The sequence below is a fragment of the Perca flavescens genome, chromosome 2, assembly GCF_004354835.1.
Source record: "Perca flavescens isolate YP-PL-M2 chromosome 2, PFLA_1.0, whole genome shotgun sequence".
Classification (NCBI taxonomy): domain Eukaryota; kingdom Metazoa; phylum Chordata; class Actinopteri; order Perciformes; family Percidae; genus Perca; species Perca flavescens.
The window spans coordinates 19,309,679-19,418,044 of NC_041332.1; the positions used below are offsets into that span (position 1 = coordinate 19,309,679).

Consider the following 108,366-nt stretch of genomic DNA (forward strand, 5'->3'; position numbering starts at 1 on the left):
GCACAGCTGCACCAACCAGAAGACATCAGTCTCTGAATGAATAGTGCACCCTGCTGTGGACAGAACTGTCAATTGCAAGGTGACGTGTGTCCGCATTTGGAGAATTTTTGAGCTGCATGTTTAGTGTTTTAATAATGCCAACCATTTGTAAACTGTACATGAAATAAAACAAAAATATGAAATAAAAAGTGAGAATATTGACTATGCTCTGAAATAAGGGGGGGGGAGCCTTCAGATTTGAGACGTGAAGTTTATATCCGTTTATTTTTTAAGGGGAGTGCTATACAGCGTGTGAAAACAGTTAAATAATTAATTTATCATCTTTTATGGTCAGCATTCTCCTAAAAAGAATTTAATGTGAATCAAATTTAAGGCAGTAAAGCACAGTGCTCTTTGTAGTGCAGATGAAAATATAACATTTATCTAAGTATAAAGTCTCTGAAAACTAAATGTAAGTTTAAGTTTTAAGGTTAAAATGACTTCAAATGTTCAAAGATACCAGCATTTTGGAGAGAAGTGAAAGATGAAATGGTTGACTTGATTGGTTATAACTTGGAGCTTTCACTTCTTCAGTGTATTTTGGCAGCACAGCTAAAGTAGTCGTTTCAAGGAACAACCATAATGCTAAATTGGTTGTAACACTCTTACATATATAGCAAGAAAGACTATTCATACATTTTGGATTTATAAGGACATCCCTGCACTGCACAATTGGTATAAGGAGGGTACTGAGAATACTCCCTCTAGAAAAGCTGACCTACACAATTCATAACAATGTCGAGGGATTTATTAAGATATGGCAAGATATATGTGTCTTGGACACAGCAGACCCCTCTGATTTGAAGGTAATTATGTGTTTATCGGTGTTTTAAGCCCCCAACGTCTCCTCCCAGGCAGCGCTGTCTGGAAGGCACTAGGATTAGGCAATGGTTATGGTTAGGGTTAGGTGCCTTGAAGTCAACGGTCGCAGCGCTGCCTGGAAGGATACATTGGGGGCTTAAAACACCATAAAGCTAATTATGTCAGCCTAGTAGTGTGTGTTATTTATTTTTTGATCGTATTTGTAAAATTCTTAAAGTTTAAAACTTTGAAAAAAAGTGGTTCTGTACATATTCAGAACTGGAAGTATATGTAATTCTTGCCAGAACCTCAATAAAAATAAAATAAAAAACAAGAAACCCAATTTACATTTTTTTTTTATTAGACTACCATTAATTTATATCCATCCATCCATCCATCCATCCATCCATCCATCCATCCATCCATACTGGGGAGCTGGAAAAAAAAATGCCACCATGACAAAGTTTTTATTTATTTATTTATTTGATTTTTAAGTGTTTTATTGTTTTTTTTCTCCAAAAAAATCCTGAGGTATTCACAATATAATGGCATTTATTCTGTTTGAAATGAGACTGGGGGCAGGGGGGATAGAATACAGCCAAAAAAAGAATAAAGGAAAAGCTAAATCCAAGACAAATCCATGGTGTTGTACATACAAGATGCCTTTGAACAGTGGAGACTGAAATCAATCTTCCCCCCACCCTGCAAACTAGCAAAGTCATGCAATGTAGACTGCATTCAGAAAAACCAAGCAACAAACCTCAATGATATTTAAAAGCAAGCGTGTCCCTCCTCGCTAACAGGGAGTGCAGGTTAATAACAAGCCAATCAGTCCACTTTCATAGTAGTTATCATCAGCTGGAATACCTTAAACTTAAAAAACACAAATCCTGTCTGCTCCGTAGCTGGCATTCCGATTAAAAACCATCCAAGTTTTAAACAATAGAAGCTTTAACTGTGAGTTATTAGCAAAGCACTACAGTCCAAATCCACCATGCCGTGGCTACTTTAAACCATTAGCCGTTTGTTTGTTGGAGCCTTCTGAGAGGGTAAACTGTAAACAAAATAAGTCTGACAGTCACAGTAAAGCCAGAAACAGTGCACCTTACTGTGCTGTAGGTTTCTATTTTAGCCGGTTAATCTGTTACTTTATAGACTGTACGTTAGTGTGATGGTTGAATACAATATTTAGCTTTCTGTACACAATGTAAAACGCCAATGAGAGACTACTCGTCTAACCTCGAGTCCTGTTATCCCTCCACAAAAACGCAATACACATAAAAACAAAATAAAACAAACCAAAAAAACATACAAATAACCAATAAATAAATATCAGTGAAATAAATACACTGTTGAATCATTTTCTTGCTCTGTGTCACAGATCTATGATTGATCAAATAAACTGCTGTGACGAAGAAAATAAGGAAAACACCCGATATTCTCCTTTCTGCACAACAATCCCAAATCTGCAACGCAAAACCAAACCAAAATAAAACCCATCACAAGTGCAACATCAGTCAAGACAGTATCAGCATTAGGAAGAAAATAAAAAATAAAATAAAAAGCTCTGGTATTTGCCTAATCAGCTCACTACTACAGCCTCAGACAAACCAGAAAGAATTAAAAAATAATAATCATGAAATAGAATAAAAAAAAAAGAAAAAAATCCAAAAGCAGTGGGCAGGGATGAGGGAAAAAAAAGAAGAAAGAAATTAAATAACAGCACACAATTTATGACCCAAACCAGGGTAACAAGAAATAAATTGATCATGATACCTGATCAAAGAAAACAACATAAAATAATAATAATAAAAAAAATACTATTAGACTTTCAGTTCAGAGGTTACCTTTATGTGGCGGTTTAAATAAGGTGGACAGACACTACAGCGTAACGATGAGAAAAAACGATTGCTCGCCCTCGCCGGTAAAAGAAACCTTCAGATAGATGGACAACACTGTCCTGCTCTCAGCACTGTGTGGGATCAGCCATTTATTTCTTTGTTCAATTTGGTGTCATCTTTGCCCTGAATAATGGTAATAATAACAAACAACACAAAATAATAAAACAGTAATCATAGTTATCATAATAATAAAAAAAAACAATGGACAAAAATAAAAGCTAATAATAATAAACCATCAATAAAGACTTTTGGTAGACGGATAAACATCACACACACACACTCCGCTCGCGCACACAGCTAACTTTAAGAAAGACACACGGCATAATGAAAGAGGGGAAACAGGACGTTTTCTAACAAACACTGTCTGCTAAGAATGATACAGCTCGTTCTCGACGACGAGTCCACGTGGAAAAAAATATATTGCAAAGTTGAAAGAACAGTTTTCTTTTTAGAAAGGCAAAAACAAGTGTGTCTTTTCCTAAGTACACAACAATTCAACATTTTCAAAACAAAAACAAACATACAGACTATATTGTGTAAAAATTATAAATAAGGATAAAGTTTTGTGCATCCCCCGCCCCAACCAACCGTTTGTCTTGGAAGAAAAAAAAAAAAAAAAAACAATGGCAGTTACAAACGTGACGATAACATGCAATTGATATACTTTACAGCATTGATCTGTATCTCTCCCAAAATACAAACCCCGGTCTAACCCCGTGTCCCTCCCTGACCCCAATACAATCCTTAAATATTTGTCAGCTCATTCAAAACATATCTCTTGCTCTCTCTCTCTTCTCTCTGTGAACTAGCTGAAGGCGGTGATGTTTAATCACACTGAGAGGGGGGGGGTCTCGTAAATAAAAACACACTGTCGCCAACTCCAGTTTATCCCTAAATCTGTGTATGTACAGGAGGCTTCCCCCCCACCCCCCTATCAAAGCAAGCTGACATAGTTTGAATGACTGCATAGAGAAAATGATTTTTGGTTTAATTACAGATGGGTTTACGACACACACACACACACACACACACACACACACACACACACACACACACACACACACACACACACACACACACACACACACACACACACACACACACACACACACACACACACACACACACACACACACGGTTCCCCTCGGTGCCAAGGCACGGCGCAGGTACACGCTATGAACTAGCTGTTTTTATACACCCGTTTGCAACTGGCAAGCTAATACACACATAAAGCCACTATTGGCAGTAGCCAGCATTGCTGTGTAGAATTTGAAACTTTATACATTTGGTGTGTGTAGATCAGTAATCAGATGTTTTGTTTACACACACACACACACGCACACACGCACGCGCGCGTGTGCACACACGCACGCGCGCGTGTGCACACACACACACACACACACACACACACACACGATTGGTTTCACAGAGGTGTAACGGGGCACCGTCACCCAATCAGGACTTAAACTACACACAAACAGGACGGCCGAGCGAGTGTGTGTTTGTACAATACACAACAGCTCAATAACGGAGAACCTCGACAGTGGGAGACTGAGCACAGCTTTGTGTTCAGACACACACGCGCACACACAGTTTGAACAGTGAATGTTGTAGTGAGAGTGGGTTGCCCCATCTCTTATTGAAACTGCACCAATGAGTAGTTCACACCTCGGGCTGCACTGGCAGTGCAGTACAGCTGCTGGATACTAAGCACCAGATCCACGTCTTTATACAAGAGTTTTAACAGGGAGGCTGAGGAGATCTGTCACGATCAGTTCTGAATCCTGTCATCTGCAGGGTTTACAAGAGCAGGACGACCAACAAGAAAAATCCCTGTCTACTGTTGAAAGCTCAATCAGTTTCAGGTCTTTGGATCAAAACCCGACAGAAGCTGAGCTGACGGGAGCTGTGCCAGCTCACCGCACATATCTGCTTTGGGGGCCGGCATCACAAAGTGACATGAGCTGTCTTTGGGCTAAACTCAGGTTTACTGGTATCACAAAGCTGGCTCGCGTTTAACCAGGGTAGATCCCCATGGTATGTGACCAATCAGATCACTGGAAACATGGAGTCATCATTCAGAAAAGATAGTACAGAGTTCACATTAATGTAAGTAGTAATTAAGAGACAGGCATACATAGTGTCTTAATGTATCAATAGAGTTACTTTGATTTCCCTGATAAGTTTGGAGGTTTTCTTTTACACAACCATGTCTACACTGTGGGTTTAAAACGGGGCAGTTAAAGAGATTTAAATGACCACACTAAACAGCCTTATGAATGACCATTATAGCTTCATATTAATTCGGTTACACCCAACAGTGTAGATAACTTTCACACACTTTATCCACAATGGCACTTAAAGGGCACCTCACCATTTACACAGAAAGTTTAGTCTACTCATCAGTTGTATTATGCCTTCTGTGGTACTGGTGGGAGCGTCCTACGTTGGAAAATAAATTTGCCCTGATTATAATCAAGGTTATTTTCATGGGAAATGTAGTAGAGCAGGACTAGTAAATTGGTCAGACTGCTTATTTCAGATCGGTGTATATGTTGGTAGATAAGTAACAAGATTTGAGGTAATTGAGAAACAGTGTCACCTTTACATAGTTTGACAACCAGAGAGCACTGACATGTTGATTATTTTAACTGTAAGATGTCCCGCTCAGTGTTTATCTTGGTTACTTAGGGACCTAAAAAAAAAAAAAAAAAACGATTACAATAAAAGCAGCAGAGGCCCAGATTTCCTAATTTGTCTGAAATATCCCTTTAAAAATACCTTATATTTATATTAAGCCTTACTTATTCTATTCTAGTTATGTAAGGATTTTATATTTCACTTGAATCACATCAACATTTGCTGCTGCACTAACCTAATTACCTGTGTCATAGTAAGTCCCCCGCTCACGGGTTTGATGATGTTACATTTGATTGACTTGCGATTAAGAGCTCTTTCACATGAACACCCTCATGGGTGGATTGGAGATCCCAGAGTTAACAGAGCCAGTTGATAAGCAGCTGTGTGACACCAGTTATCCAGGATCGCTCATGTTCAGTGGCTCAGTGAAGCCCAGACACAGCCAGACTAAGTTGGATTTACGTCCTGATGCAGGCCCAAAGTGAGTCAATTCACGGAGTAGAAGGATGAGCCAGCTGGTTTTAATGCTTGGCCCCTGTCTTGTGTTAGTGCACCAGTCTCCCCCTGTACAGTATATGACACACACACACACACACACACACACGGCACTGCTATAGTACAGCGTCCCCCTCCCGTCACCCTCTCCCACTAGTTATAGAGAGATTTCATATATATATCATAGCTGAGAGTAATTAATTATAAGGTCATAAACAACAGTCATAACAATAACAATAACACTCTTTTTCGTATTTTTGTTGAGTTGTGGACACCTTTGGTGGGAACTGTCAAGGTTGTCAAGATTGCAGGCGACCTGTGGACAGATGGAGGGATTGATGGACGGAGTGAGGGATGGATGTGACAAAAAGCATCTGGACAGACATTCCCTCTAACCATATCTACACTGTACAGTTTAGTGTGACGTCAGGATATAAATGATTAACTACTTCCGTTACACATAGAGCTACATTTGAGGTGAGGTGTGTTTATATTTTTTGTTAGTTAGAACTTTTTGTGAAGCCAACCTCCTGCACTTTCTCATCTAATCCATCTCACACTTGCTTTTGCACTCTTCAGACTTGCTCTGTATTTGGTAACACGTGTGGACATTGCATTATTTCACTTATTTGGCTTAAAAAAAAAAAAAAAAAAAAAAAAAAGTATTTGACCTTTGGGGAAAAGAAGTGACAGCAGCGTCTAAAGCAATAAAACGTAGCAGCAGCAGTAGTAATGTAAATAAATAACATAATTTGAACAGAACAGTAAACATCATCAACACAACACACTAACTCACTCGCTAAAAATCATAATTGGTAAATTGGTGTAACACCATGAAAGCTTTTTACAATAACCAGCTAGCCTCAGAACTCAACACTCTTGTAAAACTCCGGCGGATGTTTTCCTTCCCTTTTGAATCTCTCCTCCTTACTCGAACACTTACTTCTGGTCATCCAACTCCAGGTTGTCTCTGACTTTTCTTTAATTTCCAATCACACCTTCTTAATACTCCCTGTCTTCCTTCTCACCTCACTCCGTATTCTCCTCTCATTTTCCTGACATTTGATTTTCACTCATCTTTTCTGCCATCTTGACAACATTCCTGGATCTCTCTCTCACTCTCTGACACGTAACAGTTTCCTCTCTCTATCGTTGCCATTTCTCAGTTCTCTGTGTCTAGCAGTGATTTGGTTTGGTGCGTGTCGGGGTGTAGGAGGTTTGAGTCTGCACATCTAGCAGGCTTTGGCTGTGGCCCGTCAAGAGGGGGGGGGCAGTAGGACTCTAGTCAGTCTGTCTCTAAAGACCTGCGCTGATAACGTATATCTACACATCACAGTTTCAAACACACTGACTAGTTCAGAGGCCTGTACTACGAAGCAGGATTTGGCATTAGCGAGCTAACTTCAGGTTCAACCCAGGATTTTCTGTATCACGAAGGTGGATCACTTGTTATTGGGTTCAATCGCCGTGGTAACTCATGCTGAACGCCTAACCTGGTCGGAAGCAGGTTAAGTTGGAGATCAGAGATCAACTGGTGTTAAAGCACCGCCTACTGACCAATCAATACTCGGTTGATAACGGCGTCACCATTCTTTGAAGACCAGGCGGAGCTTGGTGCACGGAGAGAGAGAGAGAGAGAGAGAGAGAGAGAGAGAGAGAGAGGGGAGAGAGAGGGATGCGCTCATAAAAGTTAAAACATTTAGAGACCGACAACCCCATTAACATTCCCTGATGGGTATTTTTATGAAATATATATATATTTTATAAGGAGGGAATTACATATAGGCTATTTGTCGGCTTCACTTTGAATTATGTTTTTATAGGTTTTATTTTACGATCGCTTACCACTGCCAGGGTTGCAACTGAAATAATAGGCTGAAGCAATGACAGTTGATGGAAAGCACAAGTGTAATTATGGTCAGATCTTGTGCCTGTGTGAAGTGACCAGTGTAGTCTAATGTAGGCTATTATAGTGGGTGTACTGTATATTGGCCAGAATCTGCTTTTGGGGGAGGAGGGGCGCATATCATAGTGGGGGGGCCTGGGTGTCCTCCCCCAGGGAAGTTTTAAGCATCAACGACTTCATTTCCTGCATTCCGATACAGTTTAATAGACCAATTTACGGTAAAAATACCTTTATTCAGCCTATATATGTTAAGAAAAAAGCACGGATGACAATTCAAAAGTTATCAAACATATAATGGAAAGTAGCCTATGTTGTTACGTGTCATTGGGCATTTTTAAGTGGGTATAGCCTATAAAGAAATCCTGGAGCTTACTATCACGTAGACTACACCACTGGAAGTGATACTGATAGGATAAGCATTGTGATTTACGTAAAACAGCGTTGGCTTTTTTGCCAGCTTTCCTTCCTGCATTTTGCCTGTAAAACCGTGTTTGTGTTCTTCATATTTATGTAGAATTATAGTTTCCTCTTCTTGTTTAAAATATGCGGCTCTGGTAGATGTTTGCGATTGGTCGTGGTGCGCAAACACCGCCTCTTTTATGTGAACGTGCGCGCCGCTGGATCGGGAAACCCTGAGTTGACTGAACTAGTTGTTAACCAGCGTAGTGATACAGCTTATGCGGGACCGCGGTTGTTAGGTTAGGTGAAGCCGGATAACTGAAAGAGATCCAGGGCATGTTGATCTTGCTTCGTAGTACAGGCCTCAGGTTTGCCTTGTTTATCAAGCCTGACGCACTTAATTTTATCTTAACAATCCTCTAGTTCAGGGGTCTCAAATTCAAATTACCTGGGCCCCCACAGGCCCGGCAGGTTTTCCTAGATCACTGCTTAAACACTAACCCTAATGCTGCTTCAGATTGTATGTCGAGAGAACGAAGCGTTGTCCTTAGATGACTGATACAACTGACACATTGAAAACCAATAAGAAAAATAGTCAATTGTTCAGGTCTCTTGAAACTGTCTGCGCTCCAAGTCAACCTTTCTTTTGGGGTTTGAAAAAGACAATTAGGTGTCAATTGTACTAGGCTAAATATAACTGCTGTTGGTCTTAGCTTATGGTAGGTAGGTAAGATTATTTGATTAATCAATTAGTTGATTGACCAGAAAATTAATCTACAACAATTTTGATAGTTGATAAATTGTTTTTTTCAAGCATAACTGCCACTAAAAAAAAAATCACTGGTTTCAGAATTATAAATGTGCAGATTTGCTGCTATTCTTTGTCTTAAGACGATGCAAACTGAAAATCATTTTGGAAAGCAATTATGACCCTGACCCTTGGAAACATTTTTCTGACTGAATGATTAATTGAGAAAATAATTAGGAGATAAATAGCGAATTGAGAGATATTGAAATTGTTAGTTAAAGACTATAAAGACTAAAAACCTTAACCGAGAAGACAAAACAACAAACGGATTTGTGAGTCAGTTCAAGAATCTATTCTACACATGGGCCAGATGTGACCTTAGGCTAGTAGTTTGAGACCCCTGCTCTAGGTTCTTAAAACACAAAGAAACGTGCTTTACCAAGACGTGTCTGTGAGGTTTCTTAATTTTTGCAGGAGCAGGTCTAAATCTCTTGGCTTCCACGAACAACAACCTACACGCAGCCTTTGGTTAGGTAACACTGTGGAGCACTAGATCCCACTACACAGAAGAGGCAGACAGAGAGGTGGACAAAGAGGAAGAGGTAGACCAACCGAAAGTAAAGAAATGCTCCACAGGTAATAAGATCTACCCCACTCATATATTTAGTATAAGATAAGCTCCTGTTCTTGGCCTTCTCAATAAAAAAACACTCTGCTCCCATTTGTACCTGTAAGCTCGCTTTCATTTCTCACACTTGTAACAGTTATTCAAGCTTCCAAATTGCCATCGAGAGTACAGCTCCCTTCTTCTAATTTCTCTGCTTTTCTCTCCTACACCACGAAAAAAATCTCCTTCTCCTTTCAAACTTATCTCTTCTCTTCTTAGTATCCCTGCATCTCTTTTAGTTTATCTAAGTCGTTCTGATCACAAAAACTAATAAATATATATTTAAAAACAAATTTTCTAAAAAGCTAAAATGCAACACTATTTTTTTTGTAAGTCTTTTTCATTGTTTTTCCAATTGTGCAGCTGCTAAATACAATGACGGATATTCGAAAGTTAATAAGAGTTACTATCCTTACATATTAAAAATGGAGCACAGCTAACTGATTAATTAATTGTGGTTTGTGTGTTACAGCTGTAGTGTGAAGGTGAGGAAACGCGCACACACACACACACACACACACACACACACACACACACACACACACACACACACACACACACACACACACACACACACACACACACACACACACACACACACACACACACACACACACACACAGCCTGAGAATGTGTGATAATAGAAACACCTGAAGAATCATAATTGCACAGGACATTGTTGCCCTCCAGAACGTTTATGTACAATAGAGTTTCAGGTTTGCTAATGTAGCAGATGCTTTAATCCAGTGTAGTGACTACTCTGTTGACTTCTCCAACGGCTTGGATCAATGCTGGAGATAGACATGTAGGTGAGAAACTAATGACAAGTGGACGAAATGTAGAAACACATACAAGATACACACACAGTTTGTATGTGAGTGTGTGTGTGGCTGTTACACACAGTGATGTGACGTGATATGATAGTGTGACGAGACGCAACAGTGTGTAAATGAATGAAGCTAACTGCAGTGTGCACCTTTTTCTCTCCCCCTCCTTCCCATGTCTGCCTGTCCAGATTCAACACACTGATAAACAGAACCACCTGTGTCATCCATCCATCCATCCATCAGTCCATGTCTCCGTCCATCACTCCATCAAGTCTCCGTCTCTCCCCCTCCTCCCTGGGCTCTTCAGGTTCTCCGGTGGACTGATGGACAGGCGGGCTGAGTTTAACGCTATGCTTAGCTGCTAACGCTGGGCTTGACTAGGACAGACTGTCTGGGCTTGGCAAAGCTAAAGCTAGGCAAGACTAGCGTCAGGCTAAGCTAACGCCGGGCTGGGCTAGGCTACCTACTGAAGAGCGAGTGGAGCTGGTGCTGATGGCTGTAACACTGGCTGCTGCGAGGCGACTCGGTGCGATCCATCACCGTCTGGAACCAACCGGCCACATCCACCTCCAACACCTCGTAACGGCGGATGAAATTATGCTCCTGGATGACGGAGACAGACAAAGAGATACAGAGGAAGGCAGACATTTCAGTTACAGTTGACCATTGGGTAATTCGGATGCATCTCAACCAAATGTTTGTTGATCATTATGACTGGTGTCTTACCAGCAGCGTGTGGTATTTTGGCCTTTTTCTGTGATCCTTTGTGAGGCTGTGAATTTTAAAAGATACATTTTAAGGCAAGTTAAGACAATTTTATTCATATTTGCACATTTCATTACATGGAAATTAAACTCTCTTTACATGAAAGTGCATATAGCAACAGTGACAACAATACAAGAACAAACTAGGATTTCCAGCTCTGCCAACCAGTCAAGTTGTAGTTTACATCCATGTCTGTCCAGACTCATAATATATGGCGTGAGGACTTTAAAGCTTTAGTGCGTAACTTTTTATATTAATGAACATCCGGTACATTCAAGCCATTGCCAAATGAGTTGCTACAAAGCTAATTAAGACTATCAGCTCCACAAAACTCTCTCTGTATTTCTCAGTATGGCTATGTTCAGAAGATTGTGTCGTCCTGTGACTTTTCCGCTCAGAAACTCGAGTGAAGATTTTTTTTGAATCCTTCGTGTCCTCCTTGGCTACTAGCAACTGCATGGAGGAGGGGGGTAGGGGGCGGTGCGGTAGTGTTAATTTCGTCAGACAAGACAAGACTAAATATGTTTGTCAACGACTTTTTTTTCCATGACTAAGACGAGACGATGACGAGACCGCGCCGATGTCCAAAAACACTGACTAAGACTAAATTAACATGCATTATTGTTGACGAAAAAAGACGAGACAAATTTTTTTTGCATAAAATAAAAACTAAGATAAAATCTCTCTTTATTTTCGTCTACAATCGTCTCTATTTTTTCATCATGAGATAGAATATTCAGCTGTTACCGAGACCCAATGCTACGGCACCGACAGGTGCCCTAACGACCGTTATCTACCAGACCTAATAGCAACGCAGATTTTGGTGCCACTTAAATGCCTGCGCTTCTCTCTGATGCTCCTAAACGGACGTTAGAGTCAACCGAAACATCGCTGCACGGGGTGCTAGTTAACACTACACTCGGCAGCAGGTAACGTTAGCATGCTGTTAGCTAGCAGTTGGAGTAAACACGGTTACAATGCGGACAGCTAAACGGTGTAAAGGTTTTGTCTCTATTTCACTGAAAAACAACACATATGTTGCGTTCACTTGAAATACGCCTCGCCAGTTTCGTGCTGCATTTATTTTAGTGTAAAATATCCCTTTTGCCGTGCAGTGGTTGTTTTTGTCGTTTACTGGTGAAATAAGGAAGAGGCTCAATATTTATATAACTTTATATAATTTATTTATTTGTATAACTATTTGACTGAAATGGTTATCAGAAATAATTTATTTAAAAAAAAGACAAATGTTTTGACTAAAACTTGACTAAAATGGCGAGACTTTTAGTCGACTAAAACTTGACTAAGATACCTTGAGTTCTCTTTTGACTAAAACTAGACTAAAATGACGAGACTTTTAGTCAACTAAAACTTGACTAACAAAATGTTTTGGCACAAGACTAAGACTAAATTAAAAAAAGGTGACAAAATTAACACTACGGTGCGCGGTCACAGAAGGCTTGTATCTTGTGGACGCGCCGACAGTTTTGTTGTCATTACTTAGAATTCCTCATGGGGGAGACAGAAACTACGCACTATAGCTTTAAAATAATTGAATAGAAGGTATTAAGTGCTTTTTGGGGCGAAACCTGAACCCGTCATGCACAGAAGATCTATTTAATCACCAGATTACCACAGGATTAGTGTCATCAATTCAGCATCCGACAAATGTCTCCGCTTCTGTTCCTGAGTTTTGGCGCTGAATAATGGCCAGTAAAGCGTTTTGATTTGATGCCACAGTGAAGTTGACCTTCATTTAATTTTATTCTATTAAGATTAATGATCCCGCAAGGGGAAATTACATTTTTTTTTGCCTCTGTTGTTAGTTATTACACACCGGTTCTTATTAGACATTTGTGTAAAAAGTTAATTAGTGTATGAATTCTTGAGTTTTGGTCAAAAATGTGTTTTGTGAGGTCATATGACCTTGACCTTTAACCACCAAAATCTAATTTGTTGATCCTGAGGAATTTGAAGAAATTCTTTCCAGGAGGTCCTGAGATATCTCATTCACAAGAATGGGACGGACAGTTGGACCGGGAAACACAATGGCTCCGCCAGTGCTTTGTTTTAACAACGCTCGCTCTCTTCAGTCACTCTCTGGGTCGCTCGACCATATACTGTGCTCGCGGGTGCTCGTTGAGCCTCCGGGCCGGTTCAGACCGCTGCAACCTTTCCCTGCAACGCTCTAAATCGGTTTTGTTGCGAATCTTTTAAGCTTTTAATAAATCTTTTTAAAGTGGGTAAATAAATCCAACCACTAAGTGACAAATTTAAGTTTCACTTTCCATGATCTGTGACCGACGGTCGACCCCAGCCACATGATTCGACGATCAGTCGATAAGACTTCTGATTCGACTATGAATATTCTTAATCGGGGACACACCTAGTTGATATTCTCTACCAGTGTGCTTTTTAATCCATGCGTCTAAGTTGAAAAGATATTCAGATGATGGCGCTCAACACACAGAACGGTATTATTCATTACAAAGACTATAAGGTCTGCATAAAAGAAACCAAAAAAAAATAACAAAAAACACCAGGACATTTACACACACCCTACCCGTACCAAGGCCAGGAACATTTTGAGAAATCACAGTCTGGGTCGGGCCCAATCGGATTCAGGCAGAGAATCAAACCTCTGACACATGCACGTATAAGTAAACATGTAAAGCCTGATAAAACATTTTCAGTTTACTCTTGTACGTGGAGACAGTTGTGATAGATTTCAGGTCATCAGGCAGTTTGTTCCAGAGAACAGGACCAAAGTAGCTAAAAGCACCTTCACCAGAACTGAATCTTATTCTATGTCCAGTTAGAAAACCATCATCTGATGACCTGAGAGCTCTGACTGGATCAGTTTTAGAGTGAGATTAGTACTCACCAGTCTTTGACGAAGGACTGGAAGTCCAGGGAGAAACCCATGCCGAGGGGCAGCAGAGGAGGATCTTCCTGCAGCACTTTGGTCAGAACCTCAAAGTCTGTCTTGCAGTTCTTGTAGGGAAACTGTCCCGTGGCCAGCTCCACCTAGAGGACACAAGGACACATTAACTCATCCACTGTCAATAAGCAGCACCACCTCGTCCTATATGCTTATAATGAATTGTGCATAGGGCCATGTAATCCCCCAGGCGGCCTATGCTGCTGCCCATGGATTTATTTTTTACCCAAACATAATAATAGTAATAATAACCTCCAACCAGGAAGTTCTTTTTTTTACTAACAAGGAAGAAAACTAGTAATTTATAATTAATTGTTCTTGGCAGTGTTTTTATCCATCCATGTTCAGTGCATGTTCTGTGAGTTCCCTTCTCTAACTTGAACGTGTTATCAGGTAACCACTCTATGTTCACAGCTGCAGAATAATGGATGAAGCTACAACTGGAATTTGAGATGAGGCAAAAAATCCCTGACTTCAATTAAAAAAAAAAAAAATTATGGCTTTCAAACTTCATGATAAGCTAGCAAGCTCCGGTTGTGAACGGTGGTCTGAGGTCAGCACATCAGAGCACTATGATAACAGTTAAAGACTATATGCTAATGTCATACAACAAATGTTGAGCTGCTTTATCTTATCGTGCAAATATCCACGTCATACTGATGGAAATGAAAACTACAGTTGCTCCTTGAGTTTTTAGGCCATGGTCCTCCGTCATCACGCTGTGCATTACAACTGTTTTAATATGCATGATTTTGAGATGTGTTGCATATTTCTTCCATTTTGACACATTTGAAAATGTTATGTAAACATGTAAATAATGCAATTTTCTTACTGCAATGAAATGTAGAAAAGAAATGCTCAAATGTGACAGTTCTTACGAGTTCTTATGGCACCCCAGGATTGCTCAGCACCTACTTTAAGAACAAGTACACTTATTTTATGGTAATGAAATGAAAGCCGTTTTACCAGAGAGATGCCAAGGCTCCACACGTCTGCTCGGATGTCATAGTCAGGTTTGGTGGGATCTGGAGGGTCTATTCTCTCAGGCTGAAAGGATTCAAGAACAGGAAACACTCTATTCAGGGAATCAGTGTGTGTCATACGTCTTTTTTTTTTGTATTGTGTTAGACAGGAGGTGGTAACTTTGTGTGTGAGATACTTGTAGATTTTTGAGTGTCGACTGTGTGGGTTTTCACTCACCGCCATGTAGGCAGCACAACCGGCGCTGCGGGTCTTGGCCTTGGAGTCAACGAGGCGTCCGCTGATGCCGAAGTCGCACAGTTTGATCTGACCTTTAGCGTCCAGGAGGATGTTGGAGGGTTTGACGTCTCGGTGGATGACACCGTGTTTCTCTTTCAGGTAGAGCAACGCCTTCACTATCTGGAGCAGAAACATACACACAGGAAGAATATGAGAACAACACAATCAAGTGAGCAGTGTTGTACACTTTCCCATCTGTGCGTTTCTCCCACTTACTGCCACTGTCATCTTTCCAAGGATTCGCTCTGGGATGGGGCCCTGGATTCTCTTCTTCAGCTTCTCAGCACACGTTCCCATCAGCTCCATGGCAATGAATACATCCGTCTGTACACGAATACAACACACATATTCATCCAGCCTTTAGCAGTTAAGGTCAGGGGTAGGGCTGTGTATTGGCAGGAATCTGCCGATACGATACATATCATGACACAGGGGTTACAGTCATGGTTATGACTCAATATACATACATATATAAATACTTAGGAACCATCATTGACAGTAAATTATCCTTTGAGAGCAACACAGATGCAGCCTGTAAAAAGGCCCAACAGAGACTTTTCTTCTTGAGGAAGATGAAATCATTTAGCGTGTGCAGGACTCTGATGACTTTGTTTTACCAGTGTTTTATTGAATCAGTCTTGACATTTTGTATCGTGGTGTGGTACAGTGGTCTTCCAATGACCAATAAGCATAAGCTAACAAAGCTGGTAAATGTAGCGTCTAAGGTGGTTGGGGTACAGTTATCACAGCTGCAACACATATTTGATAGACGGGTCAGGGGTAAGGCTAACCAAATTTTAAACTGCCCTGATCACCCACTTTTTGGGGAGTTTAATTTGCTCCCCTCAGGTCGCCGTTTTAGGCTGCCTATGTTAAGAACTAAACGTGCCAGGGATTCTTTTATTCCTGTGGCTATTAGGAACCTGAATTCACTTGAGTGACATCATTGGATTTTTTATATAGAAATGTTCTTATTTATTATTTTATTTTCATTACTGTTCATTATGATATATTGACCAGTGTACTGTCCAATTGGATCTTGTCACTGGTTTTGGGGAAGGTGCCTCTATTGAAGGTGTTGATGTGTGTCCTGTGCTGTGTTTATAATGTTGCTTACACATGTATGTGTGTGTTTTTGGATATCCTGCTGCAAATCAAATTTCCTTTTCTAAGGATAAATAAAGTCGAACTTGAACTTGAATATACAGTATTGCAATATAATATTTTATAATAATATTTTTAATGAGGTCAAGTTCCAAAAATTGGTCTCAATACAATGAAATGGCTACTATGGGGACTAACATAATCACACATGAATACAATTAAGCTCATTACATCCACAAGAGTCTCAGCTTTCCAGTAATACCCAATTTATGCAACTCAAAGACTGTTTAGGGGCTGCAGTATGCAGAACACATTTGTACTGCATGAGAAAAACTGCATGTTTTTTTGCTCCAAACTGCATTTTCATTCACATATCTTGAGGTGAGAGGTCAATGGACTCCTGTGAAAATGGCCCTTCCAGATATTTTCTTACACCCCTATTCAGGAGGTACCACAGGGGAGTCCATGGACGTACAGTATAAGGGTAAAAGCAGTCACATTGCATGCTAATATACTTTACTTCTGCCCTACTATTTTGTTAAGAATACAGACGGTATGTATTTTGGGGACACTCACGTTGGTAACTATGGCGCCGTAGCACTGGATGATGTAAGGGCAGTCATGACTCTTCAGCACCACATCCAGGTCCATCAGGATCCTCTTGTTCTCATCCTTGTTTCCTGTACGACGCATTTGCTGGTGTCGCGCGCACACACACACACACACACACACACACACACACACACACACACACACACACACACACACACACACACACACACACACACACACACACACACACACACACACACACACACACACACACACACACACACACACACACACACACACACACATTACTGACAGCATTTGAATGTATGAAACACGCACACAATGCTGAGTGTGTAAAAAACAAGCCATTAGAAAATCACAAAACAAAGACTCCCCTGGTGCGCAGATTGACTGCCTGGTTGTTTAACAGCTCGGAACTCTACAATTAAGTCATCTTTTAAATAGGTGGGTTGTTATGTGGTGTTATTACTGCCACTGTGTTGGTACACTAGTCACAATTAAAGCAGAACAGAAACAGAAAATTTAGAGAGCTAAGTCGGAGTCAGTTAGCATTAAGCTCCTGCTGTATTTTGATCATGTTGACTAATGTTTAAGAGGTTATGTCTTCATGATCCCTGCAGGGAATTCCTTTCTTTTATTTTAAAAATAAGCCATGTTTGTTTCGATCATCAATTTTACAGAACACAATGCTCGTATTAAGGACACTTATGGCACTCCAAATGATCCTGGCTACCTGTCAAAAACAAATGTTGTCTAAATGCTGCTGTTGTTTATCAGAAACCCATCTTCTCAATAATTTTTAGCACAGCTTAAACATTCTAGCCACAAACACCAGCAGCTTACAAGGAATGCTAACAATCAATCATGCCAATTAATTCATTAATGTAAATTATGTCTTCCCAAACCTAAAACAAATGATCGGAAACGCACTGTTCTGTACAGCGTCTCCTCTGATTGAAATACATTACTAATAGAAAGAGCTTTAAACTAGAAGTGACATATAGTTTAGGTAATATGGTAATATTTCTTGGGCCTGTCTCTTAGCTCGTTCTGGGTTACCAATTCCGTTCTATTTTAAAGGAACACGCCAACTTATTGGGACTATAGCTTATTCACCGTATCCCCCGTTGATACATACCCTTCTCATCTCTGTGCGTGTTGTAACTCTGTGTGACGCCCCCAGCACTAGCTAAACCTAGCGTAATCGGTTCCAACTAGCCTACTGCTCCGAATAAGTGACAAAATAACACCAACATGTTCCTGTTTACATGTTGTGATTTGTATAGTCACAACGTGTACAAATAACAAGGTCACTATGCTTTTACTATCTAGTAATTGTTGACTCTATTACTCCAACTCTGCTCCTCACCACAGGGCTTCAGGTGCTGCTAGCAAATCACTCCACCCAAGTAGCAGAAGTAGCAGTGCTTTGCCTTTCTGAGAATATAGTTCCCAGTATGTATACGGTTAGAAGTACGGGTGGGGGGAAAAAATCAATACAGTATAGTACCGCAATATTTTTCGTGGCAATACTGTATCGATACACAGACGCCAAGTATCAATCTTTTATGATATATGTGTTGGTCAGTCTGTCTGCTTGACAATCCCATTTTGCAGCAATAAAATTGAAGTGAGATGAACAAACAGAGAAATGTATCTTTTTCGATAAAACAACATTTTCCTTTGGGGGCATCATTTGAAATTGGGAAAAATTTGAAGTTGGAAAAAAGGTAATACATTGCAATATATCACAGAATATTGCAATATGTTTAAAATCGCAATAATATCGTATCGTGACATAAGTATCGTGAGGCCTCTGGTGATTCCCACCCCTAGTTAGAAGATGGCTGTGTCTCATGTGACCTTGTTATTTGTACACCCTGTACAACATGTAAACAGGAACATGTTGGCGTTATTTTGTCACTTATTCGGAGCAGTAGGCTAGTTGGAACCGGTTACCTCCAGGATCTGTGCTAGGCTTAGCTAGCGCTGGGGGCAGAGTTACAATACACATGGAGATGAGAAGGGTATGTATCGACTAACTTTGGTGGTTACTGTGAATAAGCTAAAGTTCCAATAAGTCGGCGTGTTCCTTTAAAGTAACTGTGCTATAAAATATTATATTTTTGATGCATTTCATAGTCCTCATTTTATCATTTTCTTTCTTTCTATGTGTTGTGTGAACAGTGAACAGATGAGTGCATAAGGGTCTTACTTTGACAGCGATGACATGGCCGGTCTTCTTGAATCGCACTTTAAAGACCTGTCCACAGGTCCCGCTGCCGATCTCCCCCTCACTGATCAGGTCCGTCACCTCCGCTGGATACCGCTGTGGACGGACAAGGAGGCACAACCACAGACAAAACAAGACTTCAGATCATTCTCAAAATATTTGTATTACTGGTTCAAATGTTAGTTGTTTTTATGCAAACTCTCCAAGCTGAAAATAGATGAGAGGCCAGTTCTGATTTTCTGCTTTGTAAGAAGTAATAATCTCCCCAGTAAACCCCTCTGGGCCACTTAGTCATAAACGTTTTGATGTGTAATTAAGCTGCTCCCCCATTGGCCAAGTCTGAGAATACCAGCACACAGTGGGGCGATGCATTGTGTCTCTGCTTCGTTAAAATTGAATCACCAGTGACTGAGATGCTGTGAGTGACGTCTGATCGAGTGCTTGATGTAGCAACCTCTCTGGGCTAATGAGAGGAAGTAAAAACAATCTGGAGTACAGCAATGAGTCAAATCATTTTCCCCAGCATCTTCAAACCTTGACTGGCTCAGGATGCGATACTGGACCAGAGGGCTTTAGGAGGGAGGAAAAACAAACAAAACGAAGCCAACCCATTCTCTATCTCGAATTTATCTTGGTAGACAAAAACAACACACATCTCACTGTTTTTGAGTTTTTATAATAATCGGTTTATTGTCAAAGAGAAAACAATGCCAGAGAGGGCTGTTGTTTTACTTGATAGAGATTCTCTTCTCTGCTCCAAGACACTTGTGGTAGTGGCGTGTATGTTTGCTTTCATAGGGTTTTAACCTTGACCCGGTTTAACAATGGTCTCCCTTACTGTACCAGCCGACCTGCTTTTTCATCGTAGTGAAATAGATTCTTTCTGAATACTGAGGAGAACCAACAAGTGTTAAAAATACTTATGTGTTAAGAAACTCATTTAGAACTAAGATAGGGATAAATCTGGCTTATTTAATATTTCTTTTATTGTCAATAAGTCCCAAGAAAAGGCAAAAGACCAACAATGTGTTACTTTCCTATTTTCCTACTCCGTCTATAGTGCTCATCTTCCACCTAAATGTCCTAAAGCAACTGCAACAGTAGTTTAAAGCTAATGTTACTCAAACAGGAGGAAATCGTACATTTGTTGGGGACTATTTTCAGCTGTGTATTAATACAAATGTATAGCTCTTGGGAGTATTTACAGCAGCAGGACCGAGTATGCGGGACTGATTTAAAATAAACTACAGTGCCCATGTTCATCGTAATGAAGGAACACGTCATCCAGTGGAATAAAGAATAGGATATATCCGACTTAATAGAACATGTTAGTTGGTTTTGGTCTTTTGACCATAAGAAACGTTTCAAATATGGCCTGCCTGATGACCTCTCACCCTGGTTTAAGTTATGTAATGTGTGACATGTAGGAGATTAACATTTCCAGACTAGAGAAACTCAACATGTATCACATCTCACCTGACCATCGATCTTCAGGTAACCCGTCTGTTTCATAATCTCCTGCAATTTCTGGTCGATCTCTGCACTGTGGGTACAAAACACACACAATAACACACAAAGTGAGGGAGTGTAAATGCTACATGAAGTATGTTTTAGTGTGAATATCCATAGCAAGATAAGAGTGGATGCATTTGTGTGTGTGTACGCGTCCACATACTTCTCTAAGCTTTTCTGCAGGCCGTATGGAGGCGTGGGCAGGGTGAGCATGTGTCGCGGGCGGCTGGGGTAGGGGTGGTGCTGAGGGGAGCTCTCTGAAGATGATGAACGGCTGCCTCCATCATTGGCCAGCGGCAGCTGGAGCGCTGGGGTGGGGGACATGACACATTAGAAACAGAACCAATGGTACAGTGCGTTTTGCACCCGAGGCCAGCATGCCAGAAGGTGTAAGATGACTATGTTTATTCATGCATTCGCTGACTCATCATTTTAGTGGTTTAAAGCTGTTGTGCACCATTAGAGAATATGATAATACGTATATTATTATTTGTGATTTATTAGCTTTCTTTAACAAATGTCTCTCTGACTTTGTATTTCCTTGTTAAAAATCTGGGCTTCAGATTTTCTTTTTATACAAATCAAAGTGTCTGATGAGAAAAGAATGTGCTCTATCATATCCTGTTTAGTACCGACTGAAAATGACTTCCCGTGAGAGACAAATGGAAACTAGCTTTGGCGAGGTCAAATAGTTCTTTCACTGGAGCCCTGCTATCTTGACCCTGCGTAGTATTTAACCACCATATGAACTTGTTTTTATTTCCCCAAAGTCACAGCTTTGTTTTTGTTTTGCTGACGTCCCGACCTAACGTTAAAACAAACAGGACGGTTATCTCAAAGCAAAAGCAACACAATTCTCAGGCAGGGAGGGACATCACAGGGTTAGCCTGCAGCCTAGGAGGTACAGTTTAGGGATGTAGAGCTCCACAGTTCGTTCTTAAAGGAAAACTATGGTTTATAAACATTTGGGTTTTCTATTATTAGCTGCAGCCATTAGTTTTATTAGTTATGGCAGCATTGTCCACACTAAAATGACTGCTGGGATCTCAGAATGCACATGACACAAAACACACGACCAACAACGAAAAAGTACAATCAGTTGATCACACAGGTTAACTTATAAACAACCCAACTGTTTATTTGGAGGAAAAACCAAAAAGTGAGAGCACATTTAATGTTGTTATTAATCCCTCATTGTACAGGACAACTGGGAGTGTTCACAACCACGGAAAAAAAATTGTTTAAAGTTGAACCAGAGAGTCAATCTGTGAAATGTAACGGATGTTAACAGACAGTTTGAGTAATCATTTTACGATTAACTTTTGTTTTCTCCATCAAATACGTGTGGCTAAGTTGTGTATTTTTACAACCTGTGTGATCATTTAACCGCTTGCTTGTGCATCTTTAGCAATGTCGCCATGTTCCAAGATGTCCGAGATGTATTTTGGTGAGTAGTACAATGTTATCGTAACCGACAGAACTGATGGCCGAAATAATGAAAATAAAACCCAAGTTGTAATAAACCGTAATTTGACACTGAATATTAGCCACACAAAAGAGACTCAGCCTGATTGATACCCCTCAATGGCTTTATAACCCTGGATGTTGCAACATGCTTCTTGCCCCGTAGGTCTAAATCATGCATTCAAGGACATGTTCAAACTCAGCTGACCTTGACGTAGCAGGTGTATGTGCAAGCAAGCACTGACTAATTTTGGACATGGAAGATAACATGGAGATGTTATAGAACTTCAGGAGAACAATCTAAAGTAGTATTAGCACAAACCAAGTCATGCAACCAAATGCTCAGACTATGACTATGAACACCAAGTGTGGCTTCAGAAAAGTTGAAATCCCTGCTTATTATATAACTCACACCAGCAACTTTTTAATGTTCGAAACCAGTTTGCAAAACATTTAGGAGGACCATGCAGCGGTTAATATTATCATTAACATTATTATAGTTTTTGTAGCAGAAGGCTGGCAGCTCTTCTGAGAGTGCCAGCAGGTGTTTATATCCACGAGTCACCTGTGGATGGATCGGCCTGTAAGGGGAGAATCAGTTAGTGAAGGGGAGGAGGTGTTAGTATGGAGAGGAAGAAGGACTCAGGCAGTCTCTGGCACAGATTGCATCTCCATAGCTCGGCTGGCTCCAGATGGACGGATGTGAGCATAGACGGGTAGAGAGCGCAAGGAGATGGGGAGACACATAAACACACACACACACACACACACACACACACACACACACACACACACACACACACACACACACACACACACACACACAACATACTCGCAGGAACTGCTGCACCGCTTCCAGCTCACACAGTTCTGCTGCAAAAGGAAGGGGGAGCGGGGGGGGGGATGCCAGAAGATGAATAACAGAGAAACAACATCAAACAGAGAGAGAGTGAAAGATGGGGGAATTTCGGCCAAAACTGCATAGCAGAGTAAGCTGGAAGTCAGTCAGTCAGTCTCGGACATTAAGTCCTCAGTCGCCACACAAAGAAAACAGAGAGGGAGAGAGCAGCCAGAGTGTTCACAGCACTCCTGCAGACGGACCAGTGGGGATGCTAGATTAGAGACGGTGTCGGACAAAACACAACCCAAAACATTGTATCGTGCAGAAAAGCCACATGCACCGCGATTCTCTGCCTACAGCAAAACGAAGGTTAATCATCTGACACACGTCCACACGCACACTGTGAACATCAACACACACCAACACTGCCCTGCCACTGGCACAGACAGAGAGAGGAGTCAGAATGGAAAGATGGAGAGAGGATGTGATTTGAGGGGAGGTGTAAATAACTGCTGGGAGAAAATATCAGAACTGGTCAACAACTGGTTTCACAGACATGGACTTCTACCCCTCAGTGGAGGTTGGTCTTCAGAAATTAAGTGTGTGAGAGAAAGTATGGGTCTTCTTCTGGCATGTTAAATGTTGTGGTTAATCTGTGTCTCTAAAACCAACCTTGTCAACTGATGCCAACAAAAGTTACTTCTTATATGTTACTTAAAAGACAATTCAGTCGATCTGGCTGAAATACAATGTGCCCCTGTATTTGCTGGAGAGAGTAAACTGAATTTTACAGCCACTTGTTAAAGGCATAAGAAATCTTTTTTCCACACAGTCTGTCCTTTTTAGACTATTATTACACTGGATGTAAAATAACATGGATAAAATTGTTACAAAGATAAACATGAGTAATTACAGTAAGTGAAGTAGTAGCATTGAAAGCCTATTAGGCTCTACTGGCAGGAGTAAAACAAAGGAAAGTTAACTAGTGTAGAAAATGTAGGGAACTGCCTGCGTTTTTGTCTGATAGGATTAAAAAAATAAGAAAGACAAATATGAGGGACGAGGGGATAGAAGGTGAAACAGGGAATACAGGTGTTGGGGAGGGGGGGGGGAGAAAGAGAGGTGCAGTGGCAGAGAGAGTGGATTAAATGATACCTGCACGCTGGGAAGGGGCTGGAGCAGGACTGAGCTGGATCACGATGACTAGACAGAGGAAAGAAAATATACACACACACGCACATTACTGCACTGTTACACTGAGACGATCACACACGCACGCTCCATCATATCATCACAGATAGGGAAAAAAACACTTTATTCTATCTTTTTCTTATTGTCAATAAATTCTACGAAAAGACCAAAATCAGCAATGTGCTAGTCCATCTTTCAATACTTTCCGACTTCCAAACCCTGTCTGTGGCACTCAGCCCCAAGTCCACTGGTTATGGACTGAAGTCATAAATCTTTAGAAACAGGTCACAAATATATAATTACATAAATAAATAAAAAAGTGGGATACACCTACTAGAAACTCAGAGTATCTGCTGATACAAAGTACCGACCCGCTAACACAGGTCTCTTTTTCCCAAAAAATGTATTTGTATAACTCAGTGCGTGGAACTTATTGGGATCACTTAATGTAAGCTAACTAAAAGGATGGGATTGCTGGTGAAAGAGAAATGGCCCAATGACCACCATTTGATGATGATGGAAAAGACTGAATTTTATAATGACATTAAAGACAAAAACTGTATTTAATGGAGTTTGGTAATATCATGGTTATTACCCAATCAACTAAAATCAGGTCAGTGTCGGATTGGAGCGTTACTAGATATTGGTCTACGTCACAGAGGAATAAACCAGGCTTTGGATACACAGTCAAAACATGGTTTTGGTCTTTTCATGAGATTTGGTGACAATAATAAAAAAATACAGCACCAGCCTTTCCTTCAACTAATTCACAATACAGACAGCTGACGTAACCTCACAAAACATTTTAAAAAGAACAGAAAGGGAAAAGAAGCAGGTTTGTGGTCAATGTCTCTCAAAGCTCATATGAATAGACAAGTGATGATCTGTAGGAAAGAATGATCTTTGAACAGCCAGTGAGTGAATAGGGTTTCTTATATTGTTGGCTACCAGTTTGAAAAGCCCACTATGTTAACCTAGTAAGATAATAAAGAGCTTTCTGTCTCCACCACAGTGTTTATTTCACTGTTACACATCAGTCAGCACAGGTATGTTGCAGACTCCCCTGTTGAACTAGCTGTTCTGTTTGCTTGAGAGTTTTCTCCTGCAGACGGTTCAAGTGCCCAAACATTACTGTTTCACCAGTTCTTACAACACTCACTTCCTATTCACTGAAAACTGTGAGGGACTTTATTGGAACTCCCTGCCTGAGGATCTCAGACTGGCAATCACAGTATCTTCCTTTAAGTCCCTTTGTAAGATTCACTGCAACCTTTTCAACAAAGGTTCAATTATCAAGCTTTTTCTTAACAGATGGTATTTGTTGTAACTATTTATATTCTTGTATATTGTTATATCTTAAGTGCTGGATCTTATATACCTCTATCTTTTATTGTAAAACAATTTGTAACTTTCTTTTTAAAAGGTGCTATATAAATAAAGCTATTATTGTTTATGTCAATAAGTCAGCAACAGACTGGAATTGAACAAGTATATGTTAAGTATAAGTTTCTTTCAATCTTAATTTTATTGTATTTATTAAAATGTTAACTGCTTGTTTTTATTTGTATCCTACTATGTAAAGCGTCTTTGGGGACTTCTAAAAACGCTATATAAATCTGGTGTATTATTTAGTAGTAACGTTAGTTTATATCGCATAACAACATAAGGGTTGGTAACGCTAGCTAGATCTAATAGCTTCCACATATTAGCGTCTGTTTCGTCAAGGGTCAAAACTGGCAGTGAAAACTGACTTTGCCGCAGGAGTCACGCAAGCAAACACACTGCTTAACACGTATGTGAAACTATAGCTAAGCTGGGAATAAATGGCACCTCCATATGATTTTAGGTTTAGGCTGAACACTAGCTACATCAAATGTTTAGATTGACGCTGGGCCTGCCACCGACTATCACTCAGATTGTGTTAGCCTAGCTGGTTTGACAGAATCAGAGCAGATTTCGGGACGTGCCTGCCAGCTAGACATTTCATGACAGCGCTGAATTTTTTTTGTTTTTTTCCTTTACTAACTTTAGAAATTGTCCCACTTGTTAAGTTAGCATTTTACAGTAAAATCAACCGAGCAAGCTGAGTCGGTGTTTGTTTATGTAGCTAGCCTGTTAGCATGTCGTAGCACGGAGCAGCAAAACACCGCCACTCCGTCCCTCCTCCCTCCGCCTCTCCGATCTTTACCCCTGCTATTCTGCCTGTTACCGACTCCCCGGTCCTCCCGGGTGGACACTCACTTGGCCTCGGACGAGGTCGCTGCGGACTCATGTCGATGTTAAGGTCGATTCTCCGGCGAGCGTCTTCATTTTCCTGCTTTAGTTTCTCCTCGATTCGCGACAGCCTCTGCTCCAACGACGACATCTTGAAAAATTGAGCACCATGTAGTTCCCAGCAGAGCTCTCGACTCCCCTCTCTGGCAAGCAGGCTGGACCAGCAAAACACACACACACACACACACACACACACACACACACACACACACACACACACACACACACACACACACACACACACACACACACACACACACACACACACACACACACACACACACACACACACAATGTGACCAAAGTCATACCTTTACAATTAATAGTCATTTAACGTTACCCATTTCATACTGTAGTGGGTATGCGTGCAGTTTGGTGTCCCAATAAATTCCCTATGGAAGATGGGTTAGGGCTAGGGTTAAGGGTTAGGCGTTCAGTCATAAACCCGCTGATGGTATCTTTGGCACACTCAGTTTTTGGAAAATAATTTGGGACACTAAACTGCACCTATACAAGTGGTTATTATTATGGGCCAGGGTCTGAAGAGGAACATTGTAAAATCCACGTAAATTGATTTCAATGGAAACAAGCAGTAGACTTACTTGTTATGGCGCCTTGGACCATTTATCATAAGGTCTTCAACAGCAGAGATGGTTTGCTTAGTTTGAATGGACTGTCTATGTTTAAACAAAATCATCTTAGCTTTTAACATATTCAGTGACAACTGAGGAAATTCCATTTGCAGAATAAGCTATGTACGGCGGAAAGCTCCAGAACAAGTAAGTAGACAATGAGTTGAGCTTGTTTTGTTAAGTTTAGGTAAGTACTTTGATATGATGCACTGTGGCCATGCGGGCAAGTAAATGTTTAAGTCCAAAGCTGAAACGATTAGTCAATTAATTTAGTCAATTGATGAAAAATAATCTGCAACTTTTTTCATAATTAGCCAAACATTATCTGGTTCCAGCCTCTGAAATAATTGCTATTTTTCTCAGTTTTATATCATAGGCCTTTTTTTTTTTTACTGAAGACATTTTGACAAAGCACAGGTGTAATAATTAAATATGGCTGAATTCCATTTAGCTGCTTCAGTTTCAGGGTCTTCAGGGTATTGCTTGTTTACTGGGACACTTGAATAACAAAGCCATCGTCAATGTTATTAGTAAGTTACTACTTAAATATCTTTGGGTTTTTGTAGGCTACTCTTAATCGGACAAAACTAGCAATTTGGGATGCTTGTGAGATTTTTTATACTCTGACATTTTATAAAATAAGAAATTAGTATAGAGTAAGAGATAATGAAAATATTTGTTAGTTGCAGCTTCATATTTTACCATTACAAACCATCCTTCAATAATAATAATACTAAAAAAATGTCACCAATGGTGTCCAGTAGTGACAACAGACATCTCTGCTGTCACTGTGATTTGATAATACCTGAATAGTAGAGGGACATTTGAGCACTTGCATATAAAAACACATTTTCCTCATGTATTGAAAATCTATTGTCTTATTTTCTCCCCTATGACATTTTGGTACTATTTTCTCTGATGTATGTATTTTGCTTCAACATATAACTTCAAGTGGTCTCTGAAATTTAATCGCTGAAGCAACATGTGTTGCTTTCACTGACTGTATACACACTGCTATGTTGTAAATGACATTCAGCACAGTGTGTATCCCAACTTGCAGAGAATGCATGTGGGTGTTGCACATTATTAAAAGGCAGAGAGGTTTCAATAGTTTAACATACCATCGCTGCAGTTATCCCTCTCTTGTGTTTTCCCATGAAAGACAGATTGGAACTGGCCTGTTTTACTTATTTTGGCTATACATACAGGCGACACGTTAAAGGTCCCATGGCATGAAAATTTCACTTTATGAGGTTTTTTAACATTAATATGAGTTCCTCCAGCCTGCCTATGGTCTAGCCTCGTGAGACCGTCCTGATCTCGCGAGCTCCAGTTTTCCACTCGCAGATCAGTCTGGCATCTTGAGGCAGAGAAAATTTGGAGCCGTTAGCCAAACAACCGGGCCAATCAGCGTTGGTTTTGAGGTGGGTTAGGTGGTGATAGACCGATGGTTTATCCAATCAGCTAACCAGTATTATCAGCCAATTCTGTTAGCCGCTCGCTAATGCTTTTTTTCTCTTGGATCCTTCTTTTGGAATATGGTCCGGGAACCTGAAATGGTGTCTTTTATTCCTAAATTCTCGTTACACAAATGGCAAATATCCTTTACCGACATGTTGCTTGCATGCTGAGCTTACGAGCTATGCTTTGCCTGCAGCAGCAGGGGCGGGCTTGTGGTTGTATTTTTTCACGCCCGTGGATCTGATTGGTTGATTTGGCCCATCTATCACCAACATAGGTGATAGACAGATGGTTCATCCAATCAAATAACTAGTATTCCGCCCCTTCCCAAAAGTTCTCCAACGGAAAGTTCCCAGATGGATATGCCGAGCAAATGCGAAGCAATCCATCTGGCGGAGTCAGGTTACCTATGGTCCCCCAGTGGCTAGAAATGGTGATAGGTGTAAACCGAGCCCTGGGTATCCTGCTCTGCCTTTGAGAAAATGAAAGCTCAGATGGGCCTGGAATCTTGCTCCTTATGAGGTCATAAGGAGAAAGGTTACCTCCTCTTTCTGTGCTTTGCCCGCCCAGAGAATTTGGCCCACCCATGAGAGAGAGACATCATGGCTTTCAAATGAGTAAAGTGGCAGTTGTTCAAGGCCACACCCCCACTCTCAACCTTGCCCCCCCCTCTCTCCTCCTCAATAGCTACAGACACAGAAATTCTAAAAGGTGTAGACACATATAGCCGACGGCCAACCGTTGACAGAAAACCCCATCGAGTCCCCGAGGTCCAAAAAACTGCCACAGAACAGACCAAAAAGACAAGACGCTAATCTGTAATGTCGCCCAAGAAATGAAAACCGGCAGCTGATTGGACGAACGCGTCACATGGGTTTTTCTCCGGAAATTCAGACCTGGACTGTCATGGCGGCCGTTTAGAATACGATCTCATATTGTACTAAAATAGTTTACTGAAACGTGTTTCTGAAAACATTTTAAGCGAGAAATAGGTCGTGCACTTGCTGAATCTGTCTTCATTTCAGCTCAACAAAGGTCAATTTAAAAGATTTTCATCAGATTTTGAGAGACTGTAGTCACCTCATTCCGCTCGTCATTTCCGGGTGAGTCCCGACGGCCCTGCCGCCGACCGAACACGTCAGGTCGGCCAAAATGAACTCCGACAGCCCCCCAGACGAACAACGGCACGGGACACACCGAACAGATTTGAGTCACTGACCTCGCCAGACTGTCCAACGGCCCATAATCGGCCTGATGTGTCCTGGCCTAAGGAAAGCTCATTGTGGGACTGGCTCTAGTGGCTGTGATTCTGCACCAAGGCTGAATTTTGGGAAAGAGACTTCAGATACAGTATTAGGAGACCACTAAGGCCTATATAAAAGCATCCAAAGAGCACCATGTCATGGGACCTTTAAATAAATACTATGAATCGATTAACCAGAAGTTGTTTTTCCATGAGTGATGTTTGCTTCTTCACAGGAGGTAAAAGGCCAGGATGCAGAGCAGCAAACATGGAGCTGGTTTAGGGATTCAGATCTGACACTTGAGCAGATGATGCAGTAAAGCTCTCTGACCTCGGGGTCACCGTCCTGAAACCCAAAGGAACCCAAGTAAACTGATGAATCTGACTGTTTTTGTGTTTAAATTAGGGTCATATCAATATCACAATGTTATTTTTTCTCTCCAATATTTATAATCACATTAAACAAGCTGATGTTCAACATAAATGTGTTCCACTGTTGTGGATGGATGTATTACATCATTATTAGTCTCGCTTTGCGAGACCTTCCTACACAGCGCTGCGGCGGAGGGTCTGGCTAGTCCACATTGCATTCCGGGATGGGAGAAAAACGTCCTCTGGTTTATTGGCATTTCTTTAAACCAATCACAATCGGCATGGGCTGCGCTAAGCTCCGCATGGAGCCGCTGCAAAATAGCCTCGGGAAGGAACTTGTTTTGGTGGAACGTGTACGTTCAAAAGTTGTTTAAGTCGTGGGAGAAAAAAAACTCAGATTGGACAGATAGTCCAGCTAGCTGTCTGGATTTACCCTGCAGAGATCTGAGGAGCAGTTAACCATAGTCCTCAGAAATCAACTGGAGTTTAAATTTCCCACAAAAAGAAAGTGGGAAGGAAACGGACATCGGCGAAAAGACATGCATCCGTCGTGGATATAGACTACATGATTATAGAGCTGAAAGATTAGTTGATTAGTTATCAATAGAAAATTAATCAGCAACAATTTCGATAACTAATTTATCATTTAAGTACTTTAATGAGCAGAAATGACTTTCCCTGTTTTTTCCCCTACTAATGTGAGGATTTGTAGCCGTTTTATGTCATTTTCAATCCATTATATTTGGGCCTTGGACTTTTGGTTGGACAAAACAAGCAAGAGACGCCTGGTTCTGGCAAGTTTTGATGAACAATTATATAAATCTTTTTCGACTAAACAATTAATCGCTTGATCCAACAAATAATTAAAAGATTCATCTATAATGAAAGTAATCCATAATTTTTTATGTAAAAAGATGACCTGAACCTATCGTCACGACAATTCCACTGAAAGGTGATAAACAATATTTAATTATTGCAAACAGAAATTTAAATCCAAAAAAGGTCAGTGACCAATTATGATCCTGACCTATTCATTTAGTCACAAATATGACTACTTATATACTATGATTTTTTTGTTTTGTTTTTTATACTGAGATGCATGTTATTGCCTCTTATTTTTCTCTTTCTTTCTTTTTTACTTGCCTTTGTGGTATCATTACTCGAGCCTTTCTTTGGTTTGAATGAACACGCCCATACACTTAACAACAATACACAGACGAAATATTCACTCCAGGTTTTCTTTATAAAATAAGTCATCTCATACTCTCACATGGTTTTGTATTGTCATACACAAGAGGAGTAAGATCCACACCACCATACATACTGCTTCACAACAAACCCAGAATTGGTAAAGTGTTTACCACTGGCTCATATTTTCCAACATTTATCATTGTGTTTCAAATGAACAAATGTTTGCTGGGATATAAGGCAGCACTCACTGCAGCAAGCTCTTCTGTGGAAAAGTGGCTAATGAGGTTAGTTTTGCTTGTGGAACCACCCAGCTTTTCCAAAATCACTAAGATATTAATCGGTTTTGGCTAAAACAGAGATGATTTTATCACTACCTACATAATGGATAGCAAACATTGCAATGAACACAATGGATAGTTCTGGAACTAGAACAACAGTTAGAGCCGGTGTTTGTTGAGTTTAAAGTCAGATATAATCGTCTTGGAGGGAAATTACTTTCTTCATGTTCACAAAACTCTGGTAGCATATAGATAACTGAATGAATGTGTCTCAACCCCAAAATGGACAGACTCCGTAATGTTACTTGAACATCAAGTCTTAGTGTTCAGATTTTTCTTTTTCAATTAAAAAGAATTACTGCTTCACCTGTTAATATCACACTGTGTATAATACCCAAATATCAAATTTAAAAGTACGTGGTGGGTATTGAATAATGCGTTGAGGAGTCAACGGTCATAAAATAGGACTTCTTTACACGTTTGTGGCAAAAATTAAAATCCAACCAGCACATATTTTGAAAACGAGTTGGTAGAAGTCTAAACAAAAGTCAGAAAGTGGTTCTTTACCCCGTAGTTAATTCATAATTCGCCTAGCGTCGGCCAGCAGGACTGAGGGTCATCATCATACGACTGCTGGGAAAGCTTTGAGTACAGAGTCACTCTGAACGTCACCACTTCCACTCTCACGGGCAAAACCTCTTTTTCCTTTTTCTTTTTGAGTTGAGAGTGTTTCTGCAGCACATCTTACCACTGTTCCTGCTGCTGTATACAAAGGGCCACAATATAAAAACAAAATGATTTTCTGTGGATCAAATACAAGTACAAATGTAAGGCATTGGAATGAGAGGCCATTAAACTACCCCCAAACAGTCAACAGCTCCTCCTCTTACAGCTGCACAGGTGACTACACTGACAAACGAGAGTATGGGAGGAGGCATTTTAAAGGCTAATGTTAGTAAAGATTTACGAGTCACTGGTGTGTTGTACAATGATTTGAGAGGGGGCTTTCGTTTGTCCAACATTTTACCCCATCAGCTATCCGTCCCAGCTTTTATTTTCTCAGTCCTCCATCTTTAAAACCCTGCATACACACAAAACACAGACGACTGGCTCCGGTCTCTCCACATTCATTCACAGTGTAATTAATGGCGGACAAACAGTCAGCGGATAGTCACTCAGTTGAGACAGTCGGTCCGCTCAGATGAAACCGTCGTGAAGCCTTCAAAATCGAACATTCCTTTAGGTCTGTGAGCCCCCGGCCCATTAGCAGAGGTCAGAGACGTAGTCAAAGTCCCGGAAGCTGTCCTGGTCTTTGCGGGAGAGCACGCGAGGCTCACGTGGAGGCGTGAGCGCCGGAGCTTCGGTGGTGAACTCCTCGTCGAAATTGCTGACGTCTTCCTTGCCCACAATGGAGGGCACAAAGGGAGGGGGCACTTTCCTTTGCAGCAATGCCTCCCAGTCCACATTCTGGTGGGAGACGGAGAAAAAGTGACGAGAAATAATTACAAAGTTGAATTCAGAATCTGCTGATTTTTCTTAGTTTGCCATATATATTTCCTCCAAAGTGTCAAGGACCAGTAAAGCGGTGATGCCATGGGCCAGGGATAGTCGGCTTTAATAGCGCCAGGGTTCAGCCCCTTTTAGCCTTATCTGCTGCTGCAAACTCAATATTTCCTGCCACCGCTTCACATTAAGAGACGTCTAAACAGCAAGAAATGGACATATTCTGTGCTATTTGGTCGGCAGATGAGCAGCATTGCAGGAGGAATATTATAAGCAGCCAAAGTGAGATGTTGGATGACAAGCCGCAGGTGACAGGTTCACATCTTCCAATGTTCCGTATTAGGCTCGGTCACTTCTCTGTTAGATACAGGGGAGCACAGCTATGGAACAATTATATCAACACTGCATTTCAGTCAACTTCTGTCAAAAATTATAAAACGAGGCTTAGGACCGGTCTGATGAACCAATCTTAACGGTCTTTATTGTTCTGAACTATTCATATTTGATTTTGTCTGGCCTTCCTGTCTCTCATAACTCCTCACACATAAACACATAAATTCACATATTCTGATTTTATCTATATTTCTATAATTTATTTTATGCATTTGTTGTTTATGTAGCCAACCTTATGCTTGTTTTTGAAATTCAGTGCTTACTTGTGTTCAATTTGTTGTTGTTTGTTTAGGACTCTTTTAATTGTAATTGCTTATTATATTTTTTTCTTCTCTTCCTAAGGTGAGATTCCTTCTATAAGCCCCTAAAGGTTTTCTTAATCTGACCTGCCCAATCTTTATTTTATATTACTTTAGTTTCTTGTGTTACTGTTGTCTTGATTTTATTGTGCAAAAATAAACAAATTAAAATCCACATCATCAAGGTAAACAGTTTATTCAACCTCATCATGTTCTCATGCGGAAAAACACTCGACTTCTCTTCCCCCATCCATTAAAAAAACAGAACTTACTCGGAAAAATGGCTGCTTCTTCACCTCTTCTGCATCTTTTTCACCAGATCCCAGTCTTCTCTCTGGGTTCCTCCTCAACAACTACACACACACACACACACACACACACACACACACACACACACACACACACACACACACACACACACACACACACACACACACACACACACACACACACACACACACACACACACACACACACACAAAAAACTGAGTAAGTGGACGTCAACCATGTCAGTGAATAGGAAGTGTTTCATGTGAATGTGCAACATTTGTCACATGTTGTTCATGGGTCATACAATCAGCAAGAGAAGGAGAAAGTGTCTTTGTGTGTGTAGTCTCACCCTTCTCATGATGCCGATAGCCTCAGTGGACAGGAAGCGTGGATAGCGGACTTCATCATTCACAATGCTGTCAAACACCTCCTCTTCATCATCTCCTGGGAATGGAGACTACAAACACACACGCAAAAGGAGGATGAACAAAAGCCCACTTTATGCCATACAATCCATTTAAAATTCACAAAACAAGGTGTTAATCACAATGAACCATAACCCTGGATGTAAACATCCAGTTCTATTTGTAAACAGTGAGTAGGAATATAAATAAAGCATCTAACACTGAAGAAATTCAGTCCACTTGAAATACGCCTAATTCACCAATTTTAAGTTCACATTTTCAAATCTATTTATTAATATGAAATCATATACTTGGCTCTTGGCTAGTGTTGGCAATGATATATGATGTTTGATGTTATGGGACAGTGCAGAGCAAAGGAAACATATGGAGACAGTGGGATGACAACAACTACTGTAAGGCTCCGTGGACAGATCTGAACGAGAGACACTGCAGTTACATGATTACTTCTCACCTCTCCCACCAACATTTCATAGATGAGGACCCCCAGTCCCCACCAGTCCACTGCCCTGGTGTAGGATGTATCAGTTAGGACCTCTGGGGCCAAAAACTCTGGAGTCCCACAAAATGTGCTGGTCCGGTCCCCGAAGCCCATTCCTACAGACAGAGGCAGAAAGATGAAACTCTTTGTTGCTGAAAGCTTTTAGAAAGATCTTGCAGCAGGCAAAAAATAAAAATAAAAATGAGCACATCTGTCAGAAACATCAAAATCCACCTTCTTTACACAGTCCAAAGTCAGCAATCTTCACATAACCATCTGTGTCTAGCAGCAGGTTGTCCAGCTTGAGGTCTCTGGAAGAGAGGGAAGAGAAAATAAGTCGCTGAGAATATTCACAGTATTTCCCCAAGCACAGCTGAGAGTACACAGGGAGTTTAAGAGAGATAGATGTTTTTTTTTTGTTTTTTACATCCCAACTATCATGTGAGGAAACTAGCTTGTAACTCACCTGTACACAATCTTATGGTCATGGAGAAACTGAAGTCCAAGAACTACGCAGGCTGCATAAAACCTGAAGTCAAACCAAAGAATCATTATTACTAACCTGCAATAAAATAAATTTAAAGCTCATAATGAGTACAAAACTGAGAACACACCACTACCAGCACCCACACTACGACTACTACTACTGTACATAGTAAATACATATCTGTAAAAGTTGTAGGCTTTTGGTTTTGGCCATATTGCTGACTGACAATGACAATGCATGAACTGATAGATATTTTGGATACCATGGAAATTTGATAAAAAGTGGTTTAAAGGCCAGGGTTTTCCAGACTTTATTTTTCTTAAAGCCCTGCACTCACAGACAGAATAACTGAACACCTGTGGGGGGTGTGCAGGGCCTTCAATGCAGAACAATAAAATATCCCTGTTAAAGTATAGTTTGTACATTGAAACCATTGTTGGTCTCTGGGATTGTTTCTTCTGTCCATACTGGTCACAAAACGATTGCTTTCTGAAGCCATTCCAAAGTAAGAGATGAGGGACAAAATCCACAGTCCTCGTTCTGTGTAAAAACGTATTCTAAAGTTCAGCTGTCGCTAATACAAGTCTTCATAAGGCTAAGTTAAACTAATAAAGATACTATCCAAAGTTACAATTGTTTTAGTATTAAATGTACTTTCTGGTGTTTGGCCTGGACAGTGTTTCCTTGCTAGGTTGCAGTGGAGAAACACAACAACAGGGAATTTTCTTCCTAAAAAGGACTACATTTGGAAAATACCAACTTGATTTGTCAAACTCAGACTTCTGATGCTTTACATAAGCTTTGGTTGGACTTCTCATCACTTATATTAAATAGGCCTTGTTTACAGCAGACATGTGGTCGTGCCATAGCAGGAAAAGCAAAAGTGTATTTAATAACATTAATGATGGCTTAATCCCACTTAGGGGAGGTCCTGGTATTGTGCTCATTTAATTTTTTTTTTAAAGATTTTTTTTGGGCTTTTCCGCCTTAATTTGATAGGACAGCTAGGTGAGAAATGGGAGAGAGAGGGGGAAGACATGCAGGAAATCGTCACAGGTCGGATTTGAACCCTGGACCTCTGCGTCGAGGCATAAACCTCTATGTTTATGATTGCCTGTTCTACCCACTGAGCTAACCCAGCCACCACTGGGACACTTAATGGAACGGAGCCTAGCGTTATTGGGATTTTCCTGCTCTGATAAGTCAAAATGTCTGAAAAAGCTATATTACTATGAAAAATAAACTCTTTACAGCCAGTATGGACACGATGAACAATTACAGCAACCAACAGTGATTTCAATATACATAAGGGAATGTATAAGTATTGTTTAAAGACAGACTTGAAAAAACTGCTGCCTTTAAAATGACCATAACAGTAGGACTTATTGGGGCCACTTAGCATTTTCTCTTTCTCAAATCACACACACATATACACACACACACACATATACACACACACACACACACACATATACACACATATACACACACACACACACACACAGATGTTACATACACGGCCCGTGGCTCTGTGAAGACGTCTGTGTGGATGTGCATCATCAGGTCACCTCCTGCGGTGTACTCCATAACAAAACACACATGCTCTGGAGTCTGGAAGCAGGCAAACAGGTTGACGAGGAACGGATGGTGCGACAGGTTCACAACATCAAAGATGCGCTTTTCGCACATTAGACTGCAGGGGGAGAGAGACAAAAGGAAGTGTCAGGATGTAGAAATGTGGAGGAAGAGGTAGAAAGCGGAGAAGGATGGCAGGATGCAGAGGATGATTTTGGATTATGTGGAGGAAAAATGAGAGGCATTTACACATCATTAGATAGTTTATTTTGGTTGATGAGACACCCACACTCATCCTACAGATAAAACGTAATTATGGTGATTCAGGGCACAGCCGCACAGATTAAACATAGACATTTATTATTGAAGCTCAAAGATCCAGGCTAAAAAAACTAAACAGCAACCAATCACACAAACACAGGAAAATAGCAAGTAATAAACACATCAACGCAAACCTTTCCACTTCGTCCCGAGCTACGATATCTCCTTTCTTCAGGGCTTTGATGGCGTACATCGTGCCCGTCTTCTTGTATTCTGACAACAACACCTGGAGACAAACACATGCAGCAACAACTCGGTTTGTACAAAGTGAACTAATGGCTTCTAGATATGCTTGTTATGGTTTTAATGAGGTAGAGAAATGAAAACTCTCTTAAATCCATCAAGATATTACAATAAGGTCTGAAGTGCAGGATTTAAACTTGTAAGTTGAAGTCACTTCCTGTTTACGTTACTGCTGCTTGAAACTTTCAGCAAGTGTTGTTTTCTTTTTAATGAACATCAATCATATTAGGTTTGTAACTTCCTTCAGCCATGCCATTTTGCATGTGACGTTAAACATTTGACAAAGAAAAAAAGAAGGGTGCCATTAAATGCAAGTGAAAAAATGTACTCAATACATACACAAACACAGGCACCTGGTGGCATAGGCTTTTCACAAGTTGTCTTGAATGTATGGTTTTCTGGTTGTGATGTAATTATCACGTCACTTAGTTTTTGCCTTATTTCTAGAAATGTCAGGTCAGCATTAAAGTGATGGTTCGGAGTAATTTCACCCTAGGGTCCTTTGCACCATGACCTCGAGCCAAACACCCCCCCAAAAGCTTTTTTCACCTGGGTCGAACATTGGGAGAGTTAGCGTAGAGTAGCGTTATCAGCTGAATAGCTTAGCGCAGGGGCTAATGGATCCGAAGTGTCTCTTAACATTACCCCACTACAGTAGTACAAATAGGTTATGCACTCATAAAACGATGGATTGTAAAGTTTGTAAGTACACCAGAACTGTATGTAAATAACACTTGCCTGCTGGCTTCTGCTCTCTGCTGCTGCTGCTGTTACTACCGGGCAGTAAGAGTGCTTAGGGCCGTCTACAAATTACAACAACGAAAAGAGATGCAGCAAACATATTTATTAATTTAATGATTAAATAAGGTAATGTCTCCAAACTTACCTCAATTATAACTTGTCTCCTGCTATTTATTCTACAGCACTTACTTAAAAAAATAAGTTAAATTAATAAATATTTTTTTTGCATCTCTTTTTGGTGTTGTAATTTGTAGACGTCCCTAAGCACTCGTCTTACCAGAGGAGCTGCCACTCCAAGTCTTTCTGGGTTTCTTGTGCCATTTGGTGCACATATTGAGCTCATTAAATATAAACTCCCTTCTTCTGTTTTTTTTTTTTGTGTTATTACTGACCTGTTTGATAAACCTTTTTTCCACAGTTCCAAGTTAATAAAACAAAACAAAACAAAACAAAACAGGCCATTCATCAAACTGTACCTTCCCAAAGTGTCCCCTGCCCAACACAGCAATCAGCCTGAAGTCCTGGAGAGACAGAGGACCTTTCCTCTGCTTACTGGAGAGACCCAAGCACAGTCAGCAGGAACATTTATAGTGGATACCAAAATACAAAAAAATAAAAGATTAAATAAATTCATATAAACTGCTCAGAATGCATGACAGCATAATTTGTCATGGCAGACATGGGAACTGCGAGCGTGGGTAGCCATCATTCATTTTTATTATTCACAGCTGTGCTTTCATGTCAAAATGTCTTCAGTAAAAAAGGCCAATTAGGAAACGTTCTACAGACAAGAATAGAATATAAACAAGAATATAAACTGAAGAACTATTGATAAGTTTATGTGTGTGTACCTGCCGACAGATGGGGTTTGGACAGGGCACTCAGGGGTGAGGTCTGGGGGGGAGAAGGGCTCGATGATTGGCAGTCGGTCCTGTCAGGGGACATGCCAGGAAAGAGACACAAAGGATGAGACACATACAGAGACAGACAGATATTGAAAGTCAAGGGACACATGGTTTCATGAGGGACGTGGCATACAGCCTTCCAGTTGCCAGGAGTCACTTGTTGGTCCTGCTCTGTTGCTTCATTTTTTGAGACAATGTGATCGAGTGCATGCCTGAAGGGGAATCTACATGGCTGTGTTTTTGGGTCATGTTGGATGTTTTCAATTGATCAAATGTAACAATCCACACTGGCTCTGAGAGACGTCGCTATGCAACCCACATGTTTTCTTACCCTCCATGTCTATTTTATATTTTTTTAGATCTGGTGGACCAAGTTAAACATAATCTCCACAGGAAGCAATTCAAATCGCATAAAATCACCTGCCCTCTATACGTCGTGATCATGTTAAATTTACTGCATAATGATTGAGGGCCCCTTTTCAGTATGAGCTTTCTGGATTCACTGTGGTCCTAAAAAAGCCCATGTGACAGATGAAAAAACTACTTCGGCTGAGATGAGGCGTCCATATTTGTTATGATATTAGGCCCTTATACATTAATAATTTATCGGAGCTTGCAGAAAATTCACAGTCGTAATCCCTACACTGATGTTGACATGAACACAATTTACAAGATGAAAATGGGTAATTACGATAAGTTTGATATGACAGAGCTGTTTTGGAGCACATCTAATGATTTCTTCAAAGACAATTTAGCAACGTGACTTTAGGTAAAAAATGAAAGGTTTTGTTCACTCTTGTTAGCTTTAAACAAGTCCAAACTTGACCTAAATTGTAATTGTCATGGCCTGGATTATGTATTATGACATCATTCACTTATCAAAGTGGCAAAACGTTAGATATTGTTGATGTATCCCATATCCTATTGGGTTACACTTTACTTGAAGTTTTCTACATAAGAGTGACATGACACTGTCATGAATGTGTCATAAAACATTATAAACAAGTCATAAATGTTTATGACATAACGCTTTTTTAGTAAGTGTCATTCGGTTTTGTCATGACAAGTAATGGTTAGGGTTATGTTTATGGTTAGGGTTCATGTGTCATGACTGTGTTCATGACAGTGTCATGTCACTCTTATGTAGAAAACTTCAAGTAAAGTGTTACCTCTCAGTGTTTAATGCAGAACAGTTACTTTAGTCTTACTTGTGGATCACAGCTTGGGCCATTCATTCCAAGTTAAATAGAGATTCCCTTCATCCCACAGCAAAGAGAGTGGATTTACTACAGCAGACCCACACACACCCCTCCCCCATTTCCCGGGCTTCTTCTCTCTGTCTGTCTGTCTCACCGGGGTATGTGCGTCCATGTCTCTCTTGTAATCGCCTCTTATTGGAGAGTCGCTGTCCAGACTCAACTTCTCCACTGACACCTCCCTGAAAAATTTACACAGACACAAACAAACAGACCGACACAGCGATGCAGACAGACAAATGGACAGAGACAAACACAAAAGGGTTGTTAGACGGAGGGGCAGAGAAAGCATCACATGCTTTATACTTTGCCAGGAAACACAAGGAAAATGGTTCAAGGAATGCTGCTGCAAGTCCATGATTGATGGCAATCAAACATCACACGTAGACGCCGCATGTCTAGTACAATGAAGTGGTGCATGCATCTGTGTGGCTTATGCATTGTGTCTCACCCAGAGTTGAGTGTCAGGCTGTGTGCACTGGGACTGTAGGTTCCTGAGTTGTTGACTGTAGGAATGGCGTTTCGAAGCAGCCTCACCCAGGTCCCGATATCCACATTCATCTGACGAGCCCGAAGGAATGCCTTGCCTGGAAACAATCGTACATACACACATCTAGAGTCAATGATGTAGGTCTCGCAGAGCAGATCAAGATTTTTGAATTTCTGTTTTGTGAAGGTCATGAGGCTTCTGGGTATTATTCTAGGCTTATGCAGAACCTGGGGGATGGAGACTGCACAGCCCTCAAAAAGACATGGGAAAGAGATCTGAGTATTACACTGGATGATGAGGAGTGGTATAGAATCTGTAGGAATATTAAAACTATGTCACGCGATGTGAGGGTGCGCCTCATTCAGTTCAAGATTATGTATCGCTTCTATTGGACTCCCTCCAGATTGTTAAGAATTGGTCTGAAAGACACACCTAATTGCTGGAAATGTAAGACAGAGGACGCCCAATTACTTCATGTCCTACGGTCCTGTGATAAGGTCCAGGAATTTTGGTCCGGGATACATGATAACCAATGTCAGATTGTAGGGACCCAGGTTCCATTCAGCCCAAGATTATTTGTTCTGGGAGAAGGATCAATCCTAAGCGGGATGGATAAGCACACAAGAAGATGGGTCCAGCTCGGGTGGTGGCGTTTGAAAAAAATGTCATAAACTGTTTGCCAGGTTGGATGTCTATACTTGAAAATGGGGAAAGTACCTGAGCTTTCTGGAGGGCTCCTAAGAAGCTTTGTGCTGGGGAGAGACGTGTATGGTGGGCTTATGGTGTTATCTTTTATACATCTTTATTTGGTGTATTGTCTATTTTGTAACTATTTTGTACTATTATTATAGTTACTGTGTCATCTTTTCTTGATTTCGGTCTGGGTGGGTGGTGATGACGAAGGGTGGAGGGGGGTGGTGGGGTTGTGTGTTCATGTTCCAAGTTGTATGTTTTGTACGTAAAAAAAAAAAAAAAATGTCAATCACAAAATTTGAATTGTATTTCTATTTTCCCTGACTAATTAGGAACTCTTTCTTTGACCTAAAACTGTAACGTAATGCCTTCACATCTGTCTCTATGCGTTTCTTTGACGCACATCTTTTGGACTATTATGTCTGTACATTGCACGTATTCTCTAAACATCATACTGTGAACTTTTGCACATTCCCTGGTCAATATTTTGCATATCCCTGCTCAAAACACTTATATTGTTAATATTTTTATTTGTTTTTTTAAATATATTTTATTGCATTGTTCTATACTATATTAATGTTTTTGTCTTTTGCGGTAATTGGCTTTTACTTTAATTCTTTGAGTATGTTTTAATTCCTTGTATGTGAGGCTAGTCTTTCTCATTAGTAATCAAAAGACCTTCCTAGGTTCAATTGTTTTTTATGTGGATTTTCTGCTAGATTTGAATATCTCCGTTACATCTTGTTTAAATGAAGTACTTCCTATCTTTGTTTTTGGTTAGCGCTGCATACATAAAGTTGTCATCATTGTGAAGCAACAAGATGATTTACTGACCACCAGATGGTGCTGTTTCCTAAATGAAAACAGTGTACTGAATAGCAGTAGTGTTTCTTCCCGTCCTGGTTATGTTAATTTTCTCATTAAGAGAGACAGTTTCAGCACAACTGATGTCTGTTAATTTCAAAAGGTCATCTATGTAAACTGTACTGACACTGTAATTATTTACAAAATCAGCATTTTTTTCTGTGTTTCCTCTCCGCTCTGTCTCTTCCTCACCTTGCTGCTTAGAAAAGACCTTCTTCTGCCTCTGGAGGCGAGGAACTCTCTCAATGATCGGGTTGAAGAAGGTCACCTGGAACACACACACACACACACACGCACACACGCACACACGCACACGCACACGCACACACACACACACACACACACACACACACACACACACACACACACACACACACACACACACACACACACAATTGAACCTTTTCAGTATGACATATCAAAGCAGTGTTGTTAAGCACAGGTGCATGTGTGTGTGACAGCTTGTGAGTCTGTGTGTGGGCAGTATGTACAGTGGCACATTTGAATATCTGTGTGTATTTATAGCACTTCCATAGACGGGTGTCATGTATGCAAGGCTCTGCATCTGTGTCCACCTTTGTGTGGCTGTCCCTTTTCCCATTTTTTGATGTAGTGTGTGTCAGTTTATGTCAAAGGATTGTGTTTGTGTGCATGTGCGTGTACCTCGGCCAGCAGCAGGCCCTGCGGCTCCAGCTCCAGCTGAATTCTGTGTTTCTGGTTGTCCAGGAACTCCTCCAGCTTCAGATACTTCAAAGCACACAACGAGCGATAGTCCTTCCAGTAAACTGCAATCTCCATCTCCCTTGACTAAAAACACACACACACAGTCACCCAACGGCTGCAACTACTAAAAGGATAATTAAACGAACTCGGTGCGTTAATGCGCGTGTGTGTGTGTGTGTTTGTGTGTGTGTACGTACTGACCCTTTCCAGCTCCACAGTGAAGGTCTGGTCCCAAGCCTGTTCTCCCACAGTCCTCCAAGGTGTCTGGCCCACCACACTGTTGTCTAGCTTTAGCACGGCACTCACTTCAGCTGCACACATGCACACACACACACACACACACACACACACACAGCACATTTGATTTCCTCCATAGGTGACATTCCTACATTGGCACTTCAGCGCTGACCACTATAAAAATAAAAGTTACTGCATGCTCGCGATCCAACAATACACTTTACAAAAATACAATTTCAGTATTGATTAATGATTGTCATTAATTTACTTGGAGACACTGCCGAAAGGGCAATGCCTTAAAAAAGCTGGTTGTGAATTGTTTGCTCAGGGTATTCAAAAAGCACTGACCCACAGTACCTAACCAACCTAAAGTGATGGTAAATCTTAATATAAATTTGATACTTAGCTGTTTTTTTTCTCCCCCAGGTTTGCTTATTAATTTCAAAACAGCAATACAAAATCAGTTGAAAAATATATGTATAAAAACAAGTTTCCTTTTTTTTGCTTACATACACAAAATAAAATAAACAACAAATCAAAGCAAACCAAAACAAAACAACCCCCCCACAGTCAGTAATGAGGATTAAATACAAAAATACAGATCCATATACAGCATCCAAATTCAGCAAACATTACAATAGGTAGTCACCCTACCAGAGTACAAAATAGGACATATTGCCAGGTTTAGGCCAATCTGGTCTTAGTCAGGAATATGTGAGAAACTAGTATTCTCAAAATATAGAAAAAAGTGGCACCATACTTTCCAAAATTTTTGAGAAGGCTACTTAGCTATTTTGGGCTGAAAGTGACAGTATGTGTTACACTATTTGTGATGAAAAATATCCAAATCAAAATCAAAAGAGCGTGTTTATTCTGAAACCATTTGAACTACATTTTATATTAGGGAGTATTTATTAGCATGGAATGTTCCTAAAAGATTAAACACAACACACACACACACACACACACACACACACACACACACACACAGACACACAGACACACTTACAGGAGAGCTCGTCTGTCTTGCTGGGCGTCTTCCCGCTGACTGAGCCGCTCCGTCCGTAGAGTCCCTTGCTGCCTCTCATGAAGGACCTGGTGTCTCCAGGGCTGTAGCAGGGCAACATGACGGCTGTCCCTTTATTGCGACCTGGGACCACCTCCAACAACCCCCCACAGCCCAGCACCTGCACCTGTAAAGTACCTGAAGACAGAGGGGAGGTCACATAAAGAAATCTGTGTACATTCAAATCTCTGTAAACACAAACATAGATATGCAGATTTAAAAAGATCACTTGCACCGGGAAAAGCCTAACACCTTCCTACAAATAGCCATTATTGGTTGGACATAAACAAAAATCAGCATCACCGGCCTGAAAATCAATCAACAGCCATAACAAACCTATCACAAATGATTATATGGGATCATAGAACAGAACACACATTATATTCTTACTCTATATATACTTAATGGCCACCATTTGAATCATATTCACTCACGTTAGAATAAAAATGTCTTTCAATTTCTTTATTCTTATGTCTTCTTTTTCCCAAATGAATGTATTTCCCTCTGTTAAGGCAATTACATGTCTGATGTACAATAACTCTTCTTCTACGGTTCAGAGTTGTGTATGAAAATATTAAAATAATCCGTGCTTACTACTGCAGTGTTTTGTCACTGCAATTTACTTAATAGTGTTGTCAATACAAAATGCATGTCTTTGGAACAAAAGCCAGTCAGATTGTATGCAAAATCACAGTGTAAACAAACTAGTGTGTGTAGTATTATCCATATTATATTATAACCAGAATTTAAACACAGCAAGACATGATTTTGAAACCAAGAAACATTAACCAATTAATTTGTCAAAAGTCTCCGTGAATATTCAAAATGGTGTCTTCATTTAAAATAGCAGGAGAGAAAACCTCATCATTCTACCTCAATTAATAAGACGGCACCATAAAGACACGAACTAGGGTCTTCAATGACACTTCTTTGTAGTTTCCACAGTGGCAGCGCGTTAGTATGTCAACACCAATGTCTTTTACCGTAGGCTCTTATGCTCATCTAAACCATGGAATACAGTGCTTTACATGTTGTCATAAATATGCATTTGTTGGTGTGTGTATCGATGCGGACTCCTCGAGGTGTAAAGGCCTATTTAGGGTTGTGCGTAGAATCGACGGCGTACCCTCGCAGACCCCTCTGTGTCTACGCCGGACCCTACGCTGTAGCCTGACGCGCATCTCTCGAAAAATGTAACTACACATCGCAGCCACGCACGCCGCTCGGCCCTGGCTTGGTAGCGCTCCATCTCCCCCGACTCATTTCCTGGTTCTCCTTCCCCATAAACAACATGAAATCAAGGAGAGGGTCTACCTTTCCTGCTAAAGATGTCCCACCTTGGTCAGAAAGCACAGGGGAGATACTTTGTTTCTCTCACTATGACTCTAGAGTCAGTACTCTAGACAGTACTGTGCGTGAAGCCTCCGCAGGACCATAAAACGGCCTTCAGCTTGCTTGACTTTGTCCTGTGTAGCTTTGTTTTGCATTACGTACCAGTGAGAGGAGAGGGCTTGCTGAGGGTGCTGTACTGGTTGTGGTGATAGGGGGCGCTATGGCGAGAGCTGAAGACAGGGGAGGAGGCCAGGACTAGCTCCTCTTTGATGACGCTGGCCTTGGGGTGGTCCTCAGGCAGCTCGGCCAGACGCTGGTCCAGAGAGATCCTCAGCAGGTCTAACCGCTGAGAAGCTTCACTCAGACGAGACTGCGCCTACAGAGCATCAACACAGAGCAGCTTTAACAGCTTTAATACACATTTACATCCACTGGGTGACATTAAGTAAACTATTGCCTCTCTATACAATTCCATGGCCCACGTAATCCATCCCTCCTATCATATTTAAGTCACATTTTTGTATTGGTGTAACAGTGTCCAGTAAAGAGGCCCTGCTCTATACCACAATATACTGCTCAAAAATACACTACTACTTTGATATTGGCTTTTTAGCCTTTGCATTTGAAATAGTTTTGGATATTTTCACCATGAACACCATGCTTCATGACTGTAAAAATGGGGTGTGTGGTTAAGGGGGTTCAAAAACCCTTCGAAAACCAGCATATATACATGCTATATGATGTATGGTTATTTGGAGTTGTTGATTTTGCAGCTGCTGTTGTGAAGAGGTGTATCAAATGTTATTTTGAAAAGAGATCATACAGTAATTGAAGCTGCTATGTGAAATAGCTGACTTGAGGGGAAATTAGTTCCTTTATAGTTCTACATCGCCTTTGGTATCTTCTGTCTATTGTTGTATCCATAAAGAGAAAGCTTTTCATATTCAGACACCTTATAATGCAATGATGCTGTAAAAACTGTTACTACATAAAAGTACGATGGTGTACAGGGTGGAGAAAAGAACAGAACATAGGAGTTAAAATTGGTTTGTCTAGAGAGGTAGAGATAGAATGAAAGAAGTTTTTCACAGCTTTGCATTAAAAAATTTGAGTTTGAGGAAGGGTTTGTGGTTGCAGGATGTGTGTGTGTGTGTGTGTGTGTGTGTGTGTGCGTGTGCGCGTCCAGTCCTACCTCAGACAGGGCTTTCTTGTCCTGGACCTTGTTGGCCCCCAGGAGCCTGAGCACATTTTTGGCCCCCTCAGCAACAGCATGCTCCACCCTGTAGTGATGCCTCAGCTCTTCAATACGCAGCTCCATCCCACAGAGGTCCTGGTTACCTGCAATGTTAAGACGGACAAATCACATTACTGTGCATTAGAGTAGAGGATTTTACACAATGGAACTGAGGCTGTAATATCATAGCAACTTTCATTCAGTTATAGTTCGATCTTGGCAGGTGCACATTAAGACTTCAGACTTTTGTTTGGCGTGGCGTGATTTAAGGAACTCCTCTGGGCATACTAAGTTAGGTTAATGCCTTAATGCATGTCATGCATTACACAAGAGTCAGACAAAGAAAACATCAGCAGCGCCCAGAGGGAGGTGAGCAGCCTCTGAGTGCTCCCCAGTAAACAACATTAACTTCAGTTCCAACCTCGGTTTCCAAATAGCTTTCTCGTTCCCATCTTTAAAAGCAAACAAAAACCCTCTCTTGTCCATTTTATCTTGAATGTTTGTTTTTGTGAGATTCAATGTTGAGATTTAAATAAAATCATATTGCCATTAAGTAACAAGTTTGTTAAACCACAGAGAAAACAAACAAATGAGCGATATCTCAAATATTTAAATACGATTTCATATGATTTTATAGTAATAATAAACAGCTTGTTGTCCGGTATGAAATATAATTTTTATATTTCCTGTTGTTACCACGGGTTACAGCTACTCCTAATTAGATAGATGTTTTGAATGGAAAATGTATGATATAATAATAATATAAAACACAAATAAGGTGTTGAAAATGCCACTTATTTGATCATGATGTGACAAAGACCTGCTTACATGCTTTAGGAGGAGAGACATTAGATATGAAAGGTCAGTGCAGAAGTTATATGAATACCTTTTAACACTTTCATATTTCCAATCTCCACTGTAGACTAACAGCCACCTCAGAATACAACCAACACCACTGATAAAACACTGACGAATCGGTTATTTCACTCCTTAAATGGATAGGCCTGGTAACTGTAGCTAGATCATAGCAGAAAATTAGGTGCAATGCCATCAGTCAAAAGGAAAAAACATACTCAAGCTCCCTCACAAAAAAAAAAAAAAACAGACATGGGGTCAGCCTCAGAGTAACACCCGTGAAGCTCAATTACAGGCGAGTGGTTAGGTTAATGGCACGGTAGCGGCCTCTCACAGTGGGCAACAAACACAATGGCGCACACAGATATGGGGATAGGAGGCATGAGATAAGGAAAAGGACAATAGAATAAATTGTATTCAAAAAGGATGCATTTGACTTTCAAATACCAAGTTAGTAAAGAGGAAGGACAAAAGGACACAGAGGAGTGCTTAAAAAATGATTTTTATGACTTATGAGTTGTTCAAAGCACTGCACGAGACAGGAGGAGAAAGAAAGGAAAAGGGGGAGGTAGGGGTGGAGATGGATGTGGATGCTTTTATCTCCTAATAAGGTGTTCTGCCTGGAGCCCAGACCCTGCTAGATGACCCCTTTACCGGGTGTGGTGCCTGGAGACTGTCTGTCTGTGTACACTATACACACAACCTGCGTGTGTGTGTGTGTGTGTGTGTGTGTTAAAGAAAGAGGGAGAGAGAGAGGGACAGAGAGAGATCCAGAGACTATAGTATTTTAATAGGGCAATAAAAAACCAAATACCTACAGAAAAAGTGTAGAAAGGCATATACTCTATACAGTATTTGTACATAATAGAAGTTAAGGTTTTGGAGAACTAAACTTTATTAAACCAGAACTCCACAGATTTAGCACTGCACTGCCTAAAACGCTGTCGGACTAAAGTCAGGAATCAAAAACGATGCAGTAGAACCAGAGATCGTCTTTTTTATTCCACGCATTCTTCTTTCTTTGTCAAAACCTGGCGCCTACATTACCCCTGTTATGCTAGTAGCGGCTAATGCCGGTAGCCTCAAGCAGAGATGAGGAGCAGCTACAGAGGTCTGGTAAGCTTACTTCTTTCTAACTCCACACCCCCAAATTCTTTTCTTTTTCAAACGTGTAGACTTTAGCCCCAACCGACGCTCACTTGGAGCAATTTATCAGATTCACATGGCTCCCTTTGGAGGTTTTAGAGAACTTTTTTCACATTTGCAGCAGTACTCCGCACAACCTCTAAACAAACTTTGATGTGTAAAATCAGTGGAGTTCATAGCTGCCCAGTCTGGTCACTAGTAGGGCTGTGTATTGGCAAGAATTTGGTGATACGATACATATCACGATACATTGGTCACGATTCAGTATATTTCGAAATTGTGCGTAAGGCGATATATTGGGATTTTTTTAAAGTATAATTTTAGAAAAACTAATATTTAAAAAAGGACATGATGTTCATAAAAGTCAAAGAAGTTTACTTTATGTAAACAATTCAGTACACAGAAAATCAAACTGCCAGTTTGGGATTGTGGTTCACAGGTTCTTAGTGAGCTAATTTTGATATGCTAAAGTAGGCCAGTTCGAACCTGACTCCGCCAGATTGATTGCTTCGCATTTGCTCGGCATATCCATCTGGGAACTTTCCGTTGGAGAACTTTTGGGAAGGGGCGGACATACTGGTTAGCTGATTGGATGAACCATCTGTTTATCACCTATGTTGGTGATAGACGGGCCAAATCAACCAATCAGATCCACGAAGCGTATGAAAATACAACCACAAGCCCGCCCCTGCTGCTGCAGGCAAAGCATAGCTCGTTAGCTCAGCATGCAAGCAACATGTCGGTAAAGAATATTTGCCGTTTGTGTAACGAGCATTTAGGAATAAAAGGCACCATTTCAGGTTCCCGGACCATATTCCAAAAGAAGGATCCAAGAGAAAAAAAGCATTAGCGAGCGGCTAACAGAATTAGGGCTACCGCTGTCTGAAAATACTGGTTAGCTGATTGGATAAACCATCTGTCTATCACCACCTAACCCACCTCAAAACCAACGCTGATTGGCCCGGTCGTTTGGCTAACGGCTCCAAATTTTCTCTGCCTCGAGATGCCAGACTGATCTGCGAGTGGAAAACTGGAGCTCGCCAGATCAGGACGGTCTCACGAGGCTAGGCCAGTTCAGCCATAGCTACATTGTTAGCTTCTAGCAAAGGCACTGCTAGGCACTGTTGGGCAAGGATATAGTGGTAGGGGGTTTAAACACAACATAAATGTGAACCACTGGCTTACATGAATATTTTTGAACGTTTAAAAAAAAAAAAAAAAAAAAAAAAAAAAAAAAATCTATATTGCCTTTTTGAAAATCTATACAGTATTGCAAAATAAAATATCGCAATACTCAAGTGTATACATTTTTTTCTTACACATCTAGTCATTAACATCTATAATATTTTTATTATGTGAAGGGACCTTCAAATTATTTAAACCCAGTAGGTTTTCCACATAGAGGACACAGAGGGACAAAGTATGGCCATTAAAAGGCCCTTAAATAATCCTTCCAAGTGGCCATTATCTTCTTTGCCTTAAAAGCCCAATTCCCAAATAGCCATCGCCTGACACAGTGACATGAGCAGAAACCAATATATAGCTCCAAAGGGAATACACCATCCTTAAAATGTGTTTTTTACTTCTACCCCCACTCATTGCTCTCTCCCTGCTGCATTTTACCAAATCATCCTCCTCTCGTGACCGTGATCAATTAATGGTCCACAGCACTCACTGCCACACAGAAACTCATTCACCTGCCTTGAAATGACATAGATCACTCTGCCACAAAATAATAATGATGTGAGTGAATGTGTGTCAGAAAGAAGAGATAGTGAATGGGAGATCACATTTGTTTGTTGGATTGGACCTTGAAGTGCACAACCAATTTAACACATGCAATCATCTGCTCAGACAATGTTTGTGCTCTGCCTCTACACACAGCAACAAAATACTGTACTTTTTTTGTGTTAGTTAATAGAAAATATCAGCAGAAAACTGCACTTTAAAATGTCACTGTCACTTGTTTTTAGTGCTGACATTCATAGTCAATTCAGTGTTCAATTTGTTCAATAAAAGAATGTTGGAAACGATTTACTTTCATTTATTTTAAATTCAACAACCAGTTTGTTGTATTTTAGCAGAATTCTGAAAGCAGCAGAACTGAGTACACTTTAATATCTTGTTTTTATTTATCGCAAGTAATATTGTTATCGGGATATTCAACAGCACTATCGCACATCACATATTTTCCTCATATCGTGCCGTCCTGAGTGAAAGAGCATTTGTGTGTGAAAGAGACTTTTTATCTACCAGTCCTTTTGTTGGAGGGTTGGAGTTTTGTTGTTGTTGAGTGCATCTGTGTGTGAATTTGATTGATTGTGGTAATGAGCCAAGTGGGCCATTTCACAGGCTTTGTATCACACGCTCACAATATTTGCCCATCCCACACACACACACTTGCACAACGCAGTCCACTGTGTTTCAATCCTTACTACAGCATGTAAATGTCCAAGCCAAGGTGAGTGACCCTTATTGATTTATTGGAACTTGGAGGGTGCCAAAAGTGTGTTTTGCATTACTGGTACTGCCTTTTAAACTATGTCAGCTATTCTTTGTATACAGTAATTTAGCCAGCCAATCAAACTTACCCTGTGTGTCATCGTTGTGCTCGGTGGCCTGCACAGCCTTGCGGATTTGCATGCGGATGATGTCAATTTTGGTCTTACTGTCCTGCTGCATCTGCTGGGCCGTCTGAAGCATCTTCTTATCCTGATTGGAGCAGAGTGGAGACAGGGAGCAAATCACATGACCGGGAGCAGAAGGTAAATATTATACTAGAAACATTTGAGCAATAGTGAGGCATCCTTAATCACTTTTTTCTTTCTGTTGATTGAATGTTGCCTTTGATGCGTTAGATTTGTATCTTAAAGTAGTGAAATAGAAAGGGAAGTGCAGGTTTGAGAGCAAGGTCAAACAGATGCTGCATAAAAGAGGGGATGAGGTGTGTGCATAAGGGAAGGGATATTGTGCATCACAGGTCCTACCTACGAAAGAGAACATTATCTGAGTCAGCAGATTGCAAGGTTGTTGATCATGAAGATGCGCGCGCGCACACACAACACACAAACACAACACACACACACACACACACACACTTATCAGCCAGTTGGAGGAAGGGTATAATGTGTACTATACCCTACAAAATGCTCTTTATATTAATGCGTGTCTGTATTAATACACTTCTGCACCCTTGTGTGTTGTCAATGGTGTCTGCCCTGTATACACTGTTCTGTTGAGCTGTGTTCAGGTGTGTGAATGTGTATGTATGGATTAATCCAATGTCCTGTACCTTGGTGGATCCATTAGCGTAGATGGGGATCATGTTCTCAACTCCCTGTTTGACTTTGAGCTCGATGTTGAGCTGTCTCTCCAGGGCAGCAATGCGATCCTTGTGGGCTGACGTACGACTCTCGGCCCCTGGAGACTGAGGACACTCATCTGTGGAGAGAAGGAAAAGGTTGGCGATGATATAAAAAGAAACAAGATGAGGGTTCACACGGTGCGCTCTAAAGTGAAAATACTCTTTGGGGAATTTCATGTAATGTCAAATAACATGTCTCTTGACTTTTGGATTAGTCTTGTTGCCATGGACACACATGAATATGCTGGCGCCAAGGGTAGCTCATTTGGTAGAGAGCGCACCCATATAGAGGTTTACTCCTCGACGCAGCGGCCGCGGGTTCGATTCCGACCGGCGGCCCTTTGCTGCATTTCAGTCCCCCTCTCTCTCCCCGTTCATGTCTTCAGCTGTCCTGTCAAAATACAAGGCCTAATTGCCCAAAACATAATCTTTAAAAAAAAAAAAAAAAAAAAAAGCAGTCCTGCTCAATAATCTGAAACGTTTTTGGTTATAGAAGGAACCAAATGAGCAGGTATATTTGACAATAGAGGTGTCAGTTTTTTCACATACATACCTTTATTCTCATCTCCTCCCTTCACCACAATGTGAGCATCCAGTTGTTGCAGCTGAGCATGTAGGTTGTCCAGCTTGCGGTTAGAAGAACGCAACTGGCTGTCCACCTGTAGGCATGAGCGAATACAGTAGAACATTATTTCTGGTTACGCAACTTTTGGACAATGGACATCATCAATATGCGCAAGAATATGAGAGGCTAGAGAGCAGACTTTCGACTGAACAAGTTCTACAAGACATTTGTCCTACAATACTGTATTTTATATACCAATAGATCAGCTTAATTATTAAGGTGTGGCTATAATGTTTCCTATTTCGATGTTGACTTTTTGTCTTAATCGTGTTAAATGCACTTGATGCAGGCATAATGACTTAAGCAGGCAACATATACCTGTCAAACTAAATAAAACCAATTGAACCCTTGTAATCTGTTGATTAGTGACGGAAACAATTTGCTTAAAAGGTGTTCACTTACTCTTACCAAACAGGTGTAATTACTTCTGATTAAGTAGTGTATTGTATAAGTACTACAACTACTAAAGCCTACAAAAGAATATAAGGTGTATTATTACTTGTCCAAAGCAAAGAAAGATGCTTTAACAGAGTTTGGTATTGATGCCACAGAGGAGATCCTTTTCCTTGTTGTCTGTTTTTTGTACTACTCCTGGACTCAACAGGGGTTGAATGTGCACACGACACTATCATCATTTTTTGCATCCCTCCATTAATACTTACAATTGTTTGTGAGCAATGCATTTTACTCTCCAACTGCTCGAGTATGCACGCTCACTTCTAGCAACAGACAGAGATGGTGCAGCTGTACTGGGCTGCCCTGGGAAGTACAGTAAATGTGAGAGCCTGTGTGGCATTCCTGCTCTGCCTTACAATGTGAAAATATGTGCTCAGTGAGCTTACTACTGAGTAAATAAAGATCATAACATTGGTCACATGACGCTTTAAAAAAGAGCCAGATCCTTCAGAGAGTCTTAGCTTTCTGTAAGGACAAACAGGACAACAACCTAACATACCAGCTACGCAGTTCCTGTGAACTGATTCACCAGCCACTGTTAACGACTTTCCAACTTAAAAATCAGAGCGCTTCTGTGAACATATAATTTTATTCCTGTCTTGTTACTGATGTTTTGTCAATGGAAGATGCGTTCTCATTAAGTATCCTTGTAAAGTGTCCTTTTGCCTTTCTCTTTGCTCCGATCATTCATTCTCAGTTGGAAACCTATTTAAAGGCTCTTATCTACAAAACATAAGACATTTGACTGGTATGACAAGCATAAAAATGCTGGAAACTTTTGGACTCTTACAGGTCCTGGTGGGTAAAGGCTTTGAGAGGATCTGAGGGCAACTGGCTAACCTGCTGTACGTTCCTCTTGTCCGTCGTTGCCCTCCGTAAGTTCTCAGCTCCTTCCTTGATTTTCAGCTCCTTACGAATCTCTCTACGGATCCTTTCGCGCTGCTCGTCTAGAAGCTGCTGCACACTGGAATCGGAGAAATCCGAATTCTGGTTCAGGCCGAGCTGCTCCAGAACCGACAGCCCATCTGGGTCACTCTGGACGGGTGAATGAAGAGGGAAGGGAAAAAGGATAAAGAAGTAAGGCAATGTGGTTATGAACTAAATAAAAATATTTGTCATGACAATACAATGCTTAATTTACAACATAGTCAGCCTTGTAAGAGGAAGAGATGGTCAGCAGGATAAGGCAGTAATGGGAGGAAAGATATAGAGAGGGAGAGATGTTAGTGATGGGGGGAGGGGGGGGTGGTGGAAAAAGGGCAAAGTTTAGAAAAAATGAAAATGCTAGAAAAGCAAGCAGGAGGAGCAGTGAGGAATGACAAATCTTGTTCAGACAGTGCTTATGATATTTCAAAACAAATCTCCAATGTCCAACCTGCTTACGAGAAAAGCTTTGGAGTCACTAAAGTTCAGGAGTCATTAGGAATGCCATTTTCTAGATAGTCGGCCTGCCAAATGGGCTAAAACTCAAGACTAAACAAACATCAAAGTGAATTGCAAATCTGTCCCATGACCCGCGCTGTCCATTGTCCTCTCTGTCAGCCTTTTCTCATGAAGCAGTCCGTCTCTACTGGCTGAGAAATGCCATGAATGTCTCAATTTAAATAACAATTCAAAATTGTGAAAACGCAATTAAGGACCCAGTAGATAATTGGTCCCCACAAGTTTCTGCTCACTTCCTGTGTCTTTTTAAACATTTCTATCCCTTCTAGCAGAGATCTGGAGACTCAACAAGCCAGACACACAATCAGGAACTAGCAGAGTGTTAATCGCCGCCACTCACCCACTATTACAGGAACACACAAATCAAACAAACAAGCCAACAACACTTCACCTCCGAGCTGTCCTCATCCTCCTCGTCACCATGCCAACACATAGTTCACTCAGATACGATGAACCCCAAAAAATACAGAGGAACATAAATCGTTGGTACGCTCCTGAGCTCGGCCAAACAGCTAATGCCACACAGAGAGCAAAATGGGTTAGGGGGGAGGATTACGATAAAAAGAGATAGAGAGGGAGAGTTAAGTGAGGGAGGAGGGGGAACGCCTCCGAGAGAGGATATCCGTCCCAACACCAAGCTGCTCAGGCCTTTCCTGTTTCCTCTGAGATTTTGCTGCTGTCAGTAGAGAGTGAGGCACAGAAAAGAGGGACAGATATTCTATACATCAAGGACACAATCTCACTCTCAAAGTTTTGTAAATCATTCCTGGATCTGTGGCAGTAGGCTTGTACAATTTCAAGTCTTCTCAGATGCTTATGTACACCAATTAATCAGATCTGGCTTTAAGTGAATTTGTGACAGTTTTTTCTTTTTGCTCTCACTTGGATCGGTGATACGATCTTGAGAGCGGAAACAAGGGAAGGATGCGTTTTCCAAGTATTGGATCAAAGCCAAACAGTAAGATTTGGATGCATTTCTGCTGCTTGCTTGACCTCGAGTTTCCTTTGGGCTCCACATCTACTATACAAACCACAGTGGTGATTCCCCTTCCCCTATAGAAACCCCAAAGTTACAGTCACAGCCTTATCTGAAAACAGTGTGGGGTGGAGTTAGCGCCCTAAATCTAGCCTCCAACATCATCCTTCAAATTGGAAAATGAGCATACAGTTTAAGGCTCCTTTACACTGCACAATAACCGTGCTCTTACAGGTTTATTTTAGGTCATACTTTGCCAGATAGGTGTAATCAAATACTGGCCGCAATCTGTTTTGAGGCATGTCAGATTATGGAACGAGTGTCTGGTGATTTGTAACGATATGATGTCAATAGAAAACAAAGTATGCAACAGAGACAACACACATACAAGTGATACAGTTAATCATAAACATGTAGCACTCGTTTTCAAAATTGGCTACGGTGCTAGAATTGCTATTTTCTTCATTTTCTTCTTTTTTTTTTAAACCTTTATTCCAAATTGGCTCTTACAGTATGTATAACCTTACATTGGCCAGTGTCTTATGCCCCATTTTATGCTGAATTATGATTGCTGTTACAACCCACATCTACAAACCAAAGAGCCACATTGTTTAAATTTGGTCAAAAAATTAAACTGTCAGAATTTTGACACAAGCAATCTATTGGCTGTCCACTGACAGACATTATGGACTATATGGCATATTATTATATTGGCATATATTATTATTATATAAGGCATATTATTATATTGGCATATATTATTATATATGGCTATATGGCCATGGACTATGGCATATGATTTTTGATCTACTGCTGAATTAAAATTGTTGATATACTCTAAAGGATGCCAACACAATTGTCAAATAATTAATAAAATAATGATTACAAAACTTAATTAAATTATGAAGTTCATAACCCACAATTGGTGCGGCACTCCCCTCAAGACTAGCCTGCCTCGCCCTCCTACGTACTTACGCTCAATTTTCATTTCCCTTCAGTACTACGTCTGGGTTCGCGGTACATGGCGCGTTCATGCCACCTGCGAATAACAGGGACCGCCCCCATGATGACGTTGTTTTTCCGACTGCCAGCGTTCACATGGTCGGGATGCGTGTTCTTCTTCTTCTGTTATATTGGCGTTTGGCATAACAACTTGTTGCATGACTGCCACCAACTGTTGGGCGTAGCCTAGAGCATCAGGTGTGTGAAAACATTGCGGCAACAATAACAAAAGATCTGCTGCTGTTTTCTTATGCGAGCATACAAACAGCACATGGACAGGTGTTTGTGTTATCTGCAGGACAAACAACGGGAAAGGACATGGATAAGGCGTTGTTTTTTTAATACATAAAAAAATGAATAATTTGAAACATGTGACGTCTGTGTATGTTTTCAGTGAACCAAAAGTCAGTTGTCAACAACGCGTCACCAACTGGGAAACTCGGTTAGCAAAATCTAGCCCAAGTTTCCCACCTCTGATTCCCACAGGAAGTGACCTTAATGGTGACGTTTTCACTGGGAAAAATGTTTTTCCGATGACCATGAACGCATGGATAATCTTGGGTTTTCTCCTTCAAAATGTTTGGCCGTCCAATCAGCGAACAGAGGGTGTGGCTGAGAACGATGACGTTGAGGCCATGCGCTAGAGTTGCGGCAAAGAAAGATGCAAGCGAGCCATTCGGTCCATTGTGGCAACGCATACGTCACGACTAAATGTTAGCGATTGGTTATGGCAGTGGCTCTGAGCAGATCCAATAGTTTTAAACTTCAACAAAGTACCCGCCTTCAAGGAAGTTAACCCTCTGAGAGTCTGGTAGGACCAGGCTACCTCAAGACAACACTTTGACATGAAACAATAAATCCTGTCCACCCACAACACCTCCCTGTGTCCACACATGCCACTGGAAGAAACACTGATGAAATGTTTGTTTGCCATTACAGCATTGGTCACAAAGGGAGTAACTTCGGTTGCTTAAAAGAGGTCAGACTGTTTTCAGTGTAACTGTGGATTGTTGTGTTGCTGCTGGGCTACAGACAGTGCAAAGTGAGGGTGTGTGAGATGGTGAACTGATTGTGAAACTGAACTGGAAAGATGTTGTTTGAGTTCTTCTTATGCAGACTTAAACAAAGTAACTCCTCACAAAGTAAGAATTGAATTTAGTATGACTAATTCTAGGTCAAGTATTTACTGATATTTATTATATATAAATATATATATTAAGTGTTCAGTGTTGACAGATTGGGTGGTTTCAGCAAAACTGGGCTACTTATTTTGGATGGCTTGTGATAATTTGGGCTACTTTTTAGCCATGTTAAAATTAAACAAAATTTAAATTGATCTAATAATTTGGTTTATGACAAATTACCTACAAAACTAAGGATGACATTCCCATCAGCCTTAGCGGTACTTTGTGTATAGTGCTAATTAGTAAATATTAGCTTGCTACTAGGGCTGGGCGATATATCGATATTAATATCGATATCGTGATATGAGACTAGATATCGTCTTAGATTTTGGATATCGTAATATCGTGATATGACATAAGTGTCTTTTCCTGGTTTTAAAGACTGCATTACAGTGAAGTGATGTACTTTTCTGAACTTACCAGACTGTTCTAGCTGTTCTATTATTAATGATTATTTATCTAAAATCTAAGTGTGAAGATATTTTGCGAGAGCACCAACTGTCAACTCTAGAATATATCGCCGCAATATCGATATTGAGGTATTTGGTCAAGAATATCGTGATATCTGGTTTTCTCTATATCGCCCAGCCCTGTATTAGAAAATATGGGATGTAGAAATAAGCGCTGAAAATGTGTAGAAGAAAAAATTTAACAATTTAAAACGTTGGAAAAAAACTAAAACAAACTGAAAAAAAAGGCGTCGAAAAAGGTTGACGGAAGACAACACAAGGGTTAATCAGAATTTATGTTTACATTTTATTGTTATTTGAACATTTGAGCATTGAACCAGGTGAAGAAACCTTTTTATTATTTATTCATTTGATTTGGCAACTGTTCACTGAAATAGCCAGTTTCTATGAAACTACATGTGACCTGTCATATTTGGCTTTGACTTTGACTGAACATTTGCTCTCACTTTGCGGAAAAAATATCGGGATATATATCGTATATCGATATTCAGCCAAGATATATCGGGATATGATTTTCGGTCCATATCGCCCAGCCCTACTTGCTACTACCTAACACTGAACAGTGTAAACAATAGACCTGCTTAGCAACTGCATGTTAGCATGGTGACATTATTATGAGCTCAAAGCACCACTGTATGTACAGCCTCACAGAGCTGCAAACACAGCTTTAGACTCTTTGTCTCTTTGACTCTTTAGGCTGTTTCCACGCTACATGCTAAATTCCAATGAATTGGGCCTTCCTCTCCCCTAATTAGAATATACTGTGATTGACAGGGACACAATTGCTGTGTAGTCCGGCGTAACTTTAAAAAGAACATATTGACAATTCACTACAATTGGGCTAAAATGATCTTTCTTTAAGTTATATCAAGTTCTTAAGCCATTACCCCGATATGAAAGCTATATAAAAGCTTACAAGTACGTTATTTCATATACAAGTATATTGGACGAACAAAACCTACTCCAATACTTTTTAATTCATTTTGGACACCTTTAGTTTGAGGCTCAGATTGGGCTATTTGGCATCGATGCTAGTGTTCTTTTTGGAACAAGAGGAACTTGAATGTACTCTTATCACATCTATATAAAAAACCTTAGCCTCCACTTTAAGATATTTCATACTTTGCAGCCAATTACCAAGTCACACTCACCCTTCAGGATGTGTCATTTGTTGGCGAGTGTCACGTCAACATGTCTCCTGTCACTTCCTTGTGTTAAGGCGCTGACACACCAACCCGATAATCGGCCGTCGGACAGTCTGGCGAGGTCAGTGACTCGAGTCTGTTCGGTGTGTTCCGTGCCGTCGTCAGTCGGAGGAGGAGCCGTCGGCGTTCATTTGGGCCAATTTGACATGTCAAATCAGAAGGCGGGCAGTCGGACTCAATGGCCAATCTGATTGGTGGAGCGCTAACCCGGAAATGACGAGCGGGATGAGCCTGACTAACGCCTCTCAAAATCTGACGAAAATTATTATTACTATTACGTCTCGCGCACGCGCAGAACGTACGCTCAAGTTGCCGTCGCTTCGGTGTGTTCAGAGGCACTTTTTTGACCAACTCGGGGACCTTTTCTGCCGAAGGTCGGTTGTTGGGTTGGTGTGTCAGAGCCTTAAAAGACGTGTTAATGGCAGCAGTTGATGAGTCGTCACAAACCAGTCCCACAAGGACACAAGTCTCTTAAAAAGGCCCGGACACACCAAGAAGACCGTTCTGACCCGTTTGCCTGGTGTGTCAGGGCCTTTAGACTGACTCCCTTATAACAAACTGAGCCTAGCAGTTAAAGAGAGGACAGCTGATACAATCACAACACTCAATTTTATCTTTCAGTTTTTGACCCGGTGTAACACTACAAAGATGGCAACAGCTAACGGGCATGAATGACTCATCCCAGCAACTTGTTAGTAAACTAGCCCAGGGAGGAACATTCAGCAGCTCTGTTTAGGGAATTAATGAGGGGCTAATTCAGTAGATAACCGCGCCAAGCAAGGCTATCTCAATCAGACTGTGTGAGCAGCGTAGAGGAGGCTTGGGCTGGATATAGAGGGACAGGACAGAGCATTGGTAAAATGCAATTTTGTGTGTGTGTGTGTGTTTGAGAGAGTGAGTGTGTGTGTGTGTGTGTGTGTGTGTGTGTGTGTGTGTGTGAGTGTGAGTGTGAGTGAGAGAGAGAGAGAGAGAGAGTATTAGCATGTCCTCCACTGTGAGGACAATGCCTGGAGTTTTCCTACTGAGTGATAATGACCACTCAGTACAGGGATAGTATCACACAGAGCTCATGGAAAGGCGTGGTCATGCAAGCGTACATGACATGGACAAAAATAGGAGGACAGATATTCACTTTTAATGAATGCACACACTGACACACACAGAAACATGAGGACATGTCTCTTGGGGAGTGAGGCCACAGAGCTCACTACATTTCTGACTGAAGCCTGTGTTGTTATAGAGGGTGTGATCTGTGTACTCTTATGGCTCCAGTACACTCCCTCCAAAATTGCTGTTAAATATGAAACTGGGTGAAAATGCCATTATAACTGTGACAGGACCCTTGTTCTATCATGAGAGAAGGAAGGACGGATGAGCTCTGGCTGTGCTCAAAGTCACGCATAACAATGGAGAGGAAGAAGAAAGAAAAGCTTTTTTGCAGCAAGAAATCATGACAATGAGACGGTATTGGTAATTTCTTCTCTATACTCAACAAGGAGACAGGACGCATAGTATGGGTGTTAATCACAAGTTTTATCACAATGCAATATTATATTGATTCTTTGGACAACGATACGACATTTGCTGATATCACGGATAAGACGGCCACAATACAATTTTCGATCGATATGAGCAGTTATTATATGGCCATTTATTTTATAAGTTACATTTATATCAACATTCATATTAACTCACAAAAAGCAACTAAAATATGATGACAATGTTATTACTCTTCAAAACATTTAAATGTAAAAGTAACTATATTTAATAAAAACTCTGAGAAAAAAATTATGAGAATAAGACCCAGCTTGATAAAAAATGGAGTACTCCATTGATTCAGCATTGCACTTGTATAACATTGTCAGACTCACAAATCAAAATCAGTTCAGCAGAACCAGAGATATCCTCTCTTTTTTATTCCAAGCATTCTGCTTCCTACCTGGTGCCTAAATTGCCCGCAATGCAACTCAACTGCCGACAGTTCAGAGATTCAGGCCTGATATAGTAGGAAAGCTAGTAGTGGCAGATGTAGATGTAACGTGTAATCATACACGTTACCAGCGCTTGACCTTTAACCATTTGGTCTTTCTAAATCAACCTCCAGCCTTCTCTCCTCTGCATCTCCCCTCTCTATTTCCCTCCACAATAACCACCAACTAAAAAACTGAAATACATGCAAAACAAGTGGTCTGCAAAGGGTTTCTCTAATGGATTTACAGTAACTTGCACATCACTTCCTGTAGATGTCTTTCATATGGGCCACTTTTTATTATTCTGCTAAAAAGACAAACATGCAAGGAAATATAATTTCCTATTTGTGTCAAACTGACTGACAGCATGATAGCAGAGAGTCATAGAGAGGAACAGAGTTGACAAGGAGGAAGAGGGATATAAAAAGCAAACTACACATTACAGTGTTCTTCAAAGGAAAGGCTGGTTTAACACAGGCCTTTATGTGAAAGAAAGAAAATACTCTGACCTTAGATGAAAAGTATTGAAAATACACCGTTAATTCAAGAACACGATATATTTGAGGATACAGTACAAGTCCAATGCTATCAGCGCAGTAATACTCCTATACAAATGGACAATCAACAACTGCAACAGAGCCTGGAAAAACCACACTGGTAAGAGCAAAAGTTTGTCCAGTCATGCTCATGATGCAAAAGGCTGAGAGAGAAGTGGTTAGCGAAGTGCTGAAAGAGAGATAAAGACAGACGACACAAACAAAGACAGAGCAGCATGGGGACAGGAAGAGAGGGAGGAGAGAGACAGATGATGCACAGCTGAGAGAGTCACAGGGTTGAAGCAGACAAAAAAGCAGACAGAGAAAGAAGATAGAAATGGGGCAAAGAACAGCAACCACACTGCAACTTCAAAGTGCCACAACTCAGTCAAGTGTGCCAGTCAAAATGGCTCATGAATGACAAAAAATGTGGTCACTGACTGAATTCTTTATACGTTTATAGCAATAGACAGCATTTTTTTAGTAGTTTTTCAGTCTCTCATACATCACATACTTATACATATTTTACTATTCACATAAGCACCAGAAACAAGAGGCTAATTGGAGACTCATGAGAATGTATGATAGAATAGCATAGGATATTAGGGCTGCAACTAATGATTTGACTCCAAATTGCTCTCCTCTGCATCTCCCCTCTCTATTTCCTTCCACAATAACCACCAACTAAAAACTGAAATACATGCAAAACAAGTGGCACTTTTGGCCAACTCAACAATGTCCCTTGTCTCTGTTACGGTAGTTGGATCTGTCATTTTTAATAGCACAGTATTCATAAACTTGACTGAACCTTGGCAGCCATTGTTTTCACCACCTATTGGCCACTTCACTTCTTCGATTCAGTTCCATATGAGCCTGACAGCTTGGCAAGTGTGAACGAAACCTTATTCTTTGAGCTGCGTCCAACTCTTTAGTGACAGACAGGACAAACACAATTGCCAAAGTCATTCATATTGCATAAACAAATAAAAATGGGGCTGAAGTGCAACACACATCTGCCACTTCCATTCATGTTGTTCTGTCATGTAGCACACACTGGACGCACCATACGGACAGAAGAAGCAGTCGGGAGACAACAGCTGAAATTGCTGCTTTTCTGAGGTGTTGACTCTAGAGCTGTAACAATTCAAAATTTTGCTGTTTAATTAATTGTCTCAGAAATAATTGCGATTAACAATATAATTGTCTCTTTCAGGCAAATGTTATTGATTTATTTATCACTTTTTTTAGATATTAAAGTTTCAAATAAATCCCAGGATACATACTTTGGCTATATCACGGTTATGTGACCCAGATTATGTAAAAACACAAATACACATCCTATTAAGAAAACTACATTTCTAACTGTATCCTCCCTGTCATTTTTCTTGCTATGAATGTGTATAGGGTCAAGTGTCAACAACAAAATTGAAATAATAATACAAATATATAGGCTGTCCAATAATCACTTATATAATTACAATTTGGCATATCTAAACAAAATCAACAATTAAATCAATAATTATCATATGCCTAATGACCTTAGCTAATGTAAGCAATTAATTGCGGTTTGACAAAGAAATGGACATTTAGATAATTATGTAATAATTGTTACAGGCCTAGTTGACTCATGTTGAAGCTGGGAAATCAGACGGTGGCATAAACCCATAATGAGGCACATGAAGGTGCTGTGTTCGTGTGCATCATTACCTCTGGCCTAAGGGGAAAAAAATAGGGAGGCTTGGTTTCAAAATCCCTTCCCTAATTTCTTTCCCTCCCTCTCCTGACGTGCTGAACTGCACGTCAGGAAGCTGCTGTTTTGTTATGCAAACCTTGGGAGGAGTACTCGATGCACACCTGGATTATTGCTCACCAATGCAACACACACAAACAAAGCCAGTACAGAAATTCATCAAGGAGTGTGCAGTATCAGGTGCAAAACATTCCAGAAAAAAAGTATTTATCAGATTATTGAATTTATAATCGTATAACCTTATAATATTATTGATCTTAGTTTAACTAAATCTCAGACAAACCCCAAGAAACATTTTTAGCATCTGCGCTCCCATAATCCTGACCCTCATCTGGGTCCAATCATTATCGAACTTTGTATTTTCATTGAAAACAATAAAATGTGCTGCACAAAGTTGCTGATTCCACTTTAAGTCTGCACACTGATCGGACATCATCAATGCAAACTGGAACAGCTTCTCTATTAGTTGAGGTCAGTTGCCCCAGCCATGCCTGCATAGCCAATATCAATTTTTGAACATGAACACAAAACATTTTTGATAAGGATCCCGTAAATTTGGTTATTAAAAGAATTATGGATGTGTACAGAGTGGGACATTTTACAGTTGACATTCACATTTACATGTTTCAGTTCTCTTTGGTGGAATAACGAGACCTCAGTAGACAGAGGTAGGTGTTTAAATGACAAACATCCTCACGTCTATGCAAGGTGAAGTGGCTCTATGATATTCATAACCACAGAAGTTCAGAACCTCTCCTGGAAGACAGAAGAGAGAGAGAGAGAGAGAGAGAGAGAGAGAGAGAGAGAGAGAGAGAGAGAGAAAGGAAGCAAAGGAACAAACAGCTACTCTGCGCCACACACACACACACACACACACACACACACACACACACACACACACACACACACACACACACACACACACACACACACACACACACACACACACACACACACACACACACACACACACACACACACACTCACAAACACACACACACACATTAATCTTCCTCATCAGCAGGGGGAGGTCCCTTAGCTCTGCAGGCCATCTGTCAATCACTATGTGTTCCAGACACGCTCAGTGAGCGGTTCAGACACCCATCAATCATTGTCCAATCGCTGCCCTGCTAAGTCGGTGAGGATGCCCCTACAGCTGTCAATCATCCTCTGGCTAGTACACAACATGCTTACAAAAAAGAAAAACGGTTTTCATGAATAGAGAGAACACAGATGTAACCTTTTTCAGTAATAGTTTGAAATTAACCCAGGTTGTAATGTAAACACACACCGGCTTCAAGTAAAATACTTGGCTTTACGACATGGCTACATTTTTGAAGATCTATTTATAAAGGGAAGATAAAGTAAGCATGCAGTTTCTCAGAAACTTCCTGTTTCTCATAACACTGGTTCTTATCATACACCTCTATAAGCCAATGAACACCAGAAGAGCATAAAGAAAAGAAAATTAGCTGTAGTTGCAGTCAAACATTGATAGTGTGTTAGAAAGATGAAGCAGGCTTATTCATTCTGATCATGATACTGTAGCTGTTGGTGAAAATGGTACAGCTTGTATGTTTTTTAAACAGGGAAAGGAGCATGAAGAAAGGCTGAATACATCTGCAATATTTTATATGAACTATTAAAGGTGCTGCAAACCCACAGTCTGGAGATCTAATCAGCTAAAATAATTAAAATGACCCGTGTGGGTTTACCATGAGTTTGCAGGGCCTTTGTCTTGAAGGTAAAAACTAAAGCCATGGACATCAAGTGAAAAGACATCATGCAACATTTCTGAGAATTGAAGTACCCAATATTATCACAAATGTTTTTGATTTTGGACGAGAAGCAAAAACGACGCACTGACCAATGATGTCAATTAAAAAACAAGAAGGGTATTTATATATTTAGATCAGGAAAATGAAACTACCAAGTCTTTGCTGATGCACTCTTGCAGGCTAACAGCGTGCAAATAAAGAGTGTGATAAGCCTTGCAGAGTTTATGGTTCGGGGGTTAAATAACAGGGGTTTATTCAATGACAAAATATGACACAGATGTTGATGTCCATGATAACGATAAATGTATGCTATTCAAAATGAAAAAGATAAATCAGAAGTCAAAGATGTATAAATTAGTTGGGGAATCACATGCTCTTTGGTGCTGTACTTGTTTCTGTGAGAAGTCTGAATGCACTGTATGTGTGTTATTAGACTATATGAGTGTCTATGTGAAAGCAACCCGAGTAGAGATGTCTGGGTAATTGCACTGACGGGTCTGGGGTAGCTGATGAGCTGCGTGGAAAGATAGCCCTGCAGAGCTGCACCAACAACACTGATATTACTGTACTTTACTACTGTGTGTGCGTGCGTGCTAACTCTAAAGTAAAGAGATAGAAATGGGTCTGCATGGCCGATTCGCAGTGAAGCACGGATCTGTTGTCAGTTTGGGTTTGTTGCTCCTTATGAAAAGCATGGGAATAGAAGGCGACATGAGCTGTTCCTGGATCTGTTCACTGCGAAGAGATTTTTCAGTGCAGAGGTTAGCGACAGACTTCCACCTGAAGTCAAAACAATGTCTGCTTCTAGTCATTTATGTGCACAAGAACGGAAATGTGTTCAAGTGTGTTTGTGTTTGTGTGTGTGTGTGTGTGTGTGTGTGTGCAGCTGAGTCATATAAAGACAACATCTGGAGGCATTCCTGAGATGCCTGAGTGGTGACAACAGCCAACCTGGCAGGAAAGACGGGGAGGAGAGAGGAAGGGAGGGAGGGATGAAGGGAAAGGTAAACGAAGAGCAGGGAGAGACGTGGAGAGGCAGTAAAGCGATAAAGTCACTGGGTGTAAACTTGTTTCACTGCACTCCCTACAGTGGGTCTCCATCTAATCAGTCTCCATGTATTTGTATTATGTTAAATACCATGTGGATGAGGCTGAACCTATTTCAAATGTTGTCAGGTGGAAACCTCATATCTTTTAGTAACAAGACTTTAAGGGCCCTTCACATCTACCATGTGTGGTTCAGACTATCAGACTTTTCAGTTTGATCAGATCCAAAATGACAGTTGTAGCACATTGGGACAGAAGGTGACAAAACGTTTAATTGACATTTGGTCCAACGACTTTATAAAGAGTCAGTTGGAACTAACTCAATCAACCCAATCATTAGCAAGTTAAGAAACGCATCTCCCGTAGGCGATGGCGACAGGACGTAGCTATGTCATGTATAGTTCTTTAGTGCGCTGCATTATTGCATTGTGAAACCAAAACTAACCGGATTAAAAGTATACAATGTAACAAAAACTCGAAACGTTGGTTCGGACTTTCAGATGTTGTAAGAGTCTACAGCCATGTTAGCTGCTCTGTAAGGTTGTACTTAGGCACAGCGGTGCATTGAGCTAAATGCTAACATCAGCATGCTAACTTGCTCTCAATGTTAATGCTAGCATGTTGATGTTTAGCAGGTGTGATGTTCACCGTTGTAGTTGAGCATGATAGCATGCTAACATTTTCTTCTTTTTTAAAGATTATTTTTGAGCATTTTAGGCCTTTATTTGACAGGACAGCTGAAGACATGAAAGGGGAGAGAGGGGGAAATGACATGTAGCAAAGATCGCAGGTCGAAGTTGAACCCCCGGCCGCTGCATTGAGGAGTAAACCTCTATATATGGGCGCCCGCTCTACCAACTGAGCTATCTTGGCGCCCAACATGCTAACATTTTCTAATTAGCTAAAACCCAAGATACAGCTGAGACTGATGGGAATGTCATTAGTTTTGAAGGTATTTGGTATTAAACCAGTATTGGACAAATCAACATTTTTGTCCTGATGGTGAAGTCAGAACATCACCAGTATTACAATTGATCCTGAGGGCCACATGAAGATAGATTAGGATTGTAGAGAATGATCTGCTTGTGATAAATGGTCCGGTTTCTTTTCTGTTGATAGAAGGCATGGGATAACAAGGTATTTTCTGTAAATGGAAAACACTTATTATATTAGGTTTTTATCATCTTTTCACTTGTCGTACCAGTTCCCCTTACAATTGCAGTCCTTGTTACTGCTAACTCACACTGCTGGTCTGGAAACGGAGTAGACAGCCAGTTAAGAAAAATATACTGTATAACTTCAGAGCTGCAACTAACAATTACAATTGTTTCAAAAATGATTAAACTGTCTAACATGCTTTACACACAACTTATACAAAAATACTTAATTTATGTGACTAAAATATAAGTTAATGTTACAAGTCGCTGAATTATTGTACTACTAAATACTGTTTTAACTCAATTTACTTGAATTAAAACTACTGTTTTTCAGCATAACCTGGGGAGACCCTTGATAAGCCTTTTAGGCTTTTGGCCTCTGTTGGCTATTCTGTTATTAATATTGCTCTGTTAATGTTCTTTTTATATGCCCTATTAAATAAATGAAAATGACAAATGACATGTAGTCAATTTTAACATTAAATAATTATCAAGATAATATAGCACATCCTGATAACTTAGGTTTGGGTGATTGTACTGCAAAATGATCACATCAGAACCCAGACAAATACAAAACTCAGTTCCTTTACACTGCACCCTGTGTGCTCCTCCCACTGATAATAGTAAAACTGCCTTTGGGAGGGAATTTTTGCCCATTTAGTTTCACTGCACCCGGCCTCCTTTTCATCTCTTTCTCTACAAGCAGAGGGAGGGATGAGACTGCATGGGAAAAGGAAAAGAGAGACCCCACCCTTCTCCATGAGACAAAAGCCAAGAAAGCCAGAAAAAGAAAGACAGGAGGGAGAAGAAGAGAGGGAGGGAGAGACGGGTGAAAGAGAGATGGTCAGCCAAAACCTGGTAAAGAAGCAGGTGGAGGAGAAAGGGGGGGTTGTCAACCCACAGTGCCAGAGGCAACTGATGGATAAAAGAGCATGTGAGAGCCTGCTGGGAGGACAGACTCACTTCCAAACACACAGACATCAGACACATGAGGGGAAGGAGAAAGATGAGAGAGAGAGAGATTGTGTTCATTGAGAGCACATTTGGCAGAGTGCTACTGCTGTAAACTATTCTAACACACACAATACAGGGGTGCACATTTAATCAACTTCCCAAAAAACTAAATCAGTTTCCAATTCAAGTGCTGGGGTTTTATTTTCTTGTAACCCCACATTTTTTAAGACTCAAGTCATCTTTCTAACATGCATTATGCAATTCATTATCACAATCATAATAGTGTCTTTTTAAAAACACACTTATGACTTATGCCTCCAGACATCCTGCATCTAAGGCAAAAGCAAGTCACACTGCGTATGTGTTGGATAGCAGGGGTGAGTGTGACGGCCAGGGAGGAAACGAGGGAGAGGGAGGAAGGGATGAAGCCCTGAGAGGAGGAAAAAGGAGGAAAAGAAGGAGGCCAGGGGTTCACAGTTTAGTTAAACAGCAGTATGCAAGAGGCATTTGTGTTGGATATCAAGCTGGCTGTGGAGGTTCAGGTCAGTGTTTCCATTCTTATTTGGAAAATAGAAATAAAAATAGTACAAAGTGGCCTTAAGGGGTAAAAACACTAAATAATAAATGCATGCAAATTACAACTGTCCAACTTAAATTCTGGTATGCATGTTAATGATTTTTGTAATTTGGGTGGATATTTGGCTTTCCCAAATTAAGCAGTTCAAATGGATCAAGTGTGTTTAAATGGCATGGGGAAGTAAATGACCGTGTCTGTGTGTGTGTGTTTAAGAAGTTGGAGTGCACTTCTGACAGTAAAGTGGTGCTGAAGAGATCAACACTCTGTCTGATGGCCAGTAACACAGGGTCTTCCTAATAAATACCAAGTGCAAATCATGTGACAAGCTGTCCTGATATACATTGTCTGATGTATATCTTCAGAGGATTTTGTTCATCTGTAGCCTTCAGTTTCTGTGTACAATGGAAAGTCCGTCTTGTATAGTGTCTCACGCTGCATGTGTAATTTCTCCTTTTTCTAGACTATACTGTGTAGATATCAGTGAAGTGAGGCGTGACAGTCTGGGACCGGCAGGATGTAGTAATGGTTTTGATCAATTAGGAAATATATACAGCCATGTTAACAGCTCCGTGCTCTGGCTGTACGGAGCTAAATGCTAATGCATTCTAACATGCTCACAATTGCTGTATTTTCACTGCACGGTACGGATGAACTCAACTCACTTTTGGTACTAGGTACTTTTCTTGATCTTGTTTTCCACTGCAGATAGTACCCCCTCAATGTAGGTGGGATTCTTAGCTGATCGTCACCACGACGCATTGTGAAACTGCCGTCTCATCTCCCAAAAGAATGTCTTCCATTATTCCATTCCAAGTACGAATAGAAAAACAAAGATTCTTCAGTTGTGTGGAAGATGGGGTTTTAATTCTTCTAAAAAAGTGTTTCTGCCAATTAACTTGGTTCAGCTGAGCCATGACTAACAGCTGACTGCGAGCAAGTCACGCCTGTAAGTTACAATGTGTGTATTTGCCACAGTGTGTGTGTGTGTGTGTGTGTGTGTGTGTGTGTGTGTGTGTGTGTGTGTGTGTGTGTGTGTGTGTGTGTGTGTGTGTGTGTGTGTGTGTGTGTGAAAAACTGGCTACAACAGAGTGTGTGAGCATGTGGGTAGAGAGACAGAAACTGGCTACAAGTACATCATATTTTCACCCATGGGAGACTGCGTGGCTGTACACGGTGAAGCTAACACAGAAAGACGGAGCGCGGAAGTGCACATTAATGTGCCTCAAGAGCACCCTGGGGATTCACTGCCTGCCTGTGTGTGTGTCACAACATTAGTAGTTATGACAGTTCAGTTCAGGTGTAGCAGCAGCAGGTCTGTGGCTGTGTATGTGTGTGTGTGTGTGTGTGTGTGTGTGTGTGTGTGTGTGTGTGTGTGTGTGTGTGTGTGTGTGTGTGTGTGTGTGTGTGTGTGTGTTTGTTTGTTTACAGGACCTGCAGAAACAAGTTCAGCTCACCAACCGTGATTATGTGGTCGCAGTTGGGAGGGACATTACTGACTCAGAATTACAAGTTAGTTGTCTTGGGCGCAATCCATACAGTACACACTGAACACTTCTGCATTGAGTCATAAATTGAAAGAAAATTTGGGGTTTCTTTGGAAGAATGTCTATATTTTTTGCCTTAAAAAACTGGAACATAAATTATATTAAGGTATTGAATCTCAGTTAGGTAGCAAAAAGACACTAGCTACAAAGTAAATTGTCTGGTAATGTCCAAAAAAGGAATACAGTTTTAGTGAATGAATTAGACTTTGTTCTATAATTTACCAGGTAGGCTAACTTAATTCAGCATCTGTCATCTATGTTGTGCAAAAGCAGTTTTGGGTACAATAAACAAGCAGCTGTTTTCATATTAAAAAGGTCTCATGGCATGAAAATTTCACTTTATGAGGTTTTTTAACATTAATATGCGTTCCCCCAGCCTGCCTATGGTCCCCCAGTGGCTAGAAATGGTGATAGGTGTAAACCGAGCCCTGGGTATCCTGCTCTGCCTTTGAGAAAATGAAAGCTCAGATGGGCCGATCTGGAATCTTGCTCCTTATGAGGTCATAAGGAGCAAGGTTACCTCCCCTTTCTCTGCTTTGCCCGCCCAGAGAATTTGGCCCACCCATGAGAGAGAGACATCATGGCTTTCAAACCAGCAAAGTGGCAGTTGGTCAAGTCACACCCCCCCCCTCTCCTCCTCAATAGCTACAGACACAGAAATGGCACATACTAAGGAAAGCTCATTGTGGGACTGGCTCTAGTGGCTGTAATTCTGCACCAAGGCTGAATTTCGGGAAAGAGACTTCAGATACAGTATTAGGGGACCACTAAGGTCTATATAAAAGCATCCAAAGAGCACCACGTCATGGGACCTTTAACTTTAACCTGTTACATACTTTTGGTTTAATCTGTTAAGTCTGTCAACATTACCATGTTTAATATTGCTGAAAGCACTCAGCTTTGCAGAGGCCCAAGCAGAGATATAAGTAATAAGTTAAAAGGTTTTGGGTTAGAAAATAAAGGCATATTTTTAAGAGGCAAGTGTGGAACAACAAACATGTGGTTGAGAGCCACACATTACTTGAGGTAGAAAAAAAAACAGATAACATGGGCATGTTGGCTGATAAGTGAAGTAGAAGCCCTCTAACTGAATTGAAAGTAGAGGAGGTTTGGCTGGGTTTGAATCCGGTTATAACAAGTATTTGGTGATAATGGACCTGATTGAGTAACCCCAGCTTAAAGTAAGCAACCGTTTAATCAAGTGGGAAGAGAAAAAGCATTTCAATCCAATCTCAAATGACATAACCAAATATAATTGTAGAGCCTACGCTTAAGTTAATTGTCCAGTGAGAGTCCACTCTCATTAAAGCTTCCAAAACAAAGTGTGTTGATATAAATGGTGTTAGGAGGAGAGTGTGTGTGTGTGTGTGTGTGTGTGTGTGTGTGTGTGTGTGTATATAAAATCATTAGGTAGAAAAACTATGACCTCATCCTGTTGACAGCTGTTTCTATGATAGCACAGTCTCTAGGTAACACACTAGGAGACACCTGTCCCCTCCTTTTCTTCCGCTATCTATTTGTCTAACGATCCCTTTGCGTTGAAGCTTGCATGAATGAAGGCAAAGCCAGATGTCATACTGACTGAGTGTTTAACAACTCAAGTGACCCATGCTATGGGAGCTTTGGCTGGAAAGAAGTCAACTCAGTCCAGACATACACTGAATGTGATGGTAACTCAAGACAAAGCCAAAATACAAACAACAGAAAATTACTAACTCACAAGTTTGTTTTCTTGCTATGGCTTCATGGAGTTCATTTTTTTACACTGTAAGCCGGTTGGGAGTGCATATGATGAAACCTTAACGCTGCACTTTGCTGCATCTGCAAACATGTTCTATTCAAACAAGCCTGACTAAAATCGGGTAAATTGACGAATTGGTTCAACAGCTTGAATCGTATGGCCCTGAACACAGGAGTTCAACATATCAAGTATAGTATGATTGACTTATGACTATGGTAAATAAATAATAAATATAAAAATAAATATAAGCATTTTAAACATTTTTAACTGATTTAATTCAAAAGGATGTGACTGCAACTTCTCCGTGAACCATCACCTTATCGTGGTGGAGAGGTTTGTGTGTCTCTGTGAACCTGAGGGCTGTGTTGTCTGGAGCTTTGTGCTCCTGGTAGGGTCTCCCAAGGCAAAGTGGTCTCAGGTGAGGGGCCAGACAAAGAATGGTTCAAAAACCCTATGGAAAAACAAGGTAGAGATGGAGTGACCCTGCCCGGAGGAAGCCTGGGGCCCCCGTCTGGAGCCAGGCCCAGACGGCGGGCTCGCCGGGCGAGCGCCTGGTGGCGGGTTTGCCACGGAGCCCGCCGGGCACAGCCCGAACAAGCTACGGGCTCCCATCTCTCCAGCCCATGGGCCCACCACCTGTGGGAGGAACCGCTGGGGTCGGGTGCGCTGCCACATGGGTGGCAGTGAAGGTCAGGGGCCTCGGACGGACCAGACCCGGGCAGCAGACGCTGGCTCTGGGGACGTGGAACGTCACCTCTCTGTGGGGGAAGGAGCCGGAACTGGTGCGGGAGGTGGAGCGCTACCGGTTAGATCTGGTGGGGCTTACCTCACGCACAGTCTCGGTTCTGGAACCGTACTCCTGGATAGGGGTTGGACTCTTTTCTTCTCCGGAGTTGCCCAGGGTGTGAGGCGCCCGGGCGGGTGTGGGGATACTCACAAGCCCCGGCTGAGCGCCGCCACGTTGGAGTTTACCCCAGTGGACGAGAGGGTCGCCTCCCCACGCCTGGGCGGGTTGTGGGGGAAAACTCTGACTGTTGTTTGTGCATATGCACCAAACAGGAGTTCGGAGTATTCGGCCTTCTTGGAGACCTTGAGTGGAGTCCTGCATGGGGCGCCAGTGGGGGACTCCATTATTCCGCTGGGGGACTTCAACGCACACGTGGGCAATGATGGAGACACCTGGAGAGGACGCTGGAGGACTCCGGAGGCAGTTGAAGGGTACCGAAGGGCCCGAAGGGCTGCAGCCTCTGCCGTGAAAGAGGCAAAGCAGCGGGTGTGGGAGAAGTTTGGAGAAGACATGGAGAAGGACTTTCGGTCGGCACCAAAGTGCTTCTGGAAAACTGTTCGCCACCTCAGGAGGGGGAAGCGGGGAACCATCCAAGCTGTGTACAGTAAGGATGGGACACTGTTGACCTCAACTGAGGAGGTAATAGGGCGGTGGAAGGAGCACTTTGAGGAACTCCTGAATCCGACTAATACGCCCTCTATGTTAGAGGCAGAGCTGGAGGATAACGGGGATTGTCGCCGATTTCCCAGGCGGAAGTCACTGATGTAGTCAAACAACTCCACAGTGGCAAAGCCCCGGGATTGATGAGATCCGTCCAGAAATGCTCAAGGCTCTGGGTGTGGAGTGGCTGTCCTGGTTGACACGCCTCTTCAACATTGCGTGGAAGTCTGGGACGGTGCCAAAGGAGTGGCAGACTGGGGTGGTGGTTCCCCTTTAAAAAAGGGGGACCAGAGGGTGTGTGCCAATTACAGGGGTATCACACTTCTCAGCCTCCCTGGTAAAGTTTACTCCAAGGTGCTGGAAAGGAGGGTTCGGCCGATAGTCGAACCTCGGGTTGAGGAGGAACAATGCGGATTCCGTCCTGGTCGTGGAACAACGGACCAGCTCTTCACTCTCGCAAGGATCCTGGAGGGAGCCTGGGAGTATGCCCAACCGGTCTACATGTGTTTTGTGGATTTGGAGAAAGCATATGACCGGGTCCTCCGGGAGATACTGTGGGAGGTGCTGCGGGAGTATGGGGTGAGGGGGTCTCTACTCAGGGCCATCCAATCTCTGTACAACCAAAGTGAGAACTGTGTCCGGGTTCTCGGCAGTAAGTCGGACTCGTTTCAGGTGAGGGTTGGCCTCCGCCAGGGCTGTGCTTTGTCACCAATCCTGTTTGTAATATTTATGACAGGATATCGAGGCGTAGTCGGGGTGGGGAGGGGTTGCAGTTCGGTGGGCCGGGGATCTCATCGCTGCTCTTTGCAGATGATGTGGTCCTGATGGCATCATCGGCCTGTGACATTCAGCACTCACTGGATCGGTTCGCAACTGAGTGTGAAGCGGTTGGGATGAGGATCAGCACCTCTAAATCGGAGGCCATGGTTCTCAGCAGGAAACCGATGGAATGCCTTCTCCAGGTAGGGAATGAGTCCTTACCCCAAGTGAAGGAGTTCAAGTACCTTGGGGTTTTGTTCGCGAGTGAGGGGACAATGGAGCGGGAGATTGGTCGGAGAATCGCGCAGCGGGTGCGGTATTACATTCAATCTATCGCACCGTTGTGAACGAAAAGAGAGCTGAGCCAGAAGGCAAAGCTCTCGATCTACCGGTCAGTTTTCGTTCCTACCCTCACCTATGGTCATGAAGGCTGGGTCATGACCGAAAGAACGAGATCCAGGGTACAAGCGGCCAAAATGGGTTTCCTCAGGAGGGTGGCTGGCGTCTCCCTTAGAGATAGGGTGAGAAGCTCAGTCATCCGTGAGGAGCTCGGAGAGCCGCTGCTCTTTGCGTCGAAAGGAGCCAGTTGAGGTGGTTCGGGCATCTGGTAAGGATGCCCCCTGGGCGCCTCCCTAGGGAGGTGTTCCAGGCACGTCCAGCTGGGAGGAGGCCTCGGGGAAGACCCAGGACTAGGTGGAGGGATTATATCTCCAACCTGGCCTGGGAACGCCTCGGGATCCCCCAGTTGGAGCTGGTTAATGTTGCTCGGGAAAGGGAAGTTTGGGGTCCCCTGCTGGAGCTGCTCCCCCCGCGACCCGACACCGGATAAGCGGACGAAGATGGATGGATGGATGGATGGTGACTGCAACTCCACCCAGCTACCCAAACATCCATCCAGGCCTGAGCTGGTGAGCCTCCCAGTGGGCCGCATGTTATCAGTGTAACTCAATCTCCAACCCATTCTAATGAGAGGGACTGTTTGTGTGGAGACTTTAATAACTCCCATAGCCTATTTATATCTTATAACTCACACCCTGTGTGTATGACACACAAAACGCACATACATCAACTTTGTACGAGACTATCTGATTCTGTATGGCTATGGATGATCTTTTCAAAATCATGATGGCAAATATTTGCCTACTTTACTCCATCAAAACAAATATGACATACACACCTGCATTTTTATTTACTTAAGCATTATTTGTAGATAACATGTGTAAAATGTCTTTTCAATGTGGAAAAATGCCAGACCACCACCAGTCTTCATCCATCCATCCATCTATCCATCTATCTATCTATCTATATAGCAACAACATCACTTAAAAGAAAAAGTATTTTCCTTTTAATTATCCCCAGTGGAAGACAGCTCTCGAGGTTCATACGGGAAAACAAGAGGGAGGGCTGCAGAGGGAGAGGAGGAGGAGGAGGGGAGCAGCTGGTGCGTAACCTGGACAGGAGGGAGGGAGAGATAGCAGGAGAGGGTAAAAGACAAGAAAAAAAGGAGGGGCAAGATAACATAAGGGCAACATGGTCAGTCACTTTACACTCACAACTGTTGCTGGTCCAGAAGCATTCATCACAGGGAGTCTGGTCAGTAGGGGTGGTACGGTTCACAAAACCCACGGTTCGGTTCGTATCACGGTTTTTGGTTCTGTACGGTTCTTGTTATTTATTCTTTTAATCTTTAACACTCCAGAATATACTTCAGCATATAGCTAAAATTAGCATATTAAATGCATGTTGCACAAAACATGCACACAGTGGCAGTTCTATATTGTTTTATTTCATCATAGGTAACATGAAATCCAAAATGTTCCCACACACCAGACTATAAATGACGCTGGCGCATCCTCCAGCTCTGGGCAGACTCTCTCCCACTTGACATCCTACAGGTGACGTGACGTGACCTGCAGCGGCACCCCACTCCACTTGAGGAGCGGTCGGCTCGGTGTCTCTCAAAATCTGACATAAATCTTTTAAACTGACCTTTGTCGATCTGAAATGAAGACAGATTTAGCAACTGCATGGCCTATTTCTCTCTTAAAATGTTTTCAGAAACAAGTTTCGGTGAACTATTTTAGTACAATATGAGATCGTATTCTGAACGAACCGCCATGACAGTCTGTTTTGAAATTAGGGACCAGCCAGACCCATGTGACGCAATTGTCCAATCAGCTGCCATGGGTTGCGTTTGTCACGCCCATCCCGCTCGTCATTTCCAGTAAGTGTTTTAACCAAGGGGGTTGTCAGTACCCGATCCGTTCCACCTGCACAATCCTTTCTGCGCATGCGCAAGATGTTCACGCATGCGCAGATGATAATACTGTTTTACGACCTGCCCGATCTGTTCCACGCTAGCCTCCACCCAAGCTAACGTTAGTTTAGCTAACAGCTAATTCGGCTAACCGCTAGCCGACAAATGCTTCTGCATGCGCAGAACGGATCGTGCAGGCAGAGCGGACAGCTAGATTCAGTCTAAACTAACGTTAAGTCAAACATCATGGGAAAAGCAGGCTACAGCAAAATTAAGACTTTACAGTAACAATAAAGACAAGTATTGAGTGATTGTATTTTAAATGAGCACAAGTAAAGTAGAACTGACGTAACAGCTGTTATATATGTTAACGTTTGTTTTGAAGTCTTATTTTGAGGGTCTTTTAAAAGTTTGCATGCTGTCTCAGCTAGCGGTTAGCCGAATTAGCTGTTAGCTAAACTAACATTATCTTAACTGTGAAGGCTGACGGACGGCAGCCCGCTACAATCAGCTAGCGGTTAGCCAAATGAACTGTTAGCTAAAGTAACGTTAGCTTCCCAGTGGAGGCTAACGGCAGACCGCTATAATCACCTAGCGGTCTGCCCAAATTAGCTATTAGCTAAACTAACGTGAATTAGCTATTAGCTAAACTAACGTTAGCTTCCCGGTGGAGGCTAGTGTGGGAACAGATCGGGTAGTGTCGTAAATCATCGTACCACAGCGCATGCGCGAACATCTTGCGCATGCGCAGAACGGATTGTGCAGTTGGAACGGATCGGGTATTGACAGGGTTAAGCTTCGCTTCAGAACTCGAGCCATCTATGGCGCCATTTTGTTGCTAACTGGCCATCACCTCCTGTTAGCATTCCGCTGACCGCCATTTTTTTTTTTTACGACACTTGACTGCGAATAACTTTACATCAGAAATGTTTGAAGACTCTATTTGTCCGTTGTTTAGTTCCAAAGAAACACAACGATTTATAAAAGGCTTCATTACCTTGTACCTCACGTTATGGCTCCGTAGCGGACGTTTTTGTAAAAATAAGCTAACGATTGTGTCATAACCAAGTGACTTACTGTCGCATAGTAGAGGAATTACCGTATAGTACAGGAAAAGCTTGCAGGCAGTTTTGACTTACATGAGCTGTTTAGGTTTAATTACTAATATTAACCAGCATATTAGTTAGCAAAGCAAAGCCCATGTTATCTCCTTACATACACCTACACTCTCCGTATCTGTAAGATTGGGAATGATTGAGATTTCTCTTGGCACAGCTACCAGAAGACTTCCAACTTTCAGACACGTTGCTCACGTCACATTCTCTCAGTTGGAGGCTGCGCAGTAAAGCTGGCCATCACCGGAAAGTGCTTCTAATAGCCTTCACTGGTGTCCGTCCAGAGCAACGGGGTCTATTGGTCCATTATATACTGTCTATGGTTTTAACATAGGTGTCGAAAGTGGGCACTACGGCAGTAAGAGGTTAGTGCACATTAACAGTGTACTACGAACCGTGCGGTACACACACGCTCCGAACCGAGACTAGCGAACCGAGCGGTTTGGGTGTTTTTTCATGAACCGTACCACCCCTACTGGTCAGGCTGCACTACACAGGCCAGAAAAGGTTTCCTTAGAAAAACTATGACTAGTGAAAGGTAGTGGCAGCATCTTTAACACTAATGTACCACAGTAGGGCCTACTACAATGTCTAGCAAGTGTTGGTGTAAATGTAACCCCCCCCGCCCTGTTGCCCCTGGCAACTATACTTGACTTGGACCATTGTAACCACTTCCCTCGGTGGTTACCCCTGCTGGCAACCACTTTTCATGTTAGAAACATACTCTGACTCTCTCTCTTGGTGTAAAATCTTCTGCTTGAGTGAGTGAACTACCGTCTCCAGAAAGCTTCAGCAGCATCACATAAAATAGCCCAAAAGATAGCAGAACTCATACAGAGTGTCAAATCCGACTGAAACAGAAGTAGGAAAGTCATTGACCATTCAGCGATGAAGCAGGGCTTCATCATGAACCTAAAACAACAACAACAACAAAAAACACTTAAGCACTGGGTTAAGCATTATTTTTTGACACAAAGTAACTAGAAATTACAGTAGAGAAATTCCAAACTAAGTTTGAGATCATTTAGAAACAATGTCACAATTATATAGCCTGTCCAGAGATTTTTGTAACTGTAAAATGTCTTACTCAGTATGCATCAAATCAAAGAAATCCATATCAAGGTTAAACTACCAAATATCAATATCTGTATCAGCCTCAAATATCCAGTATCAGTCGGGCTATACAGTGTACAAGACACTGCTAAACATAAACACAGCAAATCTAGCTTTCCTGGAAGAACTTTTACAAAATATTAAACTTATTCCAAAAACCACGGCACCTTGGTGTATGTTTTCTCCATTGCTCCATCGCCCAAACTGGCTTTAATCTGACCTGACCACACTTACACGTCCTTATTGCCTCCTAAACATTACTTAAAAAAAATTCACAAAATCAATTTAGTATGTGACATTGGTATTACAATTCAACTCTTTTTTTCTCCCAAAATAGTAAAGCTAAATTAGCTAAAAGTTAAGATGGATACTTCTTAAAGTATCTAGCTATCATTAATTAAAGTATAATTTACCCATAACTGCAAGAGTCTCACAGCAGCCCAAAACATATACGATTGTGCAGACCATGTGTGTGAGCTGTACGCACTGACAAACAAGTGCAAACAGGTCTTTGTATGCAGATACCCAGCATAGTATTAAACACAACACCTGTGCAAGTCCATGTCCATTTTTAGTCTTTTTCAGTTTGATACTTTTTGCTGCTTGTTTCCACCATGTAATTATATGCACCAATGTTTTGTCATTTTAATTGGTCACCACATCCTGACACACTACATGGTTTAGCCACTACATTCCTAAAATTTGACAGAAATGTTTTTGGAGCCCACAATATTGCATTGGGAAACTCCGCCATCAGTCTGTGATCTTTGCTGCCACAGAAGACTGTAGAGCACATATTTACATCAAATCTTGCTGCCCAGTCCACCAGGGGCTTTTGGTGGTAAAAATGACAGTGAGGTTGGTTTAACCTGGCAATGGAGGGTCAGCATATTATTTAGAGACTAGTTTTGTGGCAACCATCCTCAAACCTGGCAAGGCAAAAAAACAGCATTCAAATTCCCTCTGAATCCATGGCGACATGGCAAGCAAGATACACTTTCCACCTCCCACTGTGCCGCACTAACTGACCCAGTCAAAGGCCCTGTTTACACGACAACACTCGTGGTTGAAAACTACAAAATATTTTATCAGATGTGCCTTTCGTTTAGACGGCGATGACGTTTTTTGGGGCTTAAAAAAAAAATAAACTGCAAAAAAGTGAATCGACCCCCCAGAGGGAAAATCTTAAAAACGCTCCACCGTCGCGTTCCCATCTAAAAAGGGTAAAAACGCACCCCAGCTTTTGTTGTTCCCTTAGCCATGTTTTGGTTTCGCACTACTAGGGAGAGGAGAGGGAGAGAAGTAGAAGGAAGGTTCTATGCAGGCGCACAGACTTGGTGGTGTGTGGCAGTGCTTCACACTACCACCTAGCCGGCTGGTGTGTGCATACTACATCGAATTTCACACACATTAGCGTCACCATACGCACGCAGATTCTCTACTTTGAAGTTTAACCCTTGTGATGTCTTAATGGCTTATTTCCACATCCCATATTTTCTGATATAAAACAAAAATTGAAAAAAGGGTCAATTTGACCCAAGGGTTAATATGGAGGGATCCCCCTGACTGCCCGATGAGGTTTACACATATCAGCGCTTGTGTTTGTCGTTGCAGTGGGAGCTCTAGGGCAGAGCTTCTCAATCTTTCCTCAGCCAAAGACTCCTTATACCGGGGGGGACCCCCTCATGTATGGCCCTTAAAATAATTTGGCGTAGCAAATTTTTTATACCTCTACAGTCTTTCTTATGTGATAAACAACACAAGAGAAATGTATTAGAGAGATATAAGACATAAATTAAACATATTTACAGATTCTGAGTGTTATAGATTAGTTTGATTAGAAAGTAATCTATGAACTATTTTATATTTTAAAAAAATCTAAATATTATGCATTGAACCATGAAGCCTTTCGTAAAAAATATATAAATATTTTTTATATCATCATAATTCAAATTAATTAATCTGGAAACTTTTACGGACCCCCTGGAAGAGTGCCACAAACCCCACTTCGAGAACGACTGCTCTAGGGAACCATGCCTAGTTTATCCCATTAAGTTGGCCGATATTCTTTGTTCACGAACTGTTTACCAGCCGACCCCCTGCTGTGGGGGAAATCACCATACGTGAATCAGGCATGGTGATTTTCATGTGTGCAAAATGATGAGAACATTGTACACTTAAGGGGTGGCAGGTGGTCAAAAATTAAAAAGTACATTTAAGCTATGAGGGGAAAAAACTGTTGATGTGCCAAGTCCTGCATATATTTTTCATCCACACCAGAAGCAATGAAAAACAGATGTATAAACTATATACACATGCTTAATACTAAATCCCTGTACAAACATGCCGTTTCCTGATTTGTTTCTCCAGTAAGCTTGTTAGCTCTAATATTGCATCAGCTTGTATGTCCTCAAATATCTTGTCCTATTAGGGGAAGAGTACATTTCCCCAAAGTGAAAACCCTCCCAGAGATTATAATATAATGCTCTCTGTCGATATATTTCTACTAAAAATACATTTTTGACCTTTAAATGCAACAACTGAAAGCATGTGACAGCTCAATGTTGGGTTTTACATGCACAGTATTTTGAGGCAGACTAAACCATTTAGCTTATTTCCTGGGAGGTTCACCAGAACAATGACTAAGCTGTCAATTTATGCCAAAAAATCCTCCAGCAGCTCCAGAGAGAGTTCACCGTGCTGAGTGGCTGTTTAAACAGCACGACCGCGCTGAGCGATGGGGCTGAGATCGATACACGTGGCCCTGGGCACTGCCATAATGAGGAGGGGGTCAAGGGTCAAGGTGTGTCAAAGTGCAAGGCTGCTGGTGTTGACCAGCCATGTGAGAGGGAAAGTGAGGATTTACGGCATATTATAATGAAAACATCACAGACTAAAACATAAAAAAGGAGTGGTACCAAATTTGTACTGATGCAGACATGAAGACACAACTTTAGCATCTGTAAACTATTCTGCCTCATAGGATGAACAGAGCTTCGGTGAGAAAGCTGGGGTGGGGTTGACTGGCCAAGGGTGATCGGTGATGTCATGACAGTGTGTGAACTCAATGTTGCTGGTCTGTGTGTGTCTGTGTGTGTCTGTGTGTGTGTGTGTGTGTGTGTGTGTGTGAGAGAGAGAGAGAGAGAGAGAGAGAGAAGGAGGGGTCCATTTGAAGCAGGAATACATTGCGATGAGGTCATGAGAATTATGGGATGTTTGCACAGAGGGAAGGCGAAATGTGAGAGATAAAGAAACTGGGCAAAATCCATGCAGAGAAACATCAGCTTAGAACAGCTGCTGGGGCCAACTATGAAGCCCAAACACGGTTTAAATACACAAGGGATTTCAGTATTGCGCGAGGGTGTTCACCCTCAGCCTCCACCGACAAAAACAACCCACACGCCATTAACCAGTGATCACACTTGGTACATGGGGCTTTACTACCCAGTCTGAGGGTGGGCAGCTGGGTGGGTTGGTTGGTTAATGAGGGTGTGGTCACCAACATGCTCCAGCCAGGATAAGGAAAATTAACTTGCAGTGAACTGAATGTGATCTGGGCTGGCGGTGTCAGACAATACAACCTATTGTACTGCTGCGGCTGTAGCGCCTCATCATCAGCATAATGCCCTTTAGACCTCCCCTTCCCTCAACCCTCCACCGCCGGGCCCAAGCAAAGCCTTACCCACATCTGAACTGCTCCCATCAGAGCAGCAATGATCCAGCTACAGCAGTAGGCATAATGCAGATATGCTTTAAGAAAGACAATAGTCAATAATGGGCTGCACCACTTAAAAGTTTCTGGGAAGGATGTTTGAACACGGCTAGTCAACAGGATTAAAAGTGTGTAGCCAACTTTAAACTATCAACAAACTTCTTCTTAAAAACAAAAGTGTTGCCCACCATAAAGCTAATTCAGAAGCTGTTCAGGAGCTCTTGATCGTATCCTACGGTCTTCCTAGACAGATGGAGTTGCCCATGGTGTCATGGAAATGTACATGTTCATATAAAGTGGCTATAAAAAGGGGTCGCTGGTAGTTATAAACCAACAGAGAATTATCACCTAAATCTGCAGCTCCCCACGGCTTTACGGAGCTTGATAGCAAGTTTCAGCTCATTGTTTAGCTGTCCAGCCCTCAACTTGACTGTTTTGGTCTGTTTTTAGAGGAAAAGCTCTGAAGAGCCCAGTATACACTACCTGCCGAGAACCAAGCGGCAGAACAACACAGTTAGAGACTAGCGTGTGAACATAGTGGATTTAGCATTTAGCAGCATTTGTGGTTCTTTTTGCAGATGACTGGATACATTATCTGCCACCAAGATAATAACTACTTCTTTTTTTTTTTTTTTAAATCTAATCTAAAAAAAAGTAAGAAATGAAAATGCAGTTCTTCAGACAACTTTTGAATTTTCTTCAAAACATTCAAAATTTTATTTTGATATTTTTGTTGGTTTTTTATTACATTACATACATTACATATAAATAAACTACATTTAAGTTCAGCTTTATTTATTTTTTAAAAGTTGGAAATGACAAATAAACTTCAAACAAACAAACCATGATATCAACACTGAGTTGTCCCATAGTAAGTACATACATAAGCCCTGCGCTGGAAAATGGCCACTGACTGACTGACTGATGAGCTTCTGTAATGTGAACACCATATGGAGACACTGAATAGAGCCCATCAGGGGACAGTAGCCCAACTGTATCCAACACTCCGATGCAACATAGATTGTTCCTACAACATTGGCTACTGTATGTACAGAGCTGTTTTGGTCATGATCACATGAGAATTAAAAAAATCTATTTCTCCTGATTCCTAAATATGTTCAGTTGCTTTAAAACTCCATAATAAAACTATATAAATGCTGTAATTTCCTTGAGGGTCAGACGACAAAAAGCACACAGTCAGTCGAGACAATAAGAGGGTTATGATCATGTGTTACAAACCTAAATATAGCATTTTTCATGTGATAAATGGTGTCATATGATAGGGAGTCCTGTTAGACTACACCGTTTCATTAAACTGAGAAGCCATGACATAAACATGAATGAGAATATTAGCCCTTTCTCCAAGTCTGCAGCTGCTCAACTGTTCCTTGGTGCATTGTTGTGAATTCTGTCTGCCTACATGGCCACAGGGCAGCGCTGAGAAAAGCCTACTTTGTGCACATAACTGTCTCCTTACGTCATGGCAAGTCTTATGGGAAGTACTCCTATGCATTCTCTGGAGTGTCTGACTCTGTATGTGTGTGTCAGCTGTTACATCTGTGTGTGTTTGAGAGTGTGTGCTTTGTGAACATGAGTATTTGTGCTCATGTACATTTTGTGAATTCACTAGTGTGTGTCTCAGTTGTCTGGGCTTTTCCAGTGAACATACAAAGTGCAAAACATGTCAAAAAAACAGTAGCGACACCCCCCCCTCCCTCCCCCCATTCCATTCTTGTCTCCCCTCTAACCGTTATCGGGAAGTGTGACGCAGCTGGGTTCAGACTACTATTGGGGCTGTTTAATATCGTCTTCCTGTTGGGGAAAAACAAATGGCACGCCAAAGTAGGGGTACTGTGTAGATCTCCACTGCCTGCTTCATATCTACAATAAAGGAAGCATAAAGGTGAACTCTTTACACATCAAAGTCTGTTTACAGGTGTTGGAGAGTACTGTGAAAATGTTGTGTTAAGCCTTTTGTGTCTCCAGAAGGAGCTGCACGAAGTCCGATAAACTGCCTCAACTGATGTCACTTGAGTCAGCGTCGACTGGGGCTGAAGACTACAAGTTTGAAAATGAACAAATGCCACATTAGCCGCTACTAGCATAACACAGAACACACCAGAAGCTCCGACCAAACTGTCGGTTGTCTAGTTGCGTCGCAGTTAACGTAGGCACCAGTTTTTGACAAAGAAGAAGATTGTGTGAAATAAAGAAGACAATATCTCTGCATCGACTTTGATCGTTTTTTTAACTGTCCATTATGCTAAATCGGTAGAGTGCTCTTAAGAATGCATTGACAAACTCCAGTAATATCTCAGTTACAGTCCCATTGGGCAGTCTCCTTTCTACAGGTTCAGTCTGAAAATGTTGCTGAATGGATACTATGGCAGTTCCAGTACACGCCAAAGTCAAGTCTGGTGGTAAAATGCACCACTAGTCACCTACTATAGTGTCTGGCTGCCCACACCGAGCTTTCTTAGAAATATGAACACTATTTTAAAGCATTAATCTTGGTCTATAACCGTCTAGGGTTGGGCATCGTTTGGATTTTAACGATTCTGATTCCAATTGCGATTCTTCCTTTCAATTTCTGGTTCTTATCGATTCTCGATTCCGATTCTTTGAAGGGTACAGTTGAAATGGGTCACATGCTTATTTCACAAATAAGAGGAAAGTTTTATTTTGATTCAATGGTGGGTTGCAGTTTTACCAGGCTTTTTCCACATAAAATAAAGCCACACTAGAGCGCCGCTTACTGTGCTCCATGGCTGCCTGCAACACAACAAGCGTCTGGCCGCTTCGGAAACCAAAACTAGCACATGTTAAATTTTGAACCCATGATCAGATTGGAAATCAAATCCTCCAAAACAATTCCAATAAAGAAACGATTCCAAGTAGGAATCGGTTCTCGATGCCCAACCCTACTGACATCCCAAATGTCAACTTCATATAGCAAAAACAACTCATGCTTTAAAAAACCCAATAAAAAAGTGTGGTGGCGTGATGACTAATTCCTTTTCTCTTGTTTCTGGACTAGCAACAAAAGGTGATGTGGACAAAAGGTGGAATAATGGTTTCTAGTGTTGTCAACACAGCAGCCACTGACACCCAAAGCACCCTCTCTTGTTTCCTGCTGTACATCAAAGACCAAAGGGAGACCTCGAGCTTTGTCCATCTCCATCTTTTCTTCTATGCTTTCTTTCTTTGACCACCTATTGTCTGAGAGCCTCATGACGGGCTTGGCCAAAACAAATTGAAGCAACATTGCACATGAAAATAAAAATAAAGTCAGAACTGCTTTCAAGCACCTTGATACCGTTTGTCTGCTGATGATCGCAGTTCTGTCGTGATTTGGGAGAAAAGACATCACAACTCAGCTGGCACAGAGAGAGTGAAAAGGAACTTTTACATCTGTTTAATAACTAAGCTGTCTAGCCTGGGGACATTAAACTACAATTATACCTTGTTGGAGTGGCAAACTAACTCGGCACAAAGCTTTTGAAAGCAGTCAGATAACATGCTACACTTACAGTAAGCAGCCTAATTAAACACAGACTGTGGCTCATTTTACTACTGACATGTGCTGGAGTTCATGACTTCCTGTAGCTAATTAAAAGAGGAAAAAAGCGATAAAAGGAACAGTCAGTGCAGACATTGGCCACGTGTATGGAGACATGTCAAAGAAAAATGTTTTCAGGCTGTAACTAATGATTTTATTAAATTACTTGTTAGTCTGCAGATTATTCTCTTTTGTAATCGATGAATTGTTTGGCATCACTTGCCAAAATAGCTGAGGATTCATTTTCTTATTAACAGATTATTTGACTGATTATTTCAGCTCTAAGATGTTGAATTGCATACTGGACTGTGGAGCTGAGAACAGAACCTGAGGACAAATACTTGAACCACAGACAAATGGCTGATTTCCACCAACAATAAAAGTCTTGAGAATCCGAAACAAACACCTACTGAACAACTAGTAACTAGTAGACTGAGCGACAGGTAGACTACAAGTTATGTCACCAGCCAAGCCCCTTTAAATCCTGTGAAAACATAAATTGTCACATGTGCCTGTATCAAAACATAATAAACTATAATATAATAATTAAAAAAAACAGTGTTATTTATAATGCAATGGAGGAAAATGCCAAATATGGGAGAAATGGTTGATGGAATAGAAGTGGGCAAACAAAGTGTTTTGTTAGCATTTTATGACCACACACACACACACACACACACACACACACACACACACACACACACACACACACACACACACACACACACACACACACACACACACACACACACACACACACACACACACACACACACAGTAAATGTCTTCGGCCGATCATTGCATACAGCCCTTTTTAACCTGCATGTTCTTGGTCAGCTTCAAATTCCCATTATTGTCCCACTTCTGCATTTTCCCGTGCACCTGTCTCCCACTTGGCTACTTCTAATTGTATTGTACATGTATATCAGTGCTAACTTGTCTCATGTTTCACTACCTTCCTTCACAATTGACTGACAGAGATCCTAAATTACAAACAAGAATGGGTGATTGCAGAACAAACAGGTGAGGCCCATACACCTGCATGACATGGCTAGAACCTGCATTTCTAAACCCCACACTTGTAGGTCAAGTGACACCCGACACTCGCTTAGACTAAAATGTCAGTGTGTCAAGCTCTACTGGAACAATGGCTCACTAAGTTCAGTGGTATGAATTTCATAATGCTCATCAGCTTCTTCATGCTCTCTGTCCTAAGAATTTAAAGTTTAAGTTTTACTTGATAGTGTCACTTTAAGCTTTGTGACTCTTAAGAGCAAAGCAAAGATCAAATACCGTCTTGCCTACATGCTACATCAGGAAATAGTGGGTTTTTTACCTAGGCACACCACTATTACCAGTAAAATGCAAAGCAAGCAGCCCTTCCTGCACACTATAATGCTTTCATAAACAAGTAATGCCTAATGGGAGTTGGGAATGGTGTGTATGTGCGTTGTGTTTTAGCAAACACCACTATTTTGCCTGTCTTTACTTTCTGTATCTCCACACTAAACATTTAAGAAAAAAGGCCCAAAGCTCGAGTTAGATAGACCTACATCACGACACATACAGTACAACAACAAGGTGACCGAACACTGCTGGAGCTCTCTGCAAGAGCCCTCTCCAAAACCAGAAAGTGTCCCATCATACATTATTTACAAATGACAAACTATCCATTTCCAATTCAACTGAGTGGTTGGTGGTTCATCACAGTGGGGGTCCCAGGGCCACCAAAGATCCTCGAGAAGCCTCCATTGAGCCCCCCAGCATATAAGGATATGTCCCCCACCCACTTTTAAATGTATTAGATCTTTGTTAATGCATCTCATGATGGTGCTTTTCCCAAGTTGTTTGAATCTACCTACAGAGGTTACTTAACCACTATAGAGTAATGTAACAGTATATTGCACAAGATATATTTCAATATACACTGTTCTCTAATTGATTTGTATTTGATCCAATTTGTGGTTTACCGTTTAAACCAGTGGTTCCCAACTTGGGGGCTGGGGCCCCAGATAAATGTCAGAGGTCACAAGACGATTGAGGAAGAAAAAAATATTTCTCTATTTCATGCTTTTGCAATACTTTTACCTCCTCGGCCTATACTAATCTGTTAGATTAGTTAAACTGATCACAAGACAGGCCATGCTATAAGGGGGGGTCACCGGTAGTTGCTTCATTTTAAGGGGACACAAGCCACCCAAAACACACTGGGAGTGGCAACCACTGGTTTTATTTGGGGTAGGGTGGTGACATAAAGAGGAAAAGTCAGAAGACCACCCAAGATCATGTTTAAGGGAAAAGAGGCTGCAGGTCAATAAAAATAGACCACGCAAGCAGGTTGCAAGGCATCCAACTTCATCAACTTACTTGTATGGAGTCGTTCGCCATCGCTGTCCCTGTTGCTCTGTTGTCAGCCAGTTTGTAGCCGTCTCTTTTCCAAGACAATAAAATAAAATTACTATTAAAAAAGGACCGGGTATTCGTCCTGCGAGTGTTATCTCAAACTTTATACGGTCTGTATGACACAAAGGCAAAACAGTCAGGAGGTAATCCGCATTGTTTGCCTGCCTGGCCGCGCCTGAACTGATCCTCCCCGTGCTGTGTTCAGTTTCACCAACGTTAGCTCTCACTTCACGGAGATAAAAATGCGTTTACTGTCTGCGCGTTTAAAAACAAGGCATTCACATAACAGCATCCAAACAAAACTATTAGGCTCAACAGTCATTGTTCATCTTGCCATTCAACAGCTAGCAAGAGCCCCATAAAATCCACCGGCGGGGCTCCTCCGTCATGTCCTGCTGAACCCAGGCGGAGATAAAGTCACATCCACAGGCAACATAAAATGAAAGAAAGCTCCTTCTTCCCTCTCTTCTTTTCCCGGTAACATCCGTGAAACACGAACACACCTCAGTCTCTTGTCTCTATCACATTCCACACAAAAAGCCGCCTGTCAGTCCTTCACGAGCCACTCATACAGTCAAAACGAGGGACAAAAGGAAGCGAATCTGTCCGTTAAATATCCCGCCGGATGAAGTCAAAAATGCTCATTTAAAAATGGTTCTTTGTTACAGCACATGGGATGAGTGAAGAACGCAGGAATCGCATTCAAACAGGGAGTCACTGACGCGAGAGAAGCACACATACCACTTGTACGATAGACCCTCCTGACCCTGCTGAGTCTGCGCGCTCCCGACGCTCGAGCAATGCGGTTCATTGGTCCAGGGCTGGGCGACGGGGGCGCGCCCGGATGTGTCATGTGACCTGCGTTAACTGTCGTTATCAGCTGTAACTTTTTTTTGTAACATTAAATATTACAAAACAAGAATGGGACAATGGACTCATCACATAACATATATAAAATAAACACGTAACAGTAATTAAACTTTATAAAAATAAATAATTTGAGGAAACATACTATGAAAAATGCATACCCATTTAGCAAGGCACATCCTGAGCAATGACTTGTCAACTGTAGCTAACTAATGAACATGATTAGTCAGACACACAATGAGAACAACAGTGATACATCCAAGGGTGGAGGAAGAACTCACATTCTTATAATAATAATAATAATAATAATAATAATAATAATAATACCAAAGTGTAAACAAAATAATAAGTTACAAGTTAAAGTCCTGAATTCAAAACTTGATTTCTGTAAAGGTACCTAAATATGATCATCAAAATCTACTTTAATTACCAAAATAGTATTCACTATGCAGAAAAGAACAGTTTAGAGACAAATTGTAATTGGATGTTATATTGTTAGATTATTATTAGTGTATTAACAGGTAATCAGCATTATTTATATGGGATGGAGCTAATTTGAACAGTTTAACATAGTGTTGTGTTGTCTTACCTATAGCAGTAGGCCTATAAAGTATATTAATTTACAAACTAATCAAGTTGTATGTAAAATCTTAATTTGCCATTACAGGTATAGCCATCTGATAAATGTAGTGTAAACCAGAATTAGTTTACAGCCTTGCTAGCAGCTCTGAGGCTGTACTGATACTTAGTTACAGCTGTGCTTCGCACTAAATGCTAACATAAGCATGCCATGCTCACAATGACAATGTCCGGATGTTTAGCAGATAGTAGACTTTTTTAGCCATTGAGGACATTGTCAAAAGGATGGCATATTCTGAAAATAATCAAAGTACAAAGCACAGACTAAACAACTGAAATTACATGTTAAATCTGACTCTAGTCCAAGTTTCAAGTCTAAAGTATGCTACAAAGCCTTTTTTTTTTTTTTTTAAATGCTCCAAAACACAACTGAAGTTGATCTCATTTACCAGAAACAGTAAAAATGTGTGTGTTGGTGTGAGAGAGAGAATATAGAAAGAGAGGTAGAGAGACAGAGAAAAGCTCATAATGGTGTTAGGTGATGTTATGGTGGCGTGAGTAGGTGTCTTTTGCAGATTTGATAGAGAAGTTGAACTGGACACATTGCGCTTTGCATAACAGATTTGCATGATGGAAATTAGTTGGCAGAAAGATAGGAAGGACACAGAAACAGAGAGTAAACCCAATGCAGTTCTTTCCGACTGCTGTGGGCCTCATCAACAAGGCCAGGGACCCCCACTGACCGACTCTTAACCCCCCAACCAATGTCAATACACATTACATTAACACATCCTGGACTATTATCCCTGACCATTGCGCATATTACCGTGAACTTTTGCACATCCAGATTAATATTCCGCACACCCTGCCCAAAAACGTACAGCCATAGAAGTCAGTTATATTGTACATCTTTGTTATAGTGTCTTTTATATATTTGCTATTGTAATATTTCTATTCTATATTTATGTTCTTAACTGTTGCAGTACTTTGCTCTATTGTTTATTACATTTTCATATGTTTATTGTATGCAGCAAACACACCAAGGAAAATTCCATGTGGGTGAAAACTTACTTTGGCAATAAATCTGATTATGATGCTACAGGATATACCTCATATCTTATATAACATTGTTATTAGAAAGCAATAGGCTATTTGTTATACATGTTGACATGTTTAATACACAGATATATTTAAAGGTCTACAATGGCTATGTTAAAATGATAATTTTTGGTCTTTTTCCTCATTACTTTAGTATGATATTACATTCACATGCTATCATTATGTCAGGCAAGCAAGACTGAAAGACAAACAATTAGCCTACACACTATTAACATTTTAGGTACAAGTTGGTTTGTGCAAAAGATGTTAAATTTACAATTATATAAAATAGAGAAAAGCAGCAAAACCTAACATTTGAGAAATTACTTTAGCGACTAGCTAAGCCAGTTTATTTTATGATTATTTTCTGACGATTAATGGAGCTAGCATAATGGGCTCAGCTCTAACATAAAGAAAAGTAAAAAAAAAGAAAAGTAATTTTGTTTAAAATATTTATGTTAATCTTTTTGTTGTTGTAGACCACCAACAAAAGCAAACAATGAAAAATAAATATTTGAATTATGTTTAAAAATCCTTGCTGAGACCATTAACTTTAATCCGCAGGGTTTTTTTTTTAGAAAACGCAGCAAAATCAACCAGAAAGAGCGGTGACAGGCGACGGTGAAAAGAAGGTAACAGCAAATTAGATAATTAATGTTAGCTCATCTGCTATTAAAATTCTCAGACTGCAGCGTGATTAGATATCTAATAATCCTGTTGATTGATTAAATCAAAACCCCAATCCCTGGTTATTAATGTAAACGTGACTTTGCTAAAAACTTGCGGTGTATTGCTAGCATCGCGATAGTTAGCTAGCTCGCTAACATTAAATGGGCTTTTACACCCGCCCTCTGTAGTCCAGTCATTTTAGATGAGAAGAAGGCGGCAGAGTTGACAGGTCATTCAGTGTATGACGGCTCTAAAATAATTAGTTAAGGTGGCTTATTATTTCCAACAGGTTTCCTAAGAAATACCAACGTATCTACACCATAAAACATGACAGACATTGAAGTTCAGGTTGAGGTGCAGCCAAACTCACCGGAACAACATGCGTTCGGGGGCCTGCAGGAGGACATGAGCGGTGAGATGGACTCAGACTGCAGGGAGAGTCTTAACACTGGACAAGGAGGTCAAATATGAATGCTATTCTCAGCATGCTTTGAAAACATGGATGTGTCATGTTTTTAAAACTTATATTACTCAATTGAACTACTCATAAACTTTTTTTTGTTAAAACAACCAAAATAACCACTGCTTTAAATTAATTTGGTAGTTATTTGTATTTTGAATTGAAAATAGGGGGGCGGGGGGATATGGTAATAGTCGATATGCTCTATATTCTATATGAGACCATTTTCTTTCTGTTGTGTCTTTTAAAATTCATTGGGGTTTCAGAGGTGGAGGAGCCACAGTCGTTGTTGGCTGTCGTGACTCTGGCTCCACCCTGTGGTGATCGTACGGCCCGCAGCTGTGACTGTGAGGCCTGCAGCTGTCTGGAGATGAGATGGATGGAGAGAAACCTCCAGTCCATTGAGCTGCAGCTCCAGTTCCTCATGAGCAAAGCAGATGACTTACACGACTGCCTTGTAGATGGGTAGGGTCCTGGCTAGTCATAACGCACTAATGTTTCAAATATGTTTATTGTGAACCATTTTCATTCAACCATCAAGTTTGCATGGCATTTACACGTTTCTTTAAGAATGATCATAACAACAAAAAACAGCGACAGACATACAAATAGTAACAGAAACAGTGACGGACATTACACAAATTAACAGACATAGCTTACCACCCACTCCCTTTAATCAATCCCTTTCTTCAGTCACCCAGCCCTCCCACCCAAAGAGTGTGTTCTTACTCTTAATGGCCTTCTCTGTTAAGATAAGAGTCCATGGGAAGCCAAACTTTCTCAAAGTCCCTAAGCTTGGCTCTGGCTTTGCCTTGTCGAAATTACGAAAATGAGTTCTGACATAGGGTTGGGCATCGTTTGGATATTAACGATTCTGATTCCAATTCCAATTCCAATTCTTCCTTTCCTTTCCTGGCCGCTACGGAAACCAAAACTTGTGCATGTTAAATTTGGAACCCATAATCTGATTTGAAACCAAATCCTTGAAACGATTCCAATAAAGAAACGATTCCGATGGAATTGTAATTTTTGAAACGATTCCAAGTAGGAATCGGTTCTCGATCCCCAACCCTACTCTGACATAGTCTCTAATTTGAAGATATCTGAAAAAATTATTCTTAGGCAGAACTTCTCCTGAAGTTGCTGGAAAGATGCAAACGTCCCTCCCACATATAGGTCGCCAACATTTCCAATCCCCATTGTCTTCCAGATATTAAAGGTCCCATCCAAAGTGGAGGGGGTGAAGGGGGGATTTGCTGCGATAGGTAGAAAAAATGACAACACCCTGATCTAGAAATGCTTATGATGCACTAGTTACCAGGGGTATATCTGCTATTTTAGGATTCTTTTTTGTTCTTTTGTAGACAGGGTCATCTAGAGAGCGAGGCTCTTGCTGCTGCAGTGCAGAGTTTCCTGTACACCTGTCAGCCTTTCTTTAACCACCTGGAACCCACGAGCACCGTGTCTCAGCACACCCCTCTGCCTTTTGACATCTACACAAGGGTATGTGTTTTAAAGGGCTGACGCACACACCCGTTAAAAGACATATTTTCTTACCAGTGGTGATCGTTTTGGTTTTATTTGGTTTTGGAACAATGGAACTACTTTCTACTGGAAAAAAATTATTCTCTGCGAAATCTGTTGGCAGCGAGATATGTGCATTAAAGAGTAAAGCGTTAAGCAGAGTAATGGGATTTTTTTTCTGGAAAGAGATGTTCCTGTTGAATTTATTTAAACGTCATGTCATAAAACCAAAACTGCTTGGCTAGACACCATTTAACACACCAGCTAGCAGCTACCTACAGACAATGTGCCTTACGTTGATGTATGTTTATTTCAGATCAGAGTGAGTAATTCAGCAACTCTGTAAGCAGCTTTTGTATCACAAGGGTGGGGAACGTGTGTTTCAAGATCATAGAAAAACTCCTGCAATGGAGCGAGGGGGACACACTATCTGTTGCTGAATGAGACTGTGCACGGTGTAAAAACATTAACAGCTACAACTTTAGTTTAACCTTACTGTGTGTGTGTGTGTAGCGCATGCAGCTGTTGGACTTCTCTCAGCAGCTGTGTGACAGGTTGGAGCAGCTGGTGTTGACCTACGCCAGCTACAATGTCCTCTGTTTGGACGAGACCGAGCCTAACAGGTACGTACGTGTACACACACACACACACACACACACACACAGACAACACACGTTTCTACCAATACATGTTTACTCATTTTAACATGTGGCGGTAGCACAAAAACAACATGAAAGAACAGAAAGTCGGGGCAGCCTCTAGCTCACCCAGTAAGAGCGTTCGCACCATGTTGGCTGAGTCCTGCAGCAGCGCAGGTTCAAATCTGACCTGCTGGCCTTTGCTGCGTGTCATCCCCCATCTCTCACCCTCTTCAAGTCTATCCACTGTCACTTCATAATAAAGGGAAAAAGCCCCCAAAAAATTATCTTTTAAAAAAAGAACAGAAAGTCCTCATGGGATAGTAAGACATACATACAGTATATGCATTTCATTATCCCACATTTAAACGTTTAATTAACTCATGCGACATTTGGTTTTGTGTAAATTATCCACTTTTCCTAATTTCTGTCAAAAAAATCTTCCTGTCTCAGAACATGTCAACCTTTCCACTGAATACATTTCCTGACCAATATCAAACTATTGCTCTTTTCCTGTAGGATCTGCTTCATCGTTATAGCTTATTGTCAGGTACCTGCGTTTACTCATTTCAGTCCCTACTAAGGTTACAGTAACACCTTAAATTTATCAGGGGAGGTTGGAGAAGCTGTGCATGCTGTGCTTCATACTGTACATGTGTCAGTATGCTATGGAAACAATAGATCCAGGCAGGATGACTTTTATCTTTATAACATTGGATTTCACCCCAGGGACCAATCCATTTTCATATCCTCTCACCATCTAACTTTCCCCAATCTCCCGTTTGTTTCAAAGCGTGTCTCACTTCTGCATCGGTCAGAGCCAGCTCGGTCCACTGAGGGTGACCACGTTTCGCTACTGTAAGCCCACGCCGTACCTGGCCCGGGTCGACACGGGCCTGTACAAACGCATGCGCTGGAACGTGGAGAGACTCCGAGACGAGCAGCAGACAGATGAAGAGAGCGAGGCAGAAATAGTCGTTGACACAGTGTAGTGAGTCTGGATGATAGCTCCACCCTCTTATTTGTTTTTACTTTGTTTTTACATTTTTGATAGACTTTTGTTTTTCCTCTGATTGATACTAACATATATGGCACCCATCTTACTTCCAATATACATCCTGGTTATTAATCTTTTATTACCACCGTCCCAATCAGTTACTTCCTGTGCTACGAGGACATTCCTAATGCACACGCAGAGGCTAGCGGGGAAGGCCAAGATGCCTCTGACGTGGTAAGGATGTGGTCCATCGGTCAGTGGGTGCAGGTGACCCCCGACACAGAGGACATCTATGACTGGTATGCCGATTTACATTTCTTCATTCGTTGCTCTCTAGCTGCTTTTAAGACAGTTTTCAATCACCCAGCGCCCTCTGGGGGAGTAAAATGTAAACAAAAGAAGATAAGTGACAAATCTATAGCTATAGCCAAAGACAAACATTCCTCACATTAAATAGTCACATCTCAATAACCTTTGCTACAGTTTTCTTAGGTTGCCCGATTCATAGATATTTGTACGCGTTCCTGTTTGTTCCAGGATCACGTGCGAGGTTCCTCAGGCCGAATATCACAGGCTCTTGTTTCTGGGCAGCGAGGAGCCGTCTAGCTGCGGCGCTACAGACTACCTGCAGCAGCTGCTGCTGTCACACGAGACAACAGAGTGACGATGTCAATGGTGCATATTGGCACACATATGACACCTGTCTCTGGGATACATCATCCTCGATGGTTGGTAGAGGGATAAACGGCTTGTGAAAAGAGACTGCACCAATTTAGATCACACAGGACGCTGCAGATAAGTCATTAAGCAAAATGTGTCAGTGGGTTTATGGGAGATTCTGAGGTTGAACATCTGGTTTCATATGCATCTGGATGTCGGAGCAGAAACACCCAAGCTGAAATCACATGACCGTAAAATATGGGATAGTTCAGCCTGAACGATGCATTCAGGACCAGTTGGGTTTTTCCACATTTAAAGCTGAAGAGGCTTCGGTTTTTGTAATACACTGTGACCAGTGTTGGTTTCAAAAACAAAATTCAATAGTCAAGTTTTGTAAAAAAAAAAAAAAAAAAAAAAAAGTAAAAATATATTTGTTTTATGCTGTCTATTGTGCTAAGTCCGTTTAATTCTGATGTTTGCTGCACACTATTTTGTCACTTTATTTTGTTCAGTGTGTTAATGTTTAAAAGATTTTCTAAGAGATTGTAAATATTAAGTTTTAATTTTTTTTTTACAACAGTTCACACATTTTTAACAGCCTTTTGTTGTGTTGTAAAGAAGTCCAGAAGCATTATTAAAAAACATTTTATTTACATGAAACGTTTCATTGAAATAATTACACACAATCACAGATTTCTGTTTTTCAGAAAGCCCAGAATAAACATTTTAAAACAAGCTGCCATGATCCCACAAGCGAGAGTGCCCATTTACTTCTTTTCAAACAAGTTCATAAGCCATTTAAATTAGTACTCAAATGCCTCACTTCATTTTCAATAAATTAATATCTAAAATGTGAGATTTAATAACTTTGAGCCCAAGTAACACACTCCTACTTCAGCCTACTGTGTTCAGTTTGACCTTGTAGTCATGCAGCTCTCATTTTTGTTGACTGGACATAAGGAAGAAGAAAGTAATTTACTTACAACAAATAAAATCTACCATGTACAACCAACATCCTTCATTCTCTATTCAATAAAAATCTATATAGGACTCTTAAAGGGCTATTATACTTCTAAATCTCTTAAGTACAAAAGTAAAGTGGAGTTTCCCTTCATTACAGTGAGCAGTCTTAAAAACAATATACACACACACACACAAATGCTTACAAAAACACTACACAGACATGTAAGAAAGCACATTTAAAAAGTCCAGCTTTGTCAAAAATGCAGTAGACATAATGTGTCCTACCTGGAGGACGGGAAAGCAGACATACATTAACGTAAACACCTGCCTGCTTCTCAGCTGCTACACATAGGCTTTAATATAGAGGACCCATTAGTCGGTGATGGTAATGGTAATTGCTCTTGGTGTAATAAACAGTGGTAAAAGGGCAAGAATCTATTAAGGTGAAAGCACTGGATGCAGATTCCTACCTGGCTCACCCCTTTCAATTCAGTTATTAAACAACAATCAGCCTTTATGCCATTTGACACTGGAGAGCAGCGCAGCAAGCCAAAAACTGCCTGAATACAATAAAGAGATTCAAATGGACATGAGTGGAAATAAAGTTCTCTCATAGCATTAATGTTCTGTTCTCCATTTAGATTTACAGTCCAAGAAACGGTCAGAAAACTACTGATAGTTTCCTAAAATGTCACCATCGTTAAGCTTGTGACATTTCAGCGAGGCTCAGTGACCATCTTAAACACTGACCAACATAAATATACAGCACAGCTATCAAGAGTTAAATCACACACTTTCATACCACAGCTCATCACAGTTTCAACAACAATAAACAGTGAATACCCAGAACAACCTGATATTGAATCCTCACTTGTACCAACCTTTCTCATGTCTCACAGTAAAGTGAGCCCTGACCTTCACAGCAGTTTCGGTTAAACCCCAGAGTTAGTCTTCTAATGTAAGGTCTGTGCACCGCACCAGTGTGGAAGTCCTTGTAGAATAACCAGCTAGCATCTGCCTGTAGCCTGTGACTGAAATACCTCCATCTAAAATAGAAGCATTAGGACCTAAAGGAAGACTACACGTATGGAAGAATGTAATATGTGGCTCCAGAACAGTGATCATAAAAAGGCATTTCCTGCAAAAACTCTAAACTACGCACATAATTAAACAAATAGAACTAAAACTTCATTAGTGAGCGACTGTGTTTCAAACGGAAATGCTTACACGTCGTACTGACCATTGGTAAAGAACTGTAAGATCCAAACAGCTCAGACTGAGACCATGTAGTGAAATATGATAGTCTTTCAATCAATACATTTCTTTGATCTAATTTTGTGAATAAATAAGTAAGTTGAACTTCACTTTACCAGCCAGTGTCCAGGCCTTTATTATAAACATGTTTAAAATTGATACAAATTACAAAACTGTATTTGAATAAGTGCAATCTCAGAAACCTGGTAATCAGTGTTGTTTTATCACTATTCAATAGCAAGACATCTCCAGTGTATTCTCATTTTAAAAATAATGTGATAAGAATGAGTGTCAACGTGTATGAACAGTTATGGCTTCAATTAAAAGCACTGAAGGTGAGGAACACAAAGTAAAACCAAATCTATCAGTCAATAAACCTTCGATTGATAGTGGCCATTTGGCACCATCGGTGTGTGTGTGTGTGTGTGTGTGTGTGTGTGTGTGTGTGTGTGTGTGTGTGTGTGTTCGGCCACCTATGGCACAGAGATTTGGCATAATGAAAAGTGTCCAGTTCCAACTATATAAATCAGTAGCAATGACGCATCATGGGATTCTGCCAGTAATCACATGGTTTCAGGTGTTTTACGGATTAAAATGTAATATTATAGCCAAGTCTTCATTTTGTGTTTGCAGTGATGAAGGACAGGGAGCGTGAGGTGAGAGAGGTGCCGAGTTTCAGTGCGGTGTCACGCTTGTGTTTTTCTACTTGAGATGAGATGCAGTTTCTTCCCTGGCAGTGCCGGAGACTTTCCTGCCCTTAGTACGGACTCATTTTGTTTAGGTCTTTACTGTACCGAGGCTGCGTACGGAGAATTTGAATCCTAAAAGTGTAGAAAAGGCTTTAAAAACAGCATTTAGATCTTTGTGTTGGTAAATAAAATGCACCAAGCATTGGTATTAGCATTGTATGTGCTTGTTTTTAACAGTACAACTACAGCTCCCTGCCTGTCAGGAGGATCCTCAGCGGTGGTTCCCAACCTTTTAACCTATAAACCTATTTTTCTTTTCAGATCACTGCATTTGAATACTTAAACTTATTCAGTAGTTTAAAATAATTCACTATTTTAAAAAAAAAAAAAAAAAAACAAGCAAAGATTAGCTAAAAGCTTGAAAAATGAACATTGTGTGGCAGAAACCGGTTTCTTTTTTCTACCCTTCTATGTTGTGAGCCCGTGTTGGTTGGGAACCACTGATCTACAGCACCACAAGGTTATAGGTCTACCTCCAGGGCTGGGCAGTATATTTATATAACTTATTGTGCATCTTTTTGATTCTATCATGGATTTTACATTACTATGTATGAGACATTGGGATGTATGTCAATGTCAAAGAATTTCTTCAGATTCTTTTTTTCCCCACATTGCCCAGCCCAAATATTAACTCTAAGTTGTCTGTAGAGCTGTTGTTCTGAAGTTAATATGAATTCATAGTGTGGATTAGGGGTGCACCATTCAATATCAATTTGATTAAAAAAAAAGGTATACAAAATAAACCGCACTTGTGTCATCTTTCCTGTACGAGTGTCATTCATGTTTAACAGTACCGCAGCGGTTTTACTTAAGCGTGCGAGTGAAATCTCACTCTCTCTCTCACACACACACACACACACACACACACACACACACCTCAATGATGCGTCTCCAGCTCCACCACGGTCCACTCTCCCTGTGGGGAGCTCCCAGTGGCCTCTGGGGAGAAACTGCTAACCGAGGTGACGGTGGCAGATGGCGGTGTGAGTGGGGGCAGCAGGCTGGGCCACAGGCTGCTCTCCAGGGGGCTCAGGGTGCCTCCGGCACCCCCCGGCAGCAGCAGCAGGGACGAGCAGCCGTCTCTGTTCAGCAGCAGGGTCTGATTGATCAGCTGCTGGACTATGTCCACTTTCTTCCCCCAGTCCAGGTCCAGGGGAGGAGGTCGCTCTGGAGACTCAGGAGGGCAAGGGGAGGAGCTATCTTCCTCCTGGGAGGGGTCGCTGGATGACAGAGGGGAGTCTGGGAGAGGAGGAGTGCTCTCAGTGGACGGTGAAGTGTCTCGGCATTGGTCTTTGTCCGACGTCACCCTTTCACAGTCGGCCATCTCTTCATTGGGGTTGGGCTCCTTTATTCCCTCTTCTCCACCTTCAGCCTCATCTTCGTCACTGTTCTCCAGGGTTTCGTAGATGGTGCAGAGGCCAGAGGAAGGGGACAGCAGCACCGTCTGTCCTTTATTAGACTGGTGCAGCTCTTGTTGCCACTGCATGATCTGCTGTCTCTCCTTCAGCTCCTGTTGTTGCTGCTGTAGCTCAAGTTCAAGCTCTCGCCTCTGCTTGAGCTCCTCTGCCTTCCTCGATTTTTCCTCCTCTTCCCTCGTCGTCACCTCTGCCTGCTCTCGCGTTCGCATTTCCAGCTCCTCTTCATTCCTCTTTATTTCTTCTTCCGCTTCCTCTTTCTTCTTCCTCTGCTCCTCTTCCTCCCTCCTCTTCCTCTCCTTCTCCGCCTCCTCCAGCGGCCTGCTCTGTTGCTCCCTGCGTTGCTGCAGCTCCAGCAGCTGCCTCTGGTGTTGCTCCAGCCGGCGGAGCTGGGGGCTCAGCGCCTGCTGGCCGAGGCTCCTGGGCGGGAGGTCCGCGCAGGTCAGCCTCGGCGGGGTGACGGCGGCCACGTGAGGTTTGACGACGTCGCAGTAGGTTCTGGGGGGTGCCGAGAGGTCGCGGCGGTGAGGATGCGCTAGTGCAGTGAAGCCTGTGTGAGAGGAAGCGGGAAGGAAGATTACAGTAGCGTGATGTTATAAAACAGGTCACAGGCAGCAGGACAGTGACAGCAGTGCAGTGTGAGTACAAGCAGAAGGGTACAGAGGGAAGGGGGGGGGCGCCTTAAGAGGCTCATACTTGCTGAAGGAATAGTGGAAGCATTGTAAAGCCAAGCCCAAAAAGGTCTGCCAGTAGCCTACAGCACCAAACTGGCCGGCAGTTATTTGTGGTTTTGTACTTTGAACAAGTGACAGTGGGACATTGTTTGAAAGCTGTGCAGCAGTGACCGATACAGCCCGTTAAGTATTCAGAGGGGTGGAGCCACAGTATTTGTGAAAAAAAAAAAAAAAAAAAAAAGTAACACCAGAAAATAGTGACCCAAGGTAAGGTAACTGGGGGTGGTGGCTGGGGCAAGGGTAAGGACATTTTTGCAGAGAGCAAATGTGCATGTGATTTTCTCTTTTTTTTTCCCCCCCACACACACACACGTAATCTTTTAAAAATAAAAGACACCCAGAAAATTAATTTGTGTGCAAAAAAAGAAAAGCAGCCAACTTCCTGTATATGCAATCACTATCAACTATGGTGAGACAAACAACCACAGAAAAGCTTTTTGCGAGCTACATTTGTCATCCGTGAATGGAGTTTATAGTTAGTCAACCAGTGATACATGCAAAAGCTCACCATGCATTTATAGACATCCAGCATCACAAAAAAAAAAAAAAAAAAAAAAACACAAAAGCTTGGCTTTAGAAGGAATCAAAGTAAATCAAGTTCTAGAGCCAAGCTATTCGTCTGACCCTGAACAAACCAATCCAAAGTAATGTAATGAAAGTCAAGTCATTGTGCAACAGTGACATGCATAAGCACAAGTTAACATTAATACAGTTTTGTAGAACAGTGCAGTAGAAAAGCGCTAACACAGCAACACACCCAGAGTGGACTGGAGGGAAAGTAAAGTAGCAGAATGAGTAGGGCCGGGTTCTCGAGGCTGGAAGGTAAGACGTCCGACTTCTTTTGCTACTTGAGATGCCAAAGTTGATCCATGGATGAGAAGGTCTGGTGGTGTGGATGATCAACTCATGGCAGATTCATTCCAGTTATGTGGTTTGTGCTAGGGCGTCCGTTCCACTGTTTGTGTCCAGTTTTCAAAGGAAAGGCCGCAACATATGCATGAGTGTCTGTGGGAGTGTATGGCAAGAGTAAAGCAGCGATATGCTGGAGTGTCTGCGATATAATGAGATGTATAGAGCCACTGGTAAATGACTGGAAGTTTGGAAGACCTTGAAATTAATCTCAGTGGTGTTGGAGGACCAGAATTATGCCATACCCAAGAGCCCATTTCAATAAAACTGTACATTGAGAGTACATCATGGTAAAAATCTAATCTTTATTTAAAGTTGTAAAGGTTCATTACTCCAAAAGATGGATTAACACAAAAAAGCTGGGGTACAATTTAAAGTGCAAGAAGAGGTGAGGAGTGATCAGATATAAGGAAGATTGCCTGTATCTCAAGGTTGGAGAGTGAAATCGAACAGGAACATACAATCAAAACTTAATGTCAGTTTTCAATTTTTGTTCAGTAAAAAGTATTAGGATAAATACACATGAAGCATGTTAAACAGTTCATTCCACATTTCTTTTGTTACACTTATTTTTATTTGTTTTTCCCCTCTTGAAGAGCTGTAAACAGACAAGTCAAATCCATGCCAGTTCAGGGCAACCACATCATTATGTGTTAAATAAAACCAAAACCAAAACCCAGGCACGCTCACACATTAGGAGTAAATAGTAGTAGCTATTGCACATACAGGAATTTAAGCCATATACTCATTATTGAAATGTTATATTGGAGGAAAGTGCAACTGCTGTCCTTTTAATTTCTTCCTCTTTTTGCTCTCGGTTTTTTTTTTTTTTTTTTGTTAAACTTTGATTACATCCACCCCCAGAGATTTCAGGACAAACGCTGACGACAAGAGCTACAACAGGGATATATTTCAGAGAGGCTGGACTGGGGCCGGAGGGAGTTAAGGGACATTACTTGGGCTGTTGGGAGATGATTAACTATACATTACCTGCAAAAGAGTTCTCAGTCTTTTCACAGATAGTAGAATAGTAGGGAGGCTGGATGTCATCTGGGTTTTCCTCCGGTTGCTGCAAAGTGCTCAGAGTTGACGAAGGGTCCAGGGCTTCCTCTGGCACCGGCACTTCCTCCCCGACAGGCTCAGCAGACTCCGCCTCCTGCTTCCCACATTCGATGTACTGCTGCTCTGTGAGGTATGGCTGGGTGTGAGGCTGCGGGATCAGACAGGGCTCCTTGGCCTCCTCAGGCAGCTCCTCCAGGGAGAAGATGCCAGGGCTCCTGATGCAGCTCTCCCCTGTGGACTGGGCGTTGGAGTTTGAAGCGGTGGTCATGGTGTCAAAGCCGTAAGATGCCAACGATGTAGCCGAAGGTGGGGTGGTGTCTTCACCTGCGCCGCCCTCCATGTCAGCCTCCTCTCCCTCTTCCACAGTGGACAGGCAGCGCTGGGCTGGAGGCTGGCTGTCAAAGGTCGTGTGGATGACCAATGGACTCTCCAAGGAATCCTCCAGCTGAGCCTCTCCCTCGGTGTCGCTGGCCTCGTCTTCTGTAACCGAGGTTGAGGAGGGGTTGGAAGTGGGGGCAGTTGCAGGGCCTCCCAGGACTTCATCAGCAGGCAGGGTCTCAGCCTCCTCATCTCCTTCCCGGTCCAGGTCGGGCTGTGGGGAAAGCGCCGGGCCTTGCACATCTTGAGGCTGGAGCTTCCCGTCTCGATTGTAGTCACAGAGTTCCTCGGGTGTGCTGATCTCACTGCTTAGGGTGCTTGACAGAGACATTGCTGGGGCAGAGACAAGAGCTGGGCCCAGGGTCTGCATCGGGGCTTGGCTGGACTGACCCATGTACATTTTGGCATCTAGATCTTGTGGCTCGACTATGATAGAGGAATGATGGGGAGGTTCTTGGTTTTCAGGAACAAAATGTGCAGAGCCTAGTTCTAGCCAAGCTTGGGCTGGGGTCTGAGTTGGGATCTCCGAGTCTGCGTGCCAGGGATCTGCCAAAGGGCTTGCTGCAGCCGCTCCTGCCACCTCTGGGGGCTGGGAGACGTGCTCAAGAACCTGCTGTGGCTGAAGAGGTTCTGGCCAGGGATTAGTAAAAGGGTTTGGTTGGTCCCACTGAGCAGCTGGGGCGGAGGGCAGCTGAGGAGGGGGTGGTGGGGGCTCGGCCACTCTGTTTAAGTTGTCCAGCCTTTCGTCCTCCGCAAAGTCATCCTCATCGGCATTCCCATAGCTTTCCAGCCCGCTCTCAGTCACCCCCTCACTAGCCATCTCCACATCCTCATCATCCTCCTCCACATCATTGTCATGTCTGGGTCTCTGCGGTTCATCTGCCCGCTCTGAGCCCACATCCATGTCACACACCAGATCATCGTCATCCTCCTCATCTTCGTCCTCATCAAAGTCATTAACTGGTATGTCAGGAACCTTTTCAAAGTCCGGTGAACCTGCCGAGGCTCCTTCCATGTCAATGGCTCCTTTGAGACTGCCGTCTCCCAGATCATCCATGCTCTCGGTGCCCTCCAGGACACCAGGGGCACTCAGTTCAGACGCACCCTGCTGGCTGCCGCTTACCTCCTCAGAGTCCAGCTCAGAAAGCAGGGCGCCACCGGCCCTCCAAGCAGACCCTCCTACTGGTCCAGCCGACCCGGGACGAGACTCCTCTGTGGGCTGTGTGGTTCCACTCATTTCAGACACAGAAACTAACTGGCTTCCCTCCTTCTCCTCTTCATCCTCCTCCTCCTCATTCTGATTGGTGGGAGAAACTATCAGAGGGAAGGCATTTGTTGCTGCGGAGGGGGTTTGGTCTGTTAACAGGTAAACTGGCTCCTTGGACATATCTGGAGGACAGTCCACTGGTAGTAATGCAGGCTCAGGGGTCTGCTCTTGCACAATTAGTAAGGGGGCACTGCTCTCAAGCTGCTCCTTGGGTGGAGAGGTTTGTGGTAAGGCCATCCTGGCAGGGCTTTGTGGAGGAGAGGAAGCAGTTGCATGTCCTTGAGCAGTCTCTTGAGGTACCACCTCTGGTGTGGTATCCTGGGCCAGGACTGGGGGAGGGACCTCCTCTGGTGCAGAGGCAGCAAGGGATGATTCTTGTGGGAAGGACTCTGGAGCCTCCGATTGTATTTCTGCTAGCACAGTTGCTGCGCCAGCTGCTACTGCTGCACTAGCAGCACTCTTTGGTGTGGTAGTATTTGAAACACCGGTCTTCTTGGCAGAACTGAAAGGTGTGACAGCCTGAGTGGGTTTGGTTCCACGTTTTGCCTGAGGGGTGCTGCTTTCTACAGGTTTGTGGGCTGGAGAGGTGGGTGGGGTTCGACCAAGGGGTTTGTTATGGGCAAGGGACCGAACAGCAGCTACAGGTTTCCTTGTGGGAGTAGATTTTACAGGTTGTTGAGTTTTGGACTGAGACACCTTGGGGTCGGCTGCCTTCGCTGTTGTGGACCACTTGGAGGCAGAGTTAAGCTTTACGGTGGCTGTTGGTCTAGAGGGTTCAGGTTTTTTGGTAGCAGCAGATGTTGTAGCGGTTACAGGTTTCTTTGCCACTGGTCCACTGACATCTGGTCCAAAGAGAAAAACAACAAATGTCAATTCACCCAATCGGATTGTCAATGATAAAAAATATTTATTCCTGTGTAGTAAGTAAACCACTTTGTGTTCCTTTATTGTAGACATTTTAGCCTGACAACTTCAAGCCAAATCCATCCAGATGAGTTTATGAAATCCAAATGGCACATGGCTTTAGAAGAGGGTCTCAGTGTCAGAACATGGTGCAACTCCTTACCATTCTTTGTAGCAACAGTTTTGGGAGGCTGTGCCAATGTGCTCCTGCCAGTAGAGGGTGCTGTGGTAACTCTAGATGCAGCAGTTTTGGCAGTTGCAGTGGTGGACGGCTTGACTGAAGCTGTGGTGGGCCTGGATGCCGTGGATGCAGGTCGAGATGTTGAGGGACCTGGGGCAGGCCTGGAGGAAAAGAAACAAAGACACTCAGGTGACAAACACAAAAATACAAGTTGTAGCAGTTTTATTTTTGTAGTCTATTAACTTTGTTGGCAAAGATCCAAACATGAAATCTGATACTCTGCCTCTACATGCATTTACAAGCATAAAGTAGCCGTCCTAATGTAAACCACAAAAGCAATTTCAACAATGGTAACCTATTAACACAGCACCATCCATCTATCCACACTGTAATGCCTCCTTCATTTTCCAATCACTTCAAAATAGAAAGATGGAATGGGAATGGAAAACTTGAATTGGGGAAGAATGATAAAGAAAATGGTATCGCAGAGGTAGAGGAGAAGAGAGGAGATCTGAGGCAGTGACGGAAGCAGACAGACAGGGAAAGAGTTGTTGGAGCAGAGGTGCCCAAAATTTGAAAAAAAATAAAATAAATAAAGGTGGCCTAACATAAGCAGAAGGAAATTGAGGACAGAGAAAGAATATGGTTAACAAGGAGAGGGGGAGATAATAGCTAAGAACACATACAGCAGGTGGGGGAGGAAGGTAGAAAACATTCATTAAATCAATCCCATTTTAAGCTCCTGGTCTACTACTCAGTTTAAAAAGGAGTTCTGTCGTGACACACACTAATCCACTCAATCACCACAACAAGCCAAAACTCCTTTCCCCACTTCCTCTCTTCTTCCATTAGGCTCCTCTCCTAGACAAGCAAAATGGTTCAATTTGTGCTCTGCCCTTAGCACAGACACACTGTGGACACCCACAATATAAATTGACATTACGTTGCTTCACTTAGCAAATTGAATGAACCCATCTACATGTTCAACCGTGCTCTCAAATCACCATACTGCTTCTTGGAGACTCCATACATTAGGTTTATATATATTTAAAAAAAAAAATAAAAATAAAAATAAAAAAACACGTTCTTGAATCACCAAATTAGAGTTCCTAAAAACGGCCTAAAACTGAGACCTGAACCCAGCCAATTCATGCATCTTTGACTCCATCCTTGACTGAATCTGATGACAAGTTCAAATTTGAGACCCGAACTCATCTCTGTATTTTGCCTTATTTCATAAATGACTGACTGGTCACAATGCCAATGTAAGCATTGGCTATACTCTGTCTCTTTGCCAATACACATGGATTCAGTTGATGGGCACAGTCAGAGAGAAAGAAAATCCTTAGAAAACCACATTTGAAAATATCCAAACAAACCCCATCCAAGCACTAAGCATTATGCAACAAAAAGGCCAGAACCCGAAACTTGATACTTTTGCTGGGAGCCATCACGTTTGGGTCTAGAACCAGAACTGTAGGTCAAACCACAATCTCATGCCAGCAGTAGTGTTCGAGGTTAGTTTAGCCATTACAATGACATTTGACTTAAAATCTATTGCGTCCTGATAGAGTGTGTGGCTCTGTCCATATTTTCTCTTAACTACAAGCAAATAAATATA

At 41.7% G+C, this 108,366-nt stretch overlaps 4 protein-coding genes across 9 annotated transcripts in view; 1 reads left to right on the forward strand and 3 right to left on the reverse strand.

Moving 5' to 3' along the window:
* Nucleotides 1-10,187: 10,187 nt before the first annotated feature.
* map2k7 (mitogen-activated protein kinase kinase 7) lies at nt 10,188-27,337 on the reverse strand. 2 transcript variants are annotated; one of them, XM_028600800.1, is made up of 13 exons: nt 27,184-27,337; nt 26,549-26,736; nt 24,272-24,319; nt 20,975-21,119; nt 20,776-20,842; nt 19,282-19,395; nt 17,070-17,189; nt 15,606-15,713; nt 15,330-15,509; nt 15,096-15,176; nt 14,073-14,215; nt 11,150-11,195; nt 10,188-11,026 (listed from the first exon to the last, which is right to left on the reverse strand). In XM_028600800.1, the coding sequence occupies exons 1-13, from the start codon at nt 27,318-27,320 to the stop codon at nt 10,883-10,885; spliced, it is 1,521 nt and encodes a 506-aa protein (XP_028456601.1). In that variant the 5' UTR covers nt 27,321-27,337; the 3' UTR covers nt 10,188-10,882. The 2 variants fall into 2 exon arrangements, with proteins under 2 accessions (XP_028456601.1, XP_028456609.1); XM_028600808.1 differs by lacking the exon at nt 24,272-24,319.
* Nucleotides 27,338-31,508: 4,171 nt separating this feature from the next.
* pkn1a (protein kinase N1a) lies at nt 31,509-90,213 on the reverse strand. Of its 3 annotated transcripts, none has more exons than XM_028600461.1 (23): nt 89,403-90,213; nt 54,580-54,774; nt 53,212-53,317; nt 52,587-52,735; nt 51,886-52,006; nt 47,252-47,397; nt 46,222-46,435; nt 44,671-44,865; nt 43,626-43,735; nt 43,365-43,508; nt 42,894-42,969; nt 41,106-41,241; nt 40,752-40,836; nt 39,345-39,424; nt 38,970-39,045; nt 37,644-37,735; nt 37,130-37,306; nt 35,593-35,655; nt 35,361-35,437; nt 35,100-35,242; nt 34,573-34,680; nt 34,226-34,306; nt 31,509-33,225 (listed from the first exon to the last, which is right to left on the reverse strand). In XM_028600461.1, the coding sequence occupies exons 1-23, from the start codon at nt 89,421-89,423 to the stop codon at nt 33,022-33,024; spliced, it is 2,799 nt and encodes a 932-aa protein (XP_028456262.1). In that variant the 5' UTR covers nt 89,424-90,213; the 3' UTR covers nt 31,509-33,021. The 3 variants fall into 3 exon arrangements, with proteins under 3 accessions (XP_028456262.1, XP_028456268.1, XP_028456255.1); XM_028600467.1 differs by lacking the exon at nt 89,403-90,213 and adding an exon at nt 62,499-62,516; XM_028600454.1 differs by lacking the exon at nt 89,403-90,213 and adding an exon at nt 55,574-55,739.
* A 2,301-nt stretch (nt 90,214-92,514) lies between these two features.
* On the forward strand, nt 92,515-97,583 carry c2h19orf67 (chromosome 2 C19orf67 homolog). Of its 2 annotated transcripts, none has more exons than XM_028603362.1 (8): nt 92,515-92,614; nt 92,941-93,111; nt 93,378-93,576; nt 94,476-94,614; nt 95,149-95,258; nt 96,067-96,264; nt 96,429-96,569; nt 96,808-97,583. In XM_028603362.1, the coding sequence occupies exons 2-8, from the start codon at nt 92,979-92,981 to the stop codon at nt 96,932-96,934; spliced, it is 1,047 nt and encodes a 348-aa protein (XP_028459163.1). In that variant the 5' UTR covers nt 92,515-92,614; nt 92,941-92,978; the 3' UTR covers nt 96,935-97,583. The 2 variants fall into 2 exon arrangements, with proteins under 2 accessions (XP_028459163.1, XP_028459173.1); XM_028603372.1 differs by having other exon boundaries at nt 92,941-93,063.
* A 126-nt stretch (nt 97,584-97,709) lies between these two features.
* Nucleotides 97,710-108,366, reverse strand: part of prr36a (proline rich 36a) — a 37,475-nt gene continuing 26,818 nt past the window's right edge. For both annotated transcript variants that reach the window (XM_028596494.1, XM_028596501.1), the window contains 3 exons: nt 106,728-106,906; nt 103,945-106,503; nt 97,710-101,861 (listed from right to left, as the gene is read on the reverse strand). In XM_028596494.1, coding sequence (XP_028452295.1) covers nt 100,774-101,861; nt 103,945-106,503; nt 106,728-106,906 — 3,826 coding nt within the window. In that variant the 3' untranslated portion in view covers nt 97,710-100,773. The remainder of the gene's footprint in view (nt 101,862-103,944; nt 106,504-106,727; nt 106,907-108,366) is intronic.

Coding starts and splice junctions, on each gene's coding strand:
- map2k7 (XM_028600800.1), bottom strand. CDS start 27,320: ATGGAATTTCCTCAGTTGTCACTGAATATGTTAAAAGCTAAGATGATT. Junction 26,737..27,183: donor GGTCCAAGGCGCCATAACAA/GTAAGTCTACTG, acceptor TTGCTGGTCCAG/CCTGCTTGCCAGAGAGGGGA. Junction 14,216..15,095: donor GGAGCCTTGGCATCTCTCTG/GTAAAACGGCTT, acceptor TGTGTCCTCTAG/GTGGAGCTGGCCACGGGACA.
- pkn1a (XM_028600454.1), bottom strand. CDS start 55,615: ATGTGTTGGCATGGTGACGAGGAGGATGAGGACAGCTCGGAG. Junction 44,866..46,221: donor CAAGCCCTCTCCTCTCACTG/GTACGTAATGCA, acceptor CTCTGTCTTCAG/GTACTTTACAGGTGCAGGTG. Junction 34,681..35,099: donor ATGAAATGTTGGTGGGAGAG/GTGAGAAGTAAT, acceptor GTGTGTTTGTAG/TCTCCATTCCCAGGAGATGA.
- c2h19orf67 (XM_028603362.1), top strand. CDS start 92,979: ATGACAGACATTGAAGTTCAGGTTGAGGTGCAGCCAAACTCACCGGAA. Junction 93,112..93,377: donor TCTTAACACTGGACAAGGAG/GTCAAATATGAA, acceptor TTGGGGTTTCAG/AGGTGGAGGAGCCACAGTCG. Junction 96,265..96,428: donor ATAGTCGTTGACACAGTGTA/GTGAGTCTGGAT, acceptor CGTCCCAATCAG/TTACTTCCTGTGCTACGAGG.